Raw genomic sequence first — 121,896 nt, forward strand, 5'->3', positions numbered from 1 at the left:
CAGGTTTCTCAGATGAATGAACTTAGTTTTGGTAGACGTAACCCAGCTGGAAATGTAGTCTATATGAATGAAACCTGCAATGTACTAAGAGTGCTTCAGTCCTCAACACCACAAGAAATTTCTCATTTCCTATGAGAAATCTTGTCTTTCCTTTTCATGCCCATTGTTGCATATCTGCTATATGCTCTTCTGCAAATTTAGTTTGTGTTTTTCCTCTCAAAATTTTGAATCAACTTTATGGTGAGGTAAGGTCTAAAGATCTGCAAATGTGGTGATTTAATCAATTCCAGAACCACATGCCCAAATATATATTTTTCTACAGTTTCAAAATAAGTTTTTCACTGCCGGATGATTCATTTTGCTTCTTACCCATTGCATAATTTTAGCAGTGTTACTTATTAAGGAAAGAAAAATACACACAAAAGGTCGAGCTTTAGATAGAAAGCGATATGCAGTTTTGAGGCACTCATCGTTGTCAGAGGAAGTAATGTCAAAATAGACAGGGAAATGAAAATCAGTTTTAGATTCCAAGGCTGTGGAAGTATTTGTTAAGTATCTACATTGTGCAAGGGTCTTAGAAGTGATATTCTTCTAGCACTTTTTGTTCTCTGTTTTTGTAAAAAAGATAAGTCAATTTGCTTAAAATTTCTCAGTGAGTCTGTGGCCAGAGTTTTCCACAGCATACAGGTAACTTTGCTGCCACCTTGAAGCTGTGTGGAGTTCTAGTCCACAGCAATTGCAAAATAATCTAAGTTACTGTAGCTTTCAGTGAAGATAGGCTCTTCATATAACCTTGCTCGTGACAGGCCACAAATGTCCAAATGACCATCTTAAGTTGCTCTAACTTGGCTCAAGATACAGGAAAGTTTAAACTTTTTTCCAAATACCTTAGTTATTCTGCCTGTAGTCCCATTTTCAAAGATCTGAAGGGCTAGGAATTTTAACATAAAACAAAAAGACTTTGGGTCTGATGATGAAAATACTCTCAGACATCTACATTACAGCATGTTGAGGTGAATGTAGCCCATGAAAAGTTAATGCAACTGTAAAGCTAATGTAACGCAATATAAATATAATGGGAGTTTGTAATGTGTTAACAGCCACAAATCTAAAGTTGGGCATTTTACTATATCCACACTTAAACAGTTGACCTGATATGGCAAAGGCTCAAAGTTAAAGCTCTCTTTTGAGAGCCAGGAGCGAGACCTGGATCCCTGTGATGCTGATGCTGTCAACACGCACAGAAGGTCCCACTGTCACCTCCACTGCCTCAGGAGTGACACCAGGGCTCTCCTTTGGGATGTGAGCTCCAGCAGCCCCTGGCAGTTTGGAGCTCTCTGGAAGTGGTTTCATTACTGTCACTTCTCATTAATCTGAGCTCTCCAGGGATCCGCTACAAATTGCTGATCTATGGAAGTGAAAACCTGCAGCCATATCTATCCTGGAAAATGTTGGCAGTGCTACGTTCAAGCAGATTTAAGAAAATCACTGATAATAAATCTTCCACTATTTCCTTTGTATATAAGTTGGTATCTCCGTTTCCCATTTTTCCTGATACATTTTATTCTGTGATTTATATCCCACGCAGAAGCAAAGCCTTTTAAACATAGGAGAAAACCTAATGTTTCACAGATGTTATAAGGAGTTTGCAGTTAAATTGAATATATTAAAAATGTGTTCTACACTTAAAAAATGATGAGTGATCTTTGTTGCTTCTGCTTATAGATACCAGAAGAAAAACAGCCCGCTATTCAGGAAACATTAAACAGCCATTTTATGAAAATTTGATCCATCTGAGGGAACATTAAGTTGGGTGTCCCAAAACTAAGGTATCATTTAAGCCACTTAAAAATATTTAGAACAAAGAGGCCACCTGAAAACTAGAAAACTAGAGTGCTCCAGGACTTGCAAAGATAAAAGACTTTATGGTGGACTAGCACTGCATTGCCAGATTCCTGCCTGATACGTAATTTCATTCTCAACTTAATGCTGTTTAGATTATTTGATTTTTTTTATTATGTTTATTGAAGGATGTGCTCTGTGGAAGTGCTCATAAATTTCAAAATTAAAGGAAAAGAAGGATTCCAGGAGATTAAAGATGAGAGTGAGCATTAGCCCCTCAGATTTAGGATGACAGAACATTGTACAGTGAACAGTATCTTGCTTACAGGATGGAGAATGTTAACTACTGAACTGGCACGCACAAACAATTTGACAATAGATATTAACCACCTGGCCACACCATTGAAAGAATCTGTTTTAAGAAGTTGTGTAAACAAACTTTGATAGTTTGCATAATAACATGCTCTTATCAGCTCTGAGGCTGATGAGTTCAAACAGCAGGACACCGGAGATCAGCAACGTGAGCCTTCCTTTGGAAGTGGGATTCTAATTCATCCAGACTTTGAACTGGCTGGGGCATTTTTTGCCACCATGAGAAACTCCCATAGACATACATTATATATATATATATATATATATTACATTTTTACATATTTATTTTGTATGGTAAATGGTGACTACAGGCTTAATTCAGTGCTCTTAACTCCCTTTTCACACAGCAGATAGTTTTCATTAAGAACATACAAAATGCAATGCAACCTTTCAAACACCAGGCACAGAAAAAGAACAACCTAGGAAATGCTTTTTATGGCAGGGCTATTTAAATATAATCACATATCTGTCATCAGACAGGCCTGCTTGTAACACTTTGTCAGTCCTCCTGGAGAGGAGGTGGTCTGCAGTCAGGGTTTTTGAGTAAGTCAGAGTGTAGGATTTTTTTTAAAGGCATAATGAGCAGCTAAGAAATAATCTGCAATTTTCATCATTTCTTTCTATTAAAGCAGCACTCAGCTGTCCCAAGTTAGGGCTAAAGCCCCACTGTGCTAAGCACATGAAAAAATTAGTGTGTGCCTCTGCAGCTGAGTATTTATGTACGAGCAGACCTCTACTAGGGTGAACAAGCTCTTTGCTGTCAGCAGCAGTGCTCCTGGACAATGAAGCATGTACGTGTTTGCTGAAAAAAAAATTGAAAACAAGTAGACCCTACGAGGATCAAAGCCTTCCAAAACAAACAAATCTCCCAGTGCAGGTGCAGACTATGGTCATTTTGGGAATGAATTCAGATTCATCTACAGTGTCTGTGGCAGGGGACAGGGAGTGGGTGACAGGCCGGTGAGGTAGGCTGGGCTCTTGCTTCCAGTGCTCATCTGAAATATCTTGCTCAAATACTTTGCTTACGTTCTCCTTACTGAGAAATTAAAATGCCATTAAAATTGTCCGTTTGGCACAGATTTTTTTAATTTAAGGATAAAATAAGCAGAAGAGTTTGCCTCAAACATTAGTAAGCCAGTACCAGCAAAACCAGTGCTTAATTTTGGTGTAGGGGATTAGGAAACTGATCTATAATCACAGAGAAGCAAGTACTCTCAGCTCCCATTGCCATAACAGAGAAGACCTCTCTTGTGCTGTTTTTGTCTGACAATTTTGGTTATTCATCCTTACATTCTTGAGAAAATATTAGTTGCATTAGCTATAGTGTTGTGGTTTTTTTGTTTGTTTGTTTGTTGTGTTTTTGTTTTGTTTTGTTTTTTAATCTTAGAAGATTTCGTAGAATCATAAAATTTGGAAAAGACCCCCAGGAGACTGTAAAATAAATAAACCAAAGTTAGGGAATCTGAGGGGGAAAAAATTCCTAAAGTAACATCTTAAAACTTTTGATGAATGTATGGGTCTGAGATGCCTATTTCCTAATGCTAATGTTGTATACTAGCTGCTTTACATTTCAAGTATCTTTATGGCTAAGAAAAATAGCATATTTTTCTTCCCAGTATTTTCCTCAGATACTGTAATGTCTTAAAAAAAGAAGCAATTTGGGGAAGGTGCGAAAGAGTTAAAAAGGCAGCTTTTAGGGAAAAGCTAAGCTCAGGATCCCACGCATACTGGAATGAGGCTCTGTAAATTGGTTCTAATAAAACATGAGACAACAGGGTTAGAACATCAGACAGGAATTCTTCAGGATTAAAGGTAAAAATAAACCAGGCCAGGCTAACAGATTTATGCATGATTGAAGAAGTTCCTCCAGAAAAAAGGCTTCCTGACTGTCTGTCTGGGTTTACCTTGCACCTGGAGCCCTCCTGGATTCCTTACTGACACCGAGGTCTCACACAACACCATCCCAGGGCCGTGCCTCCTGCCTTCTCCTTTTGATTCAGGGATTTCAGTGCTGGCTGCCTGCTGGTGTGTTAGAAATGCCTTTCATTATCCTTGCCTGGACTGTAGCCATGCAATATTGAAGATGAACTCATCACTGTTTGAAGAACTACAGCAAAGTCATAGGACAGGTCCCAATGAGTAAATGAGAGCTCATTACACGTCTCCCTCTTCTACCGGGACTGGCTTTCCACAGAAGAGTGCCATCCAACTGGCATCAGTGGGACTTGGACTGCTGTCTTCCCTCAGAAGAAATGACTGACAGTGCAAACAGCCAAAAGCCTCCCCCTGGCAGAGGGAGTTGAGTCTGCTCCATCCCCTGTCTCTCTGCAGGACAGCAGTAGGATGTGAGCCCCGCAGGAAACAGGAGCAATGGGAAGTGGCTTCTGATGCTGAGAATGAAGAACTGTGGATACAACAGTTTATACAGAAGAACTGTGACAGAGGAAATTGAATCCTTCTGCTCAAAGTATCAAGTAAAATCCATGAAATTGTTCACAACCTTCTAGATGGTCAGTGCCAAACAAACAAAAAAAAAAAGTCAGATGATGAGAAAGAACCACTGCCCAGTCACTCAGATTTCTATTATAAGGGTAACAGCCAGCAGTTCAGGAGACATCTCTGTGTCTTGTTCAAAGTAATAAAGTGAACTTCTGTGGGAACTACTTATCACCTCACCTTCCACAGGCACACCAAACATGGCCTTGCCAAACCATTTCTTCCCCAGATGAGAGAAGAAGACAAAGAAAGAACCACAAATGGTGATTCCCACTTGTATGTCAATTAACAGACAAATGAAGATGCTCAGCCATTATGAGAAAATAAATAAATAAAAGGAAAAAAGCTGAAGAATGCAAGTGTCCTCTCTGAACATTGTACAAATTACATCTAACGCCATCCATAAATTGTCAGCTCACAGTCTCAGATCATCACCTGTAAACCTATGTCATGCAACATGGTTTGTGGAAGTGACACATGCTTCCACAGTGGCTTCTTCTAGTCCTCACCCTAATTATACACAGAGAGCCACAACAAGTAGTTTGATGGGTACTGTCTGGCAGTAACTCCAGCAGCAATCTTGTCTCACGCCGTATACACTACTGCATTTATCTGTCATGAACTCAATATGCAGGAGCTGGTTGGTGTGACGGGGCTGTTCCCTGCTGAGCAGTCTGAACCAAAATCTAGGGACCGCTGGTAAGAACTGAGCAGCTTTGCAATGACCTGCAATGGAAAAGCCTTCACTCACCTGTGTAGGATCTGTTGTATTTTGGAGAACAGATGTACCACAGCGTAAGGTCAAACACTACATTCAGTGCTGTTTTGTTTTTCATTTGTTCCAATCAATCATCTCTTTAGTAACCAGAACAAATGAAAAAACAAAACAAAACAAAAAAACAATAAATATTGTGAGGACTGCTGCATCTCTGGCCAACTCCAACATTTTTTCAGCATGTGATCAAATGTCCATATAAAAAGCCTGATAAAATCTTGGACCCTTTAGGGCTTGAACCTGGAGAGACAATCAGCCGAAATGTTCAGTAGTTCAGCTGAACTCCACAGGCCCTTCTGGAATTCCTGGACTAAGGACTTAATCCTCCCAGGTCAGGAAGGTTTATGAATTTGTTTGCTTCTCCATTACTGAGGCTTCAGGAGGAAAAGCAACGGGAGATCTGTATGTGAACAAACAGGCATGAGCAAGCCACTGGCATGATGGAAGCAGAGCTGCAAATTTCATAGAAGTCATTTATTATTCTGGCTCCTGCATCTATTTTTAAAGCTGTTTTCCTAAGAATAAACACTGCTAGGGAAATGAACCTGTCCTACCAAGTTTTATCATCATTTATATTACCAGAGCGTCTAGGAGTCCTTCTCAGAAAAATGCTGCACTGCATTAGGCATTACGCAAACACGTGGGAAGAATAAAGGGGGCTTCCCACCGAGAGCTGGAGGCTGGGACGATGAGCAGTGTTCGGCCAAGGACACGATGAAGGAGCAGTTTCCACAGCAGGCAGAGAGCCTGAATAAAGTGACATACAGAAGCAAATAGAAACTGAGATTTCAGAAATAAAACACAGGTTGTGTATGTTGAAGGCAATATGTTGGCAGGTCAAGAAGACAGAAGAGATTTGGCTAGCAATAGATCATTAGAAACTGTGCTGAGAGCAATTTCAGTGGTCAGCATGGGGACACAGCCAAATTAGTGGGGATCTAATACAGAAGCGAAGCACAGGAAGCAGGAGATCTTGTTAATAGCACATTTTACGAGTGTAAAAAGAAAAGGGAAAGGGATGTACAGGTTAGGAACATTTTCTTCCAGTATAAGAGAAAATAAATTACTTTTCTTTTGTGAGTGAAAAGAGCTACAAGTGGGTAGTCACTGGGACTTTAGAGAAATGAAGGTAAAGTGAAAAGGATCAAGTGATGGTCATTAAGAAACTCAGCAGAGATTAGAGATGAGTGGAACAATATGGTAAAAAAATGCATCTATTTGCTGTCTGGGAGAAATACATGTATATAAGATCTACTGCCCAGCCAGAGACAGTCCAGTTTCTGACCCACATGAAACACCTGCCTCCTCCTGAGTGGGACAGCTGAAGTGACATTGCAGGCTGACAGCAGACATGAAGGGAAAGAAAGGTTTAGCTGACAGGTCAGAGGCACTGGTGTGGTGCACATCCACCAAGACCTCTTGCTTTAATGTGCTGCTGTCCTCCTGCCCCTCACTGCTGGTTTAGGCCAGAGCTGCAGTGACCCCTCTGAAGCAAGGAAGGTGTTTGGGACCCACCCTGATGTGACAAATGTGCTCCTAAAGGGAACAAGGGATTTATTCCAAAGGAGTTGGCCTTCACATTTTATATTGCTGAGTTAAACTTGCTACTGAATCTCTTCCTATTTTGAGGCAATATTAGTAGACATCAATGCTGAACTGTACCATCAGAGTGCCATCCAGGAACATTAGCCTAGTGAATTTCCCTCACTAATTTTCTTGGTTGACAAAAAAAATATGGATAGGACATTGGATGGCTTATGGTAGTTCCCAAAACATATTGTTAAGTGGAAAGGTCAGAATTGCCTCAGAATAACATTGACAATTTTTTCTTGAAAATTTATTCAGTTCACTGTAAACACTTTTCAGCTTAAAATATAAAAGTTGCCTAGGCTAGCAACATATATATATATATATATATATGTTATCATATATACAAATTTCTTGCAAGATTGTGTGAAGCTTCAACACTGATTAAATCTAAAAGAACCATTTTTATTTTTTTCTTGTTGCTGTAACAAGATGCTCCACAGGCTTTCTGCATATTAGAAGCTGGAAAAAAATTGCTGTGACCAGTTCATCTGAGCTAGACCATTCTCTGCAAACAAATGCATACCTGTTGTCAGGTCTCTATAATAATGTAGTCCATCCTACTGTCAGGGCCAAAACTGTGACATGCAGAGTCGCAGATGGCACAACAGCAATCAGACTACCATAGTGTATGAAAGGAGGAGAGACCCTATCCTGAGCATCTATGAAAACTATCCTCATGAGAGGGAACATACTTACACAGACCAGAAGTGGGTCACAAACGTGCTGAGACTCCAACCACTAATGTTTCAGAATCTTTATTTTTTAAATCAATGGGTTTTATGTGTATTAGAAAAAGATGATAATACATCTCTCTAGAAAAACAAACAACAACAAAAAAGAAAAAAAAAAACCACACACAATCAGCATTCATCTTTCTTCTTGACTTCTCAGTGATTTTACCTGTATTTTATGCACCCTTTGTAATTTAAACCTACTGTAAAGAGAATTGCTTTGTTCAGCAGCCTCAAGTAAATAAAAAATGTTAACCCCCTGCTAAGTTTAATTTCATGACTACTCCTGTTATGATTCAGTAGGTGTTTCATTTTGCAATTCCAAGAGGCAAATTTTGTCACTCTTTACTAGGGATTCCATCTCTGAATGTCCCAGCATATCCTCTGCACCTTCCACGTAGTCTATCAAGTTCTGCCTCATATGCTTCCTTTGATTCAAGTCTGCAATAACAACAGCATTTTATAGCACTTACACTGCTAAGAGCACAGCAAAAATGCTAATTAAATCCATCTTCCTCACTCAACTGCATAAAGGAGAGAAAAATTTAAATGATGGGTTTCTCAGTAGCCCCCAGCAAATTTCCCTTGGATTTAGCTGCCATTTAGAAATCGATGCTCCTACGCACTGTTTGGCACATTTCAATTTTGTACTCTCTTGTGTGATTCCATTTGCTTAATGGATCAAGGTTCGGGAAAACAGCTCCATCTCTCATTCTTAACAATCTCTGTATTTTAGTGTTAAACCCAGATAACCTGTAAAACATTATAACTTTAGTCATTAGCCTGTTAGCGTGCATAAGGAGAGGGAGGGAAAGTGCAGAGGCCTTGACTTAACTGCTACTTCCACTTGATTTAACTACTACTTCCACTGTTAGACTGGACTGTACTTTGCATGAAACACAGCAGGCTTATCTGCTGTCATCTCAAAGGGCTCAGACCTGTGCTAGGGAAGCGATGTGCTTTCCAAACCCGGCTGCATAAAGAAGACATTAAAACTGATGTACTGCCTTCTCATTAGTATTTAGAGATGATGTTAGAACAAGTTCTCAGTTCTCACTGACAATGATTGCAAACTTTAGCTTCAAAGCTCAAAAAAAAAACCGCAGTTCTGCAGTAGGAATTTACACACAAATAAAAAACACAGAGGTAATTTTGACTAAATATTTGGTTTTACTAAAGCAACCTCTTCATTAATATCTAACTACTCCTTAATGTTGCAGTTTTGTTCAGCTTTTGGAAAGCATATCCATTATTTACAGCCTGTTGGTAGGCTCTCTGAGCATTGATAAGCCCACACGTTCTGCTTAAGGGAATGCCTGGCATTGGACAAATATAGAGATTTAACTGAGGGTTGCATGCTAATGCTTTTCCAGAAAAGAAAGAAACAATATGCATTGCTGTAGCAGTATGTTAGAAAGCTACTCTTTTACACTTTTACACTTCAAGTCTAAAATTCTTGCCTCTGCTTTCACATCTGTGCTTATGGAAGATGGCTAAGGCAACCAAAACAGCTCTAGAAAGCCCAATTTCAGCTAAGGTAAAATTTTGCTACATACAGCAGCATGCAAAATTGCCATCAAATACTGGTTTCAATTTCTTTTGGGGCCGCATGCACAAAATACCAAGGTGACAGGTGGAAAGGAAAAAATTCAGATGAGGAAGCAGGGTCGTGATTTTGAACACCCACAGGAAACCAGACTCCGTAGATTGGAAGGACAGGGAAGGGAAAGAAGCCTTTTAAAGCCTCATCTATCCCATCTCTGGGTAAGTTCTTCTTGGCAGGAGACTGCAGAATCCCTTGCAATAACAAGAAAATATTTTGGCCCCATCGTTAAATTTCATATGAAAGGCTCCCTTCCCCTGCCTTTAGGAAGAATGTAAGTAATTGCTTCTTAGAGCAGCCACTCTGAGGCCACGGAAAGGGGCAGTGCCTTCCTCAGTTCTGGCAAAATGCACAAATCCAGCTCAGTCAAATATGTGGTTGGACACAATGGCACTTACTACCACGCAAAAAACTATAGGTTTATACATACAGGTTTTTTATTATTTTTATTATTAAAATTAATACTTGGATTAAAAATTGGGGGTGAAGGTATCATTTCAGATGAGATGACTGAAAATAAGTGAACTTTCAGCTTTATCATCCAAAGCGAATGCTCACTAAGATGCTGAGATATCACTCACCGCCTAAGCTGAGTTAGGTTTGGCAGGAGTTTTATATGCACTTTATATGAAAACATAGAAATGCAAATAAATTTGCTTGAATGTTTGTCAAATTCAGACTTCATGCATCAGGCTACAGTGAATATATTTCATCTGGATGGAAAATCAAAGAAAATTAGTTGAGTTTTATAGGTAATAATAGAAATTAGCAATATTATTTAACAAGGGGAGAAAAACCAACTTAGCTCCACTACTAGGGCTCAGCTATTGCAGTAAACAAGCCAGATTTTTTTTGCATACAATACTTTCATTAACAATTAATTATTGTATTGTTAAGAACATGATGCAAAGCATAAGAGATAATATTTGTAGGTATGCTGGTATCGCTCTTCAGTTGTATCACTGCACAAGAAGCCTGTATTAGTAGTCTGTATCCATATGTTCTTAGTCAAAGCTGTAAAACTGTTATCCAAGTGAAATAATTATAATAAAACAATTATATTCGGCACAAGCTGTTGGTAGAGTATGCTTCAACCATAATTATTACAATTAAACATTTTTACTATGATAGTTATTGTCAACAGAACAAAATGTTCACCTCTCTAGGCAAGTGAGGAAGAAATGGGGGAAGATTGTACTCCCTCATTCCTCACATTAAAGTCTGGGTGAAGTCAAACCAAGCATTTGCTTACAGCAACTCCCATCTTTCCAGGGGCCATGCAACGTCAAGCAGGAGAAGAAAAGCTGTGTCTATAAGCACCTACACAGTGCAAACTGTGGCAGTTACAGGCTACTATGGCTAACAGTGCTCCACAGCAGACCTCAATGCAGCAAGACCTGTTCCAGTAGCTAAGCTAGTTCTTAGCATCTCTGAAAAAACAAAAAAAAAAACAAAAAAAAAAACCAACTACAAGTCTGCAAACAGTCTGTGACTCATCCAGCACAACACTTTTCATCTCTCTTATGTGCACAAATGGAATAAAAACAGGTCTCTTGTGTCCAGATCACTGGGTAAACCTGAAGCTGGAGACTCTTCATGACTGCACACAGTTTTACCAAACCTCAGGTCCGGGAATGGTCAGTTGACACCCATGGCTGCACAGCCCTGAAGGAAAGGGAGCGTGAAACAAATTGTACTTATTGTGTACAAGATTTTAATCAAGTTGTAATGCCTTATGGCACACACATTTTATTACTTCCACATCTATGTTGATGTAAAGATTGACAGACAAGCCAAGCTTTGAAAGAAAAGATAAAATTTTTAATGTTTATTTTTCCATGAAAAAGCTTTACAAGGAGAAATAGGCTTCATAGGGGAGAAAATACATTCTTCAATCACTGTTTATTTGCTGAATTGAAATCTGAAGCTAGCATTTCTTCCACAGCGTATTTATTTGTTCTCATAATATTACAGGACATTTACCTTTTACTTAAAAAGGATCATAACCCATGAATATTGTTAAGAACTCTATTAGGTGATGCTGTGTATGAAGAATCTCCACAATCTACATCAGCTGCAGATGATGTGCTTTCAGTTCTAATTCTTCCCATACTTTGTAGTAACAAATATAAAACATGTCTTTTAAACGTTCAGATATTTGAAAGGCTTTGCATCACATGCAATGGAAAAAAAAAGAGGTTTAGTATCTCAAAGAGCAGACAAAAATATTCCCATGTCCTTAAAGCAACACTGTAGTACTCAAAGAAGAAAAAAAAATCCCCATCTTTCCATCTAAACAATACAAGCCATGTACTAAGGTGTTAAATGCTCAACTGTGACTTTCTTCACTAGTGCTATACTGCAGGGATTTTAAAGCATCCCAACAGCAGAACCTAAATGAAGCTATATGGTTTCATCACAGTGAGAACCAGACCCTTCAGAGCTCCCTCTCCACACAGCTCTCTGCCATTTAAATAATATTTGCTCATAGAATAGAAGAAACAAATGAAAACAACGACAACAAAAGCAGACCAACTCCCTGTCCTCAAATGTCAAGAAGAATCATCCTCGCCCTTCTAAATTAAAGTTTTAACCTCTGTCTTACTTGCATCCCAGCTTCTGCAAGACATTTGAAATCATCCTGCTAGGTTTGTTTTTAAGTGTACATAAGAGGTACGTTTGCAAGACAGAGAAAAAGCCTCTTGAAAGTAAAAGTACTTCACAGGAGGAGTAGCTTGAATAAAAAGCACTTTAATTTCAACTTAATTCTACAACGTAACAGTGAAAAAAACTTTACAGCTTCTGAATTAGTACAGAATTTTAAAAAACACAAAACTCACAAATCATGAAGGTCAAATAAATACCTTATTTCAATCAACACTCCAGCTTTTCTACAAAGACACACTTTCAAGTATTTTTATTCAAGGCACTGATTTCTTCCTTCAGTCATCATGATGTAATGAAAATGCAGAATTTCTGTCGCATTGGACTGAACTACTAAAGATACTTGCTGGTAACCTTGGAGAGCCTGAATGTCACCTAGTTGCAGTTTTTCAATTACCTTATTTTTCCTTATTAATATCTATATACAATCACACAAATCCATCATAATTTAACAGTACAATGATTTACATAAGAGAAAGCTTTAAGTGCACTAATTTTCTTTTAAAAGCAAGACTGGATATTTTTGAAGTTAAATACTTAAGATATAAACCATCTAGCATTTCTGTTACGGAATCATAGAACATCCCAGGTTGGAAGGGACCCACAAGGATCATCAAGTCCAACTCCTGGCTCCACACAGGACTACCACAAAATCAAACCCAATGTCTGAGAGGTTGCCCAAATGCTTCTTGAACTCCGGCAGGCTGTCCCAGAGAGCAGAGCTCAGCGCCTGCCCCTCCGCCTCCCTCGTGAGGGAGCTGCAGGCCGCCATGAGGCCTCCCCTCAGCCTGCTCTGCTCAGGGCTGAGCAAATCCAGGGACCTCAGCTGCTCCTCACACGTCTTGCTCTCTAGGCCCTTCACCATCTCTGTAACCCTCCTTCGGGCACTCTCTAACAGTTCTATGTCCTTTTTACACTGCTGTGCCCCAAAATGCACATAGTTCTTGAGGCGAGGCTGCACCAGAGCAGAGCAGCAGGGGACAACGCCTGCCCTTGACCAGCTAGCAGCGTGGTGCTTGATGCCCAGCTGGCTCTTTGGGCTGCCAGGGCACACTCCTATTGACTCATTCAGCTTGCCATCAACCAGAACCCCCAGATCCCTTTCTGCAGGGCTGTTCTCCAGCCTCTCATTCCCCAGTCTGTTCGTATACCCAGGATTGCCCCTTCCCAGCTGCAGAATCCAGCATTTGCTCCTGTTGAACTTCACTTGGTGATTGCCCAGACCTTTAATTTGTTGTGAGCTCTCTCCTTGCAGGCCTCTCTTCCCTTGAGGGAATCGACAACTCCTCCTAACCTACAAACTTAGTATGCATTTGAGTCCCGCATCCAGATCATTTAAAAAATCAAGAGAACCTGTCCTAAAATCGAGCCCTAGGAAGCCCAACTAGTGACAGGCCACCAGCCATTTACTGTAGTTCAACTTACTAAAACCCTTTGGGCCCGATCTGTCAGCTAATTGTTCACACATCATGTTGTGTACTTGCCAAGCTGGACATTGGAGAGAAACAATACTGTAAACTTTGCTAAAATCTCCCCAAAATCACACCTACTGGCTTCCATTGGTCAACTAGATGAGTAACTTTGTTATGAAAGGAAATTAAATTAGTTAAGCAGGACTTTCCCCTCATGAACCCGTGTTGGCTATGTTCCACCACTTAACTCTCAATTCCAAAAATTTAAAACCTGGAAGTCATCTGAAATAGCCAACTCTCAGCACACATTTCTTGAATGGATGGTTTAAAACCAGGTATTTCAGCTTCATCAAAAGCTTGAAGAACTAGCTCTTATTTACTTATTTATTTTAAACATAAAACCAAATTGGGAATAGTTATCTCACTTACTATGAAGTCTGACAATGTCCAGATGGGTTGAGTTTCTAAATACACCATCAAGAGGGGAAAAATATATTGTGGAATATTGCTCTTCTGAGGCATGTTGAGTACAGAGCATTAAGTTAAGGTAGACTTATAAATAGATTTCTACAAGTGCGATTTCTTTAACTCAAAATTATCAACGTTACAAAGGAACTAAGCAAGGCTTGAAAAACACTTGTAATTCTTTTTCTTATCCCTAGAGCCTGCAGTTGGACAAAAAGTCCTCTCGTATACTTTGAAAGCATTGGACCAACAAGGCAGTACACTAAACAACAAGTAACTATAGCTGCACAAACACTCAACGTAAATCCAAGGTTTTAGTCTTTCAGCTGTATCAAAAGTACATTATCCTGTGATAATAATAAAGCACAATCTTCAACAACATAGCAAGCTGGGGTATCTTTCAAATCACCTAATATTCTTAAGTATTTAATCTGCAGTTTCCTGAAGCCAAGAGCCAAGAAAGTCCATGCATAGGCTACTCAAGTTTGAGATGCTTTAGGAGATCTAGAAACAACTTCAGAACTTAATTTAATAGGGCCAGAGATAAAGGTAAAAAAAAAAAAAATGATAGTAGCTGCATCGTTGTAGAGTTTGATGAAGTTGACTTGAGGACATAATCTTACTTTAATGTTACCTAGAACTGTATGGAAGGGTTTAGACAGGTCCTGGATTTCAGTAACTATTAGCAGGTTATCTTAAAATAAAGAGCACTAAATAATCGATTAAATATTTTTTTCAGTGAGAGTAAGGGCAAAATTCTCACCCTCTGTATGGAGTAAAATTTTACAGGCCATAAAGAGGAGCAGACCTAGGAAGCAGGTAACTCCAGAATGCCAGTACACACTAGGTCTATGCATTCTGAGGATCAGTGCTGTGCAACTCATCTTGAAACCCTCACCTCATTTGCACCCATTTGGAGTGAGCTGCCAGGTAACATTGTCCTTGAATGGAAGAGCCCTATTGCACTTTCTTTTTACACCCCAGCCCTAAAGCAGGGGAGAGGCGAGGGGCTGGTGGAGGAAATTATCCTACTTGGATCCCTCAATGGTAATAAGATACTGGCCATATTTCAGTCCTGGGGAAGCTACAAGAGGAAAAGGTAGACACAGAAACCTGACCAACTCCTCTCCTCACCCTAAACCCCCTCCAATATTATGACAAAAATCAAAATAAACCCAGAAATTCAAGTCATAGTTGTGTTGAATCCTTAATAAGAATGAAAGCTAATCTTTAACAAGAGAAAGTGATTTTACATACAACAGTTCAACATCTACAAAACTATCAGAACAGCCGGGTCTGATGGAAGACAGTAATCAAGCTTGGTTATATGAACACAATAGAATATAAAATATTCTATGAAATATTTCTGAATTAATGATCTGCTGCAGAATGCAAAGCCAGAAGTGATGGTTCAATTAAAAAACAAAACAAAAAGGTCTCACTTTTGCAGTGACTGTCTGCAACTAACTCTCACTATTCTTATATCTTCCTGACGAGGGACAGAGAAGCTCATGCAACCCCTGACAAACTTTTTTTCAGTGAAAATGATTATAATTAATTTTAAATACTACCTCTTTGCTAACATAAATAGGTTATCTTAGCTGATTATACAAACAACTGAGCTGGCAGATTTGAGTGTGCAGTTACCATCAGGAAGGGTAGGTAATAAACTGCTACCTATGGTAAATTCTTCTGTTAGAAGAAGTACAGCTTGGAGTACACACACACAACCTGTTACAGCACCTCTCACACATCATACAGTGAAGAAAACTTACTTTTGACTTGCAACACAGTTTATGAACACACACTTCTGTGGAAATTTAGCTGCAATATGTCTTTGAGGTAAGTGTTAAGTAGGAACATTAATTTTCAAAAAATATGTAAAACTTTGCTATTGTCTGCTAAACTGTAAGCCATTTTAAACTAGATATATCATTGATAAACTCTACAAAGTCAAACATTTAAGGCTGTCATGTACATAGCAAACCTTGTTAGGAATCAAAAACTCAAGAGAACTTGAAACTGTGGTCAGTAATGCAACTCTCTTTGCTAGAGTAATTAGTCAATAATTAAAGGAGGAAAAGGACATGCCCCTGTACAAGAAGGGAAGTCACTTCGTTCTGATCATCTCCCTCCTCTAAGCAAGAGATAAGGAACAAGTTTTTCTTGATGCTCTCACAAAAGATACTTTTACTTTGAACTACAAGACTTGCCCATTGGAATAAAAAAGTGCATAAAGAATATATATAATATACTGAAAGCCATATGCATTTTTACTCTGGCTAAATAATTTCAAAAAAAAAAAAAAGTGCTGTTCCAAGAAAGGAAATACTAGAACTAAAAACTGCAAATGCCTCTGAATTTGTTTCCATTATACAAAGCAAGCATGACCAATATTCTTTAGAGATTTGCTATAGTAATTTATGACTTTATAGGTCTGATGCAAAACCTATTAAAGTCAGTGGGAAAGCATGATTTGAAAAGGCCTTGAATTACATACTGTTACTGTAAGATACAAATCTGGGAATGCTGAGCCATACCAATATGCTGGTAGTGGACTTTTTAGTTGATTTTTTTTTTTTTTCATATCAGGAAACACTATAAACTACATTACCATACAAATAGATATCAGCCGTCTAATTTATCAGTATTTAGAGACAGTAGTAAAATTTCCCATTTTTCTGAATTGTATTTTGAAGATGGTTTCTGGTAACTTAACTGAAACTTCTGTAGCTTGTAGAAGCCATTGTTTTTGCCTGTCTGGTTACACTTACGGCACTTCTTGCTTTAGTGTAACAGCATCTTCTAAACCCTGGAGAAAGCAATGGAAACAGCATCCCTTTTGTAGAGTAAAAGTAAACATCATAAGCTTTTGAAAAGCATGTTATTCTAATTATAGAACATTCAAATGTCTGTATGTCACATCTGAAACATAAGGAGGGACTCAGTGATGTGTGTGCTACTCCTTGGACAAAAAAAAAAAAAACAGGCTATGTGATAAACACCAGTCATAGTGAACACACAGACTGAGGATCAGAAGAACCCCAGTAACATCATCAGGAAGAACCGGAGCACACTGAGAATCAGCTACATCTCAGAAGATGGAGAATGATTACAGCAGTGTCCTTGCATGAAACCCGCTAGGACAAGTCAGGGAAAGAAGCTCTCCCTTGTAAACTGAAGGGGTTATTGCATAGAATGGTTTAGAACTTATGGGATGCAGGGGGAAAAGCATTCCAGGACATTCACCTTTTTCAGGTCAAGTTTTTGAGATAGTCTCACAGTTTCTGTCTCTTTTTTAGGGTAAAGCTAAAGTTCAGATTCTAGAAATAGAATCATAGAATCATTTAGGTTGGAAAAGAACTCTAAGATCACCTGCTCCAAATTTTAATTTAGCTCTGCCAAGTTCACCATTAAACCCCCTGGTTAGTATACACCCCTCAGTTTATATAGGATTCAGTCAACTGCTGCAAGACATGGACTTAAAGAAAAAAAAAGGTTCAAACACATTTTCCTACTCTCTGCTAGTAAAGCAGAAATTGTTTTCACTACTTAAAATACGGCTACAACTAAATCTTTAAAGGTCCTTTACAGTCTGATCCCAGACTTCAGCTTGATGCTTACGCAACAGTTTTCCTACTATCTACTATCACACCTTCCCAATAAGCTGCAGTAGTTCTGAATGCATTTACACACAGTAACTAGAAGTTGAATCTTGAAAACAAAAAGGATATGACCCTTAAACATTTGTTTATATTTTCGATATAAATGTATGTATATGTCTACAACACTGTATTTAAACACTATACACTGTAGTTAAACAAAGTTAGGAATACATGGCCTTTCCCTACATTAATTAAAGCAATACTTTAATTAAAAAGTGTCATTAAGATAACAGATTTGTTGAGACTTTTTTCTGTATGCCAAAATACAAGGTAGAATTTGATGGTCTTGTCCAATCAAAACAGACAAATATAATTTCGGTTGGAAATGAGAGGGGGAAAAAAGACAACAACAAAAAAACCTATCTGCTCAGTTGTATACTCAAGATAACTAAGAATTTAATTTGTTATTCTGAACTTCTGAAACTAACGCTTGCTTTTTACAGTAAGCAACAGAAAAATTGTGAGTTAGCTGGAAGCTTATCTAAGGTTTCCTGGCTACCACCCAAAGTTAAATAAACAACAACAAAAACTCTTAAAGATTTGTAATAAAGTGTGAGAAGTGATTAATGCCCTATAATCGGTTTCTTTACCTTCATCCTTTCAACAGCATTTGCAATCTGTGAACAAAGTAGCAAAGCTTTATCCTTCTTCAAAATGGTATGTGAGATTGAGAGGTTTACTCAAAGGAACTGAAACACTGAATTAGAAAAGTTGCTTAAAAAATAAACACAAGAAAATAATAGTTCAGTCCCTGCCTTGCTGACAGGTGAGATAACTACAATTTCTGGTACTGTAGAGAACTCACAGATATGCTGGCATTTCAATAGAAGGAAAAACCACACCAATCCACATGGTTCCCTTAAAACAAAAGCCTCTGGAGTTCATGACCAACATTTCAATCAGTTTTCAATTAGGAATGAGCAACAACAAATCATACCAGGGATTTACTGACAGGTGTCAGGAACAATGGTGACTGCTTTAGAAAACACAACATAACAATTCTTTCACTACTATACATCATACTATATGTAAAAATACCATCTTCAAATTTAAAACAAATTCATCTTCTCAGGACTGATCCTCATAATCAGAGCACCGGACCTAATCCAATTATACTTAAGCACTGTGGAAATCCTTCCAATTCAATAAGAAAATTGCACACCCTCCCGTATTCCTGCTACTTCCTATGGCAAATTCATCAACTTTTACTCACAAAACATTTAACCACCAAAGGCAGAGTTTTGGGAATACAGCTTCAAATCAAAGCACTTTACTCAAAGACTGAATCACCAGTTTTCTAGCAAAAGCTCAGAACCTCTAGACACGAATGCAACCATCCATTATTAAACGTACGGTTCTGATTCAGAGGCCACCATAACAAATGGGTGGACAAACAGCAACTTCAAAAGACTTTGAATCACACATTAGGAGTGTAGCATCATTCTTAATATTGTATGCTTCCAAGACAGAAGTCTTCAGACTGGGTTTTACAAAGAAATCATAAACGTGGAAAAGGAAAGTGATTCACCTGCTTGAAATGGTTGACATTTAATTTTTGTAGTTTAGATAATCAACCATTTTCTACCACTTACATAAAATGTAAATCAGTATATATCAGAAAGATTCCAGCATTTTCTTTTTCTTTACAAATATACACACACACTAGAGAGGCACATTCTTTGTTAGAAATCAGCATGATTTTTTTTTTGTAGGAACTCAAACATTTCCTTTCACAGAAATTTTTCCATGAAACCGTGCTCTTCATATAAGGCAGTCGTATCTAGTTAAACAAAACAATCAGTTTGCATAACATTAGAGCTGCACCTAGTTTAAGATGTATTTTCAAAATACATGTGTCATAAGTGCCACTACAGAGAAATAAGCAAGATGCTCCTTTTACAGCCTGGAGAAAAAAACTATTAGGTTTGACATTCTATTAAAATTTAAGGGCACAAAAGGAATCTCTAACTGTTAGTCTGAAATGATCTGATTATTCTAACAGCACATATAGTGCAAAGAATTTCTTACAGTGTAGTCACAAGGCAATACTAACTCTTTCAAAAGGATGTTAAAAATTTTTGCTCATTGCTTAGAATGGCGTATGTCCAACGTATTCACAACTGGCAATGGAGTCTGAAGTATTACAGTATCATTGTTTCTACTGTAATGAAAAGAAATCAGGTTGTGATTATAAATGTTCATGTTAAACTGTAAGGAATTCTATTGCATTTTACCAAGAATATTATTTCTTAGGTTTGTCATAAGCTCCAGGAAGATGGCCAATGGAGAAAAGTTATCTATCCATATTTTCTCCTACAGTGGAAAGCAAAATAAAGCACCACATTAGCTGGCTTTGGGTTAGTTAGTTAAAAATGTGTATGTTAGTTCAACTTGAGTCAAGCTGGCTTGGTTTTCACTTGCTATCTGTAAAGGCTGACTGAATGAGATTCCTTTCATCAAACAGGCACTGCTATCTTTGCTGCAATAGTAGAGGCACGCTTTGATAGCCAGGACAGCTTCAGCTGATAGACAGCTCCTTGGTAACTGAAAGGGAATGACAGTTTGACAGGAAACATCCTTAATTTCTCCAGACAGACTCTGTCCTTGAAGCAACCATGTATTATCTGCAAAAGAACAACAAATTTTATCATTAGGATATTTAATACCATGTCTGAAACCTATAGAAAACACTAATTTTGCTCATATGACAACATGACCTTTTTTCCATATAGAACATAAAGGAAATTTCCCTTCTGATTTTTTCATCATGGGAAAAAAAATTTAAAAATAAAAATGGTTTACAAGTGCTTCTTCAGTAGTCATTTAAAGGTAATCCACAGCTTTGCTTCAGAAGTGTGGGTGTATCTCCACAGTACACTTTAGCTAAATGCAATGAATCTGTAATTTGTCCTATACACTTTTAAGAGGATATTAAAATTTCTTCTGATACTTAAAACTCCTGAAATTAATTGGTTGTTATATGTTTGTATTAGAGGCCTAATACTCTAGGCAAGACATCTGCCATAAATGCACAGAACTGCAGGTACTTTATCATGTTTCCAAACAGAAATGTTGGCTTTATAAACAGGTTGCTGTAATTTAGCTATGTTCAGTCTGACTATTATAACAAAATTTGAGTTTTACATTTATTTAAATATTTAAGAGTATGTGAACTGCAAAATAAACTGCACAATGTATGTACCTACTTCATTGCATTGCACTCTGTATTTTATTCTAAAATGAGATGGATGATGTGCTCTTTCTGGCATTTTTAAGAAAATACCTTAAATTTGGCTCTAGAAGTTATGAGCTTGAAATGTCTTGTTGAGTTTAAGTTACTTATCTTCTCCAGTTTTGCTAACCCTTGAAGATCTGACATGTATCTTCACCTCAACAATATTTGGAGATTTTTATAGGTCAAAAAGTGTGCTGGAAATAGTCTATTTGTACTCCGAAAGCATAAACTACAATAAGAAACTGCCTTAAATCATGAAGTGTATAACCAGATTGCAGGCCCTGTACAGTATTTGTTGATTGCTTTTAAAAACAACCCATTTAATTAAGCTACCACATGGATATATAGACACTTTGAAAGCTAGCCAACAAAGTATGAGTCAGAAGATGAGATGTTTAGCTTCAGATCATTTTAACTGCATCTACAAGCAGTAATGACTATTAACATGTATTTATTATTGTAAAAGACAATATGGCATGTAAATTCAGGCTGAGAACAATTACTCAGAATTTTAGAATCCTGCAGCATTTCAAAAAAAATGAATGTTTTCCAATGCAGTATAGTAAATGAGCAGAAGTAATTGAAATAAAAATGTTTCGTCCATTGCTTCTAAAAATCTATTGAATGTCCAAGCGGTGAAATCTCAACATCAAACACATGAAAACAAAACTAAATAAAACTATATTCTAGTTTTTTTTTTCTTGTTTGTGTTTTTTTTTTTTTTTTTTTTTTTTTTTTGGTGTGTTTGGCAAAGCTTTCCTCTGCTCTATAATTGCTTATTTTATTATTTTATTTGGTTCCTCTAAGAAGTAATAGATAGTTCTCTGTGCATCACCTACTTTTAGGGTGCATAAAGTCTGACAGCAAATGTGTTTACGATGTTCAGAAATTTCTCAGAGTCTGAATGAAAGGCATCCTCCCTTCACCCACAAAAGTCAAGTTCACAGTGACAGTCTTACTTAGGCACACAAGGTGAGGAATAGGATACTTTTTAGAAGCCTTGATTCCAGAGATGAGTAAATTATTCCTATAGCATGAGCATACTAGACTTAAAGCAAATGAGTCATACCTGAGTAACTCAATAACCAGACAAAACTGTTTTGACACAATGTGAAAAAAATAGGGGTTATTATGTATATCAGCTTCCGTAGGGTACATCCATACCTAAGCCTCTTCTTTCAAATGGTACTTCCAAGGGCACTGACAGATACTCCCTTCTGAGCACAGCTGGAACACTGGAAAGCACTGTCTCCAAACACTTGCTAATGGTCACCCTGAGCAAGAAGGGGTTTCAGATAACCTTACTATTTTTGTACTGAAAAGAATTTTAAGGAACGCATTCACAGAGTTTATTCTACTGGTCATGCTTCGTGCATAGCAATATCTAGTGTAAGGATGGTAACGATGGCTAGAATTAAAGCACTCCAGTCACATGCTACGTGAACATGTTCCATGTGTTCTTTTAAAATACTTAAGAGTTGAAAGAGATTAATTAAGCCTCACGACGCTGCTCAACCATTAAATATTATTCCCACTTCACAGTAACCAAGGCATGCAGTGACTGTAAGTGTTGCCCAAGGCCAGAAAGGAAGAGCAAAAGTGGCCTGCAATAAATGTCAATTATTTCTGCTGCCTTGACATACCAAAATTTTCCTCCTATATTTGAAAGCATGCCTTGTTATAGAAATATTCAAGTGCAAATATATATATATATATATATATATATATATATATATATATATGAATTACAACAAAGTAGGTTCAAAGTGGTTAGCTAGAAATTTACTTCAAATAATTTTTTGAAGAGACAGAAGGAAAAATGGGAATCTTTCTGGAATATGCTTCAGCTTCACAGTGACCTTTCTCCCAGAAGCAGACAGTAGGGCTGGGCTAAGCCTTTCATGGAGACAGCGTGGTGAGAGCAAAAATCTAAGGAGGAAAAAGCTCAACTGCTCTGGGAGCAGTTCCTCTGCAAGCCCTCACTGGCAACTTGTTTAAAGGAAGTTTTAAAAAAAAAATTAATGCAGCATGCATTAATTCAAGCAAGAAGCTACAATGATCAAGTTCCTTTTTTTTTTTTTTTTTTCTTTTTAATTCTTCCCACTCCAGCTGTTCAATGTATCAACACTAAATAACATTTACCACATCACGGTGTTGTACAGGAACAGACTGGGAGGGACGTTTTGGTTCATCAGATTGAGGTCCCTTGCACGGAAAACACATCCTGATATTATCTACTTTGTTTTTTATCTACTCCTGTTCAACTGATAAAACAACACAAGCACTTTACCTTCTGCTGTGATAAACCAGGCGTTGGGTGCTTCTTCATTCAGTGCTGAATCCGGAGGGAGGGTCAACTTCAATAAAAACTGAATTGTCTGGCCAGGAGCTACAGTCAGTGGATGAAGTTGAATGTTTGGTGCAGATTTAGGCAGTTTTGGAAGGTTTGCTCTTTTGTCCTTTTGCACAGGCAGATGATCTGGAACATCGCACATTTCTGGATTCAGGATAGGCAACTATCAGTAGAAAGCAAAGTATTAATTTTCATTTGTCCTGGTATAGCAAATAGACTTTCACAATACAATCACACTTTGATGGCTGACATGGACAAGGAAAACTAACACGTGACAATATGGTTGCTGTACTGAAACTTTCTGATGGAGCACAATAATACTGCAATGACACGAACACAAAGGAGATGACAAAATAACTTTTAAATGTAAGAGATAAAACTGATTGATATGGATAAAAATATTTACTATTAAAATCATAAAACCTAGAGCTACTTTACAAAATCTACTACTTCAAGTATCCTATAACTTTATTATTTAACATTTGCATTACATTTTTATTTTAAATAAAGTTTATAAGCATTTTCTCCCAATGGGGTGGTAATTGTATCCTTTGGCAATAAAATCCAAGATTCTAACCATGCAGATTATGCAGCAAAGTAAAGGACAATTTCCCAGAAAAGGCTCCAAGATATTACATGGCATGGAAATTTAAATATACATTAAGATTGCATACTATTAAATGCAAGAAGCTTAAAAGAATACAGTAAGATTATTATCTCATATACATACACATGAAAACACCAAGACATGGTATCATTATAAGATAGACAGTACAAATTTGTTTTGCTTTCATGTTTACCAGCAAATTGAGCGCTGCTGTATTTGAAAGTGTTTCCAATTTGACAACTTGAATGCCCCAAATAAAGAATATATAAAATTCTGCATGGCACTCATTAAAAGTTAAACACCATTTAAATGGAAATTTTAAAGTTCAGCAAAGAGTTCAGCACCATAACAGTAAAACAAAGACATTGCTGTATCAACATTTTTGTCAAATTTAGAAGAATTTGGATTTAGAAACTTGGGTTTGGAACTATAAAAGAGTGATGACAGCGCTTCTGCTTTCCCCACAGAAGTCATATTAAATAAACTGTTGTTGACTTTTCTCTCTAGATCACTGTTACAAGCTAACTTCGTTGTATTTTATATTCTCAGTATTCTGCATGGTTTTGGATATTTTTATGTGAAAAGTTTTACATGCAAAAGTTGCTTTTCTGTGAATAAGGCTATCAACAAGCATGCTAGCAGGCAATGCTTGTTTGCTAGATCATCATAAAACATTAGGCGAATATAACTACTGCCCCCAGAAAGTTTATTAGCTATATGATTTTTCTACCACTTACTGCAATAGTAATTTACAAAGAAACACCACTATCAGCCTGTTTAATAAATATTACTTGCCATGGAAAGAATTTTTGTTTCCAAATCCAGCACTTTAATCTGATGATTATTTGTGTCTGCAACATACATCAGGCGTCCATTCTCTTCAACGCACAAACCTCCTGGTTCATTAAAAGTTGACTGTGTAAAGCTGGAACCAATAACATTGCTTGCTTCCCCTGTGCCTGCCAGGGTAGCGCAGTTCTTCGTTTTGGGATCTACAACCTTAATCTAAAATAAAAACAAACAAACAAACAACCTCTCTGAAAAAACTACCAGAATGTGGAAGTTCTGCATTATCTTACATCCTGCATTTTCAGAAGCCAACATTAACTTTGATTATCTTAGGTAACAAGCATGTGTCCTGGAAGCTATGTTATCATACTTTATCAAAAGACATCTCCCAGCTTGCTTCCTGGTCTTCATTCAGTGTTGTCCTCCTAAGGCACCTACCTCTTTGGTATAAAAGTATGCTTGCTGATCAGCTTGGCTTTTTTTCCCCCCCCCCCCTAATATTTGTTGCCTTCCTGAAAACATTTTCAAAATAGTAAGAGCATAATAAAACTGTCACGGTAACTTTTTTTTTTTCCTAAAAATAGATTAATTTTTTCTTAACTTTTTTCTTAAGCTAATAGCAAAAATGTTGATAATGTTTTATACTTTAAACAAAATTTCAGATGGACCACAGATTTTAACAAGTATTTAATGATATATATACCTTATTCTGTAAAACAAGACAAACTACTTATTTTTTAATATATTTAATCAACATACAGTTAGGAACCTTATAGACATTAAAGCTTGAGAACAGTAATACAGAACAACCTGTCTCATCTTTGAATTCCATGGGGGTAACCCACAATACTTCTTCTCGAAACACGAGTGGTTTTTTTTGAGGAAAGAACAAGTCCTCTTGCTCTCCTGGTTTTATCAAACCTGCAGTATTCCTGACTAACCATTCCTAGCTGTTTTGCCCCAGATCAGTTTCTTTGGTAAGATATAATAAAAGGGTCTTTAGTTGGATCTGTAAGTTGGTACAAATTCACCTTCCCCAAGGGGCTGTCATATCAACACAGCAGCATACAACACCAAAACAATGGGTAAAGAGAAGGACCCATAAGGGAAGGAAGGAAGGAAAAAGAACTCACAAAAGAATTCTTATCCTTTCTTTCTTCAGCTCAACCAAGTACAATCTTTGTATGCTCTGAAAATAAACTCTCATAGTAGTAAAAATTGTAAAGCCTGCATATGTCAAGCTACTATATATGCTTACCTTATGATTATAGGAATCTGCCACATACAGCAGTTTTCTTTTCTTGTCCCATGTTATTCCTAGGGGATGCTGCAGCTTCGCATTTATGCCTGCTCCATCCACATCACCAAAGGCAAACAAGTTCTGGAAAATAATATTATTAAATTAAAATATTTGATTAGTCAATGTTGACATGAATTTAAATGATTGTTATTAAATGGAAATTCACTGAGAAAAAAAAAAAACAAGACAACTTTATAACAAGGATACTGAGAACTAGGAAATACGGATGCTAGTGATGGAAATGGAAATTATCAGTATGAATGCAGCTGGCTTTAATAACACCACAGTATTGTTTCAGTTTGGCTATTTTATAAGTAGGTGAAGTAATTTTTTGTATCTGAGGAGCAACGCTCTGCACTACAACTTGAGCACCACGACTGGTACACATTTGCATTCCAAGCAGTGAAGTTAAGAAACTGATGGCCACGGAAACTAATTTACCCTCTCACCCCAACAGTGGTTCCTCCAGGTCAGGCTTGAGAAATATTAGTAGGGCAGTGTGGGGAAGTTTGAAGTGATTACCAATGGATCTCTCTCTCCTCCTACAAGGTGCTTCACTGCTCCGTCTTTCAGAGAGATTGTTCGCACGGTGCTGCTCTCACTGTCCGCTACAAAAAGGCAGTTCCACGGTTCCTCAGAAGCCAGAGAGAGACCTGAAGGTTGTGCAAAGCCTGCCTTATGAGGGTAGGTGTTGTTTCTGTTCTCTTCATTTCCACTCCCGGCAAATCGAAGACAGGTTCCTTTCTTTAAATCACTAAATGAAAATAATACTCATATTCAAGAACAAGTCTGAAATACTTGTGACATTATGCATGAACAGAAATCACGGGAAAAGCACTCGTGAATTATAAAACCAACTGTATTGCAGCACAAGAAATTATTCCATGCCTTTATGCTAACTTTTTTTCACCTTAGTTTATCATTTATCACTAGGTAATTCAGCAAGTGCAATGAAAAGTACCATTGAATTATATGATTGTACGTTACCAAGTCATAGCTTTATAGCTAAAGCAGAATATTTCATTTCATCTAACAGACGTGGGTAAAAGCAGGCAGGCTTTAAAGGACACAAGCCTTTTAAGTCTGAAGAGAAACAGCAAGCTTCAAGCTAAGTACAGGTTGAGAAAAATTACTTTTAGATTAATTGGATTATCTCTCACTGTGGGGTTTGAAGGCTGTTTATCCAGACAAACAGCAGTTTCACGTGTCTTGTATTAAAACCGCTTACCTTCCCTTTGGCAGTTTTCCACCTTCCAACATCAGTGCCCATATCTGATGCGTGCCTGCCATCGCTATCCATAAAACATCATCTTCCTGGGTCTCTGAAACTTTTAAAGAAATGGATGTATAAGAACAGATGAAAAAAACTCTTTGGGAATGCTTCATAAAACAAGTCAAGAAATCAACCCTGCCATCCCCCTAACTCCGGCTCACCATTTGCCACAGGGAAAAACAAACAAACAAGCCACAGAGCGAGAGAGCGAGAGAATGTCTTTCATTTCTGAAGAAACCCATTACCGCTCTTTCTCTTCCTAAGGATATTAAAAACACAATTTTTATATCTTTGCCTGGTAAAGACAATACTTCAAACAGAATTTGATCTTTGCAAGATTTTGCTATTGGCTCCACATTTCACCTGTTATTTTGGCATCATACTGGTCAACAAATATGTACATGTTTTTCCTAAGCTATGTTTTTGGGGTGTTCTTTTAAAAACAAACAAAAAACCACCACACACTATGCTGGTGATACAATTAGATGTTCCAAAACGCTAATAAGAACTGTTAACACATTTTAAGACAAATAGCAATGGCAGTACCTTCCAGACCATACACTCATGCTAGTTCCTGGTCATTTATCCTGCATATTCTGATGTTCTTACCATACCACACGTAACAGTCTCACTGAAATCAGAGGTACTACTAATGACAGTAAAGAGAACGTATGTGATGTTTTTAAGATAACAGAATTGATGCTTGGGCATCATGGAGATTTACGCTCTGTAGAGCAACAACCACTGTTCAATCAGAGACGTGTGATGTGTGCAGTTACTGATTTTCTTCTGCACTACCTGTCTGGTTTCCAAGTAGTACTCCTTATTCACATGTGCTATCACAAATGAAAGATGCAGGTCCACAGAACAGCAACTTTCTCAAGAAGGTTTCAAGTGTGCATCTAATTTTTTCAACTCGAAGTATAACATCAATATTCACCAATCCAAATCTATAGAATTAAACAAAGCTTTTCTAGGTAACACTTCACAAATACAAATGAAAAGAGAAGAACATAAGTGCTCTACAGCTTAAAATGTAGCATATTACAGCATAAGAATGCATGGAGACAAATTGTGAAAGGATGTTAAAAAAAAAATTATCCGTTTCTGAAAAAGCTAAGGAACAAGAGAGTTGACATCTAAAAACTTCATTAAAACGTGGCCAGTGTTACCTAACATTTTAGTAGTTCATAAACATTGGATAGCTCTCTCTAATCTGGTTAAAAACAATATCAAAATCTTTTCCTAAATGAAAGTATTAGAATAGCTATTAACTAGTCAACAGAAAAACACTTAAATTGCTCACACAAGCTTTTTATTCACACGAACTTATAAAAACGTGCATCTCATACTTGTTCCTGCAAACAATCTCACGGTCCAGCCCCTGCCACCCTCCCCATTCCTTATCGGGGGGTTCAGAATAAAAGCAGTTATATGTAAAATGCTCGCAAACATTTTAAATCTGTGAAGTTAGTGCAAATCAATCTTTCTAAAATGAAATTGCCACCATCCCCCCAACAGAGATCCTGCCGCTTTTCTTTCAATCCTAAATCTTTCTCACATTACAACTGCAAGCAGAAAAAAAATAGTTTCCTATCTCCAGAATCAATTTCCTCATCCTGTGAGCCCTCCTCAGAGTACCATTGGTATGGTTTTAATGCAGTTTATCTTCTGCCTTTTCTGTTTCTTGGATCGAGATACAAGTTTCCAAGGCTGCGATCAAAGGAACTCGCTGACTCTCTCCTGCACTTCCACATGGCTCCATGTCTTTACACAAACTGGAGTTCCAAGAATAAAAGTCAGACTTCCAAAGCATGGAAAAGCTTTTTGTTGAGAGGGATGGTTTTCAAAATGAGTTGGAAAACAAATGTTTTAAGTCTCCAGACACGCTTCCAAAGTATTGGTAATACCAAGACACACACCCCACTCACCCTAACAGAACCCCAAAAGACAGAATTCCCTTTGGTTAGAGCTTGTTTCTGTAAGATTTAAACCAAGAAAATTGCTTAGGAAAACATTTCACTACTTTCCACACAGCATACAATCCATTTCCAGGATCTTGCTTCCATACTGCAGAGCTTGCATTTTTCAGATGCTGCTACTCTGAGTACCCCAAAAGATCTACAGTAGAATCCCCGGTAAGCTCAGAAAGGGAGCTCTTCATCTTGCTACGCGGTGCCATCCATTCTGAGGGATGTCAGAAAGAGCTTTGTTCATTATTTAATATTCACTTCACCCAACAATGAAATGAAAGAGTAAGACTAGAGCCGAGCACTTCAGAAAAACCTATTCCATAAAATCCAATTTCTGTAATTCCGCCCACTCGCACTCCCCTGTGACAGCTCCATGGTGAAAACATGAAAAGGTGTCTCACTCTAATTCCGCACACCAAATGCCTCTTCAAATAGGAGGAAAATGTATCAATATTCATTCAAATTTTACAGAATATGCAAGATCAATAGTGACAAGGTCCTTTCTTCAACTAGAGAACATGACGGGAAAAGTAAGTAGGAACTCTGCAATTGCAAATTTTAACACAAATATTTTCTTCTGGCTAGCAATTAGAACAAAGGGAATGGGTAGAGGCATGGGAACAGTATGAGCAGACTGAATTGCGGAAAATATGTCAAGAGCTTTCATCAAAAAAATTATACAAAACCAGAAAAGTAAAAACAATTCATATGGCTGCAGAGATAAGGTATTTTATCCCACAATGGTCCTGACACTACAGAATTTAATGTTTTATCTTCTGAAACAAAAGATAGAAAACTTCTTTGAGGATAAAACAATCTGGAGACATGCCACCATTGTCATCCTTGTACTGTGCTTGCAGGAGAAGGGGGACAGGGAGAACCAACATGTTAAAGTTAAGATAATGCCATCATTACCATAACTCCTTATCGTCCCTGAATGGAAAGAAATTATTTTTAAAGAATTTATTATAAAGCAACATAAAAGAACAAAGCATTTCTTTTACATTGATTCAATTAAGCGCCACATTCCAAACTATGTCGAGCTGTTTTAAAAATCCAGTTGAGTTTCTCCTTATTAGGGTATGGACTTTCTTATCTTCAGTGCTGCCTGTATCAAAGCAACGTATGGCTTACAAATACGATATACTTATGTTATAAAGATTCAATACTAATGAACTAGAGCTCTGAACGCTCTTGTGTGATGTAGGATGGTATTTCAGTGCTTTTCAAGTTCCTGAGCCCACCTCTGCTCTATATCCATGTTTTAAGAATTACCAGTCCTGTTTGTACACACACACAATTTTAAGCAGTTCAATAACGACCTTTTTTTATTTCTGAGTAAATCTGAGCACACAAAAAAGACTTTAACAGCGGGCAACAACACCTGTTTGGAGAGACCCCATTCCCAGGACTACTGCACACATCCAGCTCCCCAGTCTGGGGACTGCAGGCTAACTTCCAGACTGAGAATGCAAAGTCTGGGAATTAAAGTCACATTTGGTGGCTGGCACTACTGTTATTTTCTAAATAAACTGAAGTTTGAAAATATTATTCCTGTCTACTGCTTTTATCTTTTAAAGAAAGCAGTAACGAGGAAGAAGCCTGTTGCTACACTCATCCGCTGCAAAAACACAAGCAAAAAGGGCTGCTCAGCAGCCCCTCCTGCTCACAGACACATATGCTGCATACTTACGCATATGAATGCGAGTCTCGTCTTCACTTAAGTCAGTGGAAGTTTAGCAAATTAAATCCAAATCCAACTGACAAAACAACTAAAGAATCACTGGTCTTCAGTGAGACAGACGGCAAATCCCAAAAAGGAATGCTTTAGCACCAAGTCTGGACTGTTACACGTACACGTCATCCTTTTTGAAGGAGTAAAAATTCATTTTCTCCTTCTTCCTTTTTCCCTGTGCTACCCAGCACACTCTTTCACTTACTCTCGTATCATGCAAAAAGCACAACCCTTTATGAAACCAAACGTTTTTAGAATTTTCCTCCTTAGTCCTACAGTCTCATCAAGGGAAATCTCTTGGACGTGGGTATCGAGGGGATGTCATACAATGGGAGATAAAAGGGAGCTAAAAATATCTTTCTATCCCAAGTTTTCTCATTCAGGTCTTCCAACTGCAATGGCAATATATGCTTAAATAAATAAATAGAAATCCAAATTGCAAGCAATGGCATTTTTTAACGTGAAAGTACTACTTTAGATTATGTAGTGTTGGGATACATTACTGTAACCAGTCTTCACTTTCCTGTAGTTAGGTGTGTTATTCATTCCTGTTTCAGAGCAAGCACATACACCTGAGGGTACCTCAGCACTGCACTCCCCCCATCCCCAACAGACCTTGCACACTGGGAGCACTTTCAGCATCGGATTAGACCAGTTCAGAAGCGTGTCGCATTCTGACCCTAGCACGCCCAACAAAGCCTCTTTAAGACTTGTCAAAGATGTTTATTTTCAGCAGCTCTTCATCTGGAACTTTACATTGAAAACAGTATCTAGTACCTAAAACAACGTTTAGGAATCTGATCAGTAGTTTTAACTCCTGTATCACAAATATATATCTAATTCATGAAACAAAACATTCAGATTGTGGAAAAAAACGAGTAAGAAACCATCATTCCAGGTACAAATCTCATCGTTCTATACAGAGGGCACATAAAAGGCACAGACTTCCAAATGTTACTGACTTTGACATCTGTTAAGACGCTAACTTTGCTAATCCAAATGTTTCTTTTCCTGCAGAAAGCAATCATCATCATCATCTACTTTGTCAAGCTTTAGAGAAGCCCAATTTACTAGAAAATGAGCCTGTCAAACTAAATTGTGTGGGATTGCTGCTGGAAATTCAGTCAGAGCTCCCATCGCGTTCTTATGCTATGTATATGTCGAAGGCATGCTTATACTAAAATATTAATGCAAATATCTGATTTCTTGACCTACTTCTACAGGGAACATGTAAAAAATTAATAAAGCCTGTTGCTTTACAGTCTACTGCTGTAAATTCAGCAAATACCATCAACCCTTAATCTCTTTAGCTTGGTCTGGAATACAGGAATGGAGCATTCAGGCAACAGTTTAACTGGGTTACTGTACAGAAAGTTTGTTGGGGCGATCATATCAGCAGTTACTAGTTCTCTAAGTTTCTCTCGCCTCAATTTTCCTTCAAATACTTAAAGGTAAAAAAAAGAAGAAAAAGGAAAAAGCCACACAAATGCCAGTTTAGGAGCAGGAATGAAAGCTGCTTAGGGATGACAGAAGCTGTGCATAGACTTAGGTGAAGTTTTCACATGTCCTAACTTAATGTATTTGTCCCTCTTTGGGATTCTGCCGGCAGTATGAAGCTGACTGACCCACTCGGACAAGGCATGTAAGAACACAGCGCGCTTCAAAAATCCTCCCCAAACATTCCTCTATAACCTTCTTCTTCTCTGCAGTCCTTCATTGCAACTACTTAATGTCACATTTCTCAAAAGATTTATTCTCCTCAAACAGTCATTACACGGGAATGAAACCCTATAACATCTTCCATTTTACTTTAGCCTTAACATTAATAAGCTTCTTTTTCTTTGAAATTTGTCATATTTTATAGAAAAAATAATGACCTTTTGCAAGTAGATTTAGAATCTAGTTCAAGAAGAGAAGACAAACAATGCTTTCTAACGTCAGTGATGTCTCTAACGTGGTTTTCTGTGCCATTAACTTTTATAAGGACAGATTCAGCCCAAAACTGGGCATGGGATCTCTGAGCTTCTACTTTTGCACTGGAAACTGCTGAGGAGATGAGAAAGCCTTTTGCATTTCTAGTTAGTCTACGCTGACACATCATGCAGTCATAGCACATATGCAACATACATTTAGAGCAATTCAAATTTTGAGTTGTCAAGAAAAATGGTTCCTAATTAAACCCTGATGATCTCAAAAGGAGCTCTTTTATTTTCAGCTCTAATCAAGGAAGATTCCTTTCATAAGGCAGTGAAGGCTAGAGCCTCAGAATGAGACCAGCCTAGAAGGGGAAAAAAAGTGACATGTAGAAAGCATGCTTTCAAGATTTAAAAAAAAAAAAAAATTCAAAAAAAAAAAAAAAAGAAATAAAAGAAGTATTTCCTCCGGAATGCAGTTGTACTAAACAATCCTCTAGCAGAAACACAAGAAAAAAATGTACGTGCTTTTGCCTTTTAAGGGCTATAAAGATTGCACCAGTGTGATAAGGTACAGTACTTTCATTTCAATAATATCTACGTAAAACCTGTATTGACGTAAACATTTCCAACTAATTTGCTGAACACATGGGCAATACTGTGCTTGGGAGTTTCTATAAATAAAATACAACCATGCAATTTCAGGCTGGATTTTGGAATGTGAACCACAGAGTTATGTCACCAAGCACAGGTCATCGTCCTGTTCCTTCCAGCAAGAATGCAGCTATCAAGAACATTTCACACTCAGATCAACTTTGCATTTAAGTATCACTTGCTTTCAACACCCACTGAGTAAAAATAGAAGAGGACAACATAGAAAGCTAAAAAAGCACACAGTAAGTTAATAATGTATTTTTAAGCTGCTGGCCTCCCCCCTGCATTGTGTATTTCCTACACAATCTATGTCAATGCAAATTTCAGCACCACCTTCAACAGCAGAATTTAATCCATCGAGTTCACTCAAGACTGTTAAAGGGGGAGGGTAAAACACAAGTTCAGTAGCCACAATTAAAGAAATTAAAAAGATGATAAAGGAGAATACTGTCAGCATGAATGCCAGCAGTTTTTTGTCTTAACTCCCCTATCTTAGAGAGACATTTATCAGCTTTCTATTAAATTGTATTTCAGTCATTTAACCTCATGGAAGGTGGCTGGGAGGGGGGCTGGAATTAGATGGTCTTTAAGGTCCCTTCCAACCCAAACCATTCTACGGTTTTATGACCCACTTTGCCTCAAACTTCAGCAAAAATGGGGAAACAGAAGCTTATCATCTTGCAGAAATCCTGTGAGGATGGTTAGAAGTATGACAGCAGTATCTGTTCTAAAGATTAACTTGTCTATGCCTAACTTTTCTCCTCAGTATTTTCATATTTGAAATATATAGAAAGCAAATTCCAATCACACAGAAGCCTCTATCAATGGAGATACAACTGTTCTTGTCAAAGATGGTATCATATCCTTTCAGGTCTTGGTTTTGCTTATCAGATTAAATTAAAACTTTATCTTTACAAATGCTGATTTCCAAAAATGTTTTCCAACGTGATCACAGTAAAAACAGATACCACAGTGCTGAACTGCACTGAAGTTAAGTCTGACTCTTAGCATACTGGAGGGAAACTAACACACACAAAAAAGTCATTCACTATTTCCTGCATTGTCAAGACAGATGTCAGCAACAGATTTGATGACTTCAGTGGGCTTTGAATCAGGCTTGATGTCATCTGGAATCCATGAAATACCAAAATGTTACAACTTAGCTTTGTATTTACTTCACACCTTTGACACCTTCTGCCTCAAAGTGATAATGACTTGTGAATACAGTGCTGGAGGATTACTGAGGGCTTTTCTTGGTTCTGTGAATGGCATCTTTCAGATGACGATTTGAATTAGTTTAACTTCACAATAAACAATACATTAAAAAATACAAGCAAACAATGAAGCCTTTTAACATATATTCCTGGCTCCCTGGGCACAATCTGTTTGGTTTTGTGCTTCATCTCGAGACAGTGTCTCAGTGAGCACCATTTGTTCATCTGCTCAAACCTCCTCTGATTCTTCCAGTTTCCTTGCAAACAGAGACTTAATTGCATCCTGCAGTTTTGGCCCCGTAAAAACACCCTTATTAGATTAGTGTTACTGGGCTCTGGGACATTCTCTTGTTAACATTCTACTCAATATAACCTTCTGTTTTGACATCTCTCTCTGGTCATATTTTTCTAATGAGATCTATGTAGATATTACACTCATTTACATATGGCAGACAACTACCTTACCGTGCCACACAAAACCATATCAAAACTCTAAAAACAAAAAAAACAAAACAAAACAAAACAACCTGAAAGCAGCCCCCCATTTTATCTTTCTGGCCTTTTACCCTCCCAAATAAGAAAATTAAATTGATTTGATCTCCTCTTAAGTGATGGGTTATAATATATTTTGTACAGATCTGAATAGCCAACTAACTGGTAGGATCTGATTGAGTAAGAAAAAAAAAAGCATACTGGTCTGAAAACAGTACATCTAGAAAGTTTGATTTTCATATAAATACTGATATAAATTCAGCAATGTTAAATAGCTCAGATGACTAATCCTTCACAGGTGACTAATTCAGTGATTACTATATTCATGTTGATAACAATCATATAATTTAACATTTCATTTAACAATCAGAGCTCTCAAAAATGAAAGTATCAGTGGATACTGGTAGAAGTAGAAGAAAGCATCATGAAAATGGTAAGCAAAATTAAAGGACATTTTGAATAGTTCTATTAGCCAGCTTAAATTTCTGATGCACTCGGGCAATACTTTCTGAGTTAGTGCTCCCCTCTGTTACTGATCTGCAAAACAGCTCTGTGACAACATCCCACAGCGATCAGCTTGCTGGTTCAAGATGCAATGAAAACTACACCATCAAGTCCCACAGAAGTCTACTGGATCACAGAAGTGAAAACAGATTGGATAAAATTTATTAACAGCAACCTAGATTTGGTGAGATTCTTTTTCAAGTACTCCTATTAAGTAGAATTCCCTATTCCTTGACACCCTTAATTAGTAAGAATCATTGACAACCCTTTCAGTTTAGAGCGTTGTGTGTGTGTGTGTGTGTGTGGTCATGTTACTGAAAGTGTGAAATGTGAAATTGATGCCTGTGGCTTACTTTAGTAGCCAAGGCTTTTGGCAGTACACTGTCTAAACTGGCAATGTATTTCTGCCAAAAGACTTCCATACAATCAGCATTCATGAACTGGCTACATGTTTCCTTAAAGTAACTCTGAGTGTTTTTCCTTCCCTGATATAAGGGTTTAAAGCTACACTAAATCATTTTACTGTCGTTAAGAAACTTGCATTTGCAACCTTTAAATCATATTGAGATGGAAACCTAAGAAACATGGCAGTTACGTGATGTAAGTCTCAGGAGTGTGTTAAGTTGATCAGAAAAGAATACCATTTAAATCCTCAGAAGCTGATTCTTACATCCTATTACGCAAAGATTTTATTTTTATGCCCTGATGCTCGAAAGGTGTTTTCTGAGGTGTTCTTCTTCTATCTGTTTGCCCTCTATAACGGTCTTGAGTCTAATGATTTCACATCGTCTAAACAGGAATAAACAGAAGTCACCAGATAAAATTATTTTTATTTCCTGAACTCAAATATTTACAAGTGGTAAGACATATCTGTATAGTCAAGGAAAAGAACTTTAGACAATGTTCCCTTCCTGTAAAATGCATCTGCTGCTTAAGCAATCCTGACATAAAGCACTGGCACACCAAAGGTAATCACAATTCTCTTCTGCATTTGGATCTAATAACTACATATCTTGCTACAAAATAGTTATTCTTCAGGTCAGGTACCAGTTCACATTTTTTCAAGGACTTCAGAAACTTAGATGCAGCTGATAACTGCAGTGCAGTACTTGTACACAAGAAACCACTGTTTTTTAGACCCACTTGTAAAGTAAATATTTACTGAACTTCAAATTGTTACCAGAGGAGGAAAACATTTAACAAACACTTATGATGCATAAATGTGAGATGTTAAAAGTTCAACTGATACTATACCTGAATTACCAAAAACCACATCCCACGGAGAGCTGATAGGCTGCTCTTCTCCTTGTGCTCCACCTTCCTTGTCAACACCTTGTATCCCAATGCCTGCTACAGTAGTCACGATCTCTAAATCCAGGTCAATCTGCAAGAAGCAAAATGATATACACTAAATATACAACAGCACCTTGAGTTAATACAGAGGTAATACAGATAATCTGACCTAGCAATGTTTAAAACGGAGGATCTTGGCTTGCAACTAAAAACCAAATCCTAATACTCGTTTATGAAGGAGAATAATTATTTTTACCATAATGTTTGCTGCTGGTGGGGGACAGCAGGAAAAACAAGTGACTGAAATTTTCTTCCAGATGCACCAACAATGAACTGTCAAAATTTGGTCAGCAACTCTGGAAGAAAGTATCAACATTTTCTACAGAAGTATTCAGATGGACATTGGATGTGGATGTTTCACTTTAGACTTCTTCTAAAGGAATATGCTATAAAGAAAAACAGATATTGTAGAAATACTTCCTATGTCTACATAAAGTAATCTATACAAAACATTTTTGCAATTAATTTCATGCATTGGAAGAAAATAAATGTTTAATTTCTGCAGCCTAAATCCATTTATCTTTCCTTCCCCCTTTGTTTATAATCTAAGAGTTCCAATACTTCTCATGAATTTATTGTAATGATTATATAAAAAAAAAAAAAAAGGAGTCTTTCACACATGTAGCATGAAAACTAACTTTTGGAGCAGTTTGCAAGGCCTGTGTCCTGCACAAACATTTGAAAGGATGTCCTATAGCTGACAGATTATTTTAATTCTTGGATACCATGATGGCAAACTTAAATAAAAGGGAACAGCTACTTATCATGAGAGATGCTGAAGCAATATGACCCAGAACTTCAGCTGTTTCTGCACTCTGTTAACCGTAACACCTCATTATCTCTGGTCAACAGGCTAATGTAGTGAGTATTATGAAGATGAAGGCCTTGGACCAACAGGGCCACTTGGTCCTTTCCAGATTAAAAGCGGTAGCCAACAACAACGAGTACAGCGCAGAGGGCTTCTAGGCTAGTGCTCTGATTGAAAAACTGAATGAATGTGAACATACTGAACAGTAAAAAAAGCTTTTCGAATTGAGTAAGCGTGTGCCTCTTCTGATCATGACTCAGACATCCTACTGGCTAGTAAATATGAGTAAATATCTTCTGAGATGCATAAAAACTTTTATTAATAAGGTAATATGATATTGCTTCAGCAAACTTCAGATTATTCCAAATTTTGCCTAACTGGGTTTAAGATTCAACTCCTGTTTATACTGAGCAACATTCATATGCACTAAAAACTTCAAGTATTTAGTTAAAAAAAAAAATCAATACACAAATAATTCTGAAATTAAAGCAGGTATGCTTACAGGACCAAACAACTAGTTAACAAAAATTCAGATATCCACCAAACCATAAGAGTACAATAACCTTAGATAAGGATCTGAACTGTAAGTGAAATAGAAACAGCTTCTACTTCCAATACTAAGAATAGATGTTTCTCATAACAGGAAAGCAAGAGTCACAAGTTAAAAAAAAAAAAAAAAAAAAGAAAAGAAAAAAGAAAAAAAGCTATCAGTTATGCTAGAACAAGAGGCACATTCTTCATTTCTAGATGATCTTAGAGGTCCTTTCCAACCTGAATGATTCTATGAACGGAAGTACAAAAGCATATGTAGCCCTTTAAAAATGGAAATGCAAAACAATATTTATATTAGTCCAAATTTCCTTCCTGATGTTGAAGATATTTGTAGAATAATTAATTTGGTATAAATTTTCACCTGTTTAAGTAGGGGAAGTACAAGAGGTTGTTTCCTTATGGAAAATTTACCTTTCTAATTAGATGATTTTCTGTATCAGCTACATAAATAACATTATTTTTTATAGCAATGCCTTGTGGTGAGTTAAAAGATGCTTCTGAAAATCTTCCATCTTTTCTTCCACTGTTTGGACCTATAAATGAAACAAAGCAAAACTCAAAACTCATTTCAGAAAAATAAAACTTAAAAAAAAGTGTATGTTTTTAAACCTGTAAGATAATTACATATTCTAAAAGATGCTTTCATTGCACCTTGTATAGCCTTTTTTTTTTTATTCCTAATTAACAGCCAAACCACTACCAAAAGCAGCCAGCAAAGATTTAAAATTCCAAAACTCAATTACATTTCAATGATTTAGATTTTGCTGTAATTAGACTGAAACTAATATTTGATTAGCAGCACTTTCTTATTAATAATACAAGCTGACAAAAAGATGACACGCAACTAATTACACGGAAGAACAGTGAGAATGATGGAGTGACAGCCTTCTGTATAGCACAAAGAGGAAAGAGAGGGAGGAACATGACCTGAATAAAACAGTGTGAAGGTAAGCATCGCATTTATAGGGAGTAACATTTAAAGTGCATTAGCACTGTGTGTCAGCAAAAGACATTTAGATACATGAGTTATTATGTGTGCATCATGATTTGTGATGCAAATATAGTAATTTCAACCTTTGTGCATGCCCACATTTATTACAGTATTATCAACTTCGTTACACTATTTTCTGCCCACAGAATCACTTAACTGAGTCACTGAAACACGCAAACTTTTACAACTTACTCTCAGAAGACAATTTAGACGTTAACAGACATGAAACATTGAGGTGCTGCTGTTTCAGTTTCCGATAATTCCTCTTGGAACTACATCAGGATGCCCATTCATAGGGAACAGCACAGAGTGCCAAAGGAAGCAGGGGTACCCATTCAGAGATAACAAGACTTCCCTCCAAGTTGCTATTTAATGAATATCCCAGAATACTAAAGGGTGTTTTGTTGGCAGAGACTTCATCTCACATACCAAACAGAAAACAAATTGTCTGACTCTTGTCATAAGAAACCTTGTTTGTACTTCCCATAGAAGGGTATTAAGGTCTTTATCAGGTTAGCTTGGATAATTAGCCTGTCTATTCAATGCCCTGTTCCATCAAATAATGAAATATTTCCTTCCTTTCTTAAAACAGTAGTGCCACTGGTATTTTTCTGAAGTTTGTGAATCCTATTGAGGGATGTTCTTCATTTAAAACAAACAAAGAAAAGCTCCCCCAAAACACACCATCAAAACCAAAATTCCATGTTTGTTTTTTCCTCTTGGAAAGGGAAGTATTTTTATCTCTTTTCCCTATCTTGATGCTGGATGTGAATGTATGTCACTGAAATCTAAACACATTTGAAACTCTTTCAGAAGATGGTTGGACCAGATGATCTTGGAGGTCTTTTTCAACCTTAATGATCCTATGACTCTATTCTTTTGTAATTCATATTGGCTATCACATGAAAATACAAAACTTAGTCAATGAAATAACGACAACAAATAAGGGACACCTCAACCAGCTGCATTAACAGAGCCTCCCACTGATGGTACTACGCTATATTCCCTCACCTCCTGCAAAAGTGATTTTGTAAGAAAAAAAATTGTATCAATGAACTGCTAGGTCCTAGCAGCACCACTGAACATAATCTATGCCTAAATAAAATGCCTATAATAAAACTTATACAATCTTACCTCCAATAGTGTGCAGAATCTGCCCATTTTTTCGAGTAACCAAAATCCTGTGATGTCCAGTGTCTGCGATTACCAGCCTTTCTCCTGAATTATCTACTGTCACTTTGCCAGGAAACAGCAGGGGAGAAGGTGGGAGGGAGTCCCTGTATAGCTTTATTCCAATACTGTTGTCCTTGATTTGTCCTCTCTCCTTGTAGAATTTCAGTGCTACAGAAGTAAACAAAAACAGCTTCTCCTTGTGGCCTTCTCCAACAAGTGAAAAGAGCATGTTCCCACGAGGGCCAAGAATGACCAGAGTTGGCCAGCAGGACACTTCTAGCTCATGCCACAACGTTGCATCTGCATCGTTTACTACAGGGTGGACAATGTTGTATCTCAGAACTGCACTCTTGATGTTATCCAGGACTTTCTCATTCGGGAATTTCGCTGAGTGGACACCAATAATAACAAGGCCATCTGAAAGGAAAAATGAAGTATTGCACTGAAACATACCTGTAGTTCAATTAAAAAAACATGTAAGAAAGAAGCACAGTTATCCCACAACATTGCTAACTGCTTCCCAGAAAAGAGGAAAGGATTTGAACAAATAAAGAGCATAATATGTTATATATTGTTCTTACGCCCTGAATCTCTAAGGTAGAAAATTCTTTCAAAATGAACTGCTACAGCTCAGCCACGTTTAACTGATGCTTTGTTCTTTCAAGTGTCTAGGATACCTCTTTGACTTTTGCTTCCTTTACATAGCTATGTTGTTTACAGAAAACTAATTATTTTCCACTGTAAAGTAGTGATCACGAGTCCAGAGTTATCCTGGCATATCTCACTCTAGATCAAGTTAAAAAAACAAACAAAAAGAGGCACCTAAAATCAAAATAGTATCCTATATTTAAAATTAAAAAAAGAGAATTAATTATCATTTTTTCCCCTCCCCTTACAGTTTTTAACCTAATTTCTATATTTAGTTAATAAAGACAATGAAAAGTTCAGGTTTTCCCACAACAGAGGTAACTGCGCTTGAAATCCTAGTGTGAAGGTGCTGCACAAGCACCAAGTAATATAATTCAGCTTACATACACAGAATACATCGTATCGAGCCTAAAAATGATCAAAAAAGCACACGATTACCAGAGTCCTTGAATTGCTTTTTTTCCTCAGTTTCATGAAATTCAAACAGAAACACAAATGTATGGCTCAGACTTCATTTGCCTTTCTCTGTGCGACAAAAAAGAAATATACATCCACCCCCTGCAGACACTTACGTAAGCAGCCCCAAAATTTCCATTCCCCCTACCTACTCAACAGAAAAAGAATGACAAGCCTTCCTTTTAGTTGAGTCACTTTTTGGTACGTCCTAGGAGCAAAAAAAGGACCCCTAACAAACACACACACACCACTACAGCCTTTTTCAGAGCCTTAAATTACGTTTTACCAGCATAACCAAACGCAATGAGCTACGCACATGACATCAACACCGTATTTCGTCTCACTTTGTACCAGAGAACACTTAGCAAAGAGCATGATCTTGTTAGTCAGAATAACTTGTCAGATCTGTGATGATTTGGGTTTGGGAGTATTTTTATTAAACTTCAGAGATCTGAGCAAAATAAACGAGACTGTCTGAACCATGACATTTGATTAAATTTCAGAACATTCCATTTCCAGCGTCTGTTGCTCACTGCCATCACGAGACATTTAGGATTTTTCCTCACTAAACCAAGGAAGATAACAACAACAACCATGCAGTTGTAGGAAGATGCGATACAACAATTTTAAACCAGAACTGTTGATCTAATGGAAACCCCTACATACTGACCTTCCTGTGTATCCACAAATCTTTTTCTTTCTGGATAGCGTGAGCTTTTTGTACCCACAGATAACAACAAGGACCCTTATACTATTTTGTCCAATTTAAAGTTTTGAACTGTTATCTGATCATTTGTGTTACTTTGAGAAGGGTGAAATTAAGTGGGAAAGAAGAATATCCATAGAGCTGACACCCAGCTTGGTTCAATTCACTCCAGTATTAGAAAATATTTAGACAGCACCAACAAAAAAGTGCTTTCATCCTCCCCTCCAGTCAGGTCTAACCAAATAACAAGTATTTATAACACTTTTATTATAAACATTCAAGTATCTGCAGCATTTCCTTCCCTCCCCTAGTCATCCGATGTCTATAGGTGGATCCCTTGTAGCACCACAATTTTTTCAGTCATGCAAGTAATATGAAAAAGAAAAAAAAAAAAGACGACTTGGAGGCCCTACAGGGTGGCACGGAAAAAGAAGAGACATTATCCAACCTAATCCAATTCTCACGATGCTTATACTTTGAAATAAAATCAGTGCAGACCCCCAAAGAGCTTCATGAGGTTCTTAAATTACATTCACTTTGAATTACTGTGTTGTATCTTAAATTCATTTGTGCTCCTTCAAATATTCACTGCAATCAAAAATGTCGTATTGTACCACTACAGACAAAATAGATTTGGTTGAATAGCTATTAAGTTTATAAAAGCAGGATATAATTTGCAGTTTGAAAGGATAAAGGCTGACGTGCAAAGTCACTCAACTTCCGTCATTTGGAGTTGACTTGAATAATACGGTTATGTTTTGTCCTAAACAAAATCCAATGGAAATAGCCATCCCCAAAGGTCTCATATTTGAAAAAGACTAATTTTAGATAAATGTTTTCTCAGCAAAGTTGTAAGATTTCAGAGCACGAACTGTTTTAGTTACTTGAAGCAGCAGTTACTTAGTTTTTAGAAGACGATTTTTGCCCTTATTCAAAAACAACCATTTGTTACAAGGGAATGAAGACTTCATCAGTTTACCACAAATCTAATAGGAACAAAACCTAAATATTTTCAGTAACATTGCTGAAAAAATTATTTCTCATCTTCTAGATTCTCATAGGTTTCAGAACAATGCCTCTTTTCCCTCTCCTGTTTCTCTTTCCCTCTTCCATTTACAACTGCAAATATCAAGATCCAGAATCTTTAAGATGGGAAAAATTACAAAAGCAATAACTTTTGGAGCTTGCACGATAATGCATCTTTCTCCTTAACAAAGACATTCATTTTATTTAACAGCATTCTATCACTTTATTTTTTTAATTCACAGGAAATGTGTATTTTTCCACAATAACTCACACATCACATATTTTATTTACTTTACGATCAACTAATATGCCACAAGTCATTCTGAATTGGAAATGTGCATGTCAGATCATTCCTGTTATTTGGCATTTTCTATCTTATCCATTAAAACACCTCCCTAATAAAACCCTGGGCACGTACATAAAAGCAGAATGCTTTTGTACAGCCGTTCTCTGAAAGCAGTGCAGTTACAGCCAGGGGAGTTCAGCACTGCAAGAAGGGTAACACCAGCCCTCTGAGCAGAAAAGGGCCCAGAAGACACCTGTAAGCAACCACATGCAAGGAGAGAGGTTTGAACGGAAAGCAGTATTTGGTTTTAGGTTTTCCTCCTAGCTTTATGGTAGGGGTGGGGTCTGGCTAGCTGACGTATCTTTCTTCTGCCCCTGCTCTTCCCAGGCAGGAGCCAGAGAGCTCCACCACCATGCCTACACCGGCTGCTCTCAGTTACTTGACCATTTCTTTAAACCACTGTTCAGTTCTGTCATTTAACCAAATTTTGACCAGACTGGGCCTTAGATTTAAGCAAAATTTCAAATCCTGCTTTCAGCACTTAAAATCAGCGAACAGTCCCACATTATGCCAACACTGAATGTGACTAAGTTAGACTAAAAGTGAGGTTTTTCTTCTCAAATTCACAGTCCTTGACTTCACTGGCACATGAAGAATGCTTATTTTACAGAAACCCATTCGAGTTCAGAAATCTTTGCTTTGCTTCCAGGTAGGGATTATATTCAGGCATTCGCTACGTTTCGCCATTGTTTTTTCCAACAGCATTCCACATTCCACAGGGCCTGACTGCCAGCACAGTAATCCATGCTGAATTGGTCTGAATTTAGGATTGCAGCCTCTTTCTTTAGGTTGCTCTTCTTCAGCCTACCTAAACATACAGCTGCAAATCTCTTCTTTCCCTGTTGCTCAGTGGATCTTTTTTTAAATTCAGTTTTTGTAAAAAACAAAACCAAACAAACAACATGAATAATAATGCCAAACCTTCTTCTCACACTCTTGAAGATTTCTACAATTTGGGTGATATGAAACCATGACATTCCCCTAAAGTTTTGCCATATGATCCTATCTAAACTCTCATCCCAACGGTTTCATTTCTAATACCATGTTTTCTACCCAGCCATTATAAACATTTGATGTGATAGGAAGATACGTCCAGCTTGTTCTGTTCTGCAATGCAAAAATCCAGATGCTGGCTTTGGAAAGCATTCCTGTCATGAAGAACTCTACGCCAATTTGTTTCTAGTGCCTGCACTGTTTGCTGTTTTTTGTGTTGTTTTTCATTTTGAAGCTTAAACCAATATATAACACGGATTATTGAATAACTCTATATTACCACAAATGACTGGGGGGAAAAAAAAAGCTTGTCCTTTTTTAAAAAAAAAAAACAACGTATTATAATGTACAAAGCCAAAGCAGAAATAATCCCTTTCTCAAAAAAGAAAGTGTTTCAGGATGCATTATGGTTGTCTGACACCTGCTGAAGGAAAGAAGTTTTCTACAGTAATGCACACTGCATTGCTAGCATTTGATGAATTAGCTCTGTAAAAATGGAAGGCTGCCAGAGCAGCTATTGTTTTGGCAGCACAATCCGTATTTAATTTTTATTTCAAGTCAATTATTTTAATGGTTTTGTGGTAGAAACGCAGGAAAGGCAATTAGTTCGTATCTTAAGCAGTTGTATTATTGAGCTCAGAGGAGTTTAACTAATTTAATGTCAGATTGGCTTTTTATTTGGAAATTGAGAACTATTTTTCTATTTTGGCCCTTGTCCCCAACTGTAAAACAGTATTAATGGAGAAGAATAGCATCTGCAGGAATGGTAATATTTCAATATGAGAACATTGAACACAGTAAGATTCCGCACATTAATTGAATAAAAAACAAGTACACAGATAAATTAAAAAAAAAAAATCACTGATACTGTCTTTGCCAATCCTGCCTGCACAGTACACTGCTGTAAAACAGCTCAAACTGTAGTAACATAAACTGTTGAGCTCTGAACAGCAAGTCAAACATTTTAACTACAATAGGATCAGCAGCAGTACATATAATTTGTCCATCAAAAGTATCGCTAGAGCTAGAAGGACAATGCTATACTGGACACCTGTATAGCACATATATGTTATAATATCCTCTCATGAAGAAAACTCGTGTGGAAACTGACAGATGCTACACTGTGATATAAAAACATGCACACCATTTAAAACACTTTATTTGAAGGATTATAGCAGAGCACAACACTGGACTTATGCCAAGCTATTTCTGAATATTAAAAAGTGCTCCCTCTTATAGAAGTCATTTCTGGACTGCTGATAACATGAACTGAATACGCACTGGAGTTTAAAATAACTTTCTGAACGCCACTTGAAAAACAGAAATAGCTCCACTGAAGATAGCAATGAGAACGTATCAGATAAAGATGCTAGGCGACATTTAATCCTATGGAAAGCAGTCTTTATTTTGAGACAAATCTCCTTGAGTTCCAGACAATAGAACTGTGTGCGTATATACTAAGTCATTTAATGGCTTAGAAACATCTTAAAACTACAGATTCTCAGGTTCGGACATCTCACGTCTGATGATCACAGTGAAACTTCAGCAACGTATTCCACATACGCCAGTATTTGAACCATGTGAACAAGAAAAGAATAATCAGAATATCAAAAAACATCTACAGAAGGTACAATCAAAAACAGAAACTGCTATTAATTATATCAGTATTAAGGTTTGTTCTCAGTTATGCAGAAAGATGGAGGCAACACTCCTTCAGCTGTTCAAACAACAGATTAAGATCCAAATGCACAGTGACATAGATGTTTTGTCAGAGTAAGATGCTTGTTTTCACTCTTACACTGTCTGCTAGATCAGGACCTTCTGTCACTACCACAGCACTGTAAATATGTAGATGAAACGTGTATATAAATGCTATGTTTACAAAGCTGATGTTTAATAAAGTTACAATTTCACTACATATTTAATCTTTTTTTTTTTTTTTTTTTTTTTTCCCCAGTTATGAGGAAACAGATTGGGGAACCAGCTGAGTGAAAGTGAATCTGCCCCCCGTCCCCTGAAGAAAGAAGGAACTTCCATTAACTAAACATAACAGCAAATTAAAACGTAATGAAACTCCAGAATCAGGATGAATATCAAGATACCTGCATTAATATATCTTGATATTCTTACAGTATTTCTGGTACACCTGACATCCTTTCAACTTCAGTCTTATTCTTCCAATTTTTCTCAAATTTATCAAGCCAAACAACTTAACTTTCCAGAGCAGGATAACCATTTAAACCTACAATATATGAGTGAACAACTTAAAGTTGTAATTTCAAAGATGGTAATTTTTCTAGTGGGAGTAGGTAATGCATGAAAATAAATGCTGGCAAAATGAAAATCAAATCAGAAGAGCAAACAGAGAACCAGAAATGTAAACATTATAAGGCAAGGTTATTTTTATTATAGTATTTAATACAGGATTTTAAGGACCAAAAGTTAACACTGTTCATCTCATCATTTAGCCTACCAAAACAGCCAAGATAGCAGCTGATACATTCCTGGGTAAGACCACATCTTCTCTCTGACAAGTCATCAGGATGACAAGAGACTAAATTCTAAATAGCAGTTACCCTGCATTTTCATTCATTCAGAGAGAGATTGAGATTTTATCTCAGAAGTGAAATTAAAGGGATTAATTCCCTCTACAGAACAGAGGATTACTAACCGAAAATAAGGCAATGCAAATACCAAAAAGTAAACATTAAAAAATCCTAAACCATGTTTATGTATTTTGCTATTTCAGTTAGAAAGGGCGGAAAAAGGTCATTAAACTATATCCGTTCTACCATCTGTGTAACATTTTGCTCAGAGCTGGTTACTAAGTAAAAGTGTATATCTATCAACTTTGAGCCCGCATCTTACGTCCTCGCATTTTGCAAACCGCCCTATTCATGAGGATATAGGATTTGGGCTTCAAGCACATATCCCATTTCTTTAATTATAGAGACACAACAGATGCCATATTTAACCCCATCTAGAAATGTGATGAAAGCATAGCCGGTAACCTTTTTTTTTTTTTTTTTTTCAATACTTAAAGTATTAGAAGACATTTTTAGGCACCCCTGAAATGTTGCCAGCTGTTTAGTAACCAACAAAGTGACTCAGCTACTCCACCTGCAACACTGCCAGGAAATTTTGTTCCAAGCAAGCCAAGGCTCTTTTACCTTTATCAGAGTACTGCTGCTCTAACTCGTGGAGATCAGGCAGCAGGTGCAAGCAATTGATACAGCAGTAAGTAAAGAAATCCAACACCACCACTTTTCCACAAAGGTCTTTGTGAAGAGAAATAGGACCTTCGGTGTTCAACCATTGTAGATCTGCAATTCAGAGAGCAGAGATACCCAGTTAGGGGAATAGTAGGGAAAGACACACCTAATTTGCATGACAACACACATTCCTAGTGTATTTCATTAAAGAAAAGTTACAACATAACTTTCTAGCAAGTACAAAAGCAAAACAGAAGTCTCATATTTATCAAACCCACCCTTGTATTATACAATTCTTCAAAATTAGTAAATGAGAATATTAACTAAATGTAATGTAACAATGAACGAGCTGTTTATATAGTTAAATTGTCACTTTTTAATCAAAAGAACATGAAAACCTCAGAACAATTCCCATACATTTTGAAAAATTATCTACATTATTCAACACCTAACAAAGTCATAGGTGTAATACCTATTTACTTAAACTTCAAATAAAAGCAAGTAAGTTGATAACCCATTAAACCCTTCATGATTTTGTAAGATTTTGTAAAGAGCTAGTTTCAGAAATGACAGCAACATTTTAGTACTTAGAGCTTTGATCTTGATTTTCAACAGTTTCAAATGACAGGTATGAAATAACACTGCCACCTGGGAATATAACCCCCTCACACATAGCCAGTAGTACTCCTGGACATTTATTTCAATTACTTGATGAGACATTAAGGCAACGTTTCCTCACTGGTAACTTCTTATGGGACCAATTCCTTTGGTCCCATAAGAAACTGGTTATCAAGACATAAATGTCCTAGATTACAGTCTGCCATTATTTCCATCCAACTCTTCTGAAAATAACGGGATCAAAACCAGATAGCTAAGTCCCATTGTAAAGTTGAACTAAATTTTTGAAGAATTATTATTTTTTTAATACATAGATTTACTCTGATTAATCTAAAAATACTCAAAACTTCCACCCTGTCAGTTTCGGCAAACCAAGTTCTTACTGCCCCAGGAGAAGTTACAGCTACTCAAGTCAGCAGGTTTGTTTCCTTCTTCAGTAATAAAAAATTTGTTTCCTACCTATATAGTATATACATATATATTTAAAAGGATAAATGAATGCACAAACGTTCAGATTTGGTGACAGTAATTACAATAATTTATGCATTATTTCCACTGTGTATAGACAAGACTTTCCACTTTGCTTTTTCAAAGGAAAAGAGCAGGTTATTTGTTTTATGATGTGTCTTCCCTCTTCAGTAGAATTGGGATATCTTTCCTAAAAATAAACTGGAAATAAATAACTTTGGCTACTATATGAGCTGATTTCTGGAGAAAATAAGCTTTGACAGAAGACAGAAACATAAATATTACTGATGACGAAAGTGAAAATTCAATTCAGGAGTCCAAATCCAGACAGAAAACGCATTCGCTTTGCTTCACTGGTTAAAAGTCAGAATTCACTCCTATGCTACGCATGTGGTTTTAATCCCACAGTTTATCTGCTTAAGCCTCCGTCTTGCAAACCCCTTAATCTCTCAGGGTCCCAGAGAGCCTCGCTCAGGTTACAAGGCCCCCGAGCAGGACTTGCAAGACCTTTACGTAACCCTCGATTCACACTTTTCACAAGAAGAGGTGGAGAAATGTGCGAAACACGAAGGGGAAACAGGCAGAGCCCTGAAGGAGGAGGATGTCTCCAGCACAGCAAGCCTTAGGGTGCAGGGATGGAAACTGACGAGCACGGGGAAGCCATGGAGAGAGAGCTGAGAGCGGGAGGAAGCTTCCTGCCAATACACTGGAGAAAAACGAAACACTTTATTGGAGGGAAAACAAAAAGAAGAAGTTAGTGAAGCTAACAGAACAAAGAGGATTTAAAGAACATGATTTTTGCGACCGGTACCAAGCGAGCATCCATAAGGGGCTTCCCTTATGTTGCCCTTTACCCCCCCGGGGGTGCTTTTGAAGACTCAGAGCCCCATAACCAGATAAAAACACCTTTAAAGAGAGCCGCTCCGGGCCTCATCGCCCAAGGCACCCCCTCAGGGTGAGCCCCTCACGGCGAGCCCGGGGGGGCACCGGGGCTCATCGCGGGCCCCTCCACCCACCTCCACCGAGCTCGGGCACCGTCAGGTCCCGCTCCCGGCTGTCGGCTTTCTGCAGGTAGCCGTAGACCAAGGCCTCCTTGTCGCGGGGGCTGTCGGCGTCCAGCAGGCCGTACTCCAGCTGCGTCTGGGCGGGCCGCAGCCCGGGCAGCGCCCCCGCCGCCATGGCGCCTCCCGCCCGCCGCTGCCGCCCTGCCGTTTGGCCGCCGCAGATTCGACACGCGGGCGGCACGGTTGTAATTAAACAGCAATAATTAAAAATAATCGCCAAGCGCCGCGCGCGAGCACGTCGCAAACTCGACTGTGTTAAAGGGGGGAGCTGATAATTCCTCCCCGATTTTTTTTACAGGGCTTTTGTTATCCGGAGGAGCATATTCGTCAGGAGTAGCCCCCAGCGCGCCAACGCCGGCTCGGCAGATTCCACACATCCTTTTATTTTCCCGCCTTTCTCCTTTTTTAAATAATAAAATAAAATACATTAACAGATGTGAAAAGCGGCGCAAATCAGATAATTAGGGCGGTGGGATATATATATATATTTTTTTTTTTTTTTTGGGGGGGGGGGCGGGGAATGCTGCGGGAACGGTGACGAAACTGCCGTGGAAAGCCTCGGCGGCCGGAGCCGCTGAGGGGCAATGGCGGCGGCCGGGGCTGAGGGGAGAGAGGGAAGCGGTGGCTGAATCCTGAGGGGCTGAGGGGCCACCGTGCTGATGTCCCCTCACGGGCTGCTGCTGGCTTTGGGGCCCGAGTTGGGGTCGTTAAGATGGAATCGGGGCGCTTGGCTGCCGGGCAGAGGGGAGAGAGGGCGCCTTAGGGGAAGGCGGGCTGGGTTTGTGAGGGGTCCCCTCAGGAGGGCAGGGAGGGGGGGTTGTACGGGGCCATGTCTGAGGAGGCTCTGCTGGAGGAGGACATTTGGGAGTACAGGTCCGTCAGGAAGCGCAAGCGACAGAGCGCTTCGGAGGGGCCCTCGGCTCCTCTGCAGAAAGTAACCGAGGGCAGAGGCAGGCTGAAGAGGAGAAATGGAAATAAAAGAAAATCGGTGGGGAAAAATGGTGCTGTTCAGGAAAGCGAGCCAACATCACGGCCAAACGAGGATCCAGAGGCGAGTAAAGATGACAGCAGCCTGCTCTCCCAGGAGAGCGCGGGCAGCCAGGCAGAGCACGGCACACAGAGCGCGAGGCCGGTGCACGACGGGCACTGTCCCAGCTGCCAGATGCCCTTCGCCTTGCTGCGAGTCCAGACGCCTCGGTGGCACGTTGCCGAGTGTTTGGACACCCCAGGAGCCACTGAAAAAGGTAGGAGTAGGGTAAGAGAAAAGCTCTTCAGGAAGCAGTGTGAAAGCTTCAGTTTTCATAATTGGTTCACAACACGAGATGGTAGCTGGTATGATTTTCAGAAAGTTGTTGGTGATCATCTATTGACATTTTCTTACCAAATTTTCAGCTCTTTGTGAAGAACGTGGAAATCTGATACGAAAATTTCAGAATCTAATCTCAAAACTTTGTGATAGAGATTCATGATGGTTTAGCAAATCCCACTTTTCACTGGCTTGAAGAAATCGAAGGTGAATATTTACCAGCTTAAAATATTAGAATTCCTTTCAATCATTCAGTCAGTGTTCACCAAAAACCTCCTTCAGCTGAGACTTCTCTACTTGTAACACTGAATTTCCTGAAGTATAAATGTTATCCTATATCCATGTTGGTATGGGTATCAACAATAAATGTGTGATTTGTGCGGTTCTCTGAGGACAGCTGTAATCAGAAATCAGTCTATTAGGTTAATTTGCTTGAAACATTAGCCCCGGGTCAAGTATGCTTTAGAAAATTTATCCAGAATTATACATGAATATTCCTGTATTACAAGGTAACACCGTTTGGTTCACAGTTCTGTTCAAGAGGAATAGAGATGGAACCATTCCCATGACTAGTTCCACGTGAGGAAATACAATGTTTATAAATAACTGCAACTTACCTTTTCATATCTTTTTTACTTTCCTTGAAGTTTCTTCAGAACAGTGAAATCTGAGCCCTTATTCCTGATGTTGGCAGCGGTTTTAACTTGAGGCAGATGTGTTAACACCTGATTTCCACCTCTTCCTCCCATAATTAATGGATGAAAAATACTGATTGATTTGCATCTGTCTTTAAATTCTTAAAAGTTAGGCTACCAAACTCAACAAAAATTGCTTTGGGAACAGCCATGTTGTTTTTTTTGCTGGCAAATGGATCCTGAATACTTTTAGGACATAAGTAAATACATGACAATTTTCAAATTTAATATGTAACCTAGCAGACAATTTTAAATGCAGTTTCAGTTTGATTCAGAACCTAGGCTTGGTTTGTTTTGAAACATGTCTTGGCCTTTTCTGGTGCTGGTGCTCTGAGATCATTGCTTGTGCATGACACAATTCAAAACCAGAAGCCATGTAACTACGTTAGCACAGTACTGAAACAGGATGCTGTGCTCTTCTTGTTAGAAGGGTGAATGAATTCAGGCTTAATGCTGTGTTAGTGTCAGCCTTTCAGTTTTAGGTTGGAAACACTCTCATTCTGGCCTCGTCTCTGGAAGATGTGGCAGCTTGAAAATTACTTTTTACTTGTGCCTTCTCTCCTCCAATAGCTGCATTTATAAGAAACAACTAAGTTGTATGCCATGTGTTTTTTATTTTAACGATTATGCCAATAATATATGCAAACATATTAACAGAATTTCTCTTTAAACTGTTTTCATAGAGTGTCCTGATGGCTTACTCTGCACTTCTACCATTCCATCCCACTACAAGCGCTATAGTCATTTCCTACTTGCAGCGAGCAGGGCAGGAGAATATCTGGTAAGCTCTTCGGCACACGCTTTGGAGGGGAAGTCCACATGCTCTACTGCTGCAAAGTCTGGTTGTTTCCCAAGTCATTCAGAAGAAATTTCACAGAATGAGAAACAATCCAATAATGTAAAAAACATCCTAAAATATGAGTGTGCATCAACGGTACAGAGCTCACCACAAAAGAAGACTCTAAATATAACCAGTGAAAGTACTTCCTCTTTTGCACATGCTCAAAACTCTCAACAAACGTTTCAGTTCACACAAACCACAGATAATAGTTGTAAATTTGAATTTTATGACTTTGCGTCCTCTCAAGAAAGTGTTACAGGAGAGGATCTGAGTAGTCAAAAAGATACAAATCAGCCAAGTCTACTACAGTCGAAAGTGGACTTCAGTGACTGTGAAATTTCTTACTCTCCACTGAGTACTTGTGAGGAAAGTGAAGAGGAAACTGACGAAGAGGAGAAAAAAGCAAAAATATCACAAAACAAATTATTCAAAGGCCAGAACTTTGAAGATACAGAATCTGATTCTGTGGAGGTCAAAAAATGCAATGGACTTCTTTTACAGCAGAAGCATCAGTACAAGCATATTGAACAGGGAAATTTTGTATTAAAAAAACAACACTGTGAGGAAGCAAATACATGGAACTGTCAACATTATAGCGGAATAGCTGCTTCTCAGAGTCACGTGAGCAGCAACTTCTGTAATTCAGCATGTGTAGGTAATCAGCATCATCAAGAGGCCCTAGTGGCAGACTCCTCTTTTCCTTTTAGTTGTGAATTATTTGAGGAGGAGGTTCAACAGCCAGGATTGATTTCCTCAGCTGCTGATGCAGGTAACGCAGATTTGAAAGGTAGTGGTGCTTGTGCTTTGGATTCTGTGTGCGTGGGTCTTACAGGTACGCCACTGGTGGCAGTCGGGGAAGGTGCTGGCTCTCCTCTGTCACAAAAAAGTAAGGTTAGGAGGGACCCAAGTAACGGTTTAACTGATCCAGGTAAAATGGCTGCTAGTGCAATTGAAAAAGCTGCTCACCAGGAGAGTTCGCAGTCGGTAGTGAAGAAAGAAGAAAAGCTTAATGCAGCTGATGTATGCTTTCCTAGCCCCGTCTCTAAAACAGTGTCATCTCATCCTTTAGCAAGTGTGAATGCCAAATCCAGTTCTGCCAAAGAACTCAAACAAATGGACATTGGTGTTTTCTTTGGGTTAAAACCCAAAGTAAAAGAGGAAGGTAAGAGAGAGGTGTGTTTGAGTGAGGAAAAGCAGACACCAAGTTCAGGAACTCCCAATGGAAAGAGGCCCAGACAGCAAAAAAGGAAAGCTGAGAGAGAGGTGTGTTTGAGCGAGGAAAAGCAGACACCAAATTCAGGAACTCCCAATGGAAAGAGGCCCAGACAGCAAAAAAGGAAAGCTGAGGGATCTGTGGAGGACGTAGAAGGAGCTGAAGAAAGTTCAAATAAAAATGGAGAGCTGGCAGATGTAACTTCTGGTGGCCGCAGAAAGTGGAGAAAAAAATTTAGAGAATTACCTGCTACAGGTGAAGGAGCAAGAAAAAAACAGTGTCCTTTCTACAAGAAAATACCAGGTGAGAGATAATTACTTCTTTCTGTAGTGATTAACCAATTTGGGTTGGTGTATTGTGTTTTTCCCTAATGTAAGCTTTCAGCGTGTTCGCTCCCCATAGTCATTTAGTGTTGCAGTCTGTAACGAATTTTCCTTCTTCCATCCCAGTCAATGAAGTCTTGTTTGGGTGCAGATAACCAGAAGAAAGTGATGGTAGAACCAGAGTCAGCAGTAGCCTCATCAGTAAAGCACACTGACATAGTCATCTCAGGAAAATGATTTCAGGGACAGACTTTTGCATGTGTTTGACAGAATAAGAAACATGAGGAGTATTTAAAGATTGATACACATTCTTATTTTTTTGGATATATCCCTTATTAATATGTACTTATTTTTTGCCAGTGAAAATAGGGCAGTCAATAACAATTATTTCCTTACAGTAAGTTAAAAAAAAAAAATTTGTTTTATATACGAAGCTCACAAATAGTAAAAATACGAAGTGCTACAAGTATGTAAGCAAAGAAATTAAAACCAAGCAAAAAAATTAGCTCAGAAAAACAGACAGGAGTCCCTCAGTCTTTTCAAGCTAAATACAGAATAATGCATCAGGAACTTTAAAAAACAAACAAAACTTCACATACTCTCAGTTCTGTTTACCACCAAAGGATTTAGTCTTAATAAGGTATCTGAGGAAGCCAAATAGAAATACATCAGTGATTCCGAGTGCCAAGTTGCTGCTTGAGGATTGACCTACAAGTCCGTGTGAGGTTACACCCATATCTTGGGTTCTGTGGGCTGAGAGCATTTCCCATATGTAATAAATGTGAGAAGCAGAGTTCTGTGCTTACAGTGAAATTCTAAAGTTGCTTTGCTATTATCTATATTATTTGGTGTTCTCAATTTTATTACTATACTTCAAGTGTATTTGACTGTGTTTTATATGTTGCTAATGATACTTATCTATCCCCATGGTCTAATATAACTCAGCCTCCCTGATGTTTCGAGTGTGGTACCTCTCAAACAGGTTTTTGTTTGTTTGTATTGTATTGTTTTGGTTTGGTTTGGTTTCAATTAGCAGACCACTATATTTCTTTGGACTTGCAAACACTTGAGGTTTGATCCTCCAGTGAGTAGAAGTATTTCTAGCCCTACTGGAAGATCTGGGAAATTTGCATAACAGACAGTGAAAAATATTTGAGTGCCACCAAATACAGTAGTTCTGTGCAGTATTTGGTGGTTTTACAAAAGTGTAACCCAATGTGCAAGGACCATCTGTCATACATTTACACTTAAAAAATTAGATTTGCAGAGAAGAGAGCTGTCTTTATGCAACACCTTTATGCAAACAGCACCTCACTGAGAACGTGGAATAGCTGCAAGTCGGTCAAGTTTCATCTCAACAAATTTTTTTGAAGACCCCGGATCGCTTATTTGGTAACTAGTAACTTGGTAGCATGTTTTAGGAGGAATATTAACCATAGAGTAATTGAAAAATTACAGTTTGACAAAATGCGTTTTTTGTTTTTTTTTTAAGCTGTCATTCTCCATTTTATCTTGTGTTAGGATGCTGGTATTAGATTTTAATTCACATGAACTTTCAAAAATAATAGCTGAATGCAGATAGATGTTTTCTGTTTGCTTTGCCATCTGTGTAGGATGGCAGCTGAACAACAGATATATGGAAGGCCTTTGAACATATTTGCACTTGGACGCTTTGCTAAATCTTTGTTTTAATGAGATAAAATCTTTTTTGTGACTGTTGACTCATACAAAACATGCTCATCCTTAAATCGTCCCTAAAACTTTATATAGAGTGTAACTGTTCTCCCTTTTCAATTTGGAAGAAATAAATAAAAAAGAATAACATTAAAAATCTAACTAGAAACTTGTTCTGAACTATGCATGTTTACTGACGAGGTTCTTCTGCCTTTTTCCTTCTGCTGTAGGAACTGGTTTTACAGTTGATGCTTTCCAGTATGGAGAAATTGAAGGCTGCACAGCCTATTTCCTCACTCATTTTCACTCTGATCACTATTGCGGGTTGACAAAAAACTTCATGTTTCCAATCTACTGTAACAAGGTAAGGGCTTTCAAGATTAGTGGATGTTATCCAACTATTTGCAACTCTATTTGCTTCTACAGTGGTGAAAATAAATAGAGGACCAGAAGTTCCATTGTTGGGGCAATTAGGCATGGTGGATATTTATAGGGGAACATGGGATCCCCTTGCAAGAAAGCTTTGGGGTGACCTCATTGCAGCTTTTCAGTGCTTAAAGGGAGCTTATAAAAAAGATGGAGAGTGACTTTTTCAGTCAGATAATGACAGGACAAGGGGGAATGGTTTTAAGCTAAAAGACGGGAGATGTGAATTAGAGGTTAGGAGCAAATTCTTTGCTCAGAGAGATGTGAGGCACTGGCATGGGCTGCCCAGAGAAGCTGTGGAGGTGCTGGAGGCCAGGATGGATGGGGCCTTGACCAACCTGATCTAGTGGGTGGCATCCCTGTCCGTGGCAGGGAGGTTGGAACTAGGTCATCTTTAAGGTCCCTTCCAACCCAAACCATTTTGTGATTCTTGCCTAGTCAATCTGTAACAGATGTTTGCTGTGTTGTTCCTCCGTGTTGGCCTCCTCTTGGATTCCAACCCATAACGTGCTGACAGGCTTTCAAAAGTTTATTTGTTTTTTTTTTTTTAAGACAGCTTTTCTTCAGTTTGCTTTTTGAGAGGTGAAATGCTACTGAAAGGCTTGATCACATGCAGGATCTCATAGTTTCTCTCAAAGCCAGGCTGTCTGGCTTTGAGAGCTTTTGTTTCTAAAATAAACAAAGGCTTTTTTTAGATTCTGTTCCTATTCCACATTAAATCCTTTTCTTGTTACAGATAACTGGCAATCTGGTGAAGAGCAAACTTCGAGTCAAAGAGCAGTATGTCCATGTGCTGCCGATGGACACGGAATGTGTCGTGAATGGCATCAAAGTGGTGTTGCTCGATGCCAACCAGTACGTATCACTCCATTGGTTGGATAGAATATTAAAGATAGCTGTACAGAGGCAGTTTTTATTTCTGTAGTTCTTAGGTTTTAGTGCATCTGAAAAAACAAGGGTAGAAATTCTTCAGATACCTGACGTGACTTAGTAATGTGTATTTTCACTTCACAAGAGCATTAGGCATGTAGAAACCTAAATGTATAGCAAGTAGTTAGCTTTTGGAATAGGTGAGTTGTTTTTTAAAATCAAACATAGGCTTTTTTGATAACTCTACCTTATTTTTATTTTTGCTTGCAATGAGTCCATCAGTGTTAACCACACATAGCTCCTTAATTTTTACACTTCTGAGAGCTTGGGATTTTCCAGTGGTCTGGACACTTCAGTTTTTGTTATCTAGCTGGGAACATCCTAGAACTGGTTATCAGATCTGTTAGGTTTCAGCTGAAGATAGTGAGATCTTCAGCTAAAGAAAAATGTGTTCCTTTGGATCCTGAGAGAGACAAAACCTAGCCAACATTTTTAAAATTGAATGATAAAGAAAACCCTGTTGAAATCTGGAGGGGAAAAAAAATATCTACTGGATTTGGTGATAAAGGGTGAGATCTTTGCCCAGCATTGCACTGTCAGTGTGTGGTAATGCTGGATTTAGGGTTCAGTAGCTGCTGGATTCCAGCCTCGTGCTCTTGCCATTCTGTCTCTTGGTACCTTATTTGGCTATGGGCTCGAAGAGAAGTCCTTTTCCTAAACTATATATTGACACACAGCACTGTGTCACAGCTGGTTTGAATATTACTTATCTTAGGCTTTGTTTATAGTTGGAGAGATAAGATTCCATGAAGTCCTTTGAGAACCCTTTCTGGGAATGAAGGAAGCCTTGTTTCTTATGTAATTTGGACACTTTTCATTTTTCCTGTTTGCCTCCTTGATCCCCTGCCTTCAATTTAAAAGGCATGTAAACCTTAGGTACAAAGTTCAACTTCTTGGAGAGTTTACCAATTCTGTCATTTTAGCTCTGATTCATGCCAGTTTTCCTGGTTTCTGAGATTTCATTTACCCTTTACAGATGATTCATGTCCAAAATAGTCCCAGTCTGGTTTTCCAGTCTGCACTTGCCCTTCAAACAGCTTTGGTGAGGAACTGCAGAAGGCGCAGTGGATGCATTGTGGCCAACACAAGAGTTGTATTTGTAACCACTGAATTCTGGATGTTGGATGATGTTTAAAACCTGCAAATAGAGTTTAAAAGGAAATGCTTCAGTAAGTCCTACAGGAATGAAGATACATCTGAAATAATAATGTTTCCCCCAAATAAGAATGCTGCTGCTTTTTGGTGTGCTATTTCTTCTTTAAATCAAGTCTAATAGAATCTCAGAAGTTGCAACTGAGGCAGCATCTTTGTTGTACCTAGAAGAAAGAACATCCCAAAAAGGAAATAATGCTTGATTACTTTATTTTTGGTAATTTTTCTTCTTTCTGTCTCAGCTGAGAACTCAAGGCTACTTTGAGGCAATAAGGATAGCTTTAGGATTCCTTATAAAACAAGAATTTCTAGCTAACTTAGTCAGCATAGTAGCCGTGATTTTAAAATGCTGTTCTGCATCCTTTCATGCCACTGATAATACACTGATAAACAGTGGTTTATCTCTTGTCTTAAGGCACTATAACTATATAGAAACTAACATCGTTTGCATGGTGTTTTCTTGTTTTTTGTTTTTCCTTTCCAGTTGTCCAGGTGCAACAATGATCCTTTTTTGTCTGCCCAGTGGAACTGCTATCCTGCACACAGGAGACTTCAGGGCAGATCCTTCTATGCAGCGCTACCCTGCTTTGCTTGGTCAAAAAGTCCACACCCTTTACCTTGATACCACGTAAGCTGCATTTAACATATATTTTTTCCATATAATCCTCTTTTCACTTTAGTAAAACTTTATGTGAACCACATAAATGTAAGTATAAATGACCTTACTGTTTTAACACTTGTTAGCTAGTGTTATACAGACTTCGGAAAAACATCTGATTTTATATATGTCTGCCTTGTTCATCTCCTATGCTGTTACGTGAGAGATTAAAAGTAGGTGTTGGAAAAGATAGTCAAGTATTTGTTGAGATGACCATCTTATTTATACATGGTATTAAGTTCTGGGTTGCAAAATTTGTACATTAAGTGTTTAACTCTAAAAGTAGAAGATTGTGCAACGTTGCTTTTATGAGTATTCAGCTATATTATGAAAGGGGTCGGGGGAAGAGAGAATTCAGAGAGTGAAAGAATGCCAAATGGTTGTCACTTATCCAGGTTTTCATTAGACCTTTCTGTGACTCATGTATATAAAATTGTTTTTCTGTATATGATGACTAATGCCCAGCTGCAGTCTTTCATTTCTCTTCCATATGTTTCTGCGAATGAATAATGCTTTATGTTATGGTTTGTGTGCATGAGGAAAAATAGACATAAGGACGTAATTAGTACGTGCTGCAAATATCTAGCTTGAAAGAGCACTTGGTATTTATAGAGGAAAAAAAGCTACAGAATTGAGTGGCAGTGTCAGACAAGTGAATGGTTGTAGAGAGAAGACTGATATACTGAGTGTAAATTTTATTCCAATAATTTTATCTGAACACTTCAGTGGTTTCTAATAGATTTTAAGTAGACTGAAGTTATATTTCAGAATAACATCTTTGTCATTACTTTGTGTAAGTGTGCATGCAAGTTGGAGGTCCTTCTTGGTAAATTCAGATTTTTTCCATTTAGTGTAATGAACTGGTGTCTTGTTTCCATGCCCCAGGTACTGTAGTCCTGAATACACTTTCCCTTCTCAACAAGAAGTTATCCAGTTTGCTGTCAATACTGCCTTTGAGACAGTGACTTTAAACCCGCGTACTCTAGTTGTCTGTGGCACTTATTCCATTGGAAAAGAAAAAGTTTTTTTAGGTATGTAAAAAACCTGTAACTGATCAAATAACTAAATGTCTAAATCAGTGTTAATGACTTTTTCTTGAAAAACATAAATGGTCCCTTAGTCTTAATAATCAGATGTTGCATTAAGAAATCAAACAGATTTAATAATCCTACTGCTAGTTCTTTATTTTTCTCATCAGTAAGTTTAAACTTTTTGATAGAAGTGTTTTTTTGCCATTTTCACAACCACCACCCCCCACACACATATGAGAATACACATTTGAATACCACGTGAATTAACCCGTTCAATTGAAAAGGGCTAAAGACAACTTAAAAGCATAAATGACATTTTCAGTTTTAATAATTTTATTCTGTCAAGAGAGCATGGGGATGTAGTTATTCTTCAACTTCTATTATTGCTAACAGTTTTTCCTTCCAGGTTTACATTATGCATTTTCATGAATACGTATAGTAATCAGTTTTAATGAAATCTGTTTTAACACAGCATTCCCCAAACCAAAACACATCTTTTCTGTCTTAATGAAAATCTTGTATGCTATGCTTCACTCAGTTACAGTGTTAGAAAACAAATTGATTGCCCAGATGTATACCCTGGAGCAGGCAGCTGTGTACCATTTGTGATTTGAGTATATTTGAAGTCATCAATACAAGAATTTCACACTGAAATTTAGTTTATTTACATTGTTTGTAGCATATTCCAAAAACTAAGTGTTTCTGGCTTATTTGAAATAAATAACAATTCACCCCACTAACATTTTACCAAAGAAATATGACTTAGAACTTATCAAAGTGCTTCTATTCTCCTTCTCTTTCCAGTTGTCATACTAAATAATGGTACTAAAAAATCTGTTTTTTGTGTGTTTTTTTTTTTTGTTTGTTTGTTTTTTTTAAACAGCCATTACAGATCTTAATTTTAGGATATGAAATACCATTCATCTTGTTGAATATGGATTTTTTTTTTTCAATATTAAAAATAATTGTAGAATCATAGAGTATCCTGAGTTTGAAGGGACCCACAAGGATCATCAGCTCCAACTCCTGGGTCTGCATGAGACCACCCAGAAAATCAGACTCTATGTCTGAGAGCGTTGTCCAAACACTGCTTGACCTCCATCCATCAATCTCAGTGCAATGCCCACTGCCCTGGGGAGCCTGTTCCAGTGCCCGAGCACCCTCTGGGTGCAGACCCTTTCCCTAACCCCCAGCCTGACCCTCCCCTGTCCCAGCTCCATGCCGTTCCCTCGGGTCCTGTCGCTGTCCCCAGAGAGCAGAGCTCAGCGCCTGCCCCTCCGCTCCCTGTGAGGGAGCTGCAGGCCGCCATGAGGCCTCCCCTCAGCCTGCTCTGCTCGGGGCTGAGCAAACCAAGGGACCTCAGCTGCTCTTCACACATCTTGCCCTTTAGGCCCTTCTCCATCTCCGTAACGCTCCTTTGGGCACTCTAACACTTTTATGTCCTTTCTATACTGTGGTGCCTAAACCTGCACACACCACTTGCAGTGATAATTCAGTACAGTAACTAGGAATGTCTCCAAAACAAGTAACAAAATAACTCTTACTTTATATTTTTTTCTGTGTGTTTGGTTGTTTATTATTTTTTTTCCAATTAATCCTAAAGCAATTGCTGAAGTTCTGGGCTCGAAAGCAAGCATGTCCCGTGATAAATACAAAACGCTGCAGTGCTTGGAGTCAGCAGCTGTTAATTCCCTCATCAGTGTGGACTGGGCTGGTACTTTGCTTCACATTCTTCCCATGATGCAAATTACTTTTAAGGTAAGTTCTGAAAATATACTCTGTTAACAGTTAACTTGCTAGCTAATCTTACTGTTCCTCCCAGCCAGTGTTGTTTGGTGCTTTTTACCCTCTTGTCAGATCATATTCATTTAGTAGAGTTTTGACATACTGCAATACATTGAAAATGAAATGCAATTAAGCATTAATAAATGTCTCCAAACGTGATGCACGGAAAGTGTAACTTCAGTACAGTGCTTGTACAAGATAAGGTAAGGTTTGTTCAAAGGCTGGCTCTTTGCAGGCCTTTTTGAAGTAGGTTTATGTAATGACTGCAGGATCTATTCTATTAGCAATTAATATATTTTGACATTGAGTCCCTGTTTTGAGCCTGTCTTTTACTTTGTGTGATGTAGGAGAAGACCAGAAGGATTTTCTGGCTGAGACTTCCTCTGTTTTGAGGCAGCCCACGAGAATTTCCGAATTTCAGCCTAGGGTTCTCCATGTTCATCTCTCAGGTCAATTTCCTTGGATTTACAATCATTCTTTCATCTGTTAAAAGAAAATGCTTTCTGCTCTGGTGCTGAAGAATGTGAATATGGATACTTGGGGATACACATGGGAATACAGATATTGGAAAATCAGCGAAAAGCCCTCCATAAACAAATGCACTCAGTAAATGAATTGAAGGACACTTCATACATACACGTGCTTTGGTTTTTCCACATGCAGGAATCTTCTTTTATTTGTAGCAAAAGCAAGTAAAGCAGTTTTTGTTTAAGACATTATTTCTTCTTAGATGACTTTAAATACACATTTCAGTCAAGAGATTTGAGACAGTAGGATTTTCTTGTTGAAAGTTTTTGTGGGGATTTCTTAGTTAGGAAAGGTGACAAATCCCTGGGGGGAAAAGGTGTTTCTAAGTAGACCACAAAATACAGAATGACAATAAGGCAAAGCAGCAGGCTCTACTTTAAAGGTAACCTGAAAGACAGAGAAACAGTGGTCACTTAGGCCTTACAAACTTGGATTTATTTTTCTGCTTTAGTGCAGGCCTGCTGTGCCATCCCAAGCAAATTCTTCAGAGCAAGATGGTATTTAGCTGCAGACCCAGTCAAGGTCAGAGTTGACCTAAAAAGGAGAAAAGGAGATGGTGTGATTTGGACAGGAGCTCCAGGAAAAAGAACTTAGTGTTTCAGCATTCTAAGTTCTATAATCTTTTCGGTGGTGAGACAGGAAATGAGTGATAGGAATATACATGGATATTTTTTTAACGTGTTGTCTTAATAAATAGTGCTATATGTTAGTTTCTTCTGCAGCTTTTTGGCTTGTTACACAATTCTGCTGCTGCATCCCAGTGTGTGCGGCGTACTCACATAGTTGGACTTTTTTGGGCAGAGGGCGTGATTATACCACAAGGATGTCTTACGCAGCGTTACTTGTCAGGGTGAGGCAGTTGTATCGTGTGCAGGGGCTTATCTCTGAGTGGGGATTCTGGACAAATTGACAGCGTGCCAGAAGCGATGCCTGGACCCTGCAAAGGGCCGGGAAGGGCTAAAGGCAAAGAGGTTCAGAGGACAGAGATGGGGGGCCTGGGGTACCAGCTATGGTCCTCTGCACTGGGACTTTCGCTTCATTTGTGAAGTTGTTTGAATTTGGTCTCACCCTCTTGTTAATAAGTTTGTGTTCATGTGAAGAAGGCAGCCGAGTGGTCTTCCAGAGGCTGAGCTGATGAGGCCAGTAACTAGGTGTGAATGCCCTGGTGAAATGTAGTATCAATAAAATGTGAGAATGATAAGTGCTTAAAGATGAGTTCCCATCGCCTTTCATCTTATTTCTGTTCCAGTAGCATCAGTAAACATGAACTCAATATTTTAAGGATAAATTAGCTGATGAAGTACTGCTGATTTCAGCAACACTAGATAACAGCCTGTCATGGCGATTGAAGGAGGCTGATTTAGCAGTAAAATGTATTTTCCATTTTAAAAGGATGAAGGTTTAGGATAGTGTTGGCCAAAGAAATAAAAGAAGAGATTGGAATGTGTATTTAAAGTGAACTTGTTATGAGCAAACACTGTAGTCATTTGTTTTGTGGAAAGAGGCCGTCTTTTCTACAGTGCTTGTGTGTTTCTCTTGAAACAAAAACAACATTTTATAAGTCAAAAGTTGGGACTTCTGCCACTTGAATATAGAGTGGAAGATTTCCAGAGGACTGGGGTCTTCAGGTCCATGCACCTCCTTCACGTTGCTTGGCTCCGTAATGTCATTCAATGAAAATTGAGGGGAGATGTTGAGAAGTATCTGTGATTGAAATGCACAAATTGTTTTTGATGGGATTGAAATTGCATCCTTAGTGTGAATGTAGCACACTTGATTTATAACAAAAATTGAGAACAAATTAGCACTGGTTACTATCATAATCGTTGTGTTTGAAGTACTGGATCTCAGTCAGGCAAGGGGAGGCAATACAGTTTTTGTGAATTGTTGCCTTAAGCCCTGTCAGTCTTCTTAAATGAAGTGTGAAGAAGCAGGCTGCTGCAGTTATATTTGTAATCTAGTGAAGATTGGACTTCTGCAGTGCATTAAGAGCCGTGGAGGCTGGCCCTGATTCCTGCTGCAAGCGTGTTGTAGTAGGGTTTTTTGTAAGTCTTTCACGTGCCCAGATTGATGGGTTCTGTGTGTTGCTACTGGGCATGGTACTGAAGGTGCTGCTAAATGCAGCAGTGTCGCAGGCAGCTTTCCACTTCCCTCTGTAATGATTTTCAAGTGTCTGGCAGGGTGGTTAGTGGTTAGCGTTCTGTCACAGCCTCCCCATCTCCACCCCCCTCCCCTTTTTTATTCAGCAGTGTTTCTTTTTTGTATTCCTCTTCCTGCTGCTGCTGTGAAGTTTATGATTTTGAGTTCTAAAATCTCATAAGTCTTTCAAATGAAGAATATGCCTTTAAGGTTTTATACAGGACACATGAAATTGATTTTCTGCTTTTGGTTTGAAATAATACTGACTTCACTTTATCCAGGAATAGGATTGTACATTCCTTATACTTCTCTCTCATCTTGTTCCTGATCCTAGCTTAAACAACATCGAAGGCTAACTTAGCCAACTTGGAAACTATTTAAATTTCAATTTATTTTATTTTATTTTTTTCTTAAGAGTGAAGAGATGAGAGCTAGTTTCCTTCCTACCATGACTGTAGACATGATAAAGCACAGTTAGTTGTCAGAGCAATACTCTACTTGTGCACTGGCTTGCTGTAATTTTTTGGGTAGTTTACTTAATCTTTGAGTGCTTCTGGAAACAGATAGCAAGATGTCAGTGGTACTTTAAATTAACCAGATGATTTTGCACTGAAGCTGGCTTTTACTTTCTTTTATCAGAACTCAGCTGCAAGAGTGCTGACCTCCAGCTGAGCGAAGGAAATGAATAGCTTGGGGGCAAGATATACAAGATGTAATTATGCCTCGTGTTCTGATTTGTATTGCGTAGCTATTAATATGCGCTTATTCAGATGAAGCAGTTGAGATCCTAACGTACAAGGTGTTCTGCAAATTTAAATATTTATCATTATTAATTTGAAGGCAGGTGGTATTTAAAAGAAAAAAGTTCTTATTCATGAAAAAATAAAATTTAGTCTGAGGTGTCTCCGTCATAAAATCTCCAATATTTAGACTAAAGAGGCGTTTAATGGGACTCGGTATGTGCTATATTCTTTTAACAGGGCTTGCAAGACCACTTAAATAAGTTTTCTGAGAATTTTGATCAAGTTCTGGCTTTCAAACCTACTGGATGGACCTACTCTGATTCATGCCTTTCTCTGCTGGATATCAAGCCTCAGACGAGAGGAAGGATCACCATTTATGGTATAAGTGTGGTAACGATTCAGTGCATCTGGTTGTGTGAATGATTTTCTTATTTTTTGTTCTGGAAACTCCAACTGTTCATTGTAACTAACGTTTTTTTCTGATAAATTGTTGAGAAACTGAACAGATGGATCTCTCCAGGAGAAGAGTAATCGAGGACACTGTAAATGTAGATTTTTATGTACATTTTGCTCATGTCCTCCTCTTGCAAACAAAGGTTCTTATATGGTATTGCAGAAACTTCAAGGATGAAATCTTGGCCCTAGTGATGCTGGTGGCAGTGCAGTTCCAGAGCCAAGATTATTTCATCCCATACCATACCTCACTCCTACAGTGGGGAGACTGGGGATCTTCTTCTCCCTCTCATTTCTTATCAGTGGATGGAGTTGAATCTCTTAAAAACTTTAAGGTTCATTTAATTGAATGTTAGATACAGCTCATTTTGCACAGATGATTGATTTGGTAACATAATGCAAGGTAACTTTACCAGAAATGAAATCTGGATTTTTCCTTTTACCTTAGCTATATGATTTAAATCTCCAGTTTGATTTTTTATTTATTTATTTATTTAATTTATTTATTTTTAATAATTCGAGTTCTTCTGAGCTGAAAGTTTGCAAAAGTATTTTGGCAAGAAGTTAAGTGGACTGACAGATCTCTCTGATTTGCTTTATTTCAGGTATTCCTTATAGTGAACACAGCAGTTACCTGGAAATGAAGCGTTTTGTTCAATGGTTGAAGCCACAGAAAATCATCCCCACTGTAAATGTTGGTGACTGGAGAGCCAGAAGCTTGATGGAAAAGCATTTTAGAGACTGGATGACTGAGGGCAGTGGACATAAATAACTATAAATAACATATATGTATGTCTCAAAAGAGGTAGGCTGAAGGGGAAACAGAGTTCTGTGAAATTGTGTTTAATTTCTCCTTTTTCCTTGGATCTCTGTTTGGGAAGGACTATGCTGCTATTCTTCTGAGAGAGATGGATTTGGAGTGGGGGGGAAAGAGCACCTTTTTTTCTGATGAAATATTAAGTTATGGGAAAATGAATTAGTAACTTGTTTGCAAATGCATGTTTCAGGTTATTCAAATTAACTTCTTTTTCCCATTCTTTTCCTCAGATTTTGGAGATGCCTACATGTACAATGCTGGGAGTGAAACCACCTCCAGGTTCATCATTTTGGAAAATAATTTATTGTAATAAATACATACTTAGAAGAATGAATTTTATAAAAGATATTGCTACCTACATTCTACTCAAGACTTTCTATGTTTTTGCTTTTTTAAATAAAGAACCTCCATGAAGCCTGTGTGTTCTTTCTAAGAGCAAAGTACGTTTCTTTTCAGTACTGTAGTTGCTAATCTGAGAAAACCCTTTAATGCTTTCCATAAATGTTCCATATATGTTGCTTGTGTTGCCCTTGTAGTGCAAACTCTCAACACATGGTCAAAGCACAGAAGTGCTTCCTCTTCCTGTAGTACAGAGCTTCTGGGTTTGCAGGGTTGTATGTACAGGTCTGTCACTTGAATTCTGGAAAAACAAGAAAGGCAAATAGCAGTGCTGCCAACAGAAAACTGAGTTTCACTTTGCGTTTTCCTCCTGATTCCTGACAGGTTCTTGGTGCTGCTTTTTCTGTATCTACTTAGTATTTTTTATACTGAAGTTGCATGCAGGCACACTAGTATAATTTTAAGCACTAATATAAAAATAATGCCAAAGTTTCAGGACTTAAGAATTTGGATGATGCATAAAGAACTATCCTTCAACTCCCTGGAATGGCTAATCTGGAATTTTCAATGCCTTTTTTTTGTCAGGAAAATGTTTATTTAATGATCAGTGTAAGTATAAACAGATCCGTGTCTTTGAATGATGTGCTCTGTACTGTGATATCACTTTTTATCTTCTCGGAGAAATAACCATGCAACACTGACAGAAAAATATTCTTACACTGATTCACAGTTCTGTCAGTACGTTCACTGAAATACGACATTGTTAAATGGTTCTGCTTAAATAAGGCAATTAAAGGCATCTGAAGTTTTTATCCTACATAATGCATTATGCTTGCTCCCCTTATCACAAGAACTGTTCACTATCTTGGATTTGGCATACCCATTTCTACAATTCCACTCCCTCTTGGAGTAGGTGTGTTAAAAAATTATCTGTTAAAAATCTTGCAGCTACTGAGCCTGAATTACTGTCTTATGTGTACAAGTAGGAGCAAATTTGAGGGTACAGCTTGGCAGGTGAATGCGTATAACAGTTCAATCATTTAGGAATTGTTCGTGGCTTGGGGCTCCTGTGTCTTCTTCTTGACTTGTTTTGCACAAAGTATGAGGTGCTGGAGTAATCACACTGAGGTCAAAATGGTAATTGCATCTCTGACATCTTCTTGCTTCCATAATTGCATTTTCAGGAATGAATATCCCTACAGAGAATGAGTGTGTGCGTGGGCTCTGACCATGCTGGTGCGGTTGCAGGTTTGCAGCTCAATTAGTGAGCCTTTATGCAAATAGTAGCAGGGAACCAAAATAAACTGGCTTTCACTGCAGATGGTAGGTGCGAGACACCTGTTGCCTCACGGTGGCTCTACCTCATGCTATCAGATTCTACGCTGTTATCTAGAGTAAAGGGTTGTGTGGGTGTGTGTTTTTTTGGGGGGGAGGGAGAGGCAGGGGGACTAAAGCAAACTTATTTCTGGAACTAACCACAAAAATATGTCTTGGAAGACGCTGACATCGACATCTACGAGATTGACTCAGTTAATATTGTTCTGATTTGGAACAGATGCTGATAGGCTCACAAAGCAAAAGCAGAAGAGGAATGGCTTTTGTACCAGATTCCTTTTTAGTCTTTATGTACTGGAGTCTGTTTTCAGTTGTCTGCTCTGCTGTAGGTATTGGTGCATCAGCCCTCTGATTGCTTTCATTCCTCCTTTCTGGTTTGTATTTGTACTTCTACCAGCTGTTTTTCGAGGGTAGCCTTGAATTCTGCAGCATTTCATCCTCCTTCATGTTAGGCGTGCTCCATGTTACCATTTACTTGGCCTCCTTCATATGGAAAAAAAAAAGTCTTCTCAGAATCCAAACTCAGGAAAGAAAGTGTGGTTTTTATTCTCCATATTGTAAAGGAAGAATATTAATAACAGGATTAGATTTCTTAGATTGCCAAGAAGAGCGGAGCAACAGATGTGGAAAACCATTTAATTAAACAAGATTTTTGTGGGAAGATTTATTGCAGGGCCTTTTCTCTCTCCTTTCCTAGATCGTTCCTTGGGCATGCTCTCTGATCGCAGCTGATGAAGTCCTGTAGGGGGCACAGATCTATGATAAACCTTATTTCAGAGTTGTTGCTCAAGTGTAATTAAGTAGGACATGGGAAGTAGCTCCACTTTTCCTAATGATGGAGAAAATGTTTCCTGTCTTTTGGTAATGTTGACATTAGGGATATATGATTGGAGTGAAAAAAATATATATTATTTTGGTTACAAGTGTTCACTCTAACTGAGGATACCACTTTTTCAAAGTCAATAGGCTGGAGGTTATTTGGGCTTTGTTACAGCAAGACTTGACCCGAGTCCCCCGTGCAGGGGATAGATGAGGCAGGCTCTGTACTTACCTCCACATCAAATGAGTGTCACATGTCAAATAACAGATTTTTCTAAAGTAAGATGGGCTTGTGAACACCCTGGATCTTCTTCTAATTTATTAAGTGCTGACAGACTTGGGGCAGAAGGCAAAGCAGGCAAAAGGGCAGCTGTAACCTCCTCAATCAGTGCCCACTCTAAAGAATCACTTTGTATTTCCCATCAGGACTCCCTGCTCTGATTACATATCACCCCAATAGGCAGATAAATGAGCTAAAAGCAACGCTGTTTGAAAAGGGCAGCAGGAGGGGAAAGGGGAGAGGAGGAGAGCAACGTGCTCAATGAGCTGAGTCAGGCAGTGGGGCTCAGACGGGCTGTGAGAAGCAAATATCACAGAGGAGGGCTGGGTGCTTTCCACGCACACCTTGCTGCCCACGGGCACGCTGCCTGCAGGCTTCCACACTTCAAAGGGGAGCCACCACCACCTACCTGTGTGAAGCCAAGAAGTCCCAAGGGCCCAGAGGAGGATTCCTCCAGCTGGTTTGTCTGCTCTGAGATCACCAGGGAACAGAAGCAGAGAAATGCTGAGGTTTGTATGTGAACAGGAGCTCATTGCATAAGTGAGCTTGGGACCAACTCACTGCATTCAGCACAGAGCGTGAGATGCTGGTAGGTTGAGAATGAGACCCTAAATCCCTGGCCAGCACAGCCACTGCAGGCTCGTGCTTGCTTTCAGGCAGAGGGGTGCTGCACGGGTGGACCATTTCTGCTGCAGAAGCCTGGGAAGCCTTGTGTGGAGCAGCAGCCTGCAAAGGCAGAGCCCGCACTGCCTGGGTGCCTTTCCTGGTTCCACTTTCCCTGAACCCTTACCCACTGTTGTACAGTGGCACCTCGTTATCGAATCTCCAGCAAATACTTTGGCAGGGAAGGGTCTTTTCCACTCGGTCACATTTACATGTGCCATGGTATCTCCGGGCAGATAGCATCCTGTTTGTGCCAGTTTCCAGCAAGTGCTTATATAAAACAGTTTTTAAAAACCCTAAGTTTTCCCATTTTGCATTTGAATTTAACTTTATTCACCTTTCCTTCTGTACGCTGTATTGGTTGCTATGGATAGAAGCGGAGAAGGTGCACCATTTCAGGTGATAGAAGAGAAAAAGATACGAGTAGTGCATGTGAGGACAAGGTGACACGAGGACACAAATGCAAACAGGGTGACATCGGAGCTGAGTTCAGCAAGATCAGGGCTGGTGATGAGGTTCTGCTCGCGCTGCCTCCTGCCCCTCCTGGCTGCCCACCAGCATTCGTGCAGGGAGACGCTGCTTTTGGTGAACCGTGTTGCGAGAAGCAAACCTTGTATTTTCTGGTTGGATCTGCTAACCAGGGAGCTGCACCTGAAATCCAGTCCTCTGTGCTGCTTCCCAGGCCGAGGGAGTGAGCTCTGGGGCACAACAAGAACATGGTTTTCCTCTAGCTCCTTCATGGTCACTCACGGAAGAGGTAGCGCCTCCCAGCAGGGCCCATGAGGCAGTGACTAACAGCCTGGGGAGGCTGAAATGAGGCCCTGAGTGGTGGGCAGGGACACTGGGGGCTGCCGGGGCCTCTGGAGAGACAAATGTCTCCAGCAGGGTGTAAATGTGCCTGGATTTCTGCCGCGTAACAGTGAGCCCTCCGATTTTGACAGCAGAGACAAGAGGAGAGGGGTGAGGGTGGTACGGCAGTGGGGCACTGCCTGATGGCTCGTTAAGCAACGGCTAACTACCAAACTGCCCAAACAGAGGGACAGGGTGGGGGAGCAGGCCATGGCCTGATTTATATCCCTTCTGTCAAATGCCACCTGCATGGAGCTGTCGGTGATCCACTCACTCGTGAGTGAAACCAAAAGGTCCATGAAAGAGCCCAGTGAACCATCAGGCACAGCACGCTCACAAAACATCTTGCCCACCAAGCAACCAAAATCAAGTCATTTCCTTTCTGTTGACAACCCATTTATTTCTTCCTTTTTTCTCCCTCTCCTTTTTAACCCCTTCAGGAGTACTGTTTGCAGTTTGGGATGCTAGCATGCAAGGCAGAGTCCAAGCCAGCAGCAGATACCACGTAGAGAAGGAGCTCAGAGCACCACAGAAAGTTCAGGAAAGGCAGCAAAGGGATCTGGGTGCACCTGGAGCAAACAGGGCAGTGGTGAAGCTTGCCAGAGCAGCCGTGAAATGTGATGCCTAATCAACTGGGGAAATTTCAGGGATTTCACAGCGACAGAACTGAATGGTCAGTGACTTACTTTCCAGTCAATGCCAACAGACGTGGAGGCTCTCATTTCCTGGTTTGGTGCTTTCCAGTGCCCTCCGGGGATGCTTACTCAACGAAGCAGCCTGATTCCTATGCCCCCTGGGGACAGAAAATGCTTTACCTTTGGCTGCTATAAACTTGGCTGCAGCCCCAAGCTGCTGTTTAGGAAGCTCGGGAATGAGCACGAGGAGGTAAAGGTGCGCAAGAGCCGGCCAGGCAGGATGGCCACTCACTGAGATGAGGCTCAGATCATGCCCTCAGGTACACCTCCATCTGCTGTTTTTCTTTTCTTATTCTTTACAGATGTTACAATAGCTCCTCAGACCTGGGACAAAGCAGTTCCATGCCAGAAGCCCAGACACCGGGACCTACCAGAGGTGCAGGAGACTCGCTCCAGCAGAAGCACACCATGGGCGGGGGACACTGCTTACTGGCCCAGGGATGAAGAGGAGATGCACTTCAGGGACCTGGGGTGGTTGGTGTCCCAAACCTGCAAGGGGTCCTGCGAGCAGCCAGACCACTGAAGTAGCATTCAGGAGTTATCCCAGAGGTTCCTGGCCAGCTGGATGCCCAGTAGCCCCTGGACAAGACAATTGCTTATTGACTCTGTTCTGCAGGGGTACACCGTGTTACATTATCCTCCTGTCTTCTTGCTGCAGTGCCAGAATCTCTCCGCACTCTTCCTAGCCTCTTGATCTCCAGCATCAGCAGGACTTAAACAAGACAAGTACAAATGGATGGAAACTCTCAGGGTGCCAGGAGCTGTTGAATTTAGCAATGCTTCATCAGGCTGCCAGAGAGACCGGACACGTATTTACTGTGAGTTACTTTGATGCTTCAGCTGGCCTTGAAGAGCCGGAACTGCCGCTTGTCTGATGCTAGGGAATAACCTTAAACTGTTTTTGGTGTTTTGTATTTTTGTTCTTTTTTCTTTTTTTTTTTTTTTTTCAAATCACCAAATACAACAAAAATGTATTTACAGCAGAGAACTCCACTTTTACTGCCTTTGACTCAATTTTCTCCTACCCCTGTCCCTCTTTCTGTTTATAGTTACTCCTCATGACTCAGTTTTCCTTCCTCCATCTGCGTTCTCCCCCCAGCTACCCTTCCACTGCTGGGAATTTCTTAGAAATGTTACACTACCAGCATTCACCTTTGTTCTCAGAAAAAGGAGCACAAGAACATTGGCTTGGAAGCAGAATGACATCTCTGAGGAATGACACAGGCTTTGGACATCGAATAAAACTGAAGAGGGGCAAATCTGAGGGGAGAAGGCCCGCAGGGCATCTAATCAGTCCAAGGGCATTTAGCATGTAAATGAGGTTGTTTTGGCAAAATATGCCCTGGTGAGGAATATGCCACTGATTAGTAGGGGCTGCAGAAGAGCAAGTGCTTAAAAATATGGGCTCCTCTTGGGTGCAAAAGCTGTGCCACCTTCACAGCTGGCAGTGGTGGTATCCTTCTAACAGCCCTTGGAGGGAAACAAATCATGATTTTGTGCTGGCTTTTTGTAGACACACACAGGAACCAGGAACAGGTATCATGGGAAAGGTTGCAGAGCCAGCAGGAAAAAAAATGGATGTAGCTCTCCTGAAACCCACAGCCACGGCGGTGGTGCTCAGCTGGGCTTCAGGAGGATGTTCTATGGTGTTTCAATGTCCTCTCAGCCTTGAAAAGCCTATAGCTCCCCTCCTCTGTGCTGCAGCTGGGAGTTTCAGGTCAGGTTCCCCAGCCAGGACTATTTGCACAGTCGCTTTGCTTTGCTGGCCGTCAGGGGTCTGCACAGACTGCCTCAGCAGCACAGGCACGGCGGGACGGGTGCTTCACAGAGCACTGGAGCTGCACGCCGCACGGATTTGGGAAGCTCAAGTGCCCAGAAATCCTGGGCAAATGTACAAGATCCTTGCAGTCTGCCAGAACAACATTTCCAGGTGGAGAAGGACATGTCTGAGAAATGCGAACATGTGACGGACTCTTCCAAATGGGTTTCATGGCATACCACTCATAATTCAGTGCTTTTTGCAGAAACACAAAGGCAGACAAGGCACATGTCCTAGCTCTTTCAAGCTTTTTTTTTTTTTTTTTTTTTTTTTTTTTTCCCTTTCTCATTTTTCTTCGGGGATTACAAGAGGTGGAGGTTTAGATTGATTTGTTTTTCTTTTCTGGAGCAAGTGTTTGGGGATTTCACTTTTCAGAGGAACTTCTGCTATGTGGAGAAAGGTCAGAATTTGTGTGTGTGTGTTGTTTTTCCAGTTCCCAGGGCCGCTGGAGACAGGCCTACACTGAGCTGTGGTGGCTCCAGAAAGATGCTGCCTAGAGCAGAGCTCCAGCAGAGGAGGGCTCCCAGGAAGGACATTTTCCTTCTCCTACTAACTGGACAATGTATACTCACAGCGACACTACTGGAAGAGACGTCAGTATCCCTAGTGCTCACGGCAGTGGCTGCTTCAGATTTTCAGGTAGATTTGATTAGAAAACTGTGTAGTTACCATACAGCACTGCCTAGGATTATGTTTGCTTAAAACTATGTTGGGCATAGTTTCCAACGTGCTGGTTGTTGGCACAGTCTGTGAGGACAGCCTCTGTCGCTGCCAGCCCCAAAGCTGGAGCATGCGGGCAGGTGCCTGTCCTGTGAGCTGGGGGTCACTTGCTGGACTGTGCCCTTTTCTTCCTTAACCTGCTTTGTGGACAGCATTTTGAAATGAAACGGGGTAAGGAACCAAACCAAGAAGGAGACTCTGGGGAACTTTTTGGTGCAAGCTCTGCTCTGATGCAGATGTTTTGCTTGCTTTGGTTGAAGCTTTGGTTGACTGGGCTCTTCAGGGGAGAGACCACTGGGCTGGGAGCCTGGTTGTTGTAAAAATCAGTTTTTACAATGATGATAATAACAGACATGGCATTTTAAAACATGACGTTGCCACTGATAGCCATGGTCTTAGTGCTCCCACTGACTGCTGAACTTCACTCTCCACTGCTGGGTTACAAAAGAAACCAACTCTCAGGCACAGACCTGGACTCAGGTACCCGGTGTGGAAAATCCAACACGGCCAGGCACTTGCTGCTGTACATCCAGTCCTGCTGCCACCACAGTGGCTTTGCACCTGCTGAAGAGCTGGTCCTGATCTAATATCAGGGAGGAGAGGCTGAGACTCTGTCAGGCACATTGCTGCTGGCTGCTGAGCATTCTCCCTGCTGAGCATCCTCAGTGCTGCGGGGCACAGAGACACAATTTCTCTTCAGGTGCTTTTGCTGAACGTAAGATTTGCATCAACCTTGGCTGGCCTCTTGCTTTCTTCAAATGATGCAATAAATTAGAAAGTGATAAGGGACCAAAGGGAACGTTTGAAATTCCAGTGGCATTTCTAGGAACAGCCCGAGACGCTCCAAGTTCCTCGTGGTGACCTGCTGGCCAGCCTGCGGGAGGGAAGGGGCTGGCTGCGAAGAGACACTTCTGTGGGAGGGCTGATCGTCCCTGGGAAGCACACCAAGAAAGCCCTCAGCGCATCTCAGATTATGTTGTCAGTTCCCCTGACCTGAAGGTCCTGTGGTTAAAGCTTTCTGCTGAGGATTCGGTGCCCCTGCTCTGACCCAAGGAGCCCCAGCAATGAAGTACCCTTATAAATATTAGCGTACCCCTTAACGGGACATGAAATACGAACTACCTAATGTGTCTGATTGAGAAGATTTCCGTTTGCGTGGTGCACCTCTCCATAAGCAGCACACAACCAGGGTGAGCTCCCTGTGGGGAAGCAGGAGCATCGCCGCATGTTCGCTCATGTCTGTGCTGTCTCATGTTCCTGTAGGGCACCAAGGGCGGCTTCTCCCTCAGCACTGATGGGCACATCAGCACCTCCAGAGGTGCTGATACAGGTAAGTACATGTATGTAAGAGATTGCATGATACAAATGTGTGTGAAATCACTTTTTGAATTTTACTGTGGATGAAAGAAATGGTTCTCCCAAGGGCACCCAGAATGCTGGGGGCAAAACACCAACTACAGCCTGGTGTCCCCAGATCACCACTGACCTATTTTCTCTCCAGTGTACAAGGTACCATTGCTCTCCATTATTGCAACTTCTTCTTCCACTTGCTGAAAGTGCAGCCATGCCAAAGCATGCCTGGCTGGGTACCCCAGGTCACAGGGACTCTAAATCACACCTAGCCCCATGGGCAGGTAGCACAGATCCCCTTCCCTGACTGGATTTGTTCTCCTGCAGGGCTTGGGCTCCCTCTTATCAATATTTGACTCCAACCCTGTTTCTCAGCAGTGTTGACCTGACGTAGAAGCACTGGGACTGTGTGTACTGCTTTGTGCTTGCTATACATATATATATTTTTTTAACTTCTGTGACATCACATCAGTCTGGGGACTTCTCTTCCCATTGATTTTAATCTGTTCCGGGACTTGCTTTTCTCCTGGACATTTGCCACTTTCCTGTTGTAGAAGGTACCAGAGAGGTAGAAAGTGCATGACTCATATTTGGGAATTCAGAGGGAAAATCAGCGGCCAATAATGAGTGAATGTAGCCATGAACTAACAGTCAGGGAAACAACCTAAAGGCACAGGAATGAAATACAGTTACTGCCGAGCACATTAATCTTTAGCTAATCATGTAATCTGTGTTGCAGTCTGTTGGTTTCTGTCTCTTGTAGACCCAGTTTGCAGGTGCAGAGTGATTCAACTGGCATGTGTTGCATCCAACACCAGCCCCTGCTTCCACACAGGTAGCTGTATGTGGTCAGTGGTGCAAGAAGACTTCAGGACTTGCAACCTTCTTTCCACTGTTTTACACGCAGGTGCTAGTCTGTGGGTTCACTGAATTTCAGCTCATGTCAACTCAAACAGCTGTGTCAGGAGCCCTCCACAGACCAAAAGTTACCTGGGGACTGGCTAAGAAGATTTTTGATGCCACAGAGTGTACTGCAACAAGAAGTTACAATAGCACCTGTTACTTTAAGTGTCCACTTACATAGCACCTTTACATGCCCACAGGTAATCTAAAAACTTAGCAGCTCCATGCCAGCTGCCATCGGATTAAAGACAGTGTCTTCTGGGGTGGCTGGGATTTAATGGGAGCACTGGGTACTGCTGTGCATTTCTAGAGGCAGCACAGAGATTTAGCAGAATTTGCTCATTTGAAGAAAAGTAAAATTTTCATATTGGCAACAAGTGTTACAAAAGCAGGTTGCTCTTGTTTTTTAAGAGTAGGTTAATTTTTATTTTTTTTAAAGGGCTATTTGGTGTCCCATCTACAGGCTACTGGAAAGTTAAAGGTGGTCTTTGGAGGATGAAGAGGGGCTGTATTAGGAGAAAGTGAGGTAGTCAGGGAACACAATATGTGATGTAAATTGATAATCCATTTATTGATCACATGTGCACAGACAACTTCACACATCCTACCAGAATTTACTATACTGATGTCACTTCCATGTTGTATATCTAGCAAGTGTTGTGAATCAGCCAATATGTAACATTAATTATCTGCATTTATCATACTGCAAACTGACAGGATTGATTAATGTAACACATCTGTAACTGTTTACAGAAGTAACCCCCCAGTTTTCTGAAATATTCTGGAATTGTCTCATGCTTGATATCTCTACCCAAATCCTGTTTTTTTCCAGAAGTAGCATCCTTCTATGGCTGAGAGGTGCAGCATACATTGCGCAATGTCAGCTTCAGCAGCAATGCCACGTGCAGGTTCTGTGGCCCTGGCTTTCCTCTCACCACTGCATACAGTCTAGAGCTTCTCTTTGTTCATCTCTTCTTGGAAATGTTTCTATACAAAGTTTCAGGAAATTGCTTTAAGACTGTCTGACTTCTTTGTTCACCCATAACTGGAAAAAGGAGGTATTTGTTTTGCAGGTCAGTGACACAGGAAAGGTTACATGAAATGTTTGGGAAAAAAATGTTGAAAGAGTGCAGGATATTTGGTCTAAAAAATGGAAGGAAGAACAGGCATAAAAAATATCTTCCAGAATAAAGACTTCTGTGGAAACAGCGGAGCAATTCCCCATGTCTGCTGAAAACACGCAAGAAAAATCCCAATTATACAGCCAGATGAGTCTTTGAACAAGACAGGAAGGCTTGGCCTTTTCTAAAGTTCAGAAGAATTTAGGCAAGCCTCAGTCAGGAAAGTCAAGGGACACGTCATCGGTGGGTGCTCTTGACCTAGATGATTCATGGTTTTAGGATCCCGGCCTAGAGGCCTGTTCGAGCAGGCCGACATGGTTACGGAGCTGGCAGTGCCCCGTACAGCGATGCCCTTGGCATCCTCACAGACTCCTTAGGCAGAAGAGGATTTGTTGGGCTCAGAGAGAGAGCCCAGAGCAAAGGAATCCCACAGCAACTTTGGAGGAAGGCTCCTAAGGAATTTCTTTTCTTCCATTTTCAGTCTCTGTTGTTCCGGAACCGGGGTTTCCCTCAGTCTTTATGCAGAATTCAGCACAAGTGGGCCTTTGAACACCACTGTAACAAATATTTGAAAGTGATCCTTTCCCATCCTGAGAAATAAGCATATCACAAACACTCTTATCTCCAAAACAGAAGAGAAAGGCTGTGTGAACAGTGTGAAAATTAATATTTTGAACAGGAGCTGAGTCTGAATTGTTTGTATAAATGTTTTTGTTTGTTTGAGTTACTGATACTGTTTTCATTTCTGGCTGAATACAATTTTATAAAGATTTTTTTTTCAGTCCAGGTTGGATTTTAAAGCAAGTATAGAAATGACCTTTGTCAAATTTACTACTGCATTAAGTGGCAGAAACTCTGATTTTAATATGTGTAGTTTCTTGATTTGGCCTAATTCAACTGGAAGCTGGACAAATGTCTTCTCTGGGCCAAATCCACCTTAAATATGCTAATAACAGTAAATCTATGCCTGCTAAACACAGTTTAATTTATTTTGGCTATTTAGCAAAATAAAATGATCTGTACTCAAAAATGGTTATTTAGTTTGTTGTCACAGTGTTGTATATTAACACTATGTAACAGCTATATATATATGTCTGTAAATACATACACCTGTATGTACAAATGTATGCCTATCCATACAGAATAGGTATAAGCTCTGTGTACATTCTATATGCACATTTGTGGCTGTAACGTGAGGGCCATAGCAAAGAGGAGGACCCCCAATCTTCCTTCCAACATTATAGTTCTCAGCTCGCTTTTGCTGTTCTGAAACTGAGAGGAAGAAAGGGAAAAGGTGTCTTTGTTCCAGATGTAGGTTGTTCCCACATCCCTAAATGGTTCAGGAATTAGGGATAAGCCTATATAACTCAGTGTAAAGAGGCAAGCAGAGGCATGAACCACTACTTTCTACAGAACTGCAAAGTATATACAGTGCAGATGTTTTGTAAATGCTTTGACCTTCTTGCTCATGCAACTGAAATATATGATAACATGAAACAGAACTAAAACACAGCTATTCATGCCACCGAAACAAGTTATTAGGACATAAAATGAAACCTACATTCTCTGTTCATTGTACTTAGCAACAAAATCTGTCTGGCAGCTCCAAAAGGTACAGATCTCCATACACTATACATCACATTCTTCTCCTTGATCCTTTCCCTTGAACTTCGGCACTTACTTGGTTATTGTGGTCTTTTTTTCAGGAACATGAGCAGCCTTTAACATGGAAAGTATCTGAATGTGGAATCCTACATACAGTAAGTTTCACCTTAAAAGAAAAAGTGGGAGACACTGCTTTATAGATTGTTAAAACATTTGTGCTACTATCTGACTTGTGTTTTAACTAGCTAAATAAAAAATGCCCTGTTAAGAGAGGTGAATAGTTTTTCCTTATGGAGACTTGCTTTCTTTTCTTTAGAGGGCAACAGCATCTAATGATCTTAACTTTCTCAGCAAAATTAAAATGTGAAGGTGTTCGTGTATGGGTCAGAGAACCTGACTATTGAAATTGGGGCCCATCTGAGAGAAACGTGGGTATAAATGTGTAGCAGATTGTGGTGGTGTTAAGGTACCACTTAGAAATCTTCCACATACTTCATAAAAGTGATAATAGCTGGATAAGGAGGTAGGAGCCTACGGTTCTGCCCTCGATGCCCAAAACCACTATAAGCAAATCCATTGGAGACAATCATTTACTTCCCAAAGTTTTCAATGCACAGACCTCAACCAAAACATACCAAGTAACTTTAAATAAAAGTTTGAGTTGCTCAGACTCTTTGAGATCAATCCTCAAACACAGCAGTGCAGACCTTGCATTCCCCAAACAGCACAGGAGTAAGAAATGCTACATCGAGTGATGTTGAGGCACTACTTGGTACCAAGGTTATTCACACCACACTCAAAACAGAGTGAACTGGTTTGAATGAAGCCATCTGAAAGGCAAAAGCAAAGCGCTTTCTCATTTGGCTTGATTTACTTGACTATCATTTTTAGGTCAGTTGAACATACCTCCTTTCTAATGGACCTGCTGATGAACAAGGAGGCCTCCTCCAAGTTCTGAGGGTGCAGATCATTCACAGCCACTATACGGTCTCCGTGGTTAAATAAACATCCCAGGTGGCAAGGACCAGTCCACTGTGAGACACTAGGGTATTTGGAGGAGAAACAACAAAGGAATTGTGTCAAATATTGAATTACTGTTAACAGAATGGGAAAGAGTGAACAGAATTGCATTTACCACACTGCCCTCTGGAAATGACACGGGCTGAATGACTGCAGCCTCTTGATCTGGTTCTAGCTGAAACCCAGGTGCTTCACCCACACCTTGTAAAGTGTGTGTGATGCTGACATCCCAAGCCATTAATAAGTGAGATTGCTGCTAGAAACATCACCAGTGAAATCTGGGGATTCCAGTCTGAAAACTGTGGGCTAGATTTGGTGCAGGTACGTACATGTGTATTCATGTTGGAGTGAGATAATTTTCCCAAGACATCCCAAGAGGATGAAACTAAAATTTATTATAATGTGTTTTATCTTTGATATAATTGCAAGGATCAGAGATCTCTTCCTGTCCTGACTGGACCCTTATGGAAATTCCATTATCTCTTTCCTGCTGGTCTCCGATAGACTCTCTGTGATGACAAACTGTCTAGGATTAGCTAAGCTGGCAGTCAGACCTAGTGTTCTGTTCCTGCCCAGAACCAGCCCCAAATCCTTTCAATGTGAATTTCCACTGGGAAAGCTCTGTAAATTTAGGCACAGATCAAAAAAAAAAAAATTGGGGGGGTCCCATTTCTTGTCCCTTTTGCAGTGCTAATTTCTCTTGCTGATTGTGGCTGAAAAAAAGTGACCTGGTTAGTGTGAACAGAGAGCAGTGGCAAAAGGCAGTCTCAGTGTTGTGTGGCAGTGAAAGATCAACAGAACCATGCAAAAAATATATTTTTTTTCTGTGTTGTCTTCCTTTTTCTAGTAATTGATATTAAAGTTCTAGGGAGAGCAGTAATTTCCAGTGGGACTACTAAGAGGATATATGTGCTAAAGCCTTAACACCTACGTTGAAAATCTCTGCCTAGCAGTGATTCCTAGCACTGAACAAGTGCTGGAATTAGTTTGGAGATTACTTTATGATGACATCAAATTGAAGTCATCTTAATTTATGTAACGTCTTTTAAATTTTCACTTACAGCTCACATATCTGTAGACAGTACTTTGCAGGTGTTATTACTTAAATTATAGATGATGTGATGTAGGTCAGTAATATTTGGGCTAGTAGGTTAAAGGGAAAAAGATAAGAAAGGATTTGATGAAAGAGATCACTGAACATACTAGGTTTGGAAATGGCTTCTCCTGTGCTGGTGGGTTCCATGTTGTCATTCTTTCCACTGACAGGTTTATGGCTTTTCAAAAAATTGTCATCTTTTTCCACACATCCCCTTTTTCTTCATAGGACATAAACGGGACTTGAAGTCTATCCCTTGTATGTTCTTCCTAATTTTCATCTTTTTTTTTTTTTTTTTTTTGTCAATAACAAAGGGTTACAAATTATTAGCCACCAAACTCTGTAAGATTTTTGGCTGAAAGGCCCTATTTACACTGCCACAAGATAATGTCCCCTCACTGAGACATGCTTTCATTACGATTCACCAAATCAAAGACTAACCTGAGTAGCAGTAATTAGTTGATTTCACACCTATTAACATTAGAAGATTAGCTTTTGGGGTGGGACTCCATCTTGAACTATTACACAGCAAGCTAAGGGATCTCAGTGCTACACAGCCCTTTTCAACAGCAGTTGAAATAGTACATGAAATACATGAAAAGTCAGAAAGCAGAAAGGAATTTCTGCAGCTTGAGCACACACTGACCCTGTGCTGTTCTGCACTGCTAAAACTGTGCATGGATCCCAACATCGGTTGTGTCACTCATTCACACCTGATCTGCACCATCACAAAGTATCCAGGACTTACCATATTTGTCCTACTGCTTCCGTAAGTTGTAGGTAACTGTTAATGTCAGCCAGGGGGATGAAAATATCCAACATCTGCAGCTGCGTCTCATCTGTAACTTGACTGTGAGAGAAAGCATCAGGGACCAGTGCCTTAACTGAAACCTGTGAACATATCTGTCTTCTCTGCAACGAAAAATGGAGAAGACGCTTACCTGAGCAGGATAGACAACTGAACCACTGAAAGTGGTGATGAACTGTGCCTTCCTTGGAGGGTGAACTGCTGTGTGGTGATGCTTTCTGGGAGTTTTGGGTCTCTGTTTGCCTCCATGTCTCTTGGACATGTACTGCTTGCCCAGCGTTTGGGAGGAGTAGGGGGCCTATCACATCCACACGTGAGCTGGCAACTCTTATCCAGGAGCCTACTGAAGAAGAATGATGATAAAAACTGAACTGGTTTGGCCATTCCAGACACTCCTGCCAGATCAAATGGCTGTCAGTGAAGCAAAGAATAACAAGTTCTTGTAGAACAGTCAGTGGACAAAATTACAGCTAAGTAAAATAAACAGTCCTTCTAAAAATGGACCATAAATCCTAAAATAAACCTTTTCAGCGTTTAAAGACTATTTATTAAGCCTGAAAACATTCCAGCTTACAACTTGCTTTTACAAAGAAATGAGTACAGATTGTTGTCCTTGGCTTTACTGGATTTTGTCAGGATGTAATGCTGTCCCCTGGGGGATACAGTAACTCAGAAATGCTTTAATACTTTTCAGGTTATTTGACAAGCCATATAATGCCTGGAGTCAACTCCCTTCTGTGCCTCAAACAACATTTGGGTTAGTAGCAAAAACTGCTCTTGCTGCATATATGAACTCAGATTGCGTAGGCTTGTGAGATTTTTATAGTGAATCACTCCATAAAGACTCCCAAAGACATGGATGAACTCAAATAACTCTATTGTAATAAACTGGTTTGTGGGTCTGCATTTCTAATTGCCTCCCACGATGTGAAATAAGACCTGACTGTCTGTAGGTGGCAGGCCATAGCCAGCAGCTATCTACCGCTCTGTGCCTCAGGACTGGTGTTACCATGTAGGCAGACGTCCCTTCAGCTATATTGTGCTGGTTGTGAAGTTTCCTGGTGGCACTGCAACTGTGAAACAAAGTTCAGGTCCTTCTCTGTGGCATACCAGACACTGTACCCCCAACGTACACAGCATCAGACCCCTATTTCCAATGGGAAAATGGAAGGAAGGAGACGACCTACTGGGAACCATATTAACTCCTTACTGGAAAAGCTGGGAGCTGTTGCTGCAATTCTTCATTCCTCTTTTACCCACTAGGTAACCGCTCTGGGGTGGACGTGTCTGAATCGCTGCTGAAACTTGGCTGTGGTGTCTGAGGACAGTGGTGGGCTGGTATGTTGTGAGAACCTAGCTAAACTATCAGTCACCAAAACCTTCTGTGTCCTGTAATCAGAGCCTGTCTAAATGCATGAGTTGCAATGTGAGCTTAAATTCCACTTTGATGAGTCTGAATTTCACTCTGGGTGAAACTCACTCCATGAGTTTTGAACTTTCTGAACCAAGACTGAAGAATTCATTCAAACAAGATGCAGCCTTTAGATACCGCAAAGCAAATCTTGCAAGCGACAGCTCTAGCTATATCACTACGTCACTTGTTATTTGCAGAACTTTAGTGGAGGTGTTACTTACAGTGATTCCATCGACACATAGACATTCTCCTTTACTGGCTTCCTCTCCCATGTTTTCTTTGGCACAGGGACATGGGATTCAGCTGTAGGCTCAGGTTTAGATACTTCAATATTGCACTGTTAGAAACAATTAACAACATAAAACATAGATATTCTTGCTCTTCCAGCAGAAAAAAATCTTAATTCTCCTGTTCAGTACTCGTGCTCTTTAAGACCATTGGTTAATACAGCTTGCTTTTCCTCAAATAACTCACTTCCCAGAACTGTGAGCTAGAAATGTGGTTGAAAATCAGAGGTTCGTGTTATCTGGTACACTACCATTTGCTTTCCTTTTAGGTTGGAATATAACCAGCTATATTTGTAAGTACCACCACATAAAATTTGTTACATTTTAATTCAGAAAAACAGATTGAAAAGATTCTCATCTTTTGTATGTGCTTAACTTAAAGTACTTACATTCTATGATAAAAGACATGTTAATGATGTTCAGTTAGCTGTACAGTCTTTGGAGAAAGGCTGTGACTTCTGCAGAAGTCTGGCTTAACTAGCTTCTTATGACCACTGACTACATGAGAAGCCTAGAGAAATCAGCCTCCCAAATTAGGCACCAAAATTTTTTTTAAATTACCAGTGTGATTCCTCCTGCTCCCTTGTTTCACACTGAAATACACACACCCAAATGTGTCACAGCATTTTTAAATTACTGCATGGTACACATGGTTTTATGCCACTTACTTCAACAGAATTACATTTTAAAATCTATAATGCACAGATATATTTTCTAAATGAAGTTTTCATTTTTGATAAAAATAACTGGATACAATTGGCAAAAGCCATTTACAATGAAACTGTCATGTTGGGGAATTTCAACAAAAACGGCAATGTTTTTTGTCAAAACACGTCTTTTTAGCAGAAAGATCCTTTGAATCAAGCATTTCTCCTTGTATGCATTTAAACTATTACCTACTGCTCTATCTACATATTTCTTTGGCAAGGTAGTATTGGTTCCTCATACCAGTTCCTCTTTGGTTCATTAAATATCTCCATCTCCTTGGAGCTGTTAACAAAACAAACCACAACAGATAAATTACCTTTGCTAAAAGATTGCTGGGAGTTTCGTAATAAGCTTCCTCTTCCTTTTTGATGTCTTCATCTGAATCCGATGACAGCGAATTTTCGTCACTCTTTCTTAGAGTTTTACCCTGTTAAAAGTATGTTTTTATATTTAATAGGTTCAGTTATATGGATCGCTTAACATGTATTTGCCAATTACTAATAGTAACAGAATCAGCAACTATCCACAGGAAAGATGGGAAGATGTGTTTCTCCTTGAAGAGTCTGTTCAGGTTGTTTTAGGAACAGGCTTCTGTAGTTCTGCTCCTACTTGAATTTTTGAAATCATGCACATGCAATTGGCTGCTAGTATTAATATTTCTCATAGATGAATCTTTGGTAACCAGGCAGCTGCAATTGACTGCTTGTTCAAAAACTGTTATTTTGTTTAAAAATCAGGTGGGCTAAACACTTCAGGTATGGTTCTGCATGCATTTCCATGCTTGTATGCAAAAGATTCTTTATTTGCATTCAGTCTTAAAGTTCTTACACTAGGAAAAAAAAACTGTAGGAAATCTAGAAGTGGATTGGGAGGTATTTATCATTTTTAAGTATCTTTTAACTGCTCTAAAGTAAAGAATGTATTTGGGACTTCCCTTACAGATGAGAAGTCTATAAACTCATACTTCTCCATGAGCTAGAACATAGGCCAAGGGGCTGGAAATCCTATATTGGGTCCTTTGTGTCCTGAATTATATCCTCCCAGGTTCATAAATACCTGAAATATTAAATTTGTGGCCATTTGGTAAATCAAGTAGAAAATAATCACTTCGCCGAATTTACCTTTCTAAGTCACAATGGCAAATTATTTATTTTTGTTTCCTTTCTGACTTCACTGCAGTGAAGAATATAGTAATTAGTATTTTGCTGCCTCCCAATGCAATTCTCCATGCCATGTTTGTGATACAACCATTTTTTATCTCTCCACTTACATCCTTGGTTTCTATGGTGATCATTTTAGTAACTGCTAAATATGTCACAGAATATAATACTGTTTTCCAGGTAAAGTAAATTCAACTAATTACTCTCATACATGTAAAGAGAAGATACTGGCATTGAATTGAAATTAGAGATGATGAATGTATTTTTGTTCCTTGTTGCTATAAATGACATAAAAAGGAGCCCATGCTGCAGTAGCGAGAACAAGCCTACAAATGGTCCTTCAAGAAGTGCATAACAAAACTCTTTCAGGAACAAGACTGACTCTGTGGTCGTGATCTAAAGTCAAGAATGAATTTCCTACTGATATTCTAGGGGCTTTGGATCGATCAAAGAAGTTAACATCTGGGGAAAAAGGGAAAAGGAGGTGATTTTATTAAGTCTTGAGATGCTCCAACTCCTCCAAAATCTCAAGAGAGTACACAGCACTCATCAGCTTCCCAAACTGAGCCTGCAGTCAGACAGTGGCCACATTTTGCCAAATGCACATGCTGTTTCTCCTTGGCACCATCACAGATTATGGGGACAATAGGAAGTTGAAGGTTAAACAGCAGCACCATGGTGTTTTCCTGAAGGAGTTTGCTGACATCTCTGTTCCTCCGAGTGCTTTACAACCAGAGAATTGCAGTTAACTTCAGAGTAAAATTATTCTCAGCTGTACAGCTAAACGAGTTCTTTAAGGCTGTGGGGAACCATGGCTGGATTTACATTAGAGACAAAAAATGGGTTATGGAGGAAATTGGCTGTAGCAGAAAATGAAAATGAAAGTTGGAAAGCAATTGAGTAATTGTTAGTTTTAAGCTCTTTAGGGAAAGGGTCAAAATTTACATGCTGCCCTTGGACAGAGGAATTTCTCTTTCAAAAAAATCATGTGTGTCTAACGTGTTGAAGCCAGACTCTTGACTAGTATGCCTAGGTACCTGCAGGACAGTAATGAGCACCATGATACAAGCCTGTGCTCTTTATTTTGATGCATTTTACATATTGAGTGCTGCGTGTGGCAATAGCTGATACTCAGCTCCTGAGTCAGGTGTGATTTGGTAGCGCCAAAATGTGGGTTGAAGTGGAGCCAGGTTCTCAAAGCCCTTGAAGGTGGCTGGGTCCCGGCCTGTTTGCATGAGCAATGGCTACTGAGCAAACAGTTTTCAAGATCAGGGCCTGGATGAGGGAACGGCCAATAAATAAGTAAAGCTAATCAGATACTAGAAATATGGAGTCATACTGCTAACAGGAAGTAAATACAAGGGCTTAATATGGGAGTCAGCTGTCCAGACATCACTGAGCAAAGAATAGATCTGGAGATGTTAGCAGATGCTAATCTTATGAGGCAAATGAAGTATTTTTATCAAATGAAGGCACATTTTTGCTCCTTGTTAGCTGCATGGCAAGGTTATTCATTTTCACACAGGCTGAAACAGATTTATGAGCTTCCTGCCACTCCCTTTGCTTCAGGCTAAGGAGAACAGGTAAAATCCAAATTCCTTATCTAGGAATTTTAGTGCTGCTTGTCAGTCTGTCCTACTCTGACAAGCTGCATAAATACATACCCTCTGAGTCACTGTAAGTATGAGAAGGATTAATGTATGAGACAGAAGCGGCAAGTGTAGGAAAGGGGCAGAAAGACAGCCTTGGTAGCAGCACCAGCTAAAGTCAAACTAAGGCTGACCCAGTGCATTTCAGAGCTAAGACTCATAACTGAATGACTGCACCTCCATAAATTACAGTGCATCGGCTGAACTGTGGCAATAACCCATGGCATTGCAATGTAATTTCAGCTCTTTTCACTTCAGTCCACTAAATCAAACTGTATTATATCATACCCACCGCCAGCCTGTGCACACGGATGGTGACTGCAACATGTGATTCACTACCCTGTGATAGCAGCAGAGATTCTTCCCCTACATCTCAGCTACTCCAGATCATAGTTCAACGCTTAAACTGCAATTAAACATAGGTTTATCCTCAGCTGCCAAACTGCATGCTGCGTGGTGGAGCCTTGGTTGTGCCTTCTGCTCTGTTGACTGCTGCAAAGGCAGTCAGAGGGTGAGTGACAAGCATCTGAAAGTGCTGCATGTCTCCTTGTTCGGGGAACATAGGTCAGAACACTCAGCTGATAAAAAATGATAACACTAATTATTGTATCCTTTTAATCAACTCCTGCAAGATAGGGAAGCTAAATTACTTGAAGTTACAGTTAGGCTAATAGAAGGTCAGACTTGAGGTGTGCCTCAATTTAAAGGCTACTTGCAAAGGCTGCAGAAAGAAGCCATTTACAAAGAGTGTGGCACAGCTGGGAAATATGACAGGAGGGACAAATCCTCAGGCAGTGCAACTTCAGAGTTTTCTTCACCAAGCTTGCAAGAGCTGCCACAAGTTGCAATCACTGCACAGAAATTCTGAGGATCTGCCCCCAAGAAACAAAGTAAATAAAGGGTATTTCAAGCATTTCAAGCAAGTTCTTGGAAGGTTATTTTCAATGCTTTACACGACAACTGACTAGCTATATTTAGGAAATCCTCATAATGAAATCCAGCTCAGTGTGCTGGGGAAGTAGGTGAATAATCTATAGTTACAGACAGCCAGGTGAGATAAGAGCCCATAGTCACTTCTGCATACCGAACAAGTCAAAAGCAGTTTTATTTGTTCTGCTCACCAGGTTTGGAAAATCTCTCAGTGAGTCATTCTGGGGCTGATGAGGGCCAGGATCTGAATTGGGCCTGTTCTTGTCTTCTGAGGGACCATCACTCTGCATTCAAAAGAAGAAAATGTTGACTCCTCCTGGAGATGTGCTCTAAGTGCTTTTCCTGCATTCAGCTTCCTCCATCAGGGCCATTTGCAGCCCTGATGTCACCTTGTGACTGCAGAAAGCCAACACTTTGGCAGCTATTCAGTCTGTCACCAAAGGACAGGCTGTAGTTGCTCTAGGAATTCAGTGATGCTTCCCTTTCTATTTAAATACTGATGGGAGAGATCTGAAAGGCACAGAGAGCAAGGATTGCAGGCTCCAGTGGACAGCACTGGACCAAATTCCCCTAGGCTTGAGAGTCTGAACAGAGAGAGACAAAGACAAGCATAATCATAGAACAGGAAGAATGGCAAGCAGCTGTTGAAACAATCATCCCATGGCTTTTCCAAGGCATGTCTAAGCTAATCTGCAGCTATTTTCTTCCCACCAACCTTTGCTGGTCATTTGAGGTGGCCTATGAATATCAGTGCTCATTGTCATCATCACCTGTCTTTACTGACATGCAGACTCCTAAACTAACACGCCAGTACCGGCCCTTTGTGGGGACTCTGCAATGATGCTATCATCCTGCTCTTACTCAGGAACCCCAGTACAGACCAGAACAAACCACCTGGGCACCCATTGCATGAGCTCTAAAGAACTTTCTATTGAAACAATCCATGATACAAATCAAATTTCACAGACATCCCTGGCAACAAACCCATTGTTAAAGATGGCTGATCCACTTACCTCCAGGTAGCTTTGCCTTTCCAGGGAACTGGTCACATCTACAGAATCCAAGAATAATGGCAAAGACAAGGGCCGGCTTTTGACTTCTGGATTTGCAAGATTTTGGTTCTACAAATAAGATAACAGCTGTGTAAGACAGGCACCCGAATGGCATGAGCTACAATGTACCAGCACTTCATACAACAGTGTGATTTTACTCCTAATGGCTCAGGGAGGTTGTCTAGGTGGCATTTTGCAGGCAGATGCAAATTTGTGCTTCTAGCACTTTGAGCAGACTGGAAGCTGATGGGGTGTAAGAGGCTTAGCACTGGCTCTGAACTAGGTGGCCTAGCTGGCTGACATGGTGCAGAAATTTGGGCTGGGCCTGGAAATAACAGGGCTTCCAGCTTGCTCATAGCATTGACAGACTAGATGTGGATCGCTTTGTAAAACAGCGTGTAGATATATCCAAAAAGTACACGGTAAGAATTACACATGCATTTTCATTCTGACACATCAAAGGTGCAATTCGTTGTAGCACAGTGTCAATCACCTCCTCATTTCCATGTGTTTTACTCTTCAAAGAGATTCTTTCAATGTGAAAACAATCCCTGCACAAACAGCCTGTGCAGTGCCTGCTTAGTGCATAAGCCCAGGGTACAGCATTTGTATGGAAAATTAATTTCTGATTAACCAAATCAAGAGCCAACTTGCGAAACCAGGACAAGACAATTCCTTGCCTTTGCACAGGTTTCTAATGAGATTACAAGTTTATTTCTTTCTAAAATCAAGTATAGAAACGTCACCTGAGGGCAGTGTCCATCTATTTTGGCCTTCATGACTGAAGATATCGCAGTGACCCAGTCCTCTATTTCCAGGCTGTAGGTTGGAACAACAGAAATGAACACCTACTAACAGGTGACTAACACCTACACAAGGAAAACCCACTTGCTCACCCACTTCCTCCCATGGACCCAAAACAATGCTTCTTGAAATCAACAGGGAAAATCTGCACCTTCCTTTCAAGAGCCAGATAAGAGCCAGATGGCAAAGTCTGGCCTCAGAGAGGTGCAGCGTGGGGCCAGGAGCTACAAGGCACAAAGAGGCTTTTGTAGGAAAGGTGCCACGGTGCTTTCTGCTTCATTCTCGGTGTGTAATGCTGCTCTAGTGGGGCTTTGGAGCTTGGGAATGCAGGGTGAGAAACTTCTCCTGAAAGCGCCCCTGAAGCCCTGTTTTTTGTGAGTGGATTTCGTTGGATTAATTCTGCAGCTCTTCCCAGGGAGGGCTGGCTGTGAGACCAGTGCCCAGGGGGAAGGCGTGGGGTGGCACGCTCAAGTAGCACATAGGTATGTGTTTTCCTTCTGTGCTTATCAGCATTTCACACATCAGCTGCTCTTCTGCAGCAAGGCAGAACCCCCCTGACATGCCTGGGACTGGGAAGGCAAAGAAGAGAGGAAGGGAAGCAGCAGCAGAGGAGCACTGTGCCAAACCCCGGCCTCAACAAGCTTTGAGGCTCACATGTGTGGCAGTGATTTCTGCCCTTGCTGCAGTCCAGCCCTGAGTCACTCCCCTCGGGACCTGCTCTCTCTCTTGGGAATCCTCCCCTTCAATCTGCTTCCCTTGATTACTGATCTACTTTCCAGAGCATGACTATTAACTGCAAAAGCTGTCTTGGCTCCCAGGAGCTGCTGGGTGAGGAGGCAAAGCCCTCTGCTCCTCCTCGACCCTAGTGGGTACTGGCTGACGTGGCACTGCCACACTGCCACTGCCTTTGTGCTCCTCCTTTCACGTGTTGGACTTGTACCAGTGTGGCTGCAGGGGAGCTTAGTCCAGTGGCCCAAAACAGCAAGGAATTAGCCTGGCTGCGGGGGATAAAACAGCACACAAGAGAGCAGTTTTCCCTGGGATCAGCCAGCTGAAACCTTGTGTTGCACACTCAGTTGCACAGACACGGGCAGGGGCTGGCCAGAGCTGCAGGGAAGGAGCAGAACCATTCCTTGGTCTTGGTCTTACATGAGCTTAACTGCAATGTTACATTGCATTTACACATCTTCCTCTGCCTACCTGCTCTTCCCAATGAGGTAGTAACATCTGTTTCCAGTAGTGATGGACATCACCTCTTCAAGAAAGCATCTGAACATCTTCTTCACCGTTGCCATGATTTCGGAACTACTTATTCCAATTTCAATTTTTACAATCCTGTGTAGATAATGATACGAAACATCCTATATAACTGTACATGCTTACAAACATACATACAGACACACATATGTTTATACCTCTCTGTAGGGGTGCATTTTAATTTAAGCACAGCGTGACATGAGGAGATCTACATGGAAAAAGGTAAACATTTTTCAACAGAAAAAATTCTCAGGAGAATAAATGCCCACATTAAAAACATCTGGACTTTCATAGTGAAGAACATTTCCAAACAAAAAAATAAAATCAACTTTTACAAAGATTCATGTCTAGATTTTGGAACACCATTTCTGAAAATGGGGCTGTTGTTCTAATACAGAAATGATAGTAAGAAAAATTCATGGCAGATGTTTTTGATCCATGATAGAACAGTATATTTGGTTTGAAACTAATTGTATATTAACAGTATTTTAATGGAGTAGCTCTGGAATAGAAAAGATGTACTCTTAATGCATTCGGAAATGGAAGCACTACTTTCAGTAACTTACAAGAAGTTAAATCAGTACAAATAATAACAACAATAATGATAATGATGGTAATAATGCCACCACATATTGCTGAGCAAGCTGGACATTTTTCAGAACTTCATAATAAAAATTCTTTTAATGGGAGAAGCACAACACCAATGAGTCCAGTGAACTCCTAGCAGCTCCACAAGCTTTTGGCTCAAGCTCCAAGTCTGGCTGGTAAAATCTTTACATTTCTTTGCCAGAACTGTTTTCCTTCGCTGTGTCTTACACCATAGCTGACATGGTAATGCTGCTAGCACAAAGCCAATGACACCCAGACTTGCTGAAGCCTGTGGTGGATGCTGTGCCATGAGGATGAAATGACCAACCCAAATGAGCCAAGCAGAGCAATTTCTTGGCAGGGTAAGAGGCAGGGGCAGCCAGCATCAGCCCAAAGGGCTATGTGAAAGCTGGGAGACCTCTGCACAACTTACAAAGCACTTTGTAAAGCTGTAAGGTGGGAAAGGTTGTGTGCCTACACAGTTACGAGTGCCGTAGCCCATCCTTACTCTTGTGTGAGTGAATGCATAGCACTGTCTTCACAGAACACAAAATGTCTTCTACTGCAGTAATACTGCCTTTGGGATCATGGAGCCACCCTGTCTGCTTTGCAGGTTCCACATCACCACAATTGCTCACGTAAATGTATCAAATTCCATCAAAATCATTTAGAATTTTTACTCCTACAAAGAATATACACTCTAAGTTGCACCCAGACCTTACAAGAGCCCAAAGAACTCTTTTTCTGTCTTCAGTAGGATTTGGATGAAGAACCTCAATCAGGAACAAGTATCTGTACAATCAGTGGCCAATTAGGAGGGTTGATACATGATTTAAAATAAAAAAGTGATGCATCTGGGTTACATACTCATCAACAGGTATGGAGCCTTTCACGCTCTGGCCTTTTAGATACTTCAGGACGTAATTGCCCTTGCTGGATTTGGACAGGATGAAAAAACGCCTTTTCCAGGATTTCTGCCGAAGAGAAAGTAATTTGTCTCTCATTAAAACTCAGGATAGCAGAAAGAGCAGATATTTGTTGAAGGATTGCTGGAACATGACTAATCTGTGTTTGTATACCTGTGAGTTGAAAAGTTGAAGAGGTGGTGACTTGATGAGGAATCCATGCTGGCAGATTCCACCTTCAGAGCAAAACGTCTTTTGAGCTCCCACTAATCAAAGAGAAACAAATGGCACCATTACTCGTTGCCAATTAATCTCCTCCAGGGACCTCCTTGAATTGGAAAATGAAGCTGAGCACTGGGTTTCTGTGCTTAAATGGCCATAAAGCACATTCAATTAGAGAAGACAGACAGAAATCAAAGCTATAAAACATAGAGCCAGGCCATGCTTCCTTGATGTCCCCGTTACTGCTGACAACTGGCCAAAACTGTAAACAAGTGACAGTGGCAATGTCCTGCATTGAGGGAGGTGGCTCGGAAGATATCAGAAAGCTCTGTCTTATTTAACTGATCTGACTTAAGTTCTGGGGTCTGGTCTTACTTAACTTCTTCATTAGCGATCTGAAAGACAGTAAACAGCACCCTAATGAAATTTGTAAATGGCATTCAGTATGGACAGGCTGCAAACACCACGAAGGAGAAATCGTCTTACTGTGCAGATCATGATGGAGCAACAGGAAGAAGTCTTACAAGAAAAATATAAGCTAGAAGACTAGGGGTAAAAATACCTGAATGCATTTCTTCATGACCCTGCGTATTCCGTGCTCAACTACAGTTTAAGATTCATGTTTTTCTTCTAACCACTGATGGATTTCTGATCAAAATCTTAGAGCACTTGAACACCCAGTGAAAGGAGTGACAATCTTATTCTATTTTTAAGCTGTAAGCAGTGTATGGGAAATTAAGACTTTTAAAGAACCCAATGAATGACTGAAGAACGCAGTCAACCTCCAGCAGCCTGGGACATGCCTAAGTTCTGGGAAAGGTGGCAATAAAAAAACACCCAGCTTTGTGGTGACTTCATCATCAGCTACTGACAGTTCCCAGTTGATTTTTAAGGATTTTAATGTTTTCAGAAATCAGTCCAGCCTCTGTCAGGGGCAAGAAGGATTCTGCTCTAGAGGGAAACGCTGCGTTTAAGACAGATTCTTTAATGAAGGAAGCAAAGGAGCAAAATTAACACACAATGTAAGTCCAGCTGAGCTCTCTGAAACTTTCAACATACTGTTTTCCCCTGTTTTTCACCCATTGTTTATGACAAACTCCTTGGCAGTTGGAGGTGAAAGAGACAAGTATTAAATATCGAAAACAATAGTTTGAAACCTCATTCTACCTTACTACTGGTAAATCTTAGTAAATGACATTTTGTACCTGCAGAGTATTTCTTGCTTCCTGAAGCCATCCTGATTGTGTTGTTTTGTTTTGTTTTGTTTTGTTTTCTTCTGAGAACAAAAGAAAGAGAACAGCAAACTTGAAGCTAATTCCTTTCACTCTGTTTCTTGCCGAGCAACGTTTCACTGCATGGATGGTTGCTTGAGAAAGTATCAGAGGTGTTTATTTTTGTTGTGGTGGTTAAACTATATGAAATTAAACATAGAAAAAATCCATAAGAAACTACAGAAACAATCATAAAATTATTAAATATATTGCTATACTTAATAAGATTATATATTATAAGTTACATATATCCTATAGGACTGTATTTATTCTTATATTGTAAATTTGAAATGATGCTTAATAAAATGTCTAAATTTCTATAAGTCAAAGGAATGATTTGCTTTGGATGTGAGGAGAGCTGCCAACAGAAGCATGTTTTGCCCCTTCCTTTGCAGGAGATACAAAACTGTAACTGAGGAATGCTGCATCCCACCTGTTCCTGGCACTGCCTTGGCAGTGTGGTCAGCCCCGCGTTCAGGAGGCATCACATGCCCTGCAGAGTTTAACATCTGAAGGTATTTTGAAAACCTGTTCAGAGTGCTATGGATAATAATCTAGTCTGTACTAATTTTAATACAGTGCTCTCCCAACAATTTATAAACAGCGACGGATGTGGATTAGTATCATGGTTTTTCACAGTATCTGTTTTTGTTTATGTCAACCGGTTTTCACAGTGTCTCCTCCAATATTAACCAGGAAACAGTAATCTTCCTGTGAGCCTGAGAAGTTGCATTACCTGCTCATGGCACAGCCAGGCTGAGGCAGAGATGGAAGCAGGGGCTAGGAGGGAGGCAGAAGGCACTGATGCATTGCCATGGATTTCGCCAGCATTTTGTTAAATTACCCCACAACGAAACATACGAGCAACAACCTGTGGGACTTGGACCATTTAGATGGTAAAAGGTGGCTCTGGTTACTGACTTCCACAGGCATTTTCAGCTCATTTGCCTTTCAGTAATTTCCCTGTCAGCTACAAGGTGACACAGTCCCCAATGTGCATGCCACACGAACCTGCAGAGCCTCGTTAGGAAAATATGGTGACTGCAAGTGCTATCCTCAAGTTTTTTTGCTGCACTCCCTAGCTGCACTGAGAGATTTAAGGTGGTTCCTTTGTGTTTATTTCTTCACTGATTTATATCCTGGTGCTAGAAGTAAACATGGAACAGCCAGGAGTGGTGAGCACTGGCCGTCACCTGACACAGAGGAGGTTACATACACAGTTTTACCTCCACAGTTTTACAAATCAAGCTGTGAGCTTCCATACCCAGTTCCAGGCAAAGCTGTAGATGAGAACAAACCACTGCAAACTCAGGTTTGCTGGACAACTCTGTAGAGCATTTCTGCTTGTACTTTTTTTTTTTTTTTTTTTTTTTTTTTTTTAGGGAAACCATTACAATTTTGCCTTTTGGGGAGAAAGATTGGTTGTATGAATGCTGTGACAGACTATTATAAAATTTACTGCCTAGTCTTTTCATCTATTGCCTACCAAAAAAAGGACAAAAAAGCTATTTCCAGAACTAAAAGTGACTGCACACAGTCAAACTCTTAATGTCAGCAGTGGGGGAACAAGTCTGGGGTTGCAATGAAGTGCAGTGTAATATTCCTCTCAGTGTGACTGACAAAGGCACCACGACGGGCAAGCGATGCATCTCAAAGCAGCATTCCAAGAACCTATAACATGATAGAAGCCTCCTCCAAGTTTCAATAAAAGTCAAGGTTTGCAGGTAGAAAGATGAAAACCCATGAGATTACAGTAGGCTTTTCACCATTTGTGCTATCTCACTCTGCATTTTGAAAAAAAAAAAAAAGTTTTTAAGTGTTGTACTTATTTTTTTTCACTTCAACGGAAAGCAAGCTTTTAAATGCATTATGTCTAATTCAGAATAAACAGTGCCGACTCCAGGATTATACCCTTCAGATTTTTTTATACCTGACATTAAGAGATTTGATTGATTTCAACCTGTGGAAATGCAACAAGGCACTTCAGTCAAAATGTACATAAAATGCTGCAAATGACCGAGATGTTGGCTATTACAAACCTTCACAAATATAATACCAAGATAAGGAAAACAAATGGTGTCAGTACTTACAGGCAGATGTCTTTATAGCGTAGAAAGTCTTCAAGAAATACACCTTGAAGTATTTCAAGATTCCTTGTATTGCTTTCTGCAGCCAAGCATGGTGTCCTCACCCTGCCTTGTCACTGCCTTCTTATAGCCAGGTTATAAATGCAGGTGAAATATGACCCACGAGGAAATTCCCGTTTCTGCCCGGGGAAGTAAATTAAAGACTTTTCTGAAAGGGGAAACCCAGATTAATATTCACATACAAACAAATAAAAAATACACACATTTGAGGCAGCCATAAATGTCTCCCATGCAGGAAAACACACAAACAAACAACAAAACCCACAACTCTTTTTTAGCTTCAGCTTATTAACCAGTCCCTTTTTTTCCCCCAGAACTGTGTCTGAGAGATCGTATCCACCCACTACTGGAAGATAAAGCAACATTAACAACCATAAAAGACCATAAAGTGCCATAAAATGTAACCGAGTTTTGATTTAAAGAGCTGTACTGACTAACACACGAGGTGGAGCAGGCTCTCTTACGCTACCTACGTAATGAGAGTGCACTTTCATTCTTGGGTCAATGTCCATCTTGGTTATAGGCTACTATCTGGGTTCTCTCCAGAGACATCCAGCATAATTAATGACACTGATTTTATGCAGTAAACCATTTGGCTAATCCTGCAAAAGGCAATGGAAGTGCTTTTAGACAGAAAACAGTTTTAAATTTGAATGGGAAATAGGCTAAAATGTCCTACAGCTTATAAGTCACTGCTCAGCTATCTGGCCTTGCTTGAGCCAAAGGGTCAGGCTTTCTTACTCTGAACGGATTCCTGCAGACTGCATAATATTAATGCTTTTTGGATGTGATCTAAAGCAATGCTCCATCTAGCAGAGACACTGGCCCCTGCACAATGAACTATATTTTTATCTCTTTCTTTCAGTGTTGTCTTTCCAAGTTGCTTTCCTCTCTGGCAGCGTCTTCAGATGTTTGATGCTTGATCTTTGTATACTTCACATACCGGACAAGCCTGAAGGTTGTTTAAGATTCAGCCTTAATTTCTTCCTTTCATTGTAAGTCAGCACATAGAATTGCTGTGCTCCTTTGTGCGTTTTCCAGGAAAACTTTGGTCTACCAGGAGAGATCTCTTGCAAATTAGAGAACTGAAGAGCTTCAAATAACACTACTATTTTGCCTTTTTTCTTAGACAGACAGCAACCATTTCAGCTATTAGTTGGAAATTCCCAAGCGGTCCTTATTTAGTATCCATTAAAATAAAAGTACCACAAAGTCTAGTAAAGACCCCCTCTGTCCACTTGTTTGTTCTTTAGGACATCATGTCAAATAAGGTAAGAAGCTTTTCCTACTCTTGGAATAAACTCATAAATATTAACTCCTCTGTTTCCTTACCAGTCACAGGGAACCTCACCAGTCACTGACTGAACCATCTGCATTCGTGGCTGAGATAACTTTTGGGAAGTATTTTGGTGGGTTTTCACTTTGCCAGATTAAATGACAAATAGGCAGATATTCATAAGAAATTAAAAAACAAAACAGGTCTTTATTGATGTCACACTCAAGACTTCCACAAAACAGTAATTCATTTTATTCAAACAATTGTAAATTTGACTTATGAAAAAATATGCCTCATTATGCCACAATTCTTGTAAGAAAATTAACTTAATAATTTGGTAATTTGGCCCTAGTAACATGTAACTATTTTCTTAGAAGATTTATAAAATAAAATAAAATAAAAAAGTATAGAATGCATTTGCTGGGAAAAGGGTGAATAACTTATCATTTAGCAGTCTAACTAAATCATAAAACTTACTTTTCTGAACTAGCTACCAAATTTAAACAGAATATAAAAAGTAGGAATATGATCATCATTGACATACCTCCAAAATACAAGATCAAGACAATACAGTAACTAAAAAGGCACTTCTGGTTTCTGATTCAAGTAAGTATTTCCAGTCTTGGCAAAATTCCTCACAGACATAAGTAAAATCTAAACATCCACTTGTAAACATTCACATAATTCTATCATTTCAACATTAAATCTTTTTTTATTTTTTATAACAAAGCCTAGACATTAACTTTCTGTGGATTCAAAACTTCTGAATCAACAATCAGATATTTTTATTTTTGCAGGCAAACAAATTGCAATACCACTGTTTCAGGCCGTTCTAACAGTTAATTGTCATTTGCAAAGCAAAAGTCTCCAAAGTGGCAATTTAATAAGGCATCATCCAATTACAATTTGCCCAAATTTAGAATAAAATAAAATTAAAATGTTTGTCACATTTCCATACTATTCAACTGAATCACCTACAAATAAAACCACCTTTTGCTAGAACGATAACTAAGTAAATTGACTTCCATATTAAGCACAGAGCAACCATTAATCATCATTAATAATGCTCATAAAAAAGGAAATGAATAAATTAGACTATGAACCACCCTTTTAAAGAGCTACAAGATTAGTTTTATCTCTGGACATTCCCACAGTATGACAGTCTTCAGAAATTTCCAAGGAATTTACAGTTCTTTGAGCTAGTAGTGAGAGAAAAGATGGAGCCTCATTGATGCTTTTTAAAATAAATTTTACAATCTGTTTTCTGGAATAAACTTTTATGGATCAGGTAGGTAACTCTCAGAACATCTTCAATATCCATAAATCAAGACAGCCCCACTAAGGAAAATCAAAATAATTTGTATTAGCTGTAGGGTTGGTCCAGAGCATTTATTTTTTTTAAATCTTGCATATTGTCCATCCATCAGATACTCCAGCTTATGCGATTTATAAATCTAGTGTAATTGAATTATATAAAATAGTGTTACTTCAATTTATAATCCAATCTCCACCCAAAAACATATCCTGATCTCACATCATTGGTTGCATTAAAATCTGCTTTCAGAAGTAAAGTTCCTTAGTGAGCATAGACACTACGCAAGGAATCTGCTTCTTCTCACTGAAGCGTGGATCATCAGATTGTGATTCAAAATTTGTGGCAACCACATAGTTGACCCGTGTGAGGATCTGCATGATCTCAAGTTGTTTTCCATGTTCATTTAGCACAGAGCACAGAGACTGCACAAACCAGGAGCCTCTTCCAGGATTCCTCCATGAATAATAACCTTGCAGGAAAGACAAATAAAAAAAATACATTATTTTTCCTTTTGTCTTATTGTCTTTCAGTGAAGAACGGAATATCAGAGATTTACTAGTTTCTGTGAAAGATTCTGTATTTACAGTAACTGCACACACAAAGTTAAATTCTTACTAGTTGTATCACCTATCCTGCTTTATTAATGTGGAGAATTAACATCAGCTCCCCAATCCGTACGATACCATTCTATATTTACAGTACCATTCTGTATTTTCCCATAGAACCTTATTTTTGTATTAGCTTCATGCCATAAACTATCCTCTTTCTGCATTCAACTCAAATTCAACATAGTCACTAAAACAGGCAGTATCCCCTTCCTTTGCCATCTGTAATGTCTGTGCCTTCTTACCTGCCAAATCTGGGCTTTCTTCTGTCTTAGCGGTAGCTAGCATAAAAGGTGCAGATACAATAAATTGGCCCAACATATGCTGGGTCTTAGCTTTTTGCCCATCAGTGTACACCAGCTTATCAATGAGGATCTACAATGCTAGGGCTAGTACTGCAGCAGCTGTGATGGATGCATTAGGGGCACAGACACAAGTTCTGTAGAAATACATGTTTTATCAGAGTAACTACTACACTATGGAGAACTGAAGATAGGACTTCCAACTTCTTCCGGCTATATTAGCAATTCGAATCAAAGATTAATTCCCTGCCTACAAACTTTGTCTGTGCTGTAATAAAGGAGTTCAGATCACGTGTCTTTATCAAGCAATTTTAAAAACATATTTAATATAACTTATTTCTGTTCTGCATGATTATAGCCTCATAATCAGATTCACACTCTCTATTTTAATTATGTACCTCCTACAAAGTCAGTGCTACTGTGACATGCATGCTATACTTTTCTCTCCATAGCACTACAGTAGGAGTATGTCCTTTAAAATCTAGCTTCCTGTTAAAAAAAAAAGGTTGTTAACCATAGTAAATTAAAATTCTGAATGTTAGTGAAAGTCAACATATACAGCACATCTATTTGCACTTCTGAAAATAAAAATGTTACAGTTGCTGAAGACAAAAAAACAAAATTAAAATTCTGAAGACAGAAAACAGAATTAAAAAAAAAAATCTAACGGAATATAACTGTTTCTTTTTTATTCACTTACACATACCCGGTTACTGAAATTTAAATGTAAAAATGCATATCTAGTTTACAAATAGTGTGTAATTAATTCATATGAGCGATAAGTTGTCAGGCTTCTTTCCTCCCACACTTTTTTTTTTTTTTTTTTTACCTGGCACTGTGGAATATGCAAACAGAAAATCTGCTTCGACTGGAATTTTGTATCTAGGATTGGCATCTGTTTCCAGAGTGTCATTTGCAGGTCCAGAGTCAGTTTGTATACCTTCATCAAATTCAGAGCCTCGGCATGCCTGAAATAGCCGTGAAGATGACAAGACCAGACACATGACAAAACACGTCTTCTCTGCTGCTGCAGTAGGGTATTATATTTACCTTAGAGCTATTACCTGAATGAAAAATAATTTGGGTTTCCCTATAAGGCTTTTACATTTGTCTCCTCTGAAGAGTGCAGTCAGATGTTTGATAGCCATAGGTCCATCGGTGCCATAGATGAGGCCTTCCTCCCCATGGCTTAGAAGGATACAGGCAAAGCAAGCAGCATCACTGTGATTCTCTTCAGCAGCTACAAGTCAAATACTTTTTAACCAAAAGGAAGTAAAACTTTAAATGAAAATTTCCTGAGACTAAATGTACAGTGGGCCTCTGTTGGAAGGCATAAGAAGTGGATAAAGATGACACAACCCACTTTTTAACAATGTACCTTGAATAAATGAATGCAGGGTCTAGTCCACTAGAGTAAGCAGGCCAAACTCTTCACTAAATGACAACAGTCTTCATTTACTATGACAATAAAACTGTATTTCTGAATTGACTTTGGAAGAGGTGGGGAATTAAAGCTAATCTGTTCAGAAACCCAGTCCTCCTACACAGAAAACTTCATTTAGAGGGGCCTAAGCAATCTGCTCTAATCTGACCTGCTCTGTGCTGTGCATAACTTGGGTGACCTCCAGAGGTCCTTTCCACAATTATTCTATGATTGTAAATTTTTACCTTGCTTCAGTAGTTTTTTCATATCATCACAGCTTCGGTCATTGTGTATGTGAACCTCAAAACCTAAGTTTCTAAAACTCTTAGTTAGATCTCCAGCATCTTTATCAGTGCCATTGCGTGTACCCATTCCTGTCAGAAAAGAAACAATACAGTTGATTGCACGTTAGACAATTCAGAATAATTTACATATTGAAAGGTGACAAATTTAAAACAATCCTCTAGCATTTTCAGCATTTAGAACAGTTGTGAGGTTCTTTTTAATGTAAAATAATGCAAAGTTCAATGTTAACATGTATCTTATCCTGAAAAATGGTGCTTAACTCCAGAATCTTGGAACACGGAACCTCTGTGGAGCATTCTATCTCCTTTTGGTTATGCAGACTAACACATGCATAAAGCACCCCAAGGAATTATTGTTGAAAAAGAGTCCCTATGATATCCACATAAAAGACACTGATGTAAATTCTTTGGAATAAGCTCTTCATTCAACGTGTTTGCCTAGTTTGTAGGGAAAAAAAAACACAACTATGAAGTTGACTATAACACAAATATCATCTGCTTCAAAACTGTACACAGTCTAGAAAGTTAAATGCATCTACCACAGAGAAGTGAGCAGAGCATAGCTACAGATACTAGCTTTTGTAGCATGGCTACAGCTATTAAGTTATTGTTCAGGGATGGGAAAGTTATAATACAGGCTGCAGATACCAAAGTTCAAATTTTAACAACACACCCTTAAAGTCTGGGACAAAGGTTTCGTTTGAAGTTGGCAGAGCAAGGTGATGTGCTTTTTGAAATATCTACTGCAAAGGAACTGTAAAGAGGTGCTCCAATGTAAGTATTAGATACCAGAAAAAAACTGTAGGAACAACTATTTCTCAAATAAGGTAAGTATAGTAATTAAATTCAATACTCTGAAAATAATAGGTTTATTGATAAATGAAAGAGTAAAAAATCTGAAATCTGTAATGAATGTCATCAAAGGAATCACAGAACAGTTTAGGTTGGAAAGGACCTCTGGAGGTCATGTGGTCCAACCTTCCCTCTCAAGCACGCAGAGAACATTACCTGTTTTGTCTTCAAAATTTTTGTTGTTTATAATAATGCATTTGCCAACTTTCTTGTAGTCCATATTATACTGGAATGTGGGCGTAACAATTCGGTACTGATTACTGAGAGAGGACTTTGGCTGCTCTTCTTCTCCATTCTTCTTTTTTCTATGTGAACCAAACGAAAATACTGTTAGTGGCCAGTCACATGCAACGTGCCTATTTATCTTGACTCAGACTATTGCAGCAGCCCGAACTCGTGTTTTTATTTCTCTTGTATCTGTTTTCTTCCTTCGTATTTCAGACAGAGATGTAGAGATATTAATTCATTGCTTAAGTCTTGTCGTTTCCATGCAACGATTACTGTACACTATTGGATTTTGATGATGGTAAAGTCACACTTGACTGAGCTGTGGTACAAGCAGACCCTGACCCAAATAGCACGGATAAAACAAAACAAGTTGGGCTTTTGCAAACTATGGTTCAGGACATAAGTACTGTTTTACTTTTACTATAATTAATTAATGGAACTACATTAATTTATGGATCTTCCTTACTAACTATTCCACACATGACAAGAAGATACACAGTATACCCCATGGCATGATAGGATTTGTTTATTGAATCATTACCATCCCCAGATTTTATGAAGATTGATAGTTTCTACTGAGAAAGGTTATAGATATGAACAGGTCATGTGTTAACTTGGTCTGTCAATCAATGGTTTGAACCTAAGCAAAATGTAAGTAAATTTTAAGTGTAATCTCATCAGAATCTGAACCTCACATTAAAAAAAAAAATCCCCTATATTCTCCATTCATACAGCTGTTCACTGACCTTTCTGCTTTGTGAGAGAGCCATAGAGTGAATGACAAAGAGCTGCTGAGAGATAGCACGGACCTTACCCACCAATTTACTCTAAATGAAGAATTATAGAACAAACTGGAGTACAGTCACGAGGGATTCAGCAGTACTTGATTTTAGAGGTGGACTTTTTGGTCCAGCCAGGTGCCTTTTTTTGAGATCTCCACAAGCAGAACTGAAGCCAGTGAGAACCTTTAAAGCGTCTGATGATGCCTCAGAAACAAAACCAAGCTCTGAAATGGCACAGTTAGAAACAACGCTCAAAAAAGGGCAGAAGAACGTATCAACAAATCTCTTACTGATTTAGTCCGGCATCCTGCTTCCAATAGTACTTACTGCTGAAGTACGGAGGAAAACATAACCTGTTTTCTTAGCACAATTAACTGCACTTTACAGTTTGTTTTAACCCCATGAGATTTTTCCCATAATTTAAGCTCCTCATTCTGACATCTTTCTAGAGAATTACCAAGCTATTTGCTTCAATAACAGCCTGTAGACATGAGATTGCTGCAAATTGATTAAATGTTGTTTAGGAAACGTGCTTTCTTACCTACCTGATCTAATGATTGTTTTGGCTCCAAGTGTCCTCTTTTTTATGACTAAAGGATGGGCCTAACTGGAAACCGTAACAAACCATCTCTGGATGATTCATCATGTTTATATACTACTGCAATTCGATTTTAAAACTGTTTCTTCTTATCTTTGAGTGTTGTTATAAAGGACCAAATCAAATAGCTGCACCTAGCCAGTGGTGTATTGTTTTTACACATAACCCTTGTAATGTCATCTCCTCTCTTAGAGTTCTTTTAGAGACCACGAAACAAGGTTTTGAATTGTGCCTACTTGAGGACTGTATTTGATACTCTGAAAGTACAGTGTTTTTTTTTCTGGCAAATCACAAGTATTGGTATTCTCACTACATACTACTTCTTGAGGGCCCTGGGAGCAATAATTAAATATGCTTTGCCTCAAAGAAAAAGAAAAAAAAAAAAGATTTTAACCATTTTAAAGAATTAATCACAGTTCTATGGTGTTAGTATCACATTTGAGATTCAAAGAGATCTTGCATTCTTATTTTAGCCTAAAATTCCCCCCTATTCCGTATCACTAGACTACTCTCTAGGAAAAAAAAAAAAAAAAGAGAGAAAAAAAAGTTTCAAAACAAACAAGCACCCAGATCAATGAAGAGGCTAATTTCCTCAGTCCACGCTGGATTCAAGTAGTACAGATTTCCCTGGCTTCACCAGCTTCCTGACAATGCTGTATGACTAGCAGTGGCTGTTACAAATAATAGGATGTTTACAAGGGTGTTGTACACAAATTCCTTTTTTATGTAGCCCATGAAAACTTAGGACAGATCTACAGAAGTGGTGCAGCGTTGTGCTTGCACTGACTGCTCTCCTAAAATGCTGGAAGTGATCTAACTGTAGACCAGAAGTCAGGCAGTCACGTAACCCCACAGAGAAGCTCTCTGAGAACAGCAGCTGGGTGAATTGGCCCCGGAATGTAGCCCCACAACTTCTGCTCTGAACAACAACTTCTTCACTTCCGAGTTCAGGAGTTTGCACTCATTCATGCAGAAAGCATCGGGTCTGTATGGGATGCAGCTACTGCTGGCATTCCCAAAAGCAAGCCAGAAGCTCTAGGCTGTTCAATGTCAGAATGTCACAGACGAGCCTTGCCAGCATGGCAGTCCGCACGAACCCTTTATTTAATTTCCCCATTCCTTTACAAAAGATAGTATGGCTTTGTTCTAACCATTCTTTCCATCCTGAACAGGATAATCAGATAATAAGCAACCACGGCGTATCTTGCAGGGTTCCGCCTATCATTTCTTTACTGGCAGAACAACAAAACAGTTCCAGAAATCTTTTGGTATCTGTCCAAGCTGAATGAATAAGGTTGTGCTATATACTTATCCCTGCTCTGCAGTCCAGTGAGAACTCTTTTTTTTTATTTTTATTTTTGGCTGTGCCAAAACAGTGCAATATGGGAATTGCCTGAGTGACCTAAGCTGATAGTATAAAATCCCACTCTTCAGTTTAAACAAGCTAAATAATTGCAATAATGATTAATAATGTAATAAATATGTACTTATCAGCCCTTAAGGGAAATTCCTTGTTAGTGAGAAGCTAGCTTATGACTAAAAGGATAAAGCTTTCCAGAGAATTTTTTTATTTTATAAGCGTTGAACTGGACACATGTTAATAAAAATGTTGACTTGTTCTCTAGGCATCCTAATCACAGCAGATTCTGAAAGGGTTTCCACGGGTTAATTATGTGCTGTTATAAACTGTTTTCATCTATCTGCTGTCAGCTTTATTTCCTTCTGCTTCTCTGACATCCAGTGTCATCCCTTTTTTTGAATTCAAACTTGCCCAGACTAAATAGAAGCTTGAATTTTATGACTCTTTCCTCTTTCTTTAGCCTTTAATTACAGCCATGCCTTAATTCCTCACTCCACTAGTGGTCAATGTGATCTTTCCCTTGGACAGAAATAGTCCTTCAATCAGTGCTCTCACATATTTCATGTTCTCTCCTTTTGGTCAAGAGTTCAGGAAGATCGAAACTCCACTATAGCACCCTCATATAGCTTGCATGTTTTCATCCTTACCGTGTCTCTAAATCGAGGGCTTAGGCTTGACAATGGTCTGTCTGGGAATGGGACTTCATCAAGTCTATACTCAATTGGTGTCAACAGTGGAAAAATCATTATTGTCAACTTCTTACATTTCAAATATAAAATTAAAGTTTCCCATACCACTTATCATTCTCTTTCTTGAGTTTTAAATAGCAGAGGCCAAACTTCCCATCCCTATTAGTGGCCAGAATTCTGTCAAAGTCAATGGAGATAAATTCATTTGCACCAGTAGTAACTTTGATCTTGACCGTACAAAGGAATGCTAATTATCACAACAAACTTTCCTTTCTGTTACACTTTGGGTAAACTATGGTGTCACTATGTAAAGATATCAGGATTTAAGGATAAAAATACCACTGTTAATGTTTAAATATACTTAAAGATTATTTTCAATAAAAAAATAAAATCTTGTCAGTTATACTGAAAGCAGTGTCTCTTAGCAGTCACAATTGCCTTTACTTTGGCTTTTTTTCTACTAGCGTCACTCCTGCACTATCTTTGCTACCAGTATGCTGGTATGACAAAGCAGAATCTAAAATTATTTAGAAGAATAAAAACAAATTGCAGGTCCTGCACCTAGGTCAGGGCAATCCCAAGCATGAATACAGTGGGCAATGGATTGAGAGCAGCCCTGAGGAGAAAAACCTGGGGGTGGTGGTTGACGAGAAGCTCAACATGAGCCAGCGATGCACACTTGCAGCCCAAAAAGCCAACCATACCCTGGGCTGCACCAAAAACAATGTGGCCAGCAGAAAAGCTGGGGAGGGGGCATAGTGATAGGACAAGGTGTGTTGGGTACTCTTCAGTTGGTACCCTCTACTGAAAGGGGGTAGATTTAGATTAGATATTTGGGAGAAATTCCTAAGAAATTAGGAAAAAATGTCCCATCCCTGGAAGTGCTCAAGGCCAGGCTGGTTGGAGCTTTGGGTAACCTGGTCTGGTGGGAGGGGGGTGGGAGCTGGGTCATCTTTACGGCCCCTTCCAACCCAAACCATGCTATGATTCTGTGATCATCACTTCCTACTCAGAGGATGGGAGGGGATCCCTGTTTCACAGAATGTGAATCGCATTTGTTTATTTTTACATTTTTTTCTTTTCTAAGAGGAATTATGGTGTTAATTAAAAATTAATTCTAACAATGATATTACAGGGCATACCTGGGCTTTGAAAACAGCAGTATTCCTTTTTACTCCACAGAAAGTCAGGGACTTTTGGTGCTATACTAAAAGATGTAAGTAGATTTAAAAAAAAAAAAAAAAAAAAAAAAAAAAAACCACCAAACCAACAATTAAGATATTATTCAATTTAAGGAAGTTTCCATTCATAGGAGAGTGGAAAAGGTTAAATTGATTCCATGTATTTCTATCCTAAGTACACATACACACAAAAGAGAGAACTCTGTCTTTTGTTCTATGAAGTTCAGTAAATTTAAGTTTTATTTGATTAGGACTGTCTCAGAATATTGTGATAGCTTTTTTTTTTTTTTTAGTCTGGCATGTTTCTTTAATCTGATGTGCAGCCATATATCAATTTTGAATGACTGGTAACAGGTTTCTATTAAAAAGAAAAATTGTTTGTCTAAAAAAAGCATGCTTATTTTACACAATACTTCATCTCAGGGTTGCTTCTGGAGTCCCTATACCTTTTGCCATTGGAGAATACATTTACTGTTGTTTCAGGTTGCCAGCCTTTCTGTTGAGTCCAGACAAAAAAATGACAGTAGTAGTACAGTGACAAAGTCCACAGTACAAATCTCTGTTAATCCATCAACATCCAACAGAACCTTGATGCACTTAATGTTGTGGGATGGAAGGCATCTTAAAACTGCAGTGCTCTTTATTTATTCTATTACTAACCACTAGGGTGTCTCTCGCATTACTTCTGTATTTGTTGATATCTTAAAATACTGCATTTCAATAAATTCCCCACTGAATGGAGTGGGTAAGCATGAAGGACAATATTTTACTTTTAAGACTTCTACAGAAACTTTTGTAACCTATACTGCTGATTTTCCTTATATGCACTTTGTGTGGTTCTATGCTGCTTTATCTCTTAAAACCCCCACTTCTTCAACTATTGCATGCATGGTGTTTGCACAAAAAACAGGGTGTTTGCAACTACTTATCACAAGTGCTATGTTTGCGCTCCTGGGGAAAACCTCCCGCAGTGGATTTTCATTTTTCTTTTTAGTAAGCAGTTAAAGGACAGATGGGAAATGCTGAAAATGCAAGGACGATTTTGTCTGAATTCACAAGACATCATCAAATTCTGCGTAGTAAAGCTGAGTGTGGTGGAGACCAATTCAGTTATTCTTCTGAAGAAGTGACCAGGAAACAAAATTCATAAATTAGACAAATCAAGGTTCAAAATTTGGTTTCCCGATTCTGCTCCAGTCTCTTCTCTCAGTTAGTGGTCTCTTCATGTCTGTTGCTTTCTGATCATGAATGAATATGTCTTATTCCTATACAACCAAACTGCCAGCTTTAATACTTTTAGCCTGTTTCAATATTTTTATCCAGTCTAATTTCACCATATTTAGTACATCTTTAATTGCTGTACACTTTTCCCTCTTTGATTTTTTTTTTTCTCTTGGAACCTATTGGTAATAACAAGCACAAGACACTTGTTAAACCTGACTAGAGCTTTTTAGATCTTAAGTACTTTAAGGCAGACTCTTTGTTCTTTGTCAGATCCATTTTGGTAAAATGTCATGCAGATTTAAACCTGCATGCAAATAATAGATTATCCTGTTGCCTTTTCCCATTAATATTGCATCAGGTTGGCAAAGCAGCAACATTTCTGGACAAGATGAATGTGTCACTATTTGAAACTTCCTTTATAAAATGAATATTCTTTTACTGTTAATAACCAGCAAGCATAAATTATATGGGATTAACTAAGCATAACCCAGAAAGGCTAGTCCAAATACTACATCAGTCTTACACTGCATTTGATTATATGATTCTGGGTCACACACTAGCAAGGCTGCATGCTGGAATATGAAATACAATCTACTTTAAATACTAATTGGAGCCACTGCATAAGAGATTGGCTTTTGGGAGATCTCCATTCTGTTTGCAATCTGTCTGTGACACACAATTGGCTCTCAAACCTTTTCTCCTGAATATACCCCAGCAGCAGATGAGATTTCCACTTCTCTCTTTTTCAGACAGGTAATGCCTTGCCAACGACTCTCCTGAAAGAGCTTAAATATAATTGTAAACCAAGAAAGAAAAAAAATAATATGCTTTACAATCTATTACTTTAAAGGTTTCCCAAGCTCCCAAATTATGTGCCAGTTGGTAAACTGAAAAACGGCTTAATAGTTGAACTATCTCCTGAGGAAAAAGGAGGAATATTTAATAACATAGGAAGAAGTTCAAGTAAATATTGCTTACTTTCCTTACAGAAAGCTATTAACAAATGACTGCTGACTTTGATGAACCAGCTGCAATAAAACAAGCAGTTAAAGAGATTTCTAATATTGAAGTCAGAATCTTTTCAACAAAATAGAAACTCTTCATTTAGAAGAGAAAAGGGGTCCTACAAAACTGAACATAGAAGTTCCCCTAAAAGCATCTACACATAATTGCACCTATACTTCTGTGGCAAGGAGACTGGACAAAAGGCATGAAAACTGACAGAGTCAATTTAGAAAACAATAGCAAACATAAAAAGCACAATACAAAGAAGCATTTAAACAGAAAACAAACAAACAAACAGTCCTATACTTCTGTTCCCTCTAACGCAATAGCCTTGTTTTCTATGCTAAAGAAATTTTAAATGGTGGTGAAGCAGATCAATTTGATAACTCTGGAGTGTAAGGTTCGTATTTATCAATGACATAAAAAGTTTGGCCAGTGCTTTCCTCTTCATATACCACTCTGCTGAAGTGCCTAAACCACAAAAGTCATTTTTAGGAAGTGGTAGAATGCCAGGAAGTGGCAAGTGTGTTTACTCAAACACCACACCCCCTAATGAGCACATCCCACAGACCTACTAAAAGTAAGAGGACCAGACAGGCCATAAAATAAAGTCTGCTTCTAACTGTTCACAAGATCAGGGCCATAGTAAATATTTAGTCCTCAGCCGCCTTTTAAACTGACGTTCATGACTTCTTTGGAACAGGATTGTCAGCTGACCGAACAAAGATCACTTAAAATCACCAGAGGAAAAGGCTTTTCCTTGAGCGGACCTGATACGAGGAAGCTGATGAAGAGCGTCCCTTGTTTCTTAGGAAAAAACATGTCCTGAGTCCTTCTTCTAACTATAAACACACTAATCTCAGGATTCATTTTGAAAGGGAAATATTCTTGTATCAGTCCTGAAAGAAAGGAGTTAAGTGAACAGTGCAATTACTTCCTTGAACTTGTGAAGATATCAGTAGGGCTGGGAAAGACCTGAGCTTTCATTAACAATTTCTTTGCCCAAGGCAAGACCGGTTTCCAGGCCAGTAAAACAGTTTCATATTAAAATCTGACTTTTGGTATTGCTATGAAACATGTAGCACTATTGTTACAGGTATTGCAGAAAATCTGCAAAATAAAATGCTTCAATTTTTTAAAGAAATCTTGGCATTTGCCTAAGTTTCTTGTAGCATTCTGTACCACCTCCAACAGTAAAACACAAGCCATAAAAGTATTTATTAAGATAACATGCTAGCTATGCTTTGCTGAGTTAACTTGATGAAAAGTATTAAACAAACCCAAAATGCTTGACCAGTTCCAGGGGGAAGATACATGCCATTACCCACACTGAGAGCCATATAGCTGTGCTCAGGATGAAGAACTAGTTCAAATTTTGCTTCTGCTGTTGAATAACTGTGAGGAACTAATTCCACATCATTGGGCCTTCATTTTTTTTCATTACGAATGTAGCCTGAACAAACCTATTTCAAGCAATTACAATCTCATGAAGCAATTACAGATCTCATGGCTTCTGTACAGGATGGTATCAATGTGCAGTAACCCAGAGAACGAATTTAAAATCCCCTGTTTTGCCCTTAGCAAACACACATTTGCACAATCTTTAGGTCCAGAGTAGGTGAGGTAGCTTACTGGCACGTGCCTGGTGGAAAAAACTGCTGCACTGTGGAGGTCTACAGGGGATTTTAGTCCAGAAACCACTCCCTAGCTTTGGTTACTGCTCATTAGCTTCCCTGAATAGTAAATAATCATGTGTAGGCATTAACAGTTTTACGTTAACTGCAAAATACACAAACGGTTGCAGTGCACAGAATATGGCATTCCCCTAAAGGCCCCCGGCACCTTAATGGCCAATCTGCCATGGTTTATTGGGTTGCAGCTACTCAGCACACCTGCAGCAGTGGTTGTGCGCATGTTCAACATCCTTTGAAGCCACAATCTGAAGTGTATTAGCTTCAGCCCCAGTACAGCCTCGCCTACCAAAAAACTTCACAAGTGCAACAGTCACAGAGGCGAGCAAAATCCACCGGTGACCTGCAGCATGCTCACTGCAGTAGCTGACTCTCCTGTGTGTGAGCATGAGCATGCTTTTCCTTTGATCTCTTGCAAAACAAACCACACAACCTCATTCAGTAGTTTCTACAAACCTGCAGCTTGTTTTATCTGAAGCATGTTTTTCAGATTCATACCCAAACTTTTTCAAAGATTTGCTGTGCCTAAATAAAAATCCAGTGTTTAAATGCCCTCACTATTAAATATCTGCTTGGCTGAATTTATCTTGTGTATGTTTTCCCTCTGTTGGATCTACTTCTGAATTGCTTTTTTGCAAAAAGTGCCTCCTATCTCCTAATACTATATCCCACATATACGTATAAAGTATAAACAAATTATCTTTCAACTTTAGAGAAACTAAACAGAATACATTTTAAATCCCTCATTGTATGACATTTTTTTCAAAACCTGAACTACCCTTGTAGCTTTTGTAGTGCCATTTTAGCTTCAGACCCCTCTCCAATCAGGAGGGAAAGTTTTCTAAGAAACTAAGTTTTCTAAGTTTTCTAATAAACTTGGAAAACATAGAAACCTAGTTAAGGACAACTGGAAACTCACTGTGTAATGAAAGGAGTTATTTCAAAGAACAAACCTCAGACTACAACATTTAACATACTTTGTACAATCCAGCTATTTCTGGAGTGCTAGTTGTTGTACCTAAATCTATCATAAAATCACAGAATCACCTGGGTTGGCAAAGACCAACCAAGGTGGATCCTAAAGAATCCCATCAAGCTGACCTACCAAGTCCCATCACTAAAACATGACCCTCAGGCAAGTATCTCACTGTCCTAATTTCGTGTTAGTGATGGCTTTAACATAACTCAAAACCATGGCTACATTTTTATTTGTTAAATACAAATGAAGCAGATGGAGTACACTGGTTCTAAGCAAGTCCCACGTAGTAAAAAAAAAAAAAAGTTTCAACAGTCTTTTATGTCTTATATTGCCCACATTTCACGACAGTTAAAAAAAGACAGGATAAAATAAGATAAAATAAAAACAAACAGCAGGTAGCAGTATCCAAGTCTTTGGGCGCCTAATATTGTATGGACATTTTACAGCCTACACGAAAATTTGGAGGTGTAACACCCACGGTTGACCAAAACAGAGCAAATTCTAAACTCTCAACCATCAATTTGTAATTCACCTTCAGCTTCCTAAATAACTTCCTACATGGTACCTGCTGTGCAGGTCTCACAATATTATATGCAACATAATATTCAAAAGGTAAAATTTTACCAAATTGCTTTACCATATTGCTTGCTGAAAGGCTTTCTACTCATTTCTGGAAAACCTGAGCGTATTCACCTTCCATGGGGGTTCTGAAAATTGAAATCTTGCACATAATATCCCAAGTAGTATAAAGTATATAGGCAACTCCCAATTATGCAATAAAAAGATACAGTCTCTTTTATCTGTCATAGGATCTAGGACTACTAAGAAGTTTATAGAGGCTGCTTGGAAAATGACTCAAAATAAAGCAAAGCCCCCAAATACTACTTCTAAAAAAACACATTCTAGCTAGGATTACCTATTGGAAAACACCAGTAAAATTATTATTAGCTTGATATAAGCACCACAACTAAACTCTTTCAGGGTGCACATCCATGAGATTTCCAAACAGGTGGCGGAGAAAGAAGGAGATAAATAACTTTCTACAGTACCTTGGCTCATCATCAAATGGCACTCCACACTGCATCTGAAAATAGCTTCAGCTTGTGCTCAAGAGCAAGTCTAATCTTCTTTGCTAATGCTAGGAGCCCACCATGCTCAGGGCTACATTGGAGAGTGAAACAGGTTGTGTTCTGTGCTCAGGCCCAAAGATTCGCCTGTGTCAGCAGTGGGTCACGCTGGACTTTTCCATGGGGCTATTCAAACCCTCACAACTATCGCCCTGCGAGCTGAGGTCATGCAGGCCTGACCTACCTTTGCTGACAAGCGGAAAACACGCTCCCATCACTCTGATTCTATCACTGCTCCTATGCAAGAGTGTAGGAAAACAGAGCAGATCTTGAGATGCAGGTGGGACAGCAAGCTTTGCTTTTTAACACATCTTCCTTCCTTCTCTAAGAAGCTGATTCACCATCACTACAATATTTACACAGTGAACGCTCCTAAGAAAATAATGCAAAACAACACACACAGTTTACAAAACCTCTTTTGTATTCTAATTCACTGAACTATTTCCCACGTTTACTCTTACACAGTTTTTGTTTATTTTAAATTTGGATCGTCGTTGGTTGCTTAACAAGGTTAAAAATGAAAATATACAACAGCTTTCCTCCAAATTTTAACTGCTGACAAGCAGAGTTTATTGTAAGGAAGGAAATAAATTACTACAATAAAAAGGAATTAGGCTACTTAGCTCACTGTTGTGATTGCTACAGATATAGTTCAAGAATAACCCCACATTTGCTGTGCTGCACATGAGAAAGTCTCCAAGGAGACTGGAAGCAAATACTGACTATGAATTAATGACTTCTTATACTTTAGGATAGATGCTATTTCAAGACACTTAGGTATTTCCTATATGGCACGTTTATTAAGTGTCCAAGGGAAAGCATTGTCCACAATTGTAACTCGTTGTTAGATGTTCCTGCCGTGTACTCTAGAAGTTGAATTCTAGATCTAACAAAAAGTGCAGTAACAAAAAATAAAAAACAACCTCCAGCTTAAGGGAGAGCAATGAAAAAGGAACACCTCTGTTGCACTATGTTAGAATCTCTTATTGTCTATGTAGGAATTAATATTAGCAGGCTAGAGATGCCAAAAGCTATTACTTCTGAAATTATATGTTCAGTGCTTTGGGGGACATACTCTGGTATTTAGCCTGTGAAAGCAGAACCCACAAACATCAAACAAATTAAAATGACAGCCTTTACAGGATGCTGAAAGGAAAGATCATCACCCGTTTACAGGAAAAACTAAGGCACATGGTGATTTGCTTGGAGACATAGAGGAAACCTGAGGCTGAACCAAGTGTTCAGTTCAGATCTCTTCATTCCAGCCCAGAGCATAAATTCAAATAATGATTCATTGGCTCTTATTTCTTTTAAGGTAACTTGCTATTTTTATTACACCTAATTTAAGGATAGAAGAGGCACTTAGCAATATTTGGGTTTGAAAGGTCTGTAATATTCTGTGGCTGGAAAACCTGTAACAGAACTTAATTTTTTACCTTAAAACTGTGAAAGTTATGGTAAAAAAAGACGAGGTATCATTCAAAGCATCATTTGGATTTGAACACATTAATTTCAACACAGAAACAGCTGATCTGGAGGCCAATACAGTTGCTTCACAACCATACAATGATACCAGCAGCAGTTTTTCAGTAAATAAAGTAATTAATGAATTAGATCAAGCACAGTGTTCCCCAGTGTCTCCCCAGTTCTGGCCCCCCAAAAACCAAAATGGGCAATTCCGGAAAACATGCGGATGTGAGAAGGAATAAAGAAATACACAATGTGTAACTATTCTTCACCAAGTGCTACCTGCAAAACATCTTATAAACCAAACAAAAAGAAACTGTTGGTAACCAAAAGTGAATGGAAAATATCTCCTGAAAAGCTAGAAGAGCAATAAAAGAGCAAGGCCAAAACAAAGACAATTTTCTATTCTCATTGCAGCTCCAAGGCTGTGGCTGAATCTCAAAAATGAGTATTCTTCAAAAGATAGGATTATTTATTTTGAGAAATGTGACTATGCTAATATATGGGGCGTGAAGTTAAAACAGCTTTAGTAACATCCATGGTTCCTCACTTTGATGCCATGTAGCCCAAATAAACACCATACAGATGAAATGAAAAACACCCCTATCTATCTGTGAACCTTGGATATTTAATTGGTGGATATCATAACTCTTGAACTACAGAAGTAAGATATGCACTGATGTTTCTTGCAAACTTTCAAATTAATTAAAATAAAGAGTCTCAAACTTTACAGTAGCCTGACTTGGTAGAAATAAATGACATACAAACATTTTGTTGTTTTACACTGTTAAACAGCTGAAGTACTCTTGGTGAGTCTATGTCAATATACCCTACAAGACTCTCAATCTCCTTACGGATATTTTGTTAAAATACATTTGAGGTATTTAGCCTTCCAATACCTAAAAGGAGCTACAGGAAAACTGGGGAGGGACTCTTTGGCAGGGAATGTAGTGATAGGACAAAGAGTGATGGCTTTAAGCTAAAAGAGGGTAGGTTTAGATTAGATGTTAGGAAGAAATTCTTCACTCAGAGGGTGGTGAGGCACTGGCACAGGCTGCCCAGAGAAGCTGTGGATGCCCCATCCCTGGAGGTGCTCAAGGCCAGGTTGGATGGGGCTTTGGGTAACCTGATCTGGTGGGAGGTGTCCCTGCCATGGCAGGGAAGTTGGAATTGGATGGTCTTTAAGGTCGCTTCCAACCCTAAACCGTTCTATGATTCAAAGTTTTTTGCATTAATGATACTACAGTATCATAGAGTTTCAATGGTAACTCAGTATTTGTAATTTTTACATATATATTCAAATGATGTCTTCTGTTTCCAGACAGCAGAGCTGCAGTGGATAAAAGTAACTAGCGGACAAAGGTTTCTATGTAATTAAATTAGTATAAACCTGGTATCTAGATATTACTAACAACTACCCTCTTCTGCATGATGCTTCTTCACTGAAGCCAACTGTCGTGATTATTAACAGAGCTAGTGCTAGTCTATTAAATATTGGGCATTTTCAGATGTAACTTTAAAAAATATAATAATATATTAGGAGTACAAGAAATCCTAGCTCCATATAATACAATGGAACACAAATTCTACTCTATTTCTTGAAAAAAATTGTTACCTGGATGCTAATCTAGGTTTTACTACTCTGTTTCTCAATCTCCCTAACAGAGTTCCCTAATAAAAGACTCCAAATGAAGATATTAAATCATCCCTTGGAGAAGTAGAGACTATTTTTAAAGTCTCAAAAAACATAACATGAATACATGCAAGAAAGAAGAAAAAAAAAATATGGGAAAAGTTCTATTAGTTTTTAATTATAACAAAGAATTTAAAAATGTGTTTCAAATCCTCAGCTCAATATTTGTTTATCAATGTCTTTTAACATTTTGTTTGGCTCAGGCTTGCCAGAGTGCACCCTTATATCTCTGCTTTCTGAAACACAACTTTTTTGTTCAACTGCAAGTCTGTAATTTTTGTCTACGTTGTGTTTTGTAGTAAACAAAAGTGAAACCCGTCTGCCATCTAGTGGCTAAAAAGACTCAACACTCCTAAAACAAACCCAAACACTTTCTTCACCCAAATTATCTAAGTAATAGCATTTTTTCCCAGAAAAGGAAATATGTAGTAGAGAATTCCCCTAAATTGTGGCACACACAAGCCACTCTGTGCCTTGTTCTGAGCTTTGTTACCTCCTTGGTAAACCAGGGTCACAGACTTCGTGGAGATAAATGTGCCGTATCTAAGATTTTCACCTATTTACTGCTCTTGCTACATAAATCTCCAGTCACAGCCAAAAGAAGGCAAATTGAAGCTGTGAAGCTACTGGAATAAGTTGGTTTTTCTGCATGGCTTTGAATATAATTTCTCACTGTTCTGTTCTCTTCCACATTAGAATTAACATGCGGATCTACCAAGTTAGTTGTTTTCCTACTGAGATTACGTATATTAAGCACTAATAATTGAAACAGAATGCTGAATTTCCTTGAAAGTACTGTACAGCTGGTAAAAATTTGGTTGCTAAAACAAAACAACAGACCATATAATTGCAGTCAATCTAAAGCTTTCTAGACACCTTTTTTTTTCCAGGTATTAACTTTATGTTGCCAAAGTGGAGTCTTGGCAATCAAGAACTACTTTGGTTCTACCTAACAGTACATATAACTAGTATCTGGTACTGACCAGTAATGAGAGTTAAGAGAATAATGGAATATTCTCAGAGAAAACTCATTTAGGGACATCTTGTACCAAAGATTTTAACATCAATATTCCCACCAGCCTTTTCTTCCATATATTCATCTATTTTCTTCTGAACTCAAGTAAAATATTGAAATCTGCATACCCTGTGACATTTTACAACTTCATTGTACAACTGCACTATGAGCTATGTTGCAAATACATCTGATTCTTTTAAACTGACTGTATAAACTTTTCATTGGATGCCCCCTAGTTGTTTTGTGAGGCACCATGACCAGTCACTCTCTATTCACTTTCTCCTACATCACAGTCACTATTTTAGATCATACCCCATCTTTCTTTATGCGCTCACATCCTTTTCCTATCTTCCTATCTTCCTCCAGGCCAAAGAGTTGTAGTTTCTATAAGACAAAGACTTTATCAGTGTACTTGGATTTTTAAGACCTTCTTGGTAGAAGAGCAGCTCATCACTCTTTAAACTATCATCAGCTTCTTCAAGGAGCTTTGACAGATTTCTTGGGCTTTATTTTTTTTTCTATAAAATCTACGTTGAATCTTCTCAAGTACCTCTTATTTTTTTTTTTCTGTATTTATTTTATCTGAATGATTTTTTATTTCTAAAGAAAAACGTTTCAAATTGTATCTTCAAGGAGTTGCCAAAAGACGAATGCCTCAAACTGATGAATAGCCAAATTACTTGAAAAATTTCTTATAAAAAAAGAAAAGTGATAGAAATGCTGATTCTTGCCTTTCCTTCAGGAATGATTAACTTTGAGTTGCGTAATTTAATAACAATATTAGCATATCACCTCTTATAAAGAAGACCAATCGTATATTAAAAGACACATTTAATAAATTTTAAAAGAAACCTTTGAAAAGTATTTTGCAAGATTTAGAAATAAATGTTACATTGTCTATTTTGTATTATGTGAGTTTGTGAAAATTAATAATATGCATACACATCATATAACACACTTAAGGAATGAGAAAATGAGAGACAGCAAAAGTAGAGTGATTTGCTTAACAGCACAGCAAAAGTCTTCTAAGACTAAGGCAGCTTCAGTTCTCTCACAGATTTGCTATACCCGTTAGCCTCTCATAATAAGCTGCAAAAATAAAATTAACTGGTACATATACTTTCTCTGAATTATACTCTTCACTTGAATGTGCATGTCCAATAAAAAAAATAAATCAAAACCTCTCTGTAAATGCAACAGTTTCAGTAATAAACACCTGTAATAAAATACAAGAAGTTCACAATGTGAAGTAGTCTTTTTCTGACACTTAACAGTATTTGTAAATTTTACATGTTCATTTTTTGTCTTTTTCATTTTCAATCACATCTATCTAGTGTTTTCAGGAGTACAGACAGCAGTACATAGTTCTTGCAGCCTGTACATTTAATGAAAGTGAGATTATGCTTCAGTGAGACTACTAGGCTTTAAAATGAAATGCTTTTAATTTCCTCTGTAATGGGTTACATCTCTAGACTCAGTGAGGCTTCTTTGTGCTACAGCCTAGATGGCACATCCAGGCTTCAAACTAACTTAAATAGTCAGCAGGGGATTCCAGTGATGTAGGAGATTAGCTGAGCTGAATGCAGTAAAATAGATAATTAATGGCATATTTAATTCCCAGCTCTACGAAAGGGCAATGTTTAAGATGAGGGGCTACAATTGATGCTAAACGAACTTAGTGGTCTCTTGACTACCAAATAAGCTGATGAGAGATACTATAGGTCTGTGTAAATCAGAGCAGCTTGAGGGCTGTTCAGCTTTAGGGTACTGATTAGATACACTAAACCTTACACAAGATACAGCTTCTCTCTATCAGACCCTCTTTGACACTGTGGGAACAGCAAACTGAATACTAGAATCCCATTAGAAGAGTAGTATCATAGCTGATAGAAAAATAATAGAAATAAAAGTAGCAACTTACCTTGAAAAAATTGACAGTCTACTACTTCTGTCTGGCTTTGCGTCAACTACATCCTCTTGACCTTCCTCACTTCTCTCTTCAGTAGAACTATCAACGTGGTGAGCTCCTGACATCTACAAATAGAAGTACAAGAACGTAAGTGTCCCTCAATGAACACTATTATTTCAGAAATTCTTATACAAACCGAAACATTAAACCAGATACATGTGGGATTGCTGGTCTCATATGATACTTAATCAAGGAAGAGTGGCTATAGATTTTTGACACCGCATTCACGTGACCCTGCACATGCTCAGCCACCTCTGTACTTACTGTCTTGTGGTTGTTACCAGCAAGTGAGTTGTCTAACAGCACTCAGAACTGCAGATAAGGACAGAAATAGAAATCATTCTATGATCTAAGATCATTCTATGATCTAAGATCTTACGACTAATTCCCTGAAAATGTTCATGATTTGGGAAGAGGTGTGTTTAGAACAAAGCAAAGACAATTAACTAAAACTGCAGTCCCACCTGGTACAAAAACACCCAGAAATCTCCTGTGTTTTCATTTACATAAGCAAATGAGCATAAGAGAAAACTCAGTGTTATCTTCCATGGATGGAATCTTAATTTTTAATTTCTCTGTATCAACCGTTAATACCAATTTTATATTCTTTTAATGATTAATTAATACATGTGTACAGTCGTTAGGAAAAAACATGAGTGTTTCTTGGAAATTAAAAGACTTTTCATGACATAAACAAGCCTCTTATGCAAATTGCTGTATTTCAGCCAATTTTTTGGTACTCTGCTGTAAGCTTGGAACATCTTCAGCCATCTCAAAAGGGACAGTAGGTACCATAAGGCTGAGTTGGTCTAGTGGCTTTTCTTTTTTTTTTTTTAAATGAAAAAAAAAAAGGTCTTTCTTCTGTGTACTGAGCTGACCACTCACTAAGTTTACTTAGATTGTTAAACTAGCAGAAAACTGTAAGGAGTCATTTTCTTATAGTGCTGCACCCTGCATCAGTGCAGCGTGGGATGAGAAGAGCAGCGGAGAAGCAAAAGCAGGACCCCACACCTTTGCTACCAGTGGGATTTGCTGAGCCGTTCGTCCAGCTCTGGCCTCAGATTTTCAGGAGGAAAATCCAGCAGCTTTTCCTGCCCCATCCCCATGTGTAGGCAGATTAAAGTTGCTTTTGCAACGCGTTTACTCAGAAGCATACAGCTCTGTATCAAGCTCGGGCAGCCCGCAGCAGGACCAGGCTGGCTGCGTGACCCCCCAACACCATCCAGCAGGCTTTTAAGCTCCCCGAGAGCAACAGCAGCCCCCATTCGACAAATAAACTATTTGTTAGCCACGCTTATAACAGGCAAGAAAGGAAAAAGCGAGCAGTCGGAGGAGGCCGAGAAGAAGCCGCCCCAGGGCAGCTGCCCCACAAAGGTGGGGCAAGCACCAGCGGCCATGCCCGGAATCGCCAGCTCGCCTCCAGGAAATGGCCGTGCGGCCACCCGGGGGGACGGCCCCTCCACAGGGGGAAAGGCCGGCGAGAAGGAAAGGACCGGCAGGGAGGGGACCGGGGGGGCCGGGGGAGGAGAAGCGGAGCCGGGGGAGGAGAAGCGGGGCCAGGGGGGAGCGGGCAGCGGGACGGCGGCGGGGCTGGGGAAAGGGGGGGGGGGGCGCGGAGCGTCAGCCTTGGGAGGAGCGGGGAGGGCGGCCGGGGGGCAGCGAAGCAGATCCGGGGCTTGCCTTGGCGCTGGGCTCCGGCGAGGCAGAAGTCAAAACGAAAACGAAAGCGCCAGGCAGCGGGGAGGGACGGCCCCGGCCCGGCCCAGCTCCGCCCGGTGTCCCAGGGGTGCCCCCGGCACGTCCCCCCCCGCCCCGGCTGCCCCGTAGCCACAGGCTGGTCGCAGCCAAGAGAAAATTAGGAAATTGCCGGGTTTAATAGCGGCGCTCCCTCACACCCCCCTCAAAAGGAGAGCCTTAAGTTTCATGGTGATACGAGGTTGTCTAGATCTAAGGAAATTTTTTTCCCGTTTATAAACTTCTGTGGCATTTCCGTATCTTTCCAATTATTCACAGTGTTGCATCTCTGCTAATTACGATGTCCCACTGTGTAGCCTCTGCATCAGGCCCAGCAGTCCAGTGCACGGGCTGGAGATTGGCACAGTCTTACTAATTACTCCTGGATGCAGGCTCCAATCCTGCAAAATCATACACCTACCCAGCGGTGTGTGGTGTTTAACATTCACTACCTGAAGAGATTTACATCAAAGCG

At 39.2% G+C, this 121,896-nt stretch overlaps 4 protein-coding genes across 8 annotated transcripts; 1 reads left to right on the plus strand and 3 right to left on the minus strand.

Moving 5' to 3' along the window:
* Positions 1-11,136: 11,136 nt before the first annotated feature.
* On the minus strand, positions 11,137-50,186 carry NHLRC2 (NHL repeat containing 2; the record flags this gene model as incomplete). Its single annotated transcript, XM_082764332.1, has 11 exons — positions 11,137-20,239; positions 23,141-23,366; positions 24,606-24,815; positions 25,858-25,980; positions 26,422-26,653; positions 27,128-27,227; positions 36,912-37,041; positions 38,782-38,903; positions 40,496-40,951; positions 47,880-48,032; positions 50,024-50,186. 11 exons carry the CDS (start codon positions 50,184-50,186, stop codon positions 19,974-19,976), a joined length of 2,181 nt encoding a protein of 726 aa, XP_082620458.1. The 3' UTR covers positions 11,137-19,973.
* A 517-nt stretch (positions 50,187-50,703) lies between these two features.
* DCLRE1A (DNA cross-link repair 1A) lies at positions 50,704-67,193 on the plus strand. 2 transcript variants are annotated; one of them, XM_082765188.1, is made up of 10 exons: positions 50,704-51,315; positions 52,756-54,429; positions 56,354-56,487; positions 57,286-57,404; positions 59,116-59,259; positions 60,175-60,320; positions 61,924-62,078; positions 65,753-65,894; positions 66,574-66,773; positions 67,016-67,193. In XM_082765188.1, the coding sequence occupies exons 1-9, from the start codon at positions 50,901-50,903 to the stop codon at positions 66,738-66,740; spliced, it is 3,096 nt and encodes a 1,031-aa protein (XP_082621314.1). In that variant the 5' UTR covers positions 50,704-50,900; the 3' UTR covers positions 66,741-66,773; positions 67,016-67,193. The 2 variants fall into 2 exon arrangements, with proteins under 2 accessions (XP_082621314.1, XP_082621315.1); XM_082765189.1 differs by lacking the exons at positions 65,753-65,894; positions 66,574-66,773; positions 67,016-67,193 and adding an exon at positions 62,453-62,851.
* Positions 67,194-77,197: 10,004 nt separating this feature from the next.
* On the minus strand, positions 77,198-92,956 carry PLEKHS1 (pleckstrin homology domain containing S1). Its single transcript, XM_082765410.1, has 12 exons — positions 92,924-92,956; positions 91,412-91,546; positions 90,154-90,226; positions 89,369-89,476; positions 88,547-88,639; positions 84,933-85,043; positions 83,843-83,958; positions 82,341-82,550; positions 82,148-82,249; positions 80,190-80,325; positions 79,360-79,449; positions 77,198-78,268 (listed from the first exon to the last, which is right to left on the minus strand). The coding sequence occupies exons 2-11, from the start codon at positions 91,504-91,506 to the stop codon at positions 79,381-79,383; spliced, it is 1,113 nt and encodes a 370-aa protein (XP_082621536.1). The 5' UTR covers positions 91,507-91,546; positions 92,924-92,956; the 3' UTR covers positions 77,198-78,268; positions 79,360-79,380.
* A 5,100-nt stretch (positions 92,957-98,056) lies between these two features.
* CASP7 (caspase 7) lies at positions 98,057-121,433 on the minus strand. 4 transcript variants are annotated; one of them, XM_082765390.1, is made up of 7 exons: positions 121,368-121,433; positions 119,640-119,752; positions 102,836-102,984; positions 101,768-101,896; positions 101,164-101,339; positions 100,929-101,067; positions 98,057-99,661 (listed from the first exon to the last, which is right to left on the minus strand). In XM_082765390.1, exons 2-7 carry the CDS (start codon positions 119,750-119,752, stop codon positions 99,438-99,440), a joined length of 930 nt encoding a protein of 309 aa, XP_082621516.1. In that variant the 5' UTR covers positions 121,368-121,433; the 3' UTR covers positions 98,057-99,437. The 4 variants fall into 4 exon arrangements, with proteins under 4 accessions (XP_082621516.1, XP_082621518.1, XP_082621519.1 ...); XM_082765392.1 differs by lacking the exon at positions 121,368-121,433 and adding an exon at positions 120,699-121,152; XM_082765393.1 differs by lacking the exon at positions 121,368-121,433 and adding an exon at positions 120,152-120,212.
* Positions 121,434-121,896: the final 463 nt, after the last annotated feature.

This window comes from Aythya marila, assembly GCF_965140915.1.
Source record: "Aythya marila genome assembly, chromosome: 7".
Classification (NCBI taxonomy): Eukaryota; Metazoa; Chordata; class Aves; order Anseriformes; family Anatidae; genus Aythya; species Aythya marila.

What these genes read in the sequence shown, in the direction of transcription:
- PLEKHS1 (XM_082765410.1), bottom strand. Translation starts at nt 91,506, where the DNA reads ATGGCAACGGTGAAGAAGATGTTCAGATGCTTTCTTGAAGAGGTGATG. An exon ending in TGAGAGATTTTCCAAACCTG is followed by an intron (nt 85,044 to 88,546) that starts GTGAGCAGAACA and finishes TACTTTTAACAG; the next exon opens with GGTAAAACTCTAAGAAAGAG. An exon ending in CAGTTGTCTATCCTGCTCAG is followed by an intron (nt 82,250 to 82,340) that starts GTAAGCGTCTTC and finishes TTTCTCTCACAG; the next exon opens with TCAAGTTACAGATGAGACGC.
- DCLRE1A (XM_082765188.1), top strand. Translation starts at nt 50,901, where the DNA reads ATGTCTGAGGAGGCTCTGCTGGAGGAGGACATTTGGGAGTACAGGTCC. An exon ending in CCCAGGAGCCACTGAAAAAG is followed by an intron (nt 51,316 to 52,755) that starts GTAGGAGTAGGG and finishes CTGTTTTCATAG; the next exon opens with AGTGTCCTGATGGCTTACTC. An exon ending in TGATGCAAATTACTTTTAAG is followed by an intron (nt 62,079 to 65,752) that starts GTAAGTTCTGAA and finishes TTCTTTTAACAG; the next exon opens with GGCTTGCAAGACCACTTAAA.
- CASP7 (XM_082765390.1), bottom strand. Translation starts at nt 119,752, where the DNA reads ATGTCAGGAGCTCACCACGTTGATAGTTCTACTGAAGAGAGAAGTGAG. An exon ending in AGACTGTCAATTTTTTCAAG is followed by an intron (nt 102,985 to 119,639) that starts GTAAGTTGCTAC and finishes TGGTTCACATAG; the next exon opens with AAAAAAGAAGAATGGAGAAG. An exon ending in AAATTTTGAAGACAAAACAG is followed by an intron (nt 101,897 to 102,835) that starts GTAATGTTCTCT and finishes CTTTTCTGACAG; the next exon opens with GAATGGGTACACGCAATGGC.